The sequence below is a fragment of the Diadema antillarum genome, unplaced genomic scaffold (genome assembly GCF_040938485.1).
Source record: "Diadema antillarum isolate AM-2024a unplaced genomic scaffold, OU_Dant_1.0 seq00000693_RagTag, whole genome shotgun sequence".
Lineage (NCBI taxonomy): Eukaryota > Metazoa > Echinodermata > Echinoidea > Diadematoida > Diadematidae > Diadema > Diadema antillarum.
In genome coordinates this window covers 3543003-3666307 of record NW_027271598.1, presented here as the reverse complement: position 1 = coordinate 3666307, position 123305 = coordinate 3543003, and the positions used below count along the sequence as shown (strand labels likewise).

At 38.3% G+C, this 123305-nt stretch overlaps 3 protein-coding genes across 3 annotated transcripts; 1 reads left to right on the top strand and 2 right to left on the bottom strand.

The window, feature by feature from the left end:
* Window positions 1-29647: 29647 nt before the first annotated feature.
* On the top strand, window positions 29648-75135 carry LOC139737499 (serine/threonine-protein phosphatase with EF-hands 2-like). The gene is made up of 15 exons (XM_071648171.1): window positions 29648-29730; window positions 32535-32662; window positions 46623-46707; window positions 48055-48069; window positions 60436-60684; window positions 62435-62481; window positions 64530-64696; window positions 65220-65262; window positions 66739-66891; window positions 67748-67849; window positions 69892-70077; window positions 71283-71428; window positions 72006-72112; window positions 73197-73442; window positions 74783-75135. The coding sequence occupies exons 1-15, from the start codon at window positions 29676-29678 to the stop codon at window positions 75034-75036; spliced, it is 1983 nt and encodes a 660-aa protein (XP_071504272.1). The 5' UTR covers window positions 29648-29675; the 3' UTR covers window positions 75037-75135.
* Window positions 75136-84929: 9794 nt separating this feature from the next.
* On the bottom strand, window positions 84930-87023 carry LOC139737464 (mitochondrial import inner membrane translocase subunit Tim10 B-like). The gene is made up of 3 exons (XM_071648140.1): window positions 86969-87023; window positions 86101-86196; window positions 84930-85298 (listed from the first exon to the last, which is right to left on the bottom strand). The coding sequence occupies exons 1-3, from the start codon at window positions 86993-86995 to the stop codon at window positions 84930-84932; spliced, it is 492 nt and encodes a 163-aa protein (XP_071504241.1). The 5' UTR covers window positions 86996-87023.
* Window positions 87024-91805: 4782 nt separating this feature from the next.
* On the bottom strand, window positions 91806-96721 carry LOC139737463 (uncharacterized). Its single transcript, XM_071648138.1, has 4 exons — window positions 95730-96721; window positions 94199-94388; window positions 93564-93683; window positions 91806-92627 (listed from the first exon to the last, which is right to left on the bottom strand). The coding sequence occupies exons 1-4, from the start codon at window positions 96719-96721 to the stop codon at window positions 91806-91808; spliced, it is 2124 nt and encodes a 707-aa protein (XP_071504239.1).
* Between the last annotated feature and the right edge of the window lie 26584 nt (window positions 96722-123305).

Sequence of the window (123305 nt, the reverse complement as noted above, 5' to 3'; positions counted from 1 at the left end):
CATTAGCTAATTAATTACCACTGGAAGTTGCTAGGACAGTTTCACCAAAACATGTGAAAATTTAAAATTTAGTAAATATTAATGTATTATTGCCATGTGCAATTTTGATGAAATTCCTACCATTCTGCTTGTTTGATTTAATTCTTGTTATCAAAGTCAATCTACTGTCAAGCCTGGGGCAGTATACGTACGATGTGATGAGTCGAAAATGGTCGAAATTACATGTATTATTATCATTATCTCTGACCCAGCTCGTCTGACCGACCATCCCGATGATCGAAAGCAAAATTTGCTTTACAACATCTGCTGGAGTCGAGTACTCTAGTACTTCTTCCCAGTGACAGAAGGGGGTGTGTCCTGTATAATGCATTTTGATGGAAAGGGATAAATTTTCCTGAGGGACACTTATTATGTAGTTTTTTCACAATTTAACAAATGTATATGCTTCAAAAAAGAAAATCTATGTAACTATACATTAATCTATGTAAATGCATATGATCTTTATGCTGAAAAATATTTTTTTATTGATTCGTAATATAAATGTATGCTAGATATTCCTACTGTCAAATGGACGAACCTGCACTAAACAGTTTATGTAGCAACCATTCATTGCTAACTCGATGCATGCTGTGAGCTACAAGAGTAGCGTACAGACTATGTACGTAAACTGTATTCATTCTATCCATTCTCCCGAAGCTCTCCCGTAGAGATTGATACTTCGTACTGTACCGACCCGTGCCGTGGACCGCTACATTACACTTGTATTGACTGTTTGCAGAGCTGTGCCGTCGTTTCCACCGTGATTTTTATGATGCTGCTCAGGCCTCGTAAAACGTGCGGTGTCCCATAAACGACATGTAAAAACTTTAATCTTAATCTCAGGTTACAGGAGGTCGCATGTTTTTTCTACTCATATTCAGTGGTGCAGACGTTATGTAGTTCCAAAACTTGACTTGAAACTGGGATTCATCAACAGTGGGTGACAGAGCAGAGCGAGGTGTGAACCACCAACAACCTGAAGATCGTTTGACAAGAACAAGGTGTTGGCATTACTTCCGTTGATTGACGCGAGCTGAGCACCTGTATTTTCGCACCATATCTCACGCTTCGTCAGTCTGTAGTGTTATGACACACTCCAGGCTGTAAAGTCAGCGTTGAATTCATCTTGCATCCTGTTAGAGTGAGTATAACTAGTAGTACTAGTACGAAACAAAAGTGGTGTTAGTTGTGCGATGGGAAAGCCAGTCGCCTGAATAATGTTATTGTTTTCCACTATGACATTGACAGCTAAAATTTAGGGGCCTAATTGTGTCCAGAGTTAGGCCTCTGAAATTCATGAATAGGCATATATGCCTCGTATAGACAAAAAAAAATCTGTCTGTCGGGAGGAAGTTTTTAAAAAAAAAATCATTTTTTTGACTGTAGGAGGGGATTCCATGTTCAAAGCCAGACGTAGTCTCCGCGGAACGTCACTAACAGCATGGTACAGACCCATCTTTCGGTCAATGGCAATGCCCCATACACTGACTGAATGATATTAAACAGTTAACACTAAATTGCAAACAGCTCTTAGTCTTGATCTTGACCGAAAGATCGGTCTGTATCTGGTCTTCGGGGATATTAGCCCCGGAGACCCGCCGCTCTGCGGCGGGGTCCTGGCGGCTACCTCGCAGTTTCGTTCAAGTGAGAATCACGAACAACTCCCTATTGCCACATATACGGCAACTTCACAAATAAACCATGGCTAAATTTCTATCATAAACACAGTGACAATAAAAAATGAAATATACACTACCCCATTGCCTTGTTTCTTCTTACCAATTTATCTGGAAACTGCAAAATTTTCCACATTTTTTAGGAGTAAGCGGCCTGCCCTAGTGGAGAGCTTTGCTGCTATTTTGAACGTGTATATCCATTTGTACGCATCTACGCATGCGTGAACAGTGATGTCACCGTTACGGATGCTCAAGGATATGAATAATGCATCATCGCACGGTGCATATAAGGTGAAATGAATATGCATCATGTAGCGAGCGATACAGCTGTCAATGGACCGACTGAATGCATGCTGTGCGCATGTGCAAGTGATTGTGAGTTTTAGTGAGCATCGGTGAGCTGAAGATATTTGCCTTATAAGACAGCATTTTCTGCATCATAAGCAATGAAATGCATCAAACAGTCACCGATGTTAATCATTTAGGTTTAATCGACCCATGTAAGTATTCCTAGTAGTTTTTGTTGAAAAATTAAGGAAATACAGCGCCGGAACGGCACCCGTTTGGTACAACATTAAAATCTCAATGCCAAAACGGCGCAGCCCCAACACTGTACATTGTACGTTGGGGCTGCTGGTCGCAGTTACGGGGATATGTTCTGCGGAGACTGCGTCTGGCTTCACGGATCCCCTCCGGAGGAGAGTGATAACGTCAAAAAAACAAAAGACTCCTCCGGACAGACGGATCTTTCTGTCTAGGTGTTAGACAGTGAAATCTGTCTGTCTAGCCTGGACGAGTTTTAGGCTGCGTTTATCTTTAAAAAATTTGAAGCAGAATCACCATCCTAAACGCGTTTGAGGCATTTTCGGGGGTTAGATAAACGCAACTGTGTTTTCAAATGCGTTTGGAAACGCCAATTTGAAACGCCATTCGAAGGGCGTTTTGAAACGCGTTTGAGACCATGATCGCCTTTCTGTGAGTAGATAAACGCATTGCCGTTTTGAAACATGTTTATATCTCAAGGCCAAATCCCAGCTGTTCCTGGTTGTGTTCTCTGGACATTATTTGTGTGTGAATGATGAGGCATGTTTGGTGGTATGCAGTTGACCTTTACTTCCCGGGACAAACGGCGCAAAGCGACTGCGCAGTGACAACGCTGGAATCGCGATTGTATGATGGTTAGATAAACGCAGTACCATACCCTGAGAATTGCGTTTCAAACCACGTTCGCAAACACCGTTCCAAACACGTTTTGAAATGTGATTCTCTCTCTCAAGTTAGATAAACGCAGCCGTAATAACAATTTTACTTATTGGTTATCCTTGGGAGACAGACAGAAGCCTGTGATATACACCACTGTACTGGGGGGGTTGCTTATCCACTGAGGGTGAGGTACCTTACCCTCCTCAATTATGTCTCATTTACAGTCCTGCCTGGATCGGCAAATTATTTAAACTGAAGTAGTAAAATCAACATCTTATGAGTGTCAATGTGCGAGCTCACCAGCTGTTTGAAATATCAAAGATTTTGGTGGAATATTGGTGGAAAAAGACACAGCTGCCAGCTTATCAACACGCTAATTTTACACGCAAACACACAGTGATAACCAGAGTGTAGAAGCGAATGCACTGCGTGCGCTTGTATACTTTTTGGTGATGCTGATCACGGGCGAATCGCTTTTGTGTTAGAGCATCCTCCCTACAGCATCTCGTATCAGAGCCTTCAGTCTGTGTAGGAGAGGGACTCTGTGAAGCTGAACGTACAATATGTAGTCAGTCTCTGTGAAACATATCCCTGACGATAAATACAGACTGATCATTCGGTGTAGCTTGATGTGTGCTCTTATTCCCATTGTGGAACGAATTTCATATGATTGGGGGAAAATATATCTTGTTTCCAGGTTGAATTTGTAGGCCTATACCATAACATCAATAAAGTACCATGATGGAATGGATAGGTCAGTCTGGGTCAGATATGTTCAAGAATCCCTGTAATGAATTGTGTTACAGGTCTTTCAGTGATCTTGGACTCTATGTACATTGTACAACTGTATGTAAGTACAGTCAAACCTGTCTATAGCGGCCATCCAAGGGAGACGGAAAAAGTGGCAGTTATAGACAGGTGGCCGCTATAGACAGGTAATCTAACTTTGTGTGCATTGCTTACACGTACACGTATCATCGTTATATCCTTACATGTACATGTATGTGTGTACGTATGCATACACTGTGTGTTTCATGCATTTAACCATGCCGGTGTATATGAAATTGTTGCACAGTAGTATGTTTATTGTCGTGAAGAATCATGCATTATTATGACTGAATGAGGGATGAATGCAGCGGTGGCGATCACTGAACGTTGCCCACACGGCTACCAAACAGAAAAACACGCTGAATTATCGGCTTGGCTGCGGCTCCATTGGGTTTTTGGCCGCTATAGACAGGTTATATCTCGCGTGGGAAACAAAATTTATGGCCGCTGGCCGCGTTAGAGAGGTGGCCGCTGTACACAGGGTCTTTAACAGAGCTTTTCTCTCGGGGGGATTTGCAGTGGCTGCTATAGACAGGTGGCCGCCACTAAGGCAGGTTTGACTGTACACAAACAGCTGAAGAATCTCAACTGGAGTCGACCTGAGCATATCAATGCACATATTATGCTGAGGGGTGCGATTTTTAGGTTTTTTACCTCGGTGGACAATGAATGAAGAGTCCCCATGCTTTCAGGTCTTAAATATGTAGACAAAGTGTGAATTTTCACTATATTATCCTACAAACCTACAAAAGGTATAGTTGTGTAATTTACAGTCACACATGTGTAATTGCATTCATGGCATGGTTAGGGACAGCTCTAGGGCTTTTAATAGCTACAGCCACATGAACATGACATGTATCACACACCACCCTTTAGAACAAAGAACATAACCTAATTTTGCTTTACATTCTAGACCACTTTATTGTCTATCAGTGGCTTTTAGTTAATTTTCACCATTAAAAAGCAAGAAGAAAGGATGATAAGAGTTAGGTGAGAACAATTGTTAAAAAATAAAGTTTATGTAAGAAAATGAGATTACAGTTAAACCTATTGTAGCGACCGCCGGCCGTATTGACTACTGAAAACAATTCCCGCCGAGAGAAAAAGCATGTTAAAGAACCTGTCTATAGCGGCAATCACACCTGAAATGATTGTATCTAGAGTCTACACCTCTTCAGCTGCCTGCACGCTGCTCACTGCGCATTTGCCCACCTCAACTATGCACAGCTTGAACTCCCTTGTTTATTCTCCCTACTTGCCGATGATAATCCTTCAAAAGATTTTTAAAGAAAGTATTATCCTGGATCCAGACAGTTATCCAGATCACTACCAAATTTCATCATCTGTTCCTTGCGTCATCAGCCTTCTTTGTAAGTTTCATCCAAATCTGTTCACAACGTTTTAAATTAGATTGCAAACAAACAAACGAACGGCCACACAAACATAACCTCCTCGGCAGAGGTAGTAAGAAATTTACAGGCTGATGTCTGGAGTACTCTTTAGGGCTTTTTACACTTGTAAAATTTTGCTTAGCCCCGGACCAACGGTGGGGCTAAGGGGGGGCCTTAGCCCCACCGTTGGTACGGGACTATCCTTAGCCCACTTTCTGTTTACACTCGTTTTTGCCAAAGTGGGCTAGCCCCACCGATAGTACGGTACTATCTGGCCCTGCAAAATAGCAGGGGTTAGCACCGCAATTGCGGTGCTAGCACCGCAATTGCGGTGCCAAGCAAGTGAGTGTAAACAGAACGAAAAAATAATCCTGGGCTAAGCGACGGAGACGAAGTCCGACCCTCACTGACCAATCAAAAACGAGGTAATCAAGTGCTGCCGGTGCGTGCGTGTACGTGTACAGTACACAGCGTAATTATGAATATTCATGTGGTTTGGAAAGTCCGGGGCTAAGAAATACGAGTGTAAAAAGGTCAGTTTTCTCCTTAGCCCCGGACAAGAGATAGTACGGGACTAATTGGCGAGTGTAAAAAGCTGAAAAATTGGTACGGGACTAACGATAGTCCTGGGTCAGAGAAAGTCCGGGGTTAAGAAACACAAGTGTAAAAAGCCCTTTTCATCATGCCCAATAGAGATGCTCTCTCTGATGACTTTCTGACATTTCAAATAATTTCTGAAATGATTGAATTACATCTGTGGTGCATTTCAATACATGGATTGGTTGTAAATATGGTGGTGGGTTTAAAAGAGATAGCTGTTTATTTCACAATATACTGCCAGCATCGAGCAGAACCATGACACTCAAAAACCCCACAGAAGGTTAAAGAGACAGTTCCCTTGACAACACCATATCAGCAGCATCCATAAACTTGATTGCCTTCAAGGTATCCATGCGACCATCCATACCATAGATCCGCTTCATCCCATCCGTGTACAGGAGTGGCACAATACATGGCAATGACATTGTTGCTTTCTGAAGCCTTGTACCTTCACCAAGTACCTAGATCAAATTTTGAGGAATGCCTACATGAAGAAAATGAGAGAACAAAAGATATGTGAAACCAAGATTTTTGTCTCTACCCTGTTCTGTATTATTAAAGGACAAGTTCACCTTCATAAACATAAGGATTGAGAGAATGTAGCAATATTAGCAGAACATATCATTGAAAGTTTGAGGAAAATCGGACAATCCGTTCAAAAGTTATGAATTTTTGAAGTTTTAATGCAGTAACCACTGGATGAGAAGACTACTGCATTGTATGAATAACTTAGATGTCACATGCGTACAACAATATAAGGAAAATACAAAGAGAATTTCACAAAATTTCATCTTTTGAAAAAAGTACACATTCCCTTGACTCGTTACCGACATATGTTAGGGGTAATATCATTCCCCCTGCCTTTAGAAAGAGGCAAGTCAAGTGCTCTTTTATTATGCGAAAAAAGTGAAAATATGTTGAATTTTCTTTACATTTTCTTTATACTGTTGTACGCATATGACTCACAAGCTGTAGTAGTCTCCTCATCCAGCGGTTCCAACACAAAAATTTTAAAAATTCATAACTTTTGCATCGATTGTCCAATTTTCCTCAAACTTTCACTGATGTGTTCTACTAATATTGCTGCATTCTCTCAATCCTTATGTTTATGAAGGTGAACTTGTCCTTTAAAAAGAACTAGCATATGAATTGAGATATCAAAATGAACAATTTCATGTGAGCATGAGACTCATGCAGATTTTCAATCATTGTTGACGGTAATGAATTAACAAAATACAATTAATCTAGAATTGCAGTGAGTACAATGTAGCTGTAGCCATGATGGATTACCCTGAATGTTTCATATCGTGACCCTCAACAATGTATACCAGGTAGACTTCGCTCGCACACGGGATGTGATCACCCCTAACCAGTATCTCAAGAAGAGCTCTTTGTATTTGGCTAATTGAATTCATTCTATCTCAAATGAATGCAGGATCGTCATTTTGTTGGTTCTTCTTCAATGTAGCCTGTAGCTTTGGAGTACTGACATAGCAAATGTGTGGTGGGCCGAAGTTGAGGCCGTGGTATGCTTATCATGTTGGTGGACGACATGATGTACCATCTGGCAATGACTGCGAGACTGCAGTCAAATATTTTCTCATAGCTTTTAGGTCATTTTTTATGACTGAGTAAAGGATTTTTAATATCCATGGCCAATTTCATTTCAACATTTCCCAAACTTTCGTAGCACTGTCAGTAAAATGACCTACAAACAAAGTTTTGAATTTGAATGAATGTCTTGTGTGTCTCATTTAACTGATGTACATTGTAGATTATAATCATCTTGTTTAATAATGATGTAAAAAATAATGTGCCTGGGAATGTCACAATGATTTTGCCCTGTGAAAGCACTGTCCCCATTTATCAGATTCGTGATTATAGGCTGGTGACCATATTTCTGTATTCAAATATCTAAACTGCTGAAAAAAGTGACCCCTCGAAAAAATAACAACAACAACAACTTTTTTTGGGCATTCCACTTGACTTAAAAACGAACAGATTTAATTGATAATAAAATTATGACTTCACGTTTTATAGGGGGAAAAAATCAGTCTCAACCCCGCACTTCACTTGCCTTCAAATCTGTGCTCATTTTTAAATCTTTCTATCAATTCTGTATCGACAAAATTCAACCTGTGAAATCAAATTAGCAAATAGGGCTTCTAGAATGTTGACCATTCACTGCATACCTGTTGCTCAGGTCAGTGAGTTGCCCTTTATCAAATTATGCTAGCGTTTGAAATTTAGTTTTTCTCCAGCCAACTGACAACCATTTTCAAGTTACTGAATTGCACGGTGGTCAGAGCAGAGAAGAATTTCTTCCAAATTGTGAGACACATTAGTCCTGGTACATGAAGTACAATAAAAACATAAATACCTTTTGAAAATGTTGAAATAAATACCAGTGGTGGATCCAGGCAGGGGTGCACCAGGCGCATGCCCACCCCTTTATTTTTGTTAAAACAAAAGAAATTTAAAAAAATGGGGGGGGGGGGGTGCATACGCCCACCCCCACCCCTTTAATTTTGTGTAGGAGCCCCCTCTTCATGGAATTCCTGGATCCGCCCCTAAATACAACGTGTAAATGTCAGCAACTCTTTCATCAGAGTGTGTGTTAAAAAGTGCCCAGTTAACTTGACTCATAGTGTTGACATGATACATAACACAAGAATTAATTGCCTTTATGAAATGAAAGCAGTTTAAAGCCTTAAAGTACTTGTGTTCTTTTCTTTTATATACCCAATCTATACTTCTACCTAAAAACATGTTCATAAAGAGCCCATAGAAATTTGTCTCATCCTACTTCAGCTCTGATTGAGCTGGCTCAACTACACACATGTACATCATAAATTGTCATTTCAATTAGCTATACTTTTATGATATTGGAGGCCCAAGAAAGTTAGATATCTGGACATTAGCCGCATTTACACGTACATGTACACACCCACAATTCACAGGTTTTTAAACTCAAATTTTGCAACATGATGAAAAAACTGTCAATTCATGTGTGTGGACACACACACACAAAAAAAATCTTGACAAAACAAGAACCATCATTCTTCTAAGTTTTTTTTCTTTTTCCCCAAGAATACACAGATACATTGTACAATTGTAGATGGTTGCCTTAGCAACTTACTTGGTGAGTAGATTAAATACATGTACATGTAATTCCAGAATGTGAGGGGAAAAATGCAATTGGTTTTTATGTGTTGCTATGGAATCATATACATCTATATAATAGATTTGTAATCTATTGCAAAGGTGTAATATTTTTATGTCATTGAAATTTCTTCATGAAAATAATGATTTATACATGTGCAGGTTGATGAAAGATTTATTAGGTAAAGATATAATCACCTCACGGGAATCTCATTTGCATGGTGCTTGTTATTGGTATTCATTACTGTTTTGTTAAAGTGTATCTTTGGCCAAAAAATTATTTTGGATATGTGAAAGAGACACACTTCAGTAATCCATTGCACCATCTTTCAGAGAAAATGGGTCATTAATTAGTGAAATAATGCATCTCAAAGTTTCCAAACACACTGTGTCTGGAAGATTCAGGAACCGCTGTGGTTCCGTAACCCACTGCAAACAATAGGTTTGCTGTAGTCTTGCCTCCCAGACCCATTATGTTTAGAAACTTTCAGATGCATTATTTCACTAATTATTGACCCCTTTTCTCTGAAAGTTAGTGCAATGGACTACTGAAATGTGTCTCTTTCACATATCAAAAATAATTTTTGGGGGCAAAGATACACTTTGATTACACATGTATACTCTATAGGATGTGAACATTTACAATCTAGCAACGTTTGTGCAGTATTAATGAAACTTTCTGTGTTCTGTTTGCATGTAAACTCTATTCATTAGAGCCAGCTGTAATGTGGAGTGGATAATACAGGCGCGGTGATATGGTGCAATTAACTCGCCAAAAGCATGTATATGACCTCGAAGCCTCATTTGCATAAAGTAAACAGCTTGTGTACGCCAAACTGTTGGGGAAGTGTTGCTGGACAATCACAATATCTCACCTGAGAAGCCATCAAATGATATAATCTATACAGCAAATTGAGGGAGAAACTATTCTCTAACTGGCAATGTTAATTATTTGGGGTTTTATTGAGGATAAACCTATGAAAATAATGTCGAAACTTAGCCTAAAAAAAAAAGAAAATTTGGTCTCTAAAAAGTGTTCATTTTTCACATTTTTCTTTATTGCACAAAAATGAAACTTCGGTATATGACTTGTAGTAGTATGTCTATACTGTGTTCAAAATTTCTTTTCTGTAATATTTATCGCACGGTTATGTCAGGAAAAAACCGAGACCACTTGTCATCTGTGACCCATGTAAAATCCATAGCGTAAGCGTTACGCAGTCCGATGTATCGGCTTTCGTGCTGCATGAAACAGTTGAAGCACATTGCAGAGTTCATCTCTCACCCACTCACCGCCCTGTGGACTGAAACCAAATCCTGTCGCCACGTGCCAAACCTGACACCGCTGATTGGCTAAGCGTGCGCTGACCAGTAGAGAACGCATGTGCAGGAGGATGATCTAGTTGTGCATGTCCAGTATTTTCTCAAAAATTTGGTTGTCTGTTTGCTCTGATTGTAACCTAACTACTAATTGCGCAAATATGAAACTTCGCAAGTAGTGAGTCTGGGGTATAACATACAGACTAGCAGTATGTTAATCAAATGCATATTCATGCTGTGGCAGAGTTGTGTCGGGAAATAATGGTAACTCTTTCCCACGATCGACTCAAACAGAAAAATACAAAATGTCTCGAAAGATACATCAGCATTTTCGCCCAAAATTCGTATGGAGGATGACATATCCATATATTGTAAGTTTCAAGGGATTTTGTGGTAAAATAAGGGAGATACGAGGAGGTGAACTTTCGAGATTTTTTGTCCTTCGCTTCGCACAGTGCTCGATGACTGTTACGAATTCAAAAGCTTTGGCCTCTTATCGCGGAGTTAATTGCACCGTATCGCTGGGCCTGAATATTACATACAAATATCTGAGTCATGCAACTGTGCATGAAAGTAATTAACATCAGCATGTGAGCCAAATCTTGAGGAAAATGTTGTTTGTTTTTTGAGGACCAATTAATTGATGCACACCCACATGCTCTCATACCTTTTCAGACTCATTTTTCACTACACATTGGTCACTGATAATACTCACAAAAAGGTGATTTAGCAAGGAGAGTGTTGATTGGTTTTTGTAAACTTCTCCCCTACAACTCAGATGGAAAGGTGATAAAGCTTGCTTTAAATCGTAAGAAAGTTTCTCTTAAATACCCTTGTAAGTTTGTGGCTGCATGACCTTTTAACAGCATTAGTAGTTAGTGTAGTAGTGAGTGCTGTGACAATCTGTAGTATACATCAAGCAAAGTCACTAATTCATTGGTGTTTCCAGTGGGAAAACCTATCACATCGAAGTCACTGATCAAATTGCTGTTAAGAGTTATCCCAGTGATGTATTCGGTGCTTTATGCATGACATATTTAAAACCAGTGTTTTCATAGGTATTCAACAGAGAGAGAAAGATTTTAGGCTGAAAAAAATTAAGTGGATGTGCCCTGTTGTGCTCAGCAAAAGTTGTTCCATCTGAAAGGAGTATCGGGTTTTGCATGCCTCGCTGTAGGCACATTCACACTGAAATACACGATATTTTGCGCAGTATTTTGTGATGTGAACACAAATACACTGTGAAATATGCTGGAAAATACCTTGCCAAATACCATGTGTTACGACCAAAATCACTCTGAGAATGATCGCACAAAAGAAACAATCAACTGATGTTCAGGCGGTTTATTAACAGTAATATTGTGGGTACAGACTAGTAATCGGCGTCATATCAGTACAACAATGATCAATAGAAACAATTACAAATCGGTAATGGGATCACTTACATGCATCCAAACTATCACAAAGTCGCTACAGTTCCCTGGTAGTGTCCAGATATGATGTTCGATGCACAAATGAATGATCCGCGATGCACCGATGAATGATTCCTGCGACGTAAATCCAGAGGCACAGGTTACAATAGTCCACGGTGTAGATCCGGGGTAAAATCCACGATATACGTCCACGGCGAAACGTGCAGAGTCCAAACGTTGTGACGACCACGTCCAGTTGATGCGTTGAATAATGATTCACTTAATAATGTTCAGCTAGGAATCCAGCCCGTCACAGCTTTGCCGTAGCAATGTCCATTGATACAAAAATATGGAGTCCAATGAAGGCACATTAATTCTCTGCAGGCAAAATGTCTCCCAGGCCAAGTATCTCCACAAACATAACAGGTCAGCAGGTAACACAGGACTGACTATAACAAGTCGCTTCAGAGCCAGAAGTGACGTAACTCTCAGAGCAGAGGTGTTGGGTACTCTGCCTACTGCAGAATTCCTCTGGCTTATATACTATCCATTCACCCCCTTCTAGCACATTCTATAACTCTCTCCAACCTACTAGCCAGTCCAAGTTCCAGGAAACCTGGATGACTCACTGCCTAACTATGTACAAAACATCATTACCAAAATCAACTACCAATCACATTGGGCTACAGGGACAGTGCCTCACTCAGCCAAATATGTTAGCACTTCCCAGAACATTCTGGAAATGGGTGAAATCATTCTAGATTGAGTGAGCTATAATGTTTTTCCTATTCCATGCATGTACTGTATGGCTACATTGTATACCACCTAGAAAATTCTCCACTGATCTGGTCAGCCTGTATGTACTATATGTATACCACATAGAATGTTCTCCATTAATCTGGTCCACCTGTGTACATACACATTAAAACAACCATGCATACAGTACATCATACATGTACATAACTACTAGTGTGTACATTTGTGACACCATCCCCCATGGGAAAAAGAAAGCCTTGCTGTAGCAAGGGTTTCTTTTACCTTCACAATTTCTCATTGTTATTTGCAACGAATGTGAGGTAAAGTCCAAGTCAAGCAACAATAATCACATACTATCACATGCCTTTTGGATAGCTGTATTAATTCCATGTTCTCTTTTCATGGATACTATTTACAATGATATTGCTTGGATTCTCGGAGCTTATATAATCATATCAAACTGTTTTGCACACATTAATGAATATGCTAAACACATACACTGAAAATGATATGCGGTGAAAACTTTTCACCTTTGACTTCTACTGTGCTATCCACTGTCTATGTCACACCAACTGACTTTCTGTCATAGCACTCTTTCAACATATTGACATGACACATCCTTTGATCTTTGCATCTGTCTGGCGTACTGATCACATAGTTCACATCATTGAGTTTCTTTTTGACATAGTACGGGCCACTGAACTTGGCTTTCAGTGGTTCACCTTGTATGGGCAGCAGTACAAGAACTTTGTCACCTGGGTTGAAAGTTCGGGCTTTGGCATTTTTGTCTGCCTTTCTCTTCATAGAGTCTTGTGACACTTTCAAGTGTTCCTTAGCTACCTCACAAGCCTTTGAAAGCCTTTCACGAAACTTTGACACGTAGTCAAGTAGGTGGACCTCATCATCCTCCGTCATGAATTTCTCTTTGATGAGCTTCAGTGGGCCCCTGACTTCATGACCGTACACCAACTCAAATGGGCTGAAACCCGTCGACTCGTTTGGGGAGTCCCTCGTTGCAAACAGTAGGAAAGGGATGCCCTTATCCCAATCCTCGGGATACTCCTCACAGAACGCCCTAATCATTGTCTTTAGGGTCTGGTGGTAGCGCTCCAACGCACCTTGGGACTGGGGATGATAAGCTGACGACTTCAGCTGCTTCACACCCAAACGATACATCACCTCTTGAAATATGCCTGACATGAAATTTGACCCTTGGTCAGACTGCACTTCCTTGGGCAACCCATACCTAGTGAAAAACTGCAATAGAGCATCTACCACAGTCTTAGCAGTGATATTTCTCAATGGGATAGCCTCTGGAAACCGTGTAGACATATCCATGATTGTCAAGAGGTACTTGTGACCCGACCTAGTCCTAGGCAAAGGTCCAACACAGTCGATTAGAACCCAACTGAATGGTTCTTCAAACGCAGGAATCGGAATCAATGGCGCCGGTTTCACTGAATGCTGTGGTTTACCAGCCACCTGACATGTGTGACAAGTCTTACAAAACTCAGCCACATCCACATTCAACCCTGGCCAATAAAAATGCCTCATGATCCGATCCTTTGTCTTTCTGACGCCTAAATGGCCGCCAACAGGTAACTCGTGAGCAATCCTCAAGATCTCACCGCGGTAACTAGGAGGGACAACAACTTGACGGACCACCGTCCAATCCTCATCAGCTGGCCTATGGGGAGGTCTCCACTTCCTCATCAAAATGCCATCTTTGACATAATAGCACTCAGGGACCTTTTCAGCCTCAGCCTCAGAACACGCCGTCTGAGACAAGCCTTTCAACTCAGAGTCTGCCTGCTGTGCTTCAACCAAGGAAGACTTGCTAAACAGCCCATCACTGTTAGCCTCGGAGCCTAATACAGCAACCCCATCATTTAAATCCTTGAAAAAGGTTTCTGCCAACCAAACACCGGAATTCTCCTCCACATCAACAAAATCCGCATCATCTTGAACAGCTCTACGAGCCTGAGACCTAGTCACAACACAATCTGGGAAAATCCCAGGAAATTCCTCCTGCAACTGCTCAGTTTCAGCAACCACCACTGGTTTCTCCGACACAACTGGAGACGCAACCACCTTGTCCCCAGCCAAGTCATTCCCCAACAAGAAGTCAATGCCTGCCATGGGCAACTCAGGAACAACTCCAACAGTCACAGGACCAGAAACTAGGTCACACTTCAAATCCACTCTATACAGTGGCACTGACATATAACTGCCATCAACAGTCTGAATCAAGACTTTTGCATTCACTGCACTATCTGGTGGAAAAGTCATATCACCATCCACCATCAACGACTGAGAGGCCCCCGTATCCCGCAGGATGACTACTGGCTTACCTGCCTCACCAGAAGTACATGGGGTCACCTCACCATCAAACAAAAAGCTACGATAGCTTTCATCCACCTGCTTCAGCCTATCTTTGAATTTGGGAGATTGACTTTCAATGGCCTGTGTTTCACTGAACGGGACACTGGTTTCGGGTAGGACACTTTTCGACATGACAAATCCCAAGTCCTTCTTTGTTTTGTTTTGCAACTTCCAACACTGTGACTTTACATGCCCTGTCTTGTTACAATGAAAACATTTGATGACATTTGCACTTGTACTGGACCCTTTGTCAGATTGAGGCTGTGGTGCCGACAACATTCCTGAACCAGCATTCCGTTGGTTGCTCGACTGATTTTTGTCTCTCTTATTTCCAGAGAAATTCCTGAAAGGTGGTCTGTTCTCATTTCTATGGATGAGCTCATACTCATCAGCCATAAAGGCTGCTTTATGCAAACTTGTCACTTTGTGATCTTCCAAATGCAACCTCACACTGAAAGCAACACTCTTTTTGAATTCTTCCAAGAGAACAACCTCACGTAGGTTTTCAAAATCCTGATCCACTTTCAGGGATCTGTACCACCTATCAAACATCATTTCTTTTTCACGAGCAAACTCAACATGTGTCTGGCCTGGTTTGCGGTACGAATTTCTGAACTTGTGTCTGTACGCCTCTGGCACCAACTCATAAGCATTCAACACTGCTTTCTTGACTGTAGCATAGTCACGTGATTGCTCTTCAGAGAGAGATGAGTACACATCGGCTGCTTTGCCGACAAACACACTTTGAAGGAGCAAGGGCCAAAATTCCTGTGGCCAGTTCAAACTGTTAGCCACCTTCTCAAATGACACAAAATATGCATCAACTCTGTTTTCTTCAAACTTTGGCACCAATCGAATGTTCCTGGCCAAATCAAATTCAGAGGGAGCCCTTTCATGAGTTCTTACAGTCTGTGCATGAGCCAATTCCATCTCACGCAATTTCAGTTGTTGCTCAAGTTTCTTCATTTCAATTTCTCTTTCAATTTCTAATCTCATCTTCTCTTTCTCCATTTCCATTTCTTTCTCCTTCATTTGCAATTTAGCAAGCTCAAGCCGTGTCTGATCTGAAATTTGAGCTTGATCAGGAGTATGAGTTTCTTCTTTGAGCTCCATGTGACCAGCTACTAAGTCAAGAATCTCTGCCTTTCTTGCACCTTGTGGAACATCTACGTTTAAATGCTGTGCAATAGCAGTCAAATCACATTTGCGTAACCTTTGCAAATCTTTGAGCGACAAATCTGTCCTCTGAACAAATGCCTGAACATCCATTGTACTGATTGACATTGTCACAATGTATTACACACAATATACAATTGAACAATCAACTCAACTGGTATTTTGTCTGTACCAATATTCTGGATTCCGGAACGTTCCAAATTCTAAATTTTGGCTTAAATTCACTTCCCGGACAAGCCCCCAATTTTGTTACGACCAAAATCACTCTGAGAATGATCGCACAAAAGAAACAATCAACTGATGTTCAGGCGGTTTATTAACAGTAATATTGTGGGTACAGACTAGTAATCGGCGTCATATCAGTACAACAATGATCAATAGAAACAATTACAAATCGGTAATGGGATCACTTACATGCATCCAAACTATCACAAAGTCGCTACAGTTCCCTGGTAGTGTCCAGATATGATGTTCGATGCACAAATGAATGATCCGCGATGCACCGATGAATGATTCCTGCGACGTAAATCCAGAGGCACAGGTTACAATAGTCCACGGTGTAGATCCGGGGTAAAATCCACGATATACGTCCACGGCGAAACGTGCAGAGTCCAAACGTTGTGACGACCACGTCCAGTTGATGCGTTGAATAATGATTCACTTAATAATGTTCAGCTAGGAATCCAGCCCGTCACAGCTTTGCCGTAGCAATGTCCATTGATACAAAAATATGGAGTCCAATGAAGGCACATTAATTCTCTGCAGGCAAAATGTCTCCCAGGCCAAGTATCTCCACAAACATAACAGGTCAGCAGGTAACACAGGACTGACTATAACAAGTCGCTTCAGAGCCAGAAGTGACGTAACTCTCAGAGCAGAGGTGTTGGGTACTCTGCCTACTGCAGAATTCCTCTGGCTTATATACTATCCATTCACCCCCTTCTAGCACATTCTATAACTCTCTCCAACCTACTAGCCAGTCCAAGTTCCAGGAAACCTGGATGACTCACTGCCTAACTATGTACAAAACATCATTACCAAAATCAACTACCAATCACATTGGGCTACAGGGACAGTGCCTCACTCAGCCAAATATGTTAGCACTTCCCAGAACATTCTGGAAATGGGTGAAATCATTCTAGATTGAGTGAGCTATAATGTTTTTCCTATTCCATGCATGTACTGTATGGCTACATTGTATACCACCTAGAAAATTCTCCACTGATCTGGTCAGCCTGTATGTACTATATGTATACCACATAGAATGTTCTCCATTAATCTGGTCCACCTGTGTACATACACATTAAAACAACCATGCATACAGTACATCATACATGTACATAACTACTAGTGTGTACATTTGTGACACATGGTACTGTATTAAGTGTGGGAATTCAGACTTCATGCAAAATACACATGCAAGAATCAAATGTGAATCGTGTCAAGAGGTACAGTATACCACCCACCTCTTTGTGGTGTATTTCTCGCTTGACGTGACCACGGACCTACATGTATGTAGGTCCATGATGACACACTTTGTGTCTTCTCCAAGTAGGAGATATGCATTTATTCGCAGTGCTTACCTCAGAGAGGTTAATCCGAAAATTTGTGGCGTTATTCCGAAGGTTCGTTATTCCGAAGATTGGTTAATCCGAAAATGAAATTCGCAACAATGAACCTTCGGAATAATGAATCTTAGGAATAAAGAGCCTTCGGAATAACAAACCTTCGGAATAACGAGCTGTAACCGAAATACCACGATATTTTGTGAACGAGAATGGTACCAACTGCATGAAATACCGTGGTACATTGTGTATCTGTTACAGTGATACTTCACCAATGAGATTAGTGAGAACAACTCACTTTGGTATCATCTAATACCACAGTAATTTTTAGTGTGAATGCACCTTGTGTTTATTAAACTCTTTGTGTGCCATGTTCACACAGCCAGCTTGATCAGGTGACAGCGTGCCAACTTCGCATATTCTGCTCAAGCACACAAACTCGCCCAAACCGATCAATAAATTGCCAAATGCCGCAGTACAATGAAAGTGTTTCTTGCGATTCCATTCCTGTCACATGTACACGTAGCTTGCATTTTATTGTGGTGACTGACAATCAAAAGGTATTCCCTAGCAGCTTTGCCAGATAACTTTAAGTTTATATATTACTGTTTGTGTGCAAAGGTCATGCCTCTGCAATAATGTAGCTACTGGTAATTTGAAAGAAAAGCAATCACAGATTTGTCACACAATTTACATCAAAGCAAAGCTTGGTGTTTTCTCTAACATTTTGCTCATTACATGTCCAGGGAAAGAATTATATTTGAAAGTTACATGGATTTGAAAAACAGAACGTTTCCCAAAGCATGATTACGTTGCCGTCTCAGAATAATGTGGCACACAGGGGGTTTACACATGTACATCATGGCACATAAAGAGTTCACAATTTAGCTCTGCCCACAGTCTACAGCAGTGTCAGTAGCTGTCCAAGATGACTCATCCATTCCGTAGGGGGAAGAATGTCATGATTTTACAACAACTGCCATGTCACCCAACAGATACTAACATGTGGCAGTCACTGTTTTGGAATGTTATCAAAACAAAAAATAGCTGGTCAGAAGAAGAGAAAGTTAATACAACCTGCCCCCCCCCCCCAAAAAAAAAAACCAAACAAACAATACACCAAGCAAACAAACAAACAAATGTAAACAAAACAAAGCAAAAAACAAACATATATACACTTGAAGCCCCCTTGAGTGGAAAATATGTTTCCCATTTCATAAAGCATTCTACTCAATTCAAGTAGATTGCTTTATTATTAACATACAAATGCAATGCATGCTGTTAAAAAATACAATGTCTGAAAAGCACTCAGTGGCCCAAATTCACGAAGGTGGTACAAATGAAACCATGGTTTAAACTATGGACAAAAACCATGGAGTGCCAAGTGTCGCACGGAATATTTCGTTACGAAATTGGTCATTTCGTCGACAAAATGACCATTTCGTTAACGAAATTATCATTTCGTGGACGAAACGTTCATTAAGTTACAAAATGTTGTCATTTCGTTACAAAATAATCATTTCATCGACGAAATGACTGATTTCGTAACAAAATATTCCATGCGACACTTGGCGCTCCACGGTTTTTGTCCATGGTTTAAACCGTGGTTACATTTGTACCACCTTTGTGAATTCGGGCCAGTGAGTGCAGACCTCTGCCTGGCAGCTCATTTCCACCCATGTGGTACGCGTGCTGACAATTGCCCTTTCAAAGACTTGTTTTGATCAGAACAAACTGAGTAAATCTTTCGTATGTAAATTTGATTTGTGGCATTGTATTTTGCACAAAAGTGGATATCCTGCATACGTTAATACCATAGAAATGATCGAAAACAATCCTATTCATGCTATACTCTATGAAATGCATGCACACTCAAATGTCCACAGACAGATTACTACTATAGCTTCTGTTATATTATAATGCTATTCAGTACATTTGCAGTGTGTGTGACTGCCATGGCTTATAGCACAAATAAGAATACCTCTCTAACGAAGGTCATCTTTCTAGAAAGGTCACTGTCTATTCCATACTCGACTTCACTATGCTTGAAAGACCCAAACGACCATGTTCCTCAGCCATGTTGATCCTTCCCGACATTCTGATATTGTAATCATGCTAATGAAGTCAGGCAGCGGCATGGGAAGGTAGAGTGCTGGTGAGAGCGGAAATTTGTTAAGTGTGAAGATGATCCGAAGGTCCCATTCATCTAGTCGGAGGATATTACTCTTGTGCATCAGGGATGTTCACAGTAGCATCTGTCCCTAAAAATACACACACATACATACACACAAACACCAAAATTGCGTGTATTGGCTTAAATTGTAATCTCACTTTAACTGTTCAAAGGCCTTTGTTGAATAATGTTCCAGGTTGAAAACTTTAAGCTACTTTTTCCAGCATTTCTATTTTCTCTAGTATGTTAGAATGATGAAGCTTTGAAAAAAAAAATAACAGGGTTAAAATCAAAGCTAAATGTAAAAAAAAAAAAATGATGACAATTCTGTGAATGACTGGATTTATATCACCCGGTTTTGATATTGTAAACCAATCAGTAAATGGTTTTCATATACACTGCTATTCTGAGACACAGCACACTGTGAATATTAGGGGTGTTTTGTGCATCATTCATCATAAAAAGACATAAAAGATATGTGATGAATAATTAGTATGCACTGAAATAAATGAAATTGTTAGTTTTTGCCCACATTACATTCCATTTACCAGCCATTTTCCCTGTCTTTTTCAAGTGCATTTTTAAATGCATACCATACAAAACCACATCAGGGAGCCAAGCCGTAGATTGAAAGGCAGACCTTGGTCTTGCAGAGCAATAAATTCTTCAAAATGTGGGCAAAGTCTGAAGATACTGTCCTGTATTTTGTGGAATACTTCCAGAGTTTTTTTTATTTTCATGAATTTCACAAGTTAGGTGCTATAAGCGAATTTAAAGGAACTCAAAATTATTGACTGTGATCCCGATATGAATGTCACGTGCACTTACATACATTTCTGTGTTCAGTACTTTACTCCACAATCACGAATTTAACCACTTGTGAAATCATCGGAAAGTTCTGATTTGCGAAAAATTTAGACTCACTAAATATATGGTGTATAAAGTAATTAGTCATACAATTGTGTGGGCCCCATGTTTTTTTATTTTGTATTTTGTATGACCTTTTGCAGGTGTTAGTATAAGTACCACATCTACCATTCCTACCCCAACTTTTGTCACTCACTGTATGTACCTGTTTTGATGATGTCAGGTGGATGTAAACAGTTATAGTAACTTCAAAGACTTTGTAAGGCACAACTCCTTCGATCTGTACAAACAGCTTATGTGCAAGTTATTGTGATACGTGATAACAGCAAATCTTAACCCGTTGAGGATGGACTGATTTTGCTACAACACGCATTTTCCATCTAGACACACACCTGCCCGAGTATACTCGGGACTCATCCTCGACAGGTTTAAGGAAAGGCAGCTCAGTACAAAAACACTGTTTGGATTTTAATGGATGCCATAACATGATTTGGACATGGAGTCCTCGCTCTGACTACTTAGCAAAATGAATTTATTGTACCCAGTGCGATGATACCACTGAAAGCTTTACCTATCACAGGCTGCCTTTTGAGTTCTAGCATCACTGCGGTATTCATCCATTACCACAGGTAATCAATTAAGTTCAAATCATGCATTGTGATAGACAAACCAGTAAGTGAGAGCTGTAGGAATTCATATGGACAAAGCATCTGATCTTTTGGGATCGTGTAGCAGATTAGTTTACATTTGCAATCTGTGGCCATATCAGAGTTATCTTTCACGAGATTGGGAAAAAAGCCTAGTCTTGCTGGGAATAAACCCCCCCCCCCCCCCATTGCCCGTGTGTGCAATTAATACAAGCTTCTATTGCGTAATGTGGTGCACTTGCTCCGAATGAAAATTTGGTTGTCTCAAACAGTGACGGAGATTATTTTGTAAAAAACACTGACTAAAATTTCTGAAATGACTTTACTTGAGATACGTACAGTGTATATGAAGGCCATCAAATATACAATGGATCCATTGAGCAGACATTTATTAATTTCAAAATGTTACAAAACACAGAGAAGTAACAGTATACAGATATTAGCATCACTGACAAGGTTGTTCCTGATCGGATACCTATTGGTCTCTGAGTAAAGTGAGATGTATGTACAATGCTCAAACTTTGCATGTTTAACTGTGCTCAGTGATATGTGTAATAATTTTCAGAGCAATCATACAGGCTATAGGGTATATTCTTATGTAATATAGACATGGGTAAGATTGCCCCCCCCCCCACATCTCGTTTCTCCACGGTCAATTGTAGGCGGATGTGAGTGTGACATACCAGGACCGCATCACTTCTGACACAGAGTCGATGGCGAGTATGCAGCCACAAACCTTGAACCTGACAATTGTCAGAAAATTGGCATAATTTGCCGTCGGCGCGCATCAGACGGCCAGATCTCAGTTGATACCGCACGATGAAGTGGTTGACATTTGGGATTGACGTGGATCGCAGGACAAGAGTATCAATATAGATAGGCTGTAAATCTTTGTCAGATGTACTCATCTGCTTAGAGAATGTCTGCATTCCAATGCTTGTGCATGAGTGAAACTGCAGAATCACCCCATCTTCGAAAGAAATTAACTAAAATGCCTGCCACTGCCATTTTGAAACTGGAAAACATCACTTCCTTGAAGAGTTTTTCTGAGTGGGTTTTTCAGCTCACACAAGCCAAAGGCTCAAGTGAGCTATATTATGATCATTCGAAGTGATAGGGCTTTTACTTATATGCTAAGTATAAGTATATTATTAGTGACTTACAGTTTCAAGTACGTATGTTAGTGGTGGATCCAGGGACGCCCCCCTCCCAGGCCTCGGAAAGGGGTGGGGGGCACCAATTTGGTTCCCAATTCTCTCATTTTTAGTTTCTTGAAAATGCATTGCCAAGTTTTCACCTAACTTGGCAGGATATTTTTTTGCCAGGATGATAGAATGTAGATCTGTAATAGTACAAAATGGGCACCATGGCATGCTCCACTTGGGTGCCCCGAATGGGCCGAGAACCACTATACAGGAGAATAGATAACTGTCTTCAATTAAACCAGAAATCTCTGTATACATGTAAATACCTCAAGCGGAGTGCCATGAAGGCAAAGTGCTGTGCTGTACGGGGAAAGGAGTGAAATAAAAGCAGTATTTTATGTGCCAGTTCTTGCTTTCCATTAGCAGTACCTGTAGTTCATATAAATGTCATCTTGGACCTGTGAAGACACACACACACACACACAGTAACACACACACACACACACGCTCACATGGGTACCTGTAACAAAACACCGAACAGATACCAAAGGCTAGCCTGAACACCAAGGATTTTGTTACAGTATCTTTCCTTGCAGCCCATTTGGGGAGATGGAAAAGAGGATTTGGTAACAGCCATCCTAATGGGCTGTGAAAATTGGAGTCGTGTTTCACCTGCTTTTATTACCTGCTCGGGGCACTTGTAGATTGACAAGGAACTTGTTCTTGACTGTGTCTAAAGAAAGAAAAAAATGTCTATAAATGTATTTCATGTGAATTGTTTGTTTGTTGTTTTTTTAAGGGGGAGGGGAAGAGGGGGGAGGGGAGAGGTGGGAGGGTCATGAAAGCCAACTTGAATCATGTTTTTCCAGAATGATAATGATAGCTGCCTCATTGTTGGCACTGGTCTTGCAGGGGGCCATGCTTTACTGTTTTTACCTCGGTGTTGCCCCGTTCAAATCTCACACCTACCCAGGTCAAGGGAAGAGAGTCGATGTAGTGTGTTTATACCAGTATTTGAAATGTGATCCTGAACGTGTTGTTCAGCAAGTATGATACACCTTTCAGGTTGTTGTTTGGGTTTTTTTCATTTGTGCAGTGGGTTGCCGTGGGATATGAAGGGATAGGATTACTCATCCTTGTAAATTGAAAAGTACATGATACACAGGATGACGTGGACCTTGTGCAGCAATATGAATCTCTGCATTTTGTGTTGTTACAATAGTTCAGTGACAAAATCTGTGTTTGTAGAGCATGACCAGAAACTGTAATAGAAACATGGGCTAGCTTGTATAACTGTTGCCATTTTTTTAGCTCTCCTGAGCCGAAGATTTAAAGTGAGCTAGTGCGAGCGCCCACTGTCCGGCATCCGTCGTCTGTCGTCCGCCGTGCATAATGCGTAAACTTTTTATATTTTCATCTTCTTTTTGAAAATCCCATGAAGGATTTTCACTGAACTTGGCAGGTTGCATCCCTAGAGGATAGGATCTCAATTTGTTCAAGTGGACACCATACCCTCCTTAGGGGGCCCCCACGGGGCCCAACTCTTCTCCCCTCATAAAAAAAAAGGAAAGGAATCTATAAAATTTCTCTTTCTCTTCTCTTCTTGGTGTATGTTTGTTTGTTTGGGGGGGGGGGGGGGGAGAGAGCGAATGGAACCCCAAGTGTGTGTGTGTGTGTATGTGTGTGTGAGTGTGTGAGTGAAACAGCTTTCTCCTGTTGTAGTTGGTCGTATGTGAATGTGATACAGTGGTTACTGCTTTATCGGGAGGGGTCCGGAGACAAGTTTTTGTCTCGTTTAAGTGGAATTAAGTAGAAGCTGACAATGTGGTGCTCAATATGACTGCCATGCCAGCACTACGTCTTACTCCCCAATGGCAAATGATTAGACTGTGCAATCAGCAGAATCTAGCTGGATTTGTGTGAAAGTAACCCTTGTGGTACATACAGTTGTAAATGAAATTCCAATTATTATTTCTAAGGATTCACTTATCATTTTCGTACATTAATAATGATGTTGAATGGAAGTGTTGCAGCCAAAATATGTCCTGATAAAGCAGTTTATGGTTTCAATTAAGCAGTAGAAAGTGCGGTTCCTGTTAACCCATATCCGCCTACTGCGTTATACTATGTAAAAGCCTTTCGTACCGAGCCACTCCAGATAAATATTTGCACTCGAAGCATTTTCAACTTCACATCTCTTTCAAAGGCACAAGATAATAACTAAGGAAAGTTGACAAATTATGTATCAACAGAAAGATCATAAAATTTCCTTTATTATGATATAAATTCCCATGCATTTTGACCAATCAGAAATATATACCAGTCGACAGAAGTCAAACATGATTTATGAAAATATGAATAATGAATATCATATTTGATATATTTATTCATAAATCAAAAATACTTTCTTCCTTTGCATGTAGATTTGAATATATCTTCAAAATAGTCAAAGCAAGAGCTTTACAGTGATATATGATACATGCATGTGTGATCTTCTAAGTCGGAATAATTGGAGAAGTAAAAATATAATGCAATCGCTCTGTTTATGACAAATGGGTGTTTTCCATGTAAAAACATCATTGATTGATGTAAAGAGACTGTTCTTTACAACCTTCTCTGAAATGAGATACCACATCCATCCCAATTAATGCATATATCATTTCAAGTGAAGTAATATTAATTTGTGACCACAATATCACACAAATGCATGTGTTCAAATGTGATTACAAATGTCAAAATGACGTAAAAATGACGTCATTTCAGCGGCAAGCTCTACTACGGAATTTTCCGTACTTCGGTAATTGCAGCTTTCGCGGCTTCTACGGGAAATCCCGTATATTGGCGGATATGGGTTAAAGCAATTTCTGATTGATCAAGTGAGTACTGTACTACGTGCAGTACCATGCAATTGATATTAAAATTGGATAGATGCTTCTCTTTATGGTTTGCATCCTCCCACGGTCAGAGGGGCTAATTACATGTATGTATTTATAGCAAGCTAGCGCTCCCATTTCCAATTCCAATGAGGATGCCATAATTCAGGGAAAACCCCACAAATAATGGACCAGATGATCACAAGTTTGATTTGCTCATTTATTGCATTGTGTTTAGTCTGGGTAGAAAATGGTAGTTCAACTTTAATGGCAAAATGTAAAATGTCATTTAACCACAGTATTAAAGTTGGAACCAGGAGACAGAAAAAAAAAAGCTCAGTTGGACATGTGGGTAGAAGTTTCATCAAAACCAAGATGAAAAAGTTATGAAATTATCAAATTTATACGTTTTCACAACAACAACAAAAATGAAGATATGAGTAGCAACATGCCAATTACATGAGATTGTGATGTCATGGTACAAATATGTTGTATGTAAGTAACAAGTCTCTGTGTGACCTATGCACAAGTCTTCACTAAATTCTTTGACATAATATGTTCAATTAGAAGTCAAAGTAAAAAGAAAAAGTGTGTTCTTTACATCACAAATTCTCTTTGAATGCCTAAAAGTCTGAGAATGGTTTTACAGTCTAGATACAGTAGTTTGTGGCATTCCTTTTATTTCTATTAGATAGTACAAAAATCTTTTGAATGTGTTTAACCAGCATAACTACAGTTGTACATTAAATTTCAAAGTTGCATCAAATCTGTGTCATTCTGGTGACCGTATGTTCCTATAGTACCTTCATGAAATAAAGAAAGGAAATAGGATATTATATCATACATTTTGAGTATTTTGAGAGACCAACATCAGAATGGATTTCTGGGGATTTTATCAATTACTTCTACTGCCTAATGCAGATAATATAATTGGCAACTGTTTTTGGGTTGTGCCTTTATGCTACAGTGTAGTGCTGGTGCACACTGTGCATTACAACAGTAAATGCCTGTTCAGCTTGATTTTTTAACCTTGAAAATTTCATGCTAGCTTTTAAAGGATTTGAAATATGCGTATATCTTTATGAATGAAATTACTCTGTTCCTGTGAGAACAAGATTAGTAAATGGTCAAGTGAGAATATACAAATAGCGCATCACTGGTATCATAGTGACGTCAGAAATGCTGGTACTGACAGTGCTTTTACTTGGCTTGCTTGCATGGTATGATACAAAGAGCAGGGAAATTGCATATTAATGGCCTGGTTACAGGTAATATTGTTGAGACTGTGAAGGTTGATATTTTAGCGCAATTAACATTTTGTGGTGAGCGGCTCATAACATATTTACGGGTTGGTAAATTCACACTGCGCAATTGTCAACCCATTCAAGATGTGTAGAGAAAATTGCAAAGATATTTTTGTGGGTTTTAGAATTCGTGTTAGCAAAGAGTAGCGCAAACCACGAAAACTTCTGCATTTACAGTATTTGACAGTCCTTTGTTTTCTGAGCTTTCTTGTGCTGAGAGCTTCATCAGAAATAGTTGACTAAGATCAAGGTTTGAAAGCCCATGCAAACTTTGCAGAGAAGGATACCTTAGGAGGGATGGGAAAAAACCCAGCCTTTTTTCTTACAAATTTAATTTGTAGCCGGTAGGCAAAGATTTTAGACATCTCCATAAATTGTCAGCCAACAAAGTGACTAGTCTGCAACATGCACACGATACTCTAAAGATAGAACATTATACTTGTCTTTTAACCTGATCGTATGCAGTGTTTGATAGTATACAGTCCAGTTGTGAAGCTGTAGCTCTGAGCTATTTCCTTCACCAGACAATCTTGCCTTATATCCCTATTCCACAGAGATTTTTTCTCACTGGTCACTTGTCAGAAGCAAAGTTTATTGCTTCCGGCCACCCACCGAAGTGTACTGGATCGCGGTCTGGATGAATCCCACTTGTGTTTGTCGACCATCGGGTCAGTGTCAGACATGTCGCAAGTGATCCTCATTGGACTACTGTAAAACGAGGAATGTCTGCATGCATTTTAATTTCGCGAATTTCGCGAGCGCCAAGATTCGCAAAATTAGAATGGACGCGAAATTTCTTGTCTGCACTATATGCATTGAACGCCAGTGGCAATTCGTGAAAATTTCATGCCACAAAAAGGGCCGTCGGCTCCAATTCGCGAAAATTTTGTGCCGCTAATATAACATGTTTTACAGTATCTTGCCTCATCGGATCGCCGCCTGACATATCTGACACTGACCTGATAGTCGACCAACACAAGCCTATTTGGATAGCCCTTCACAGCAATGTCAGCAGGAAGTCTCTGGTTTATAGAGAGGTCTAGGAACAATGATACAATATACAAGCGTAGCATTACTACAAAATGATACAATTTTACATACAAGTAAAGCAAAATATCAAAATAACCACAACAAGGTAGGGGAATACAGAGAAGTGAAGGGAAGGCATCGTTGAACTGCTATCTGATTGATTTCTAAAGTGGAGTAAAAATATGATTGAGTAAAATATGATTGAGTACCACCTTTGTGGGATTATTGTGTCGAGTAGCAGGTGAAAAGAATGGATACTAAACACCTATTCACCTGCCGTCTCCATTTCCTATCTCGTTCACCGCCCTTGTGCGACGCACCAGTGTCTCTCACCTAGCCATTATCGTTAAGATTGTTCAATCTGTCAACCTGTTGCATGGCAACGGCGATCATCATGTCAGGTGCCTGATGCTATCCATTTGGAAATTAGATTGCGCTTGAGCAGTGTTTGACTGTCTAGCTCACACGTGGGTGGTAGTCTGCGCATTCTAGTCTTGAGATTTTGCTTCAACGTAGAAAGTGTTGCGATATCGTGCCAAACCATTTTAATGCTGTCATTCGAGTGGCGAGATGAAATTGTGTGTACTGTAGAGACTATATTTCTGTCAGTCTGTATGGAGCAGTATGTGGATTTAATAATACTTTGCTGGAGTGAAAATTAGGCGTGAGGAGTGCTCAGTGACTGAATGGATTGTCCGGAGTGGCCTTAAAGCCGGGCAATAGTTCACCATTAATACTTGTCGTTGCATAGCGATTTAGAAAGTAATTGGGTTCACAATTTGTATGGATACTAGCAGTGTTGTGGAATTTGATTTGATTCTAATCGCTACTTTAATTTGGCTTCGAAAATGCCAGTTGTCATGGTGCAACCCAAATATGGAGGGAAATGGGGTTAAAGGGGCAGTACATGGAGTGTTGGCGGTTTTGATGAAGAGTTGCTACTGTAGGTGCCATGTATTTTGTGGACGTAATATCTTGTGAATCTGGAGTTGTAAGACAGTTTAGCCAGTGGTTGAATTCATGAGGGGGAAACCATCTTTCAGCAGAACATGGTAGATTTGTGATCAGGAAAGACTGCAAAGGAATGCAAAACAGTTGCGTTGACTAAGGAGATAAATGAGCAATTTCATACTGAAAACATGAAAGGGGCCTGCGGCATGTACAGAGCTTGATTATTTGCTGTGGTATTTTATATCAAAATGTACCCTTTGAAATCAAGGAAACAGAGTTTGCTACATCAAATATTTTCAAAATGAAACTCAAACCTATTTATTGCAAGAACATAACCGATGAAATATGATTGTGGATTATTTGTGCTCGTAGTCGATTGATATGTTTGCTCTCTTTTGTTAATTTGCTCTCTTTTGTTAATTGTAGAGTGCTTAGAAACATTATCGTCTTAAGTGCTATAGATATTATTATTATCATAATTGTTTACAACCATTTATTTCAAGAGCATAGCATTTTGCAAGTATTGTTATCCAATAAAAGACTTGTAAGACAGCTTTGTGAGAGGTTAGATATGCACTCAAGAACATCAGTAACAGAATGCAAAATATAAATCATCCCTTTAAAAGATGCAAATTTAGTAATTTCTCACGTTCGAGACAATATTTAAGTTTTTTGTGTAATGGGAGGCAGTGTTTTAGTTTGTGGTTGATTTTTGGAATTCAGTGTTTTGTGAAAATTTGTGAAAATGCTGCAAAAAATATGTCACATACGGTATGTTACCAATATGAAGTTCATGCAGTATGACATTTACAGAAATATGCCACAGAGGCTCCAGAGCATTGACCATGAAAACATACATCAAAGCTGGTAAGGTTAGCCATGACATTTTGTCCTGCGTATTTTAGAATGGAGGGACATTACCCATTAAGTAACATATACTGTAAAACTAGTAAGCTAATGAATATCAGTGTATCCTTTTCATTTTCCACTTCTCAACCTCCCTGCACAGATGCTATCATTAACACATGAAGCATGACAGCAGGTGTGAGCTGAACATCTGGGCAAGACAGTAACCCCATCTACCAGCCCGGCCCGGCCCGGCTCTTCCGGCCCCGGCCCAGTCCCATTGCACCTGTAGATTGCCACCAGCCACCCCAGGAGATCCACCCACCAGTCATGGGGTGTGGGAATTCCATGCAGGCCCACCAGGAGATGGGTAAATCTGAGAGAAGTGAGTACACTGGGCTTTATAAGAGTTCTGCTATTTACGTGTGATGGAGATGACTTTGGAGCCAGGAAAATATGAAGAGTTTGATTGCAAAAGGAATTAACTCCATTCTTATCAAATTGAGATGTATGTGATTTTACCTGTTAAAAACAAATAAAATAATACGTAAATATGGGGATTTTCTATCAAACCTTCAAAAATATTCCTCGTTATCAAATGCAACAAATGAGGTATCATGGGAAAGCTCTTATTTTGCTCTATCAGATGACGCACTTACTTGAACAGATATGAATATGACACTTAATGGGTTTTGCGTTCAAACTTTTCATATGTTCTTCAAGAGTGCTGTGAAAAACAAAAAGGGGAAAATATGATTGCAGATGTATGTGTGATAATTCACATGAGATCATAAGAGTGTATTATCAATTGAAATAATCACTTGAAGGAAACCTTGTCAAAAGGAAACTCTTTTGGTCATGTGATGATTTGATATTATGACATTTGGAATAATAAAAATATTCTAAAGACTCCAAGGACTGTGCTCTGATGCTGTATTCAAATCCTGTCTTAAAGAACACAAAAAAATCTTAGGACCAGGACTAGTGATTGGACAATATCAGCTGTCAAAGACTCAACCTGTTGCTTGGAAGAAACTGGCGTACATTGAATTTACTCTATGAGGAATAGCAGTATCTCCATGACAACAGCTTTTTAGCTAGAGGGAGATAATGATATGATATTGGAGGGAGGTGATAATTATATTGCCACTCGTTGATGAGCATTTGAACTTGTGAAGAGATGATTTGATGGTAATGATTAACACATGGCCCGAGGAAGAGACAGGTTATTCATGTCACTTCAAACGGTCAACAGCAGATGTAAATCATTTACAGGCCTTCAACAATGGTGTGTGTGTGTGTGTGTGTGTGTGTGTGTGTGTGTGTGTGTGTGTGTGTGTGTATGGGGGGCGTGGGTGGGGGAGGCCTGTGAGTGGTTGAATGACATATGGGATACATTACAGGCTTTTTCTTTTTTCCTCATGAAATGGATAGGCAGGATTGTGGAGTGGCTCTTCATTTTGGAAATCCATTTCTTCCAGGCAATGTTTGCCGAATCTCTCACAACTGCCATGCAGATAACGAAAGGATGATTGGGTATGATTGCCTGGTTTAAAGGGGAGGGGGAACCTTTGGGTGCGTTTGAGTGCTCTCTTAAAGTGAAACAAACCATACCACACCCGTGCCAGAGGAGCACTCGAATGCTCCTAAAGTGTACCATACCAAACCTAACCGAGCCAAAAGTGTACCAAAACTGTACCAAAAGTTTGCATGTGAAGAATGCTCATAAACACTCGGACGTCATAATGCAAAGAGTTCATTCTCTTTGTTCTAGATATTTGGTAAGTAGTTTATAAGTGTGCCAGATGAATGGCTCTGTTGCTACAAAATGTGTGACCCCCTCTAAAAATTTCTCATAAGGTACGCTTTCTCCACAGAGTGCTCGAATGCTCCAAAATAAATCTGGCATAGTTCAGCACGGTTCGCTTTGGTTTGGTTTACTTTTGAGCGCTCAAACACACTCTTACAGTCATTTGTGGATATTTGCCCAATAGCTTTAATCTTGGGTTACAAGTTCATAGATCACACCTTCTTTTATCTGATTTTCAGAGAGCATTTACAATACTTTCCAGTCTAAGATGCTTTTGTACTGTTTTTCACAAGCTGTGCTGTTACAGATCAGAACTACAGCTAGGTTTTTATAGTGAAGGAAGAAGACAAGGTAGATATTTTCACTGTGCTCCTTAACCAAGGGTGGACAAAAGTGTGACATAATACAAAATAGTATTTTTGATGTTTTTTTTTTACTTGATGCTTTGGGAATTTAGAATTATGCTGCATACTCATGTTGTCAAAGCAAGTCGTTATCCATTAAAGAACGGGCTGTAGATAACTGCCTGACATGCAACAAATCACAGCAATGCATAAAGAAACTTATATCTCCATATGTCTGTATGTAATTTCAAGGAAAGAATGATGTAAACTATGATAAAGTATTTAGAAATGTCTTCATGAACATGATATCTGTTAAGGAGGAATGAGTTATGAACATTTTATTATCATACTGTCAATTGATTTTCTAGTATTTTTCCACTATATATTAACATTTTGGCTTAGATATGAATCTTGTCTTAAAGACCTCTTTCGTATTTTCTCGCAGTGAGAGAAAATTCTCAAGTCAAGAAAGAAAAGCAACACTTCCATCCGCCATCCAACTTCCGCTCCATCTCTAACACTCAGAGGTGCTTCATTTGAGTGTGGTCTGTAGTATTACAGGGATCGTATAGTTTTGGTTGAGACCTGATTTAAGGTTTCTAATATTTTTGGGTGAGATAATGAAAAACCTCTTATGAAATATGAAAGAGCATGTGATTCTATGAGGAATTCAACGTTTATTTGATGAAAATCGGTTTTGAAATGGCTGAGATATCAAAAAAGAGCGATTCTGATAAAGTGTGGGACCCACACTTTATTACATTCGCTTTGTTTTACTTTGTTTTTGGATGTTTCAGTCATTCTAAACCCGATTTTCATCAAATGAACTTTGAATTCGTATTAAAATGGTATGCTCTGTACTATAGCATAAGTGTTTTCTTGATAGCTCGCAAAAAGTTAAAAGCCCAATTCTCATCTCCACCAATACTGTACCATCCCTTTAACTTTTACAACCTCGAAAATGAAGCCCTCCTCTCATTCTCCCTTTGTTTTCTCTTTCTCTCATGCTCTTTTGCTTACATTGTTTCCGACCAGGTCTCAAAGCTGCCCTCCTGATCCAGAAGTGGTACCGGCGCTACCGGGCACGGCTCGAGGCGAGGAGAAGGTGCACATGGAAAATCTTCCAGAGTATAGAGTATGCCGGAGAGCAGGATCAGTTGAAGGTATGCAGCATACAGTGATGTAGGACGATTTGTGGCTGATTTTGATTTGGTCTGTGTCATTCTTTAACCCTTACTTACCTGGGGGGGGGAGGGCATAATGGCCCCCCTCGACGAATTCCGCGACCATTCCGGCACGCAAATTTTTTTGACTGCGCCGCTTGCTGACTTTTTACTTTCAAGTCTCGCGCAACGTTTGAGACCAGATTTGTCGCGCCCGGGCATACCGTTCTGAAGCCACACCCCTTCAAAAAATTTTCGTCAACCCCAAAATTGCTCAAAAACATGATTTTGTGTACAAAGTCAATACAAATTGTGTTTTTGCAATTAATTCATATAAAGATTCATATTTTTATTTGTAATGGCTGAAATCAATTTATTTTAGTATAATTATGCTTCAAAAAATGTGTATGACAAATTCTGCTGAAAAAAACAAAAACAAAAGTTCGAAAAAACAAAGAAATACATGAAAAATTGATAAAACAATAAAATGCATAAGAAATTAATTTTGATACCTAGTCTTTTTTTACGCACAAATGTTCGGAATGTTACTAGGAATATTTACACCAAAAATCAGCATTCCATAAGCTTTTATAAGCCAATTACAGACGAAAAATGAGGTTTTTTGCATATGTTTGAATAATTAATTAATTTAAAATAGAAAATGCAAATTTTTAGAAAATTTAACTTGACCGTCTTGTAAATTACATCCGGCTTTATATTCATGCAAAATTTTGCGGCGATCGCGCGATCAACGGCCGAGATCTGAAGGCGGGGGGGGGGGGGGGGGGGGCATAATTGATGTGAAGATTAGGATTAGGGTTAGGGTTATGTCTGTGGATAGAATTTATGTTTGGCTTAGCTGCAGATATTTCATGGGAGCAATTGTTGCAGGAGTAAATGTCATGGAATCTTCTCGGGGGGGGGGGGGGGGGGGATTTCATTAATGGCCATATATGTGGCATGTGACCACTATGGACAGGTGGCTGCTAAGGCAGGTTTGACTGTATAATGAGCAAGTTGATGGGACATATTCAACCCTTATACACATGGTACCTAAACAATAAAGGTTGTTCCTGACATCAGAAAGCCCACCCATGGCTTGCCTGACAGAGCAACAAGTGAGTCATACATTTCGGGTTCAGATTATTCAATATATGTAGGAGGAGATGGATGGAAACCTTTTATTTATGTCATCAGCTTCCAGCTATCTCGCCCAAGCAGAGCACTCACTTTGGAGCCATTCTTATGCAACCCTCAAATATACGCAGCTCTGGAACTCCTAAGTTCATTAACCCTATCTGCCAAAACATTTTTTTTAATATCCTTCAAAAATCCATAAGAATTCCTGGATCACTATATTTTACCAAAATTTAATCAACTGTTCCAATGTGTCATTATTGGCTTTTCCTGCAAATTTCATTCAATGGTGTTCGCAACTTCTTGAGTTATTTTGCAAACAAACAAACCAACGCTGATGAAATCATAACCTTCTTCCTTGGCCAAGGTAAAAATAGCACTGCCTTTGATTCTCATATATTTGCCTTGTGCACACCTTCAGAAATGCCTATTTATATTTCATATGTGAATCTGCTAGGTTACCCGCTTTTCCCCCTTTTTATAGCCTTCCCCGGGATCATGGAGGTCCTAGGCTGTAAGGTGTATTGTGCATTAAAACTTGTGCTATCGTGAACCTGTCCATGACGGTGAATGATGAGTGAAAACAGTATTATTCAATGAGAAAGCAGAGAAGGACAGCTGTAGCATGAAGGCTCCATCACTCTTCACAAAGATTTGTTTGTATCTGGCTGCGTGACCTCAGAGTAACATTCACTGATACTCAATCAAATCTCTCCCAGCTGCATTTTACGCAATGAAATCATCCTACAAGACTAGTTGTCCTATATGACCTCCATCAAGGAAGGAGGAGGTTAAAGTGATCATTGGCGTCGGTTTGTCTGTTGGCAAAATAACTCAAAAAGTTGAGAACGGATTTGAATGAAATGTGCAGGAAAAGTCAATAATGACACAAAGAAGAGATGATTAAATTTTGGAATTGATCTGGGAAATTTTATGGATTTTTAAAGGATTTTTTTTTATCTTTTGGCATATAAGGTCAATGAACTTGGGAGTTCTAGCTGCGCGTACTGGAGGTTTACATACATGTACGCGCACCAAAGCGCGTGCTCTGCTCGGGCAAGGCGCCATGCAGGGAAGCTGATGATGTAACAAAAGGCTTCTATATTTGGAAATTTCATGCATTCATATGTGGAAATGAGTTGTTAGCTTGGCAGAGGTTGGCACTCTCCGTGTGCTTTTCTACTTTTCTTAGAGTGCTTCAGGTATCACCAAGCTGCCCGAGTGTGCAGCACCCTGTACTTATCATGTAATTAATTAGATTTTGTGAAACAGTGAATAGGATGGAAGATTGTAGTTTGAAGGAGATACGTGCCATTTTCTAATGACCAAATTGATTTCATTTTATAGTGTCATGTTGCATCCACCCTCCACTTATAAAGTGTGCTTCTGTTCCACAGACTTGTTAGCTCTCAACTAGAATCAGCCTAGCTGCAAAACCGTAACAGAAAATTTAGTGAAACTCCTGCTTGTGGCTTAAATGCTTTTAATGAGCATCGTCCTGCCCTTGCCCAGTCTAATAGCTGGGGAAGCAAGCTATTACTTGATTGCTGCAAGTGTTGCCTAGTTATATGGGAAACGTGACGAAACAAAAGGCGCAACTCCACTTCCCTTCAGCGTTCATATTCCCCACTTGGTTTGTCCTATCACTGGTGTTTGTTTCCGTGGCAACGGCATTCCCTCCAGGCAGTACCTTGTGACAATGACACACACTGCTGTGTAGATTCCAGCAGGAGGGGCAGCAAATAATATGACGGTTAAAGCTTCTGTTTACCATTGGGAACAGTGATTAAAAAATGTTTGAGTTATTATATTTGATTGTATAGTTCAGATGTATCACAAAACATCCTACCATATAAAAATTTTGCAATAAAGTCACAAATATAAGGAGATATCACTGATTTTCTCAGTAAACCATCACCGTAGAAAGTCTATTCTAGAAACAATTTTAATAAAACTACCGTTCACATTTGTATATTTAACCATACTTAACATTTATTATACCGATTGGCATTTTTACATGGGTTGTTTCTATCCATAACTCACATTTTAGAAATATTTTGAAGCAGTAAAGCTGTTTTTTTCTTTTTCATCTGCAATGGGCTTTGTTAAAGCCAGTAAGACAGGAAGGAACCAAAGACTGTGGGAATGAAGTGGGGTTGTATCAGGAGGCTTCCCTTTCAATTTGTCACAAATTATCTGCTGCTCTCCAAGATTCCATTTTCTGATTAGAAATTAGTTGCACCTGTTAGAAACTAAAGTATATATACATTGCGTACGATGTTTGTGTTTTGTGTCATGTGCTATTGAAAAAAATGACTTCAACAAAACCTATGTTCTCCATTTTGCATGAAATATAAATAATTTTTCCTTGTGTTTTGAAAATTGTAAATGTATTTAACGTGCAGAACAACAGAAGCAAAAAAAAAAAAAAAAAATTGTCAATAGAGGATATAAAACTTGGGATGGGGATGCATTTTCCCATTCTCAGCCAATACTTGTGCACTGGCTTCATTGCTAATGAGGAAGAAATAAAGCTCTAGAAAATTTGAATTTTAACAATGAGGATTTTGAATGAAGAGAAAATTGAATGTGGGGCACCATTTCCAGTCAGCTGTAGAAGCTTGGATGATTTATCCATTCATGCACACCAACCAGTCATGGTTGATGGAAAGCAGTTTTGTCCTTTGAGTTACTATGATCTTTAGTAGATGTTGACTTATTGATAGTTACACGTATATACACACAAAGTCAAATGAACTGCATTTATGTACATACATGCATAGCTACATGCCATCGTACATGCAAACATTCTATATACACACACATACATACATACATGCATACTGTATGCAAAGTTTAAATGCAGAACAGCTAGATATCCATCTTTATCAATTCAAGATATTTCATATATGAAAAAAAAAAATGATATAACTTGTGTGAGAACTTTGATAATATCTTCCAAAAATATTTCTTTTTATATGATCAGTGCAGTATCAAAAAAAAAAAAGCTTTCATTTTTCCCTATTTGATGATGACCTTATAAATTGTTGAGGACGGACTGATTTTGCTTTAACACTCATTTCCCATGGATACCTGCCAGAGTATTCTCGGGACTCATCTTCAACGGGTTAGAAAATTGAAAATGACATTTATCTAATTTGGCACTAAATCTCTTATACCAGTAAAGCATGCAAATGAATGAGATATAATATAGTTGAAAATATTAAGGAGACACAAGTTGTCTCCCTAAATTAGGATCCATAGATTTAAATATATATATATATATATATATATATATATATATATATATATATATATGTATTATGTATACATATAAAACTATGTGTGTGTGTGTGTGTGTGTGTTTGTCTTTGTGTTCATGCGCGTGAAGACAACCAGAGAAAGAGAGAAGGGGGAAGAGGGGAGTTTTGCTTAATCAACCTCCTTTTCTGAAAACAACGAACTTGAATAGACATCTCAAGCATTTTTTCTTTCTTTTTTTAAAGTGGAATATTTGAACATAGCTGCCCTGAATGAACTCTTGTCCATTTGTGTGTGTGTGTTTGTGTGTGTTTGTGTGTGTGTGTGTGTGTGTGTGTGTCTGTGTCTGAATCATGCTGTTAACAGCACCTGAGCATAATTTAGCAAAATATTCCTTCGGAAGAAAAAAAGAAGTGTGCATTCATCGGTCATTCTCAAGAATATTGTGCTGTCTATGTCGTGAATTGCTGGCCCTCGAAGAAAGAGGAGATGGTGAATACCAGAGCTTTAATCTTCAAACAGCCAGGCTTTTTCAACAACAACAACAAAACAAAAAATGGAATAAGAAGAAAGAATTGGTCTATGAATGGAGAAACATTTCTGCTGTAACCGCCACCACTTTGCTGTGAAGAATTGCACACTACTTCTGTGTTTGAATGAAGGAATTTCACTTTCTATATTTGCTACGCTAGAATGTGATGACATTGTTCCAGGTAAGGTAGTGAATATTTCTTATCGAGCAAGAGCGTGGGAGCTAATTTTGTTCTCCAGCAGCCAAGATGGAAGATGATAAGATGAAGTTACAATGTATTCAATTCCTCTTATTATACCCTTGAAAGCTGCTACCTACAGCAGTGCTAAGCTCATTTGTATTTTTTTTTTAGGCTGCCATGAACTTACTGTGGCAGACTCCTGCATTTTTTCTCTCTCTGAAACCGAAATTAATCGTATTGTAGCCTTTTTAAATTTCATTACTTTTTTTCAAATATTTTGAAACTTATTTTTATTCAATGCAAATTGCATATACTATTTTGTAGATTTTATTTCAAATGTGTGCATTATCATTTATGTGTGGTTTTCACAGAAAAATGCAGAAATAAAAAGAAAATCGCATTGGAGCTGAAACTGAAATAAGTTTGCACTTTGGAGCATGTGAGTGAGTCACTCCGTAATTGGATAAGGGGATTGATTGCCATTATTGCAGTGCAGTAGAGACAAATTTGATAGTGATAAAAGTCAGTATATGGTGATAGATTGAGTGTTTGTGATAGGTAGTTGTCCAACCCATGGTTGCTCGACAGCCAAGTTCCATTATATACCACCTGTCAGTGGTATTGTGTGTATCAATGAACACATTTGGGTCACGTTAAAAGCTTAACATGTATATATGCAATCAGAGAGTGGAGAGAAATGAATCAGACTTGATGTTTCCTTGATATTTTGAGATTGGCAGACTTGTGCCCTCCATAGTGAACATGTAACTCAGAGGGACAGATTTATGAAAACTGTGACATATTTATAATGCAGTACATTCCATGATGTTTTTACCACATATACTGTACGAGCTGAAATTTTTGCGTACAGATATTTTCGCGAATTGCTACTTGGAGGACATTTTTGCGTGTTGTTAATTTCGTGGTTGCGAGGGTCTAACTAAACTTACTTGAACTCTCACAAGACAAACTATAGTTGTCTAAACTAAAAGTACCTTACACGTGTAAGTAAAGTACTAGTACTTTCTCAATTTGAAAGTAAAACAAATATCAAAAAGAAATACTAGGTTTACAAGGACTTTCGAAATTTGTGCTGGACATCGACAGGCGACACCAAGAATGCAGCTGCAAGACGAAGAGTAGACTGAACGCACTTTTGCTAGCTGTACTGTGCAACTTGCGTGCACAGTCGCCAAGTTGAAGGCTAGCTAGGTACAGCGTAGGACAGGATACATTACATGGCATGACTTGATTTTCATTTCCCTGCATTGTTTTCACGCATTTTTGTTTTCACGCATTGTTATTTTCACGTGTTGTTATTTTCGTGGTTCAAAGGCGATTCGCGAAATTTGCGAAAATAAAACCACCATGAAAATTTCAGCTGGTACAGTATTTTTCACTTAGAATTTGATTGTGAGTGATTTTTTTTTTGTCTTTTACCTTCCAGTGCTTAGTGAGAAATGAGTACCCAACTTTTTTTTCGGAATGCTAACTTAGAAATGCCAAATGAAAAAAAAAATGCTGAGTTATCAATTATTTGTTTGGGAATTTGACTCACACTTAATACTTTGAAATAAGCAAGAAGAAATCTCTGACAAACTTCTTTGAAAATGGTATTTGCTCGTAACTCAGGATTACTAACTTATTGATACAAAGATGGTAAATTGATGATGTAAAATATCAGTTGGGATTGCCTTGTGCATTGATTGTGCAACAGGGACTAGAAAACACATCTGTTGCCATTCATTTTGGAAATGCAAAATTTTGAGAATGTAGCTGTCGCATTTTAACACGCTTTCTCTGTGCAGATTAATAAATTCTATCTTATTCACATTTCTGCTTTGTGTTACATAGGCATCCCTTTAATGGATCAATGCTAAATTGAGCATTAGTCACTTGAAATATCCCCCCCCCAAAAAAAAAAAAAAAAAAAAAACAGCAACAAATATATTCTGATTACTCAATCCATTACCAAGGCAATATGGTTTGCGATCCCATGTTATGGCACTGCGGTCTCTAAGGTAGCATACACAGTATATTTGGGGATAGAGCTTGGAATATATATGGGGACCTTAATAAATGAATGGCTATTGTCGCCATTGTGATGTGGGTTTAGCTAATTACATCCACATTACATAGAACATCACTAGACCCTGGCGAGGACAATAATATCCCAACGTGTAATTAAGAGATAGATAGAGTGACAATGAAGGGTCAGCTGAAGAGATAGTTAGAAATACAAGAAAGAAGAAGAGAGATATAGATAGATAGATAGATAGATGGATAGATAGATAGATAGATAGATAGATAGATAGATAGATAGATACATACATACATAGATAGATAAGTAGATGGATAGATAGGATAGATATGTAGATAGATAGATAGATGGATAGATAGATAGGTAGATAGATACATAGATAGATAGGTAGATAGATACATAGATAGGTAGATAGATAGATAGAAGTAGAGGAAAAAGTAAAGGAGAGATACAAATTTAGAGAAATAAAAATGAAAAAGAAAGAGAAAAGCAGTAAAAGAGAGTGGGATAGAGAGATAAGGAGAAAGGAGAAAGAGAAAAAAAGAAAAGGAAAGAGGGGAATATATAAAGAGAGAAAAAGAGATAAGAGAAAGGATATATATATATATATATATATATAAAGATAAGTAACAAAGCTGCAACAAAGTTCATGCTGTATTCACCAACGGTTTATTTCTTCACACTATATAAAAACTGTTTCTTCACACTATATAAACCGTTGGTGAATACAGCATGAACTTTGTTGCAGCTTTGTTACTTATCTTTTTATCTTGCCAACACGTGGACTACCTTATCAACATATATATATATATATATATATATATATATATATATATATATATATATATATATATATAAAGAAAGAGAGGGGGAGAGAAAGAAGGAAAGGGGAGAGAGAGGAATACAGGAGGAAACAAAACTAGGTAGTACATAGTAGTAGGACTATCATTTAAGAATCTAAGTGAGAGATTGTTCGCCAACTTGGAGTGTGATTCGTATTTTCGTGAGTAATATTTGAAAGAACGTAGGACAGTTAAAGAATTTCTGCCGACTGCATGTATCTCAATTATGTACGAATACTCATGCATGAATAGATGGTGTATCCATGGTGACGTCTTGTTGCCACTCGAAGAGACTTACTCTGTACAGCTTTTGGTACACGCATTTTTCATCAACATCAGCATTTGATTCCAGTGGCAGTTTACTATTGAATCTTACATCAAGAATATCTATTTAAGCTGACCTTCAAATTCTAGAGGTGAATGAAAGGAGGTACTATTCTTTGCTTATCAAAATCCTTGCAAAATGCATACATGGGTAAAGATAAAGCAACAATGTGATTCCGTGTTTGATATAGTATTGATACGGAGCTCTTTCTGTGTGAAATTTGTGGCAGAACGTGCGTGCTTGTATTCTATATACAAATAGAGAGATCGGGAGGGGGGGGGGGGGAGAGAGGGAGGGGCACAATTAGAGGGGCAGTAGAAATTACATGAGATGCCTGAGAGAGTGACATTGTTTATTTCCAGAGAATCCCAAATAACTTATTGCCTATGCTCACAAAGTCCTTCAAAGGAGAGATGAAAACTAAAAAGTAGGACTATAGAACTCACACTAATTGCATTTGCATACACCTGAAGCTATTGTAACAAGGCTTGATGTTTGAAGCTATTGTAACAAGGCTTGATGTTTGATATAAGCTGTAAACAAAAGTGTTTCTGGGTTAATCTTTGTATCAGTCTCCTAATTGCTTTTAATGTTTCAAATAAACATTACCCAGTTTAAAAGACCCCTCTAGACTGCTGGTGGTGTGAAGTTTACATCTTAATTCCTCGGAGTCAAGAAAATTTCTCATATTCCAATTCAGCGCATGTTTTGTTTTCTACAGTGATTATGTTTTTTGTTTTTGTTTTTATCCTCCCAGTTTGAGGTTTGACATGAAGAGCTATTGTTAGGGATGTGTTCTTCCATCTCTATGGTGATCATGGGCAATGTTCTGTACACGTTCAGTCTCATTAATTAGCAGTCAGTCAGGTTGATGCTGCCCCTCTCTGTTCAGCAGTGGTGGAAATGCATTCTTTCTTTCTCATTGACAGTATGACACTGCATCTCTCTCTTTTTTTTCTCTCTCCTCCCCCCCCCCCCTTCCCTGTATGTGATCATTATACTTGTCTTTCATCTTGATATTTTCTGTATAGTGGAATAGCAGATGACATTTTCAGCAACAAAAGTAGACAATGGTAATGTGAGGTCGGACAGTCGTAGTAATCATACACTGATTGAGTTTTGACGTTTGTCTTTGATCATGGAGTAGATACCATCAAATATTTAGCAAGAGATAATTTCAATTGATCCCGAAATCAGAACTGTGTCTGAAACTATTTGTAAAGAGTTGTCAGCTGTAGTTCTGTGAATAGTTGTTGTTGGGCTTTCTAGCCAGTGATTTTCATAGATGATGAATTATATTTGACACCAAATCCTTTGTTGGTATAACTTTGTGGGATTTTGGGGCGAATATTTTCTATTTTTGTCATTAATGCCAAAAAGTGATTTTTTTTTTTTGCCCATTTGTCATATATTAAAGGATGACTAAGCATAGCTTTCCATCTGGCATGGCAAAGTACACACTTATTTTACTGATGGATTTCAGCTCGGATAATCCCCCCCCCCCTTGAATTTTGACCGCAATATTAAACCCACACCCCCAAAAGTGTGCATTTCTGTATGTTTAGATTGGGCTTGGAATGAATTAATCATTACTCTCCACAGATTGTCCATACAGCAGATTGGATATTCCATCTGTCTGTTTTCCTGAATCAGACTGCATCATCTTTTTTCAAAATAATCAATACTTAACTTCATTTAGGGCAGTGCCTTCAAGAGAAGTGAAAAAAAAAAAACTAAACACGACAACAATCCACTGAAGGCATGCATGGTTGACTGGGCAGTGATAAAAGGCAAGCGGTTGCCATGACAATCAAGTAAACAATGGATATCATCCTCATAACTTGTGCAATTATATTGCTCGTTGATGTGAAGGGGACAAAATCTATTCATTGCCATTTACGACTCGTATTCAGTGGATGGTTCTCAATAGAGGAAATTGTCTCTCTTCTCTTTCTCCCTCTCTTTCTTTCTTTCTCTCTCTCTCTCTCTCTCTCTCTCTCTCTCTCTCTCTCTCTCTCTCATTTCTTGCACAGGGGTAACCTGATATCTTACTGACAGCCTTGCTAGAATCAAAAGACAGATTCTGCCCATTTTGTTTCAGGGATAGTTCAAGTTTGACATTTGGGCCTCTCAATTTGAGAAAATATCAATAGAACTTGGAAGTTGGAGCTCGGTATATGAGAGGAAATCATGAGTGAAGGTGATTGTAAAAACTGGTTTGCAGCTGCTGCAGTAAAAGAATTGAGGAGACCAATTTTCATTAAAGGACAAGTTCACCTTCACAGACATGTGGGTTGAGTGAATGCAGCAATATTAGTAGAACACATCAGTGAGAGTTTGAGTAAAATCGGACAATCTGTTAAAAAGTTATGAATTTTTGAAGTTTCTGCTCAGTCACGGCTGGATGAAAACACTACTATAGCTTGTGATGTCACATGAGTACAACGATATAAAGAAAGAATAAAGAAAATTCAACATATTTCCATTTTTCTCGCATAACAAAAGAACACTCGACTTCTCTCTTTCAGAAGGCAGGGGGAATAATATTACCCTTAACAAACGTCAGTAGCAAGTCGAAGAACTGTGCACTTTATTCAAAAAGCAAAGTTTTGTGAAATTCTCTTGTTATTTTCCTTATGTAGTTGTACGCATGTGACATCATACACTGTAGTAGTCTTCTCTTCCAGCAGTGACTGCGCAGATACTTATAATATTCGTAACTTTTGAACGGATTGTCAAATTTTCCTCAAACTTTCACTGACGTGTTCTACTAATATTGCTGCATTCTCTCAATCCTTATGTATATCAAGGTGGACTTGTCCTTTAACAGAAATTTTCAAGCATGAAATGTCAGTGAATGCGAAATGTATTCATGACAGCTAGGTGCTTATCATTTGTGTAGTTCATTACGAGACCATGGTGTGAGTATTCAGTGTATAATTATCAGAACACACAAAGTGTTGTGGACAGTGAAGGCCAAGGCAGTCCATAAAATCAAATCAAATTGAATGAGATGACCCGCGCACCATACTTTGGGTTTGACCATTCGTCCAGATGATGATGAAGAAAATACAGATATTGCGATTTCAAGGAGTGTCTGCTGCCTTTCTCAAGCAGTGAGTTGCTCCTCATATTGTGCCTGAAACAGATGTGAGCATCACATCATTGCAGCAGGTACATGTACCATTATCTTTTCAAAGTATCATTTTAACCCGTTGAGGACGAGTCCCGAGTATACTCGGGCAGATGTCTATGGGAAATGCGTGTTGCAGCAAAATCAAACCGTCCTAAACGGGTTAACTCTTTATATACCATGATATTAACCTCCTGTGTGCCACATTATTCTGAGACAGCAACATAGTCATGCTATGGGAAAACAGTCTGTTTTCAAATCTATGTAATTTTTATAGATTTTTGCTCTCCTGGACATGTAATAAGCGAAGTTTTAGAGAAAATGCCAAGCTTTGCTTTGATGCAAATTGTATAACAAATCTATGATTATTTTTCTTTCAAATAATGACCAGTAGCTACTTAATTGTAGAGCCATGGTTTCTGCACACAAAACAATGATGGAAACTAAGAATTTACTTGCAAATCCAGGAAAGAACACCACTTGATAGTCAATCACCACATAAAATGTGAGCTATATGTGACAGGAATGGAATCTTGAGAAACGCTTTCATTGAACTCTGCCATTTGGCGATTTATCTATGAGTTTGGGCAGGTTTGTGCATTTTTTAGCAGAATATGCGAACTTGGCATGCTGTCAACTGAGTTGGGTGTGCGAACGTGGCACATACAATGCAAAGAGTTTAGAATTTCTCTAGAACATTCAATTTCATTCTGGTATGTCATCAATCTGTTTGAAGCGTCTTTGAAAAGCACAAAGTTTCTAGTGACAGTCAAAAAGGGCAGGTGCACTAGATGAAATTGCAAGAGGTAATGGCTCTCAACATTCCAGTTGAAGATTTGGTGTAAATAATAGAATTTTACTACTCTGTATGGAACACATCCATTATGTACTCTTCTGCAATCTAACAGTCGCATACATGTCATTGTATACATATCAAATGACGGCGATGATAATTACCTGCTATTTTGAATGTGGAATTGATAAAAGATTTGGGCAGCTTGGCCTTGGTCCACTGGCAGTTAATGAAAATTCAGGTTAATGATATGGATAAGACTGTTTGGAAAGACAACAGAGATACATTATTACTTTGAATTGGTTTGTTTTTGTCTTCCATTCATTCTCTCTCCCTCTCTCTGTCTGATTTGTTTAATACTGGGGAAGGACAGTGTTTGGGATGGTCTCTGTAGAGTAATTAAAGGACAAGTTCACCTTCATATACATGTGGATTGAGTGAATGCAGCAATATTAGTAGGACACATCAGTGAAAGTTTGAGGAAAATCCGACAATCCGTTCAAAAGTTATGAATTTTTAAAGTATCTGCACAGTCACTGCTGAATGAGGAGACTACTAGAGTGTATGATGTCACATGCGTACAACGATATAACGAAAATATAAAGAGAATTTCACAAAATTTTACTTTTTGAAAAAAGTGTTCATTTCCTCGACTCATCATTGACATATGTTAAGGGTAATATTATTCCCCTTGCCTTCTGAAAGAGGGAAGTCAAGTGTTCTATTATTATGCGAGAAAAGTGAAAATACATGCATCTTGCATTGTCCTTATATTTTCTTTATATCGTTGTACTCATGTGACATCACAAGCTGTTGTAGTCTTCTCATCCAGCAGTGACTAAGCAGAAACTTCAAAAATTCATAACTTTTAAACAGATTGTCTGATTTTCCTCAAACTCTTGCTGAAGTGTTCTATTAATATTGCTGCATTCACTCAATCCACATGTCTATGAAGGTGAACTTGTCCTTTAAAGGTACTGTTTGTTATTTGACAGAAGAATTGATGCGAATTCTGCCATGGCTGTGCTCTTCTGCAAATATTACACATCGTGAACACTTGGGGCCTTGCCTTGACAATTGAAATTTTTAAATTTGCGTGTGTAGATGCACTGTTTTCTGTTCTCAAGGTACAGTGCAGCTCAGAGTACTATAAAGCAACATATATTATCGCAGCATTAAATTTTTGCGAACTATAGCCGATGCATTTTTCCACGGCATGAAATTTTCGTGAATTGCAACTGGCATACAATGCATTATATAGTTCAGACAAGAACTTTTGCCCGCATTTTAATTTTGTGAATCTTCGCTCTCAGGAAATTTGTGACATTTAAATGCACACGAACATTCCTGGCTTTAGAGTACATGTGTACAGAGAACACTCACATATAGGCCCTATCATACTAATCTAAACTCTTAACATTTCTTTTGAGAACTCATTAGCCTTACATTTTATGCCCTATTGTGCCGGAGGAAGCTATTTTGTGATGCTTAAATTATGTACTTTTTTGGCTGTAACATGAAAATCTCCACCTCTGCCACTGTACAATGTGAATTCCTTTGAAATGCTATGCAAGATAATAATGTATATTTAACTTCATTTAACCTTTTAACTGACCCAACACACACACACACACATAATCTGTATTAGAGAAAACAACATTCCTCACGTGAGAATTTGAAAATAAGTTGTCTTCATCTTTATTTCTTCTTCACAGTTGTATAACTTCTTCAACAGTCTGATGCAGACGGTTGGATCAGATGACAACAAGTCGAAGTACATTTTACAGAGCTCAAATGAAGGTTTGTGGACGATGGGAGGGGTGTGATTATCTTTATCTGTTTGTTCAACTAACTTGTGTGCTTTTGTATGTATGTCAGTGGTGTGAAAATGGCTTCAAACTTGAACCATTGTCGGAATTGGCGCCTGTCTTATACTTTGGACACATAACAAAAACAAATAAACAAACAAAAAACTGATATCCTTTGTTTATAGTCAGTCCCAGTTACTGGAAGGTACTCTAGTAGTTCATATTGATTTTTTTGTTTGTTTCTTTGAAAAACTTGGTTCACAGTTATTTTGCTTTAGCGTGTAGTAGTGTCTTTGTTTTTGAACAACTGGTGCCAGGTTCATAATGTCTTGTGGATTTTCTTAGCCACAATTGTCTGGCTAGATACTGTATACGCTGAATATTTCGCGAGTCAGGTGCTATTCGCGAAATTAAAGACACGCGAAAATATTGACTCTGATCCCGATATGAATGTGAAGTAAACATGTACATTTTTCCATTTAGTACACAACTCCACAATCGTGAATTTAACCACTCGCCAAATCGCCGGGAAGTCCCGATTCGCAAAAATTTAGACTCGCTAAATATATGGCGTGTACAGTAGATAAAAGAGTGTACTCTTTGGATGAGGTTTAAGTATGAAAGCCTATGCAAGAATTTCTATGTCTATGTCTGTGTATGAAATGATACCACATGCTTGTTGAATGTTTCTGACCCTAACCCTTGTTGTCATAACGAGAGTAACTATACCTGAATATCCTTGTATGTCGCAATGAATTAACAGGTTGTAAATGTGCTGACGTAACACTCTCTTCCACTTTTTTCAAAAAGTCAACTCTCTTCCGCTGTCTTTATGTCATTCATTACCTTCTTTGTTGGTATACAACCTTTGAAATCAAATACAGTGACAGCAGTCAGTCAAGGTGTTGTTTGGAAATTTGCTATTTTGCTTTCTCAGCCCCATATGTGCTATTTTGTGTTGTATTTCAAAAGAAAAGCCAGACAGGTTCTCATCCTACAAGACAAACTTTGATGCTACATACAAGACATTTTGTATTCATTTTAAATTAACCATTATATGGTTACACATAAATGAATAGAATAGTGGCAATTTTTGTGAGAATGACGTAATAATATGTCTGACATGTGCATACATGTACCTTTTTTGATATGTTGAATTCTGTGGAGATTTGCCTACTCCAGCTTCATCATGTGAGTCACTTTCTTTTCAATTGGATCGGAAGCTGACTGCAAGATGTGTATGTTAAATGTGTGTCTATTGATTGCCAGGATTTTTCAATGTTCTCCTTTTTTATGAATATGTATTTTTATGCATTTCTTTCTCGCTAAACATTGCTAGATTTGCAAGGTGAGTGTTCGGTCTTGCTCTTGTTTGTGCTTATAGGTGGAATGTTGGTATTTCACTTTAGGATTAGTCCCCTTCACTCTCACCCCTAGATTCATTGTGTTACTGCATTTGAAGTTCTGTTCCTGAATATTGACAGTTATTGCATGACATGGTATTTGTAAGTCATCAGATATCTTTCCCCTTCTATACTTTAGGTGATATTTGAATGGAACCAGGCCACTGTTGTCATCCCTACATTCAAAATCAAAACTTTAACTAAGACTAAGGAATGCACTGTGTTGTATACCTGTCAATCAAAATGTGTAAATGATCATAGTCACAGGAGTGTCACAATACTGTATACATGGTAACATTTTGCAGCATTTTTATTGTCATAACTTTGTGAACTGACTAACAGTCACAAAAGTAATGGCTCATGTGAGTTTTGCCTCCTGTAAATACAATGGGCTGGGTAACAATCTATGGTGGGAAATGATGATGATGATGATGATGAAACAGCATTTATATAGTGCCATTTATCTATAGAAACATTCAAAGGTGCCCAGCTCCCACAGAGTGTCACACATCATTCACAAAGTTCCTGTTATTTCTCATGAAAAGGAATCACACTTCTTCTACCACTTTTGTTCGAGATAGTAAATTCAATCACTTGTGAAACGGTGTCCCACTCTATGAAATATTATACATGCGAAATACATGGTGTATACGTACATTACAGTCCATCAATTATGGAAAAATATGACATACAGTACTCAGAACTTCAGCAAATTCTATGGGATGTACTTGAGTATGCCTGCTCCATTCATTTTGGACGTGTATTCAATGTCATATCAATTCAGCATTTTGAAATATAGAAATAAGTGATAATGATAACAATGATGGTATCCCTTTCTGTGTGCATTTTCCCCTAAAATGGCCTGTGGATTGATTTCATTCTGGGGGTTTTGTCACGTTTTTTGGCTTTTTGATATGACCAAATGTTCAGAAAAGAAACAGATGTTGATTGAAGTTGTGAAAATACAATATCTCAAACTTTTAGGGGGCATCATGACAGCGCATTCCCCTACCTTTTATTATTTTGTCTGGTCAGAAGATTTGCAAAGAGATTAATTGCGTGAGGGAATGACCAATGGAATTTCAGGGTCAATTTTTCATTGAATTTTCTGCCACAGCATTGATTGACACACAAATCCACTTATGACCCTGGACATAAACCCAAATCTGTGGGGATGATTTCAAAGATTGGAATTTTGCATGATGATGGAAAAATTAATCAGTATCCTTGTATAATTTATGATATACATATGTGATGTATCTTTGTGATATGATTACCCTTCATGAATTCTAGGACTGACACCTACATACTATTATAAATAGTGCCTGTTTTTATTGGTATTATATTCATAGTTTCTTATCATGTCAAACTTTATAGAGATGGTATACTATTGGTTGAGGAGAGGATTCAGCTTTTAAGTTTATGCAAGATACTTAGAAACCACCTTATAAAATATCAAGGAGCATACAATTTTAAGAGGAATTCAAAGTTCATTTCAACAAAATGGGTTTTGAAATGGCTAAAATATCCATAAACAAAGAAAAAAAACAAAGCGACTCTGATGGAAGGTGGGTTCAACCTTTTATTAGGTTTGCTTAGATATGGATATCTCAGCTATTTCATAAACAGTTTTCATCAAATAAACTTTTGATTTCTCTAAGAATTATATGCTCTTTCATATTTCATGTATAGGAGGTTTCTCATCATCTACAACAACAAAAAATCATTTTGAAAAAATGTTGGAAACTTGTAGCCCCATCTCAGCCGAAACTGTGCCATCCCTTTTAACTCTTTGGACACTTGTGAAAAAAAAAATGGAAGTTCCACTTGTCTGAATGGAGAGCATATGGTGACTTTTTTGTTTTGTTGATTTTTTTAAATATTTTATAGAGAAAGTAGCTCAGCACAATTAGCTAGTCTCTGTCAAAGCTCCAGAGATTAAGCTTGACCTGTAGGCTGCATGGTTTTAGTCTGTCCTATTTATAGCACTGTAACTTGGAAATTGGAGTTTGGTGATTGGTTTAGTATTGCCTCTGTGGTGGGAAGCCAGGAATGAACATAACGCTGTATAGTTTCCCTTCCTTGTGTGAAGTACATGTATTCCCTCTTCCAATCATCTACCCAGGTTAGTGAAGACAGAAATGCAAAAATGGTTCAAATCACATGAAGCAGGAGATATGGAGCTGCATATTCAAAATAATACAGAAGAATATACCACTGCAAAAGGTGTCATTTATTTCCGAAGATGAAAAATACCGAGTTTGCTGTAAGATTTGAAGTGAGCATCATCTTGTGTGTGTGTGTGTGTGTGTGTGTGTGTGTGTGTGTGTGTGTGTGTGTGTGTGCGTGTGTTTGTGTGTGCATGTGTACTACAAAGGAATTTTTAAGAGTACATCATGCAGGATTAACTCCAAACAAAAGTCTCGGCTTCTATCAAATTACATCCTGTAGGAGGATTCAAGTTGCAAATACTGTGTGTTTTGCTGTTTGCAAATTGTAAATGGGCCCAAAAGAGTTTTGACATATTGAGTTCTATGGAAGGAATCATTGTTTATTCTTATTTGCCAAAGGTCAAATTAAAAATATTAATTGTTTTGATAAATTCTGACAAATGAAATGAGTCATATGGTGTTGATTGGTTTGATGGTATTCCTAGTAAAAATATGATCATTCTATTTGTAGTTTAGTAGCATTTTCTAAATTTATGGAGAAACAAAATTGATTTCATTGCTAATAAATGAGTCATTGTACCCTTGCTTTGGCAATGAGATGAGGAGAGCCTAAAAGGGAATATGTCACTTTGCATATTTAACCAATCATCAATGCAAGTCAACTGATTTGAAAACATTTGTCTTATGTCAGTCCAGCATGTTGATTATCAGTATCCATGTAGAGATTGTGGCCCATTGTAATTGGATTGATCCAGTGAATACATCAAGCTGTCTGAAATATCATATTTGGTTCATTATTTCATTTATTTTGTTTATATTCATTTATTCATTCATTCATTTCATTCATTCATTCATTCATTCATTCATTCATTCATTCATTCATTCATTCATTCATTCATTCATTTCATTTATGTTTGTGTGCCTCAAGAGTTAGTGACAAAAACTTCTGCCATGGAATACGTGTAGTTTCTCATCCTACACATGTAACCTTTCAGCATGTTGTCTGGACATGTCACAGTCATTATAATTTAGAAAACTATAAAAAGAAAATATGGTGTTTGACCTGAAAAACCCCCCACAAAAACAAACAAAAAATATCCCCTTAAAATGCAAGAGGGAATACTGATTTGGAAACATTTGTCTTTATGTCAGTCCAGCATGTTGATTATCAGTATCCCCGTAGAGATTGTGGCCCATTGTAATTTGATTTATCCAATGAATACAGCTAGCAATCTGAATACCATATTTGATTCATTATTTCATTTCATTTCATTTTGTTTATATTCATTCATTCATTCATTCATTCATTCATTCATTCATTCATTCATTCATTCATTCATTCATTCATTCATCCATCCATCCATCCATTCATTCATTCATTCATTCATTCATCCATCCATTTATTTATTTATTTATTTATCTATTTATTTTATTTATTTATTCATTTATTTATTCATTCATTCATTCATTCATTCATTCATTCATTCATTCATTCATTCATTCATTCATTCATTCATTCATTCATTCATTCATTCATTCATTCATTCATTCATTCATTCATTCATTCATTCATTCATTCATTCATTCATTCATTCATTCATTCATTCATTCATTCATTCATTCATTCATTCATTCATTCATTCCATTTCATTTCATTTCATTTATGTTTGTGTGCCTCAAGAGTTAGTGACAAAAACTTCTGCCATGGAATACGTGCAGTTTCTCATCCTACACATGTAACCTTTCAGCATGTTGTCTGGACATGTCACAGTCATTATAATTTAGAAAACTATAAATAGAAAATATGGTGTTTGACCTGAAAAACTCTCACAAAAACAAACGAAAAATATCCCCTTTAAAATGCAAGAGGGAATATCTTCGGAAGCTTCTGTTCAAATTCCAAAATGAACAAATGTCATTTTAAATGTCCTTCTTTTTTTGGTAATACAGCATGTGTTTATCATGAACTATATCAGTAAATCTAGTCAACTGGACTTACTTGTAATTTGGAGTAGCGAAGTTTCACATCCTCTCCGTGTGTATAGCATATTTTTGTTGACCTATTGTGTTTTTAGATGCATTTATATTACACGCTCACTTTACTGCATCTAAACTGCAAAGCCATTTTTTTTTTTACTTTGTGTACATTTGATGACAGGCTTTTTATTTCAGTAATAGGTTTTCTAAGTAAAATGGGACCAAAAAAAAAAAAAAAAACACTTCAAGGATTCCTCTGTGACTGGTATTTTACAAAGAGGGATTATACACAAGTATGGAAATTAGTCATTCAGATGATGATTCTAGTAAAAAAAAAAAAACCAAAAAACACTCAAATTTCGTATAGTTTTGTAGAGACATGTGTAACCAAAGTACAGAAACATGATTCAAATTGCAATCATGACTTCAAATTCTACACATGAGGTGAATTGTAACGAAAAAAAATTTCAAACACACTACAGATTCTTGTACGTACGATATGCCTTGTAACAACATGATTTTGGAGATGGATCTTACTGCCACACATTTTTTTTTTTTAATGCATTTTATGTAAGTCTCCATTTTGGAGCAAAAATTTGACAATTTGTGCAGTCATATGGGAACTGTATTATACCTTTAATGTGAGCCTACAGCACTGTAGTTTGAATGTTGTCATGGTCTTTGCACCAGTCTGTCCCTGTTTATTGTAATATATACTGGATATCTTCCTGTCGTTATTCCCTGAGCAATTTTAATTTCACATCTGTGTGTCTGTCTGTGTGTATTTCTTTGTGTATAATTCATATTGTCAAGTGCATTCATATGTTTATATTTTTGTAACATGTTTTGTATAGCAAAAGTCATTACCTGTTGTACTAATCATTTTCCGCAAAAGTCCATTACCTGTATAGTACTAACAGTTTTCCTCAAAAGTCATTACCTATTGTGTTAATGATTTTCTTTATGTGCGCTCTGTTTTTCTAATCACTATTTCATTTTCATTCTTTCCTCAAATGTTTGCTGTACTCTAGAAATGTGTGTGGAAGGTGAGTTCATGTCTTGTTTTCTTGGCTATCCTAAACTCTGTGGTTTGTATATTTACTCATCTACAAAATATTCTACTAGTTTTGTGGTGTGGTTGGTCATCTGCTGCATTACATCATAAATGAGTGTCCATCTGTATAGTCTATGAAGTCATTCACCATAATTTCTGTAACATTGAAAGTGGCAGCAGAAATATGATAATTGATATAAGAGTCGAACATTTGCACATTCATTTTGTGCTCTGCTGAGGAATAGGAATATATCACATAATTTTTACAGATTTGGTAAAGGTATAAATCAATGTGGATAATGAAAAGAAAAAATAATTGGTGTGCGTGTCACACACTGCAGCATGTGCAAAAATGTCCACAAATTCCCATAATTGTTATGATGGCAATCGTGATGATAATTACAATACATTCCTCACCCAGTAATCTATAACATTTTTTTCAGGAAACTCACAACTTTTTACATGATATTTTCACCACTTAAGCGAAACCTTAAACCCCTTTAAATGTCGGTAGATACTTTTTCCGGAATACTTCCTACCATTGTCAATTATTGACATCTAATAATGATAAGTAAATTTTTAGAAATAATCACATGGATTTCATTTCCTGAATACCACAAAGGGTTATTTTCTAGCCAATTTTGGATTGATTCTGCTGATTGCACAGTCTAAACATGTGCTGTTGGGTGGTAGGACGTTTTGCTTGAGGTCATGTGGAGGGTCATCACCTTCTAATCATGCACTTACCACCCCTTCTGTGCGAGTGTGGAGAGTAACCTTCTGCAAATCTCTTGACTTCTTGCAAAATTTGCAAAAGTTTCATGAACACAAAAAATTTCTGTCCCTCCTTGTGCATCTGTACGGGTGGGTGGTGTGTATGTTTGTGGATGTGTGTGCGATGGAAGAAGGACGGAAGAATGAATATGACAAAAATGAGTTCATCACTATTTAACCCGTTCCATACGGGAACCTGGTGGCCTGTGCATTAAGTCTATGGGGGTTTCAGAATTCAGTATGGAACGGGTTAAGTGTTGTAGTGTGCATGTTGTTCCCTGGATTGTATAACGGAAACATGGTAGAGCTAGCAGTGCTGCCTGAGCTTCTTTCTCTCCATTGGGAGGGCCATAGAATAGGCAATGCATCATCATAATTTTATATGTAATGCTAAACTTTTATGAAAAGAGTGATTTTGTGGGTCACATGAATGAAAGTTTGTTCCACTGATGCATTTGTCAAAATCATGAGACTGCCGTGTCCTTTTTTCATCGCCATTTTGTTTCTGCATGTCATAGTGCATGTGTACGTTAAAGGGATAGTACAGTATTGGTGGAGATGAGAATTGGGCTTTTAACTTTTTGCGAGATACCAAGAAAACACTTATGATATAGTACAGGGCATACCCATTTATGAGGAATTCAAAGCTTATTTGATGAAAATCGGGTTTGGAATGACTGAAACATCCAAAAACAAAGTAAAACAAAGCGATCGTAATAAAGTGTGGGTCCCACACTTAATTAGAATCGCTCTTTTTTGGATATCTGAGCCATTTCAAAACCAATTTTCATCAAATAAACGTTGAATTCCTCATAGAATTACATGTTCTTTCATATTTCATAAGAGGTTTCTCATCATCTCACCAAAAAATGTTAGAAAACTGAAATAAGGTCTCAACCAAAACTGTACGATCCCTTTAACGATGCCGTGGATATATCAGCAGGTTTAATAACTATGCACAGTTTAGTGTAAATGCCCACATACTGGGTTTCAAGTTGGGTGTAGTTTGCACGGGCCAATACCAGCCACTGCTTACCTTCAAGCGAGGAGCCCCGCTTTAATGGGAGGAAAAGTTGTCTCCCGACCCCTCCTGTTAAGTGGTGACCACTGTATTCAAGTGATCTGAACATCTATAGAACCATTCCATTTTGATACCCTTTTTTGCCCCTGTAAGTTGTTTTGTTTTCTTTAAGAGCGTGGTTGTGTTTATTGCAATATCACGTTGACACAGGATATACCCATCACAGTATGCATTCTCTGCATGTGAGCACCGCATCTCATACAAGGATTTTGTTAATGCTTGGTTTGATCATCTGCTTTAAAATCTTATCCACTAAATCCTATGCCTCTTTGCTGCGAACGTTTCCATGGCAACAGGAGAGTGATGTCTGTTTGAAGGGGGAAATTGACCTCCATGGGCACGTTGTTCCGAGTGAAATTAGTGAAATCAACTAGTGGTTTCAATTTCAATTAGTGAAAGCAAGTAATTTAGCGCAAAAGCTTGTGGCAAAATCTGACTGATGGAGAAAAGTGATGAGAACTTGATATGTGAATGGATGTGCAAATATGTTGCCTTGGATATTTATGGCCCATCACCCTTTCACGCTGAGAAAGTCACACCAACATCACGTTATCATATCTTTCCCTAGTATCTTATGCTCACATTGTCATATTTGCTGATCTGTTGGGTTTTTATTTCTCTGCATCGTAGAAAATCTTTTTTTTTCCCCCACACACGGGAGCATTTATTCTTTAGAAGCCTGACTTAAAATGAGTTGATGAGCACAATATATATTTGCACACTCAGCGTTTATTGCACATGCCCACACTGAAGAACACTATGCAGGCAGTTTCAATTGCAAATAGAAAACAATACCGTACGTGCACCTGTTGTCGACACTGTTCCCGACAACGTTCGCCTCGTCAAATATTTGTGTGTCGTCTCCGACCGTGGATGGCAGCAAGCTGCGCAGTAGCCGGCAAGCAGCTGACAACTGTGCTCGGTAGTTGTGTTCCCCTGTTGGAGCAGTTGCTATGGATACTGCCATTAATAGTTGATTAGTTTGGCATTCCTTGCAGGTAGCAGCCTTGTGGTTATCATTTGGAATATGAGGAGAGCAAGCTCCAATGACACAAATCTACTCGGAAGGTAGAAGTCGTATGTCTATAGACGATTCTACCAGGTGCAGCAAATATGAATTTGTAAAGTTACACATTGAGACATGATGAGTTCCAAGTCAAACATGGTATACATGTACATGAGACTGACTGCCGGTACTGAAACTTCTGAAGTGATGAGCAAAACAAGAAATCATTTTAAAATCTTCTTTTAAGAATTTGTGTGATCAATTGTTTGTACTGTCTTCCCTGCTTATATTAAAGTAAAACAATAGGAATTGAATTGGTTATTGAGGATATATATGTGTATATATATATCATATAGTTGTTGTTGTTGGTTTTTTTTTTTTTGGGGGGAGGGGGGTTAACAGAAAGTACTCCTCTTGGGATCAAGTTGCAATACTCTCTCACCAACCCCTCCCCCCCCCCCTTCACTTGAAACAAGAGTTTAGAAGAGAATCATGAAAAAAAAGTGTCTTTTTTTTTTACAGATTGATATTCACCCAGGTTTATGTTATTTTGGGGTCATTTTTAGCCAAAATGTGTATGTGATGGTTTGGGGGGGGGGGGGGGGGTGGGGGGAGAAGGGTGGTGGTCTCCAGGTATTCTTGTGGGCTTAAAAATGCCAAAATGTGAAACAGTGGAAAATACCAATATCCTGTCAGAAATTATTGATATGTTCCGATTGAATCATCGTCACCCGTCAAGATTCCAAGCCACTTGATGCATATCTCGTCCTTGTGATCGCGAATCCCTGTTGGATTCGACAGCAGATTTTAAAGGGGACGGTAAATTGAATAAGTGGGGGTGGGGAGACCGACTGAAAAAGATTAAAATGTGCATTGGTATTACTGCAGTGCTTTGTTTAACAACATAGTATGGGTTGCTTTTTTAATGCTCTTTACGGCTAGAAACAAAGGAGGTATGGAAATTTGAGGATTTAAATCTGTGAGGATGTCTGTAATGGCATGTCATCTACAGGAACGTAAGATCTCAAACTTTAATTATTTGGGTATTCATTTGCAATGCTCTCATTTTTATCTGTAGACCAGTTATTAGAAAATATAGTAAGCGGATAACCAGAAGGGCGCTATGGCATTCGAAGATTTCAACATAGATAATTAAATGAAGCAAGCAATTTTCATGAAATAAAAAGTTTACTAAAAATGGGTAGATTTATAAGCATTGTTTCAAATTTTGTGTAAAATAATGCCCTTGTGGTTTTGATTTTTTACAGTTTGCTGAAAACATCATTTAAGTTCGACAATCATTTAAGATTGACATGTGACTGTAATATACAGGAGATCAAGCTCTACAACATGATACCAATAACTCAATACCCCCGAAACTATGATAGCGCCCTTCTGCTTCTCAGCCGACGATATGCCAAATTTGTGTCATGTCTTCCGGATGCCAATGTTCAGACTAGAGTGTAAAGATCCCTTCGTGATAGAAGATCGTAGAGTTGTTCGTGTAATACTTGCATGATTAATCATAGAACCGTGAGCCTACACAATGTTATTCAGGTATAGGAATGGTCTTTATACCCTTCATCTTCCAGAAAGGCCTAGTCACTATTGTTCTCTTTAGCAATGCCAAATACTCATTTGTTGTAGGTGAAAAGCACAATCAGGGTATGCAATCATGACTTTCTCACTTTAAAAAATTGTAACTTCTAAAAGAATGCACCAACTGACTTAAAAATTCATATGCAGCATGCTAAGACATCAGTAATCACATGTGGTAAGACAATAGCTAATTTCTTCTCATTTACTGTTAATTATTAAAGATTAATTACCAAAAAGTCCTCCAAAACCCACGTAATGCGTCAAAAAAAGCGTTTTACAACTTACGTAAAATCAAGATTTGAGGTCCATATTTTAAGTCTACCCCTATGTGTTTGGTATCAAATTAATGGATTTTTTCCTGGCATTGCTTGCATGCAATAAAAAACAGTAGTTCTTTCAGCTGGAGAAAGTTATAAGGTCTGAAGTCCCATCCTGGTAGGAGTGTAAAGCTGGCTTATTTTTGTGACATTGTGACCTTTTAACCCATGCTGTACAGCTATACATGGAGAAACAGCTTATTTTTCTGCGTTTCCTGAAAGTACTGAAGACACACTACAATATGGTGCGCTGTTTGCCAATAAATGTTCAGCCAGTTTTGAGTTTTGAGCCATTTTCAAATGCTGAGTAAAATGAGTGCAGCTGTTTTTCAGTATTTTCAGTGAGGTTTATCCGAATTTGACTACTTTAAAGAATCTTTCCCTTATTGAATATTCTTGTTTTTTTAACCATGAATTGTACATATGTAGAAATCTATTAGTGTGAAAATTTTAGCAAATTTGAGCAATAGGAACTGATTTTTTTATATTTTTACAAATTGCTGAGCATAAAAAAGAGCGATACACGCCCATGTTATACTGCATGAAGGTCATATGATAAGTGTTCAGTGTTCATATTTCAATGCTTGTTCAATTTCTAAAGATATCATAAGAAAAAACATAGTATTTTGGCTTAATATGTCATTGTTTGAGTGTCACAGCTTGGATATCAACTCAATTCATCATAAATCTCACATTCATTCTTCTATCTGTGTTTACAAATATGAGAATTGATCCAAACACTGTGCGCACATTCAAGGTCAAACTGTACAGATAATTTTTTGATGAAAAATATAATATCTTCCAAAGTACCAGCCCTAATTTCATAAAAATTTGTAATAATGGCCACTATATGTCTGTTACCTATTCCTGAAAGTTTAGCCTCTTCACTCTTTGGCAAAAGTGAAATATGATAAAATATGTAAAAGTGGTTTTATTTGAATTCAAAATAATGCCTACAAAATTGATCATCCATTTCGAGAAGTGAAAATATGAAATTCATTCATATTTTGTGATATGTCATGGCTATGTGCTGGTGGTGAATGAAAGGGATATTTATCAGGAATATCTAACAGCAATATCAGATGAAAAAAAACATTCTCCTTTTTTTTAATGAATTTTTCCAATATATTAGTCATTTCAATGTAATTCGACACCCCTAATTTAAATGCTAATTTATGCACAGTTTAATGCAAAATTTTGACTCTTTCTTTACATGAAATGAAAATTTGAACACTCAGCTACAACAAACAACAAAAAAAGCATTTTCACCAAGTTTTTTTCATTTTTGCCCTGTTACACAATTGCATATCCTGATTGTGCTATTGACCTGTAGCTATTCAGTCAGTCTGAGGAACATGGTGGACAAAGCCTATTATCTGAGGACATATTGTGCAGTTTTTGGTACCTTAGGGTACCAAATATGAATATGCCAGGTTGTGTAATTACTTCATTTTGTTTAAGCGCTGGACCCTGTGTTAGCAGGAAATTGGTGAAAGCAAATTTTAGTGCTTTGCAAGAAGATTTTGTAGCACAAATATACGAAAATCGTATGAATTCCTTTGTAATTATGGATCTTGTGTGTAAATTGAAAATTGAATTCTGTTCCATTTTTTTTAAAAAGATGAAATTGTAAATATCAGCTTTTCATTTGATATCTATATCTGATCAAAAATTTAGCAACTCGAACCCACTTTTCCCTAAAGGTAATTGCTGCTGTGCTCTTACAAGTCTGCAATATTGTGATATTAATAATGCAAAGGATTCAACTTTTTCCTGTTGATATCAGGTCAAAATAAAGAAATTCAGGGAGAACTTATTTTACAAGTCACTTGGAAACTTTCAAAATTCAATCATTTTCTTACAGAAGGTTTAATTCTGATAAACATTCCGCCATTCTGTTTCTCAGATCAAAGAATTTATTAGCGTCAACATATTGTGGAATTGCTCTTTAACACAAAATTTGTCTCTGTTAATGCCATATCAAAGTGAAATTGGATACTAAGTAGATATTGTGAGGTTGTGGAAGTACGGTCTCTTACACTCATCAATTCTTTAAAACTTACCCGAACCTGTCATTTGGGTAATCTTTAATTTAAAGTGTCATGAAATGGTGAATGGAAGAATGTTACAGTAGGTATGATATTCCCTTGTTCCACATTATTCCTGGAGTTGTTTTTGTGTATTAAAAAGTCTGATTTTTACTTTAAAAAAAAAAGATAATTGATGTTTGCTGAGTAGGCTGTGAAGCTTATTTGAATGGCAATCCGTCATGAAATGATGGAAAATAAGATCTGTGAAAATAAAATCCACTGGTGATCATTTTTGTGGCCCCCTTCAGGCAAGTCCAAGGACAGCCCAGATGACTCATTTACCGACATGGAGGTCGAGGAGGACTACGAGGGGCCCCATCTCACCTTCCCCCTCACCCTGGACCAGGTGGAAGCCATGATGGAGGCCTTCAAGGAGGGCCACACTCTCCACGCCAGGTACGTCCTCAACGTCCTCGCCGAGACGGAGAAGGTGATGAGGACGAAGAAGAACATCAACCGCGCCACCACGGCCATCTCCAAGCAGATCACTGTCTGTGGTAGGTCGGGGAAGATTGGGATATAGATAGATAGATAGAATTAGATAGATAGATAGATAGATAGATAGATAGATAGATAGATAGATAGATAGATAGATAGATAGATAGATAGATAGATAGATAGATAGATAGATAGATAGATAGATAGATAGATAGATACATACATACGTAGATAGATAGATAGATAGATAGATAGAATTAGATGGATAGATAGATAGATACATACATACATACTTACATACATACATACATACATACATACATACATACGTAGATAGATAGATAGATAGGTAGGTAGATAGATAGATATATAGATAGATAAATAGATGGATGGATGGATAGGTAGAGTAAATAGATAGGTAGATAGGTAGGTAGATAGATAGATAGAGAGATAATGAAATAGATAGATAGATAGGTAGGTACAGTCAAACCTGTCTACAGCTGCCACCCAAGGGAGACAAAAAAGTGGTCACTGTAGACAGGTGGCCAATATAGACAAGGTCGTTAGCATGCCTTTTCTCTTGGAGGAAATTGTATTTAGTAGTCACATACAACAGATGGCCGCTATAGACGGTGGTCGCTATAGACAGGTTTGACGATAGATAAATAGATAGATAAATACTTAGAGACATGCATGATTAGATATTTCATAGGTGGATATAGATGGGAGAAAGAAAGAAAAAGGGAAACACAGCTAGGTAGATATAGAATGATAGATAAATAAAGATAGATTGGTTGCTATAGATAGATTGATACAGATAGATTATTATTACTATTATTGTTATTTTCATAATAATTGTTATCAATTAATCTGACCAAGAAAGAGTCAATACAGTACAATAAAACAAAATACAATTTAAATATATTATACACAAGAATAATACAAAGTGTACAATGTACAGTGTAGCTGTAGATAGAAAGATACAGATAGATTCCATGGGGTAGATATGTTTAGATATATAGATAGATAGATGCAGATAGACAAATAGATTGTTTACAAGTATACTTAACTGTGAAAGTTTCTTGTGAAAACTGTGGGCTGAGTTGAGCAAAAAGTAGTACTATTGGAGCTAAGCATGGTGTTTATGTAGTACATAGAATGAGGATCATGAACATTTGAAGGAAACTGCTGAAAGATAGACACAGTACTCTATGCTATGAATGTGTGAGCAAAGACATACAGACTTGTGTGTGTGGTGAATCTGTTTTATCATCAAGAAATACATGTTCATCTGCAAATAAGCAGTAATGTTTATGCTGAAATAATGAGGTAAAATATGTTGTGTATATATTTGTCATAATTATCTCTTATTCCAATCTTTTTGCAGTCATTCTTACAGTTACATGTAACCCATTTCTTACCAGTGATTATACCAGGAAGGTGACACCTCCCAGATTATACAATATGTGTTATCTCAAATTTGGAATTCTGATCAGCCTTATGTTTGCATTCATATACAGGGCTTGACATTAGCATTTGCCCACTTGCCAGGGCTAGTTAAAATTTGGCTGTGATACGAAATCAGAAGCTCCTCATGTCTATTAAAGACATTAGTGCTGTTTTTGTTTTGTTTTGTTTTTTTGTCCAGTACTGTTTTTTGGGCAAGCAAAAATTTGAAAATGTATGAATTTACTTGCCCAATGGGAAAGTGAAGGAAAATGTTAATATCGGGACCTTTCATATTATGATGATTGATGTAGCAAGTATGGCATCTTACGTATTGTATTTGTCACTCTTTTCATTTTTCAGGGGACTTACATGGCAAAATTGAGGATCTATATCTTGTGTTCTACAAGGTATGTAAATTCAACCTCTTTTGTGTAGTATTCTTTACAGTCCAATAGACTTTATGACAGTATTTTTTCAAGGGTTTTGTTAGTAAATGGGTTAAGTTTCATACTTCTTTGCTGCTGGTAATGACATCAAAAGTCCATGAAGGTCATTTTTCCCATGACATGCCATGAAATCAGTGCTTAGAAATTGTTGGACTATTCCTTTTCGTAGAAGTTATATGTTACATGAAGTTATGTTACTATGTTGTATTAATGTAAAATATAATGCTTTTTGTATATCCTATACAGCTTCAGAATGCATTAGTTGGATTTGTTATTAGGGTAGAGACATCTCTATTTTCCCCAATGCAGCTATTTTTAAGTCAGTAACAACTCCTGTAAGCTCTTATCTAACCTTATCACAATATGTAGCCACTTCCCTTGACCAAGTTCAATCACCAACCCCTGCTCCCAAGAAAAGAAAGTAATAACAACAAACAGTATTAAAGGATGTGTACAGTTCTGGTTGAGGTGAGGATTTAGCTTTTAACGTTTTGCAAGATATTCAGAAACCACTCTATAAGATGTCAAAGAGCATGCAATTCTAAGGGGTATCAAAAGTTTGTTTGATGAAAATCGGTTTTGAAATGGCTGAGATATCCAAAAACAAGGTGAAACAAAGAGATTCTAATAAAAGGCGTGGCCTGTCGCCTTTTATTATCATCACTTTTGTGGATATCTTAGCCATTTGAAAACCAATTTTTCATCAAATAAATGTTGAATCCTTCTTAAAATTACATGCTCTTTCATATTTCATAAGAGGCTTTTCATTATCTCACTTAGGAATGTTCAAAACATGAATCCCCACCTCAACCAGTACTGTACAGTCCCTTTAAGCAACATAACAAAGTAATAATACCAACAAGAGCCAAATCTCAGTACATTCAGCTGTGTGCAGAAGAAATTTGATGATTTAAAATCTACGCTCTGATTCAGTGCAGGCGCCATGAATAATGCATGCATGGACCGAATGTGTTTTTCAAAAAGTCAGAAACTAGAATAGTGAACCGGCGAGCGATCCAGCATTCTAATGGAGTCAGCTTCCATTTTGGTCATGTGATAATCAAAAAATTTGCAATCATTCCACGAGCTCCAAGGTCACCGCAGTGTTGCAACAATGGCATGCCGTCGAAGAGCTGTCCGCCTGCGTAGTCGTACACCAAAATAGCATGTGCATTTATAGTCCTTGAATCGAGGGGGTGGGGGGGGGGGCACTACTCTCACTAGTGTATACCAACATAATGAACGATTCATTAGAGTCTCATCAAAATGCATAGAATGAGGTGATGTTGGGATACTCTCGTATTTTGTCTGCATGATGGCAAAGGCTACATATCGGTTTTATTTTGCGGCAGCGTACATCCAAGTAAGGCCATCCGCAGACAATTTTCTATTCTCGGTGGCCTTGGTGCAAAATGAGAGAGCTCAAGGCCAAGTGGGAGAAACCCCCGCACTGACTCTGGAGTAGGCCTAATGCGGACAGGTTCCAGGAAATTGTTTGATGCAATCCTGATGCACGGCTGAAACAAATGAGCTAAAAATACCAAACAAATACGGTCAAACCTGTCTGTAGCAGCCATCCGAGGGAGACAGAAAAAAAAAAAACCCAAAACAGTTAATATAGATACGTGGCCGCCATACACAGGTTCTTCTAACATGCTTTTTCTCCTGGAGGGGATTGTTTTAGTGGTCGTATATGGCAGGTGGCAGCTATAGACAGGTTCTTTAACATGCTTTTTCTCTCAGAGGGAATTGTTTTAGGGGTTGTATATAGCAGGTGACCGCTATAGACAGGTTCTTTAACATGCTTTTTCTCACGGATTGTTTGAGTGGTCGTATATGGCAGGTGACCGCTATAAACAGGTGGTCACTAAGACAGGTTTGACTGTAGTAACAAACCAAAAGTATCTCTTCGTGGGGCGAGAGGGAGTTCATGTCTGAAATGTTGGGGAATCAAAGTCAGTGACATTCCGTGCACCCACCATCTCCCAACCCTTCCCCCACTTCCCCAGAATGGCCCTCCGTCTCCCGGCAACCCGTACATCTTCAACGGGGACTACGTGGACCGGGGGATGCACTCGGTGGAGATTGCCATCATCCTCTTCTGCTTCTTTCTCCTCTATCCCAACGAGGTCTACCTCAATCGCGGAAACCACGAAGATTACGTCTTAAACCTCAGGTGACTGGAGGAAAATACCAAGAAGAAGAAATAAATAGAATTTTGGACAGAAATTGACATGAACAGATGAAATCACAGCTCATAACTGAAATAGATGCTAGTACAGTGAACTGTTTTATCAAAGAGAGAGGAAAAAAAAGGAGAAAAAATATTAATTCCCCCTTACTTGGCTTGTAGTTTCATGTTCTACTAATTCTACTTTTCAAATTTTGGAAATCTTTATTTGTACTCGACATGTAAGATGATGATGAATTCAAGATACATTGTTTGTGCTAGCTGATGATTTATGATGGGTCTTAAATTTGTAGATGTTTGATTTGTAAGTTGTTTACCTAAAAAGATGTTTACCTCCTGTCATCAAGCCATTTTAGTGAAGTATTCAGAGCTGTGGCAATGTTTTGGGGTATGGTTCCACAGATTTAACAGTATATCTGATCTTTTATACGAAGAGACTACATTGTAGGCTTTATGAAATCCGGAATGCATGAGCTGATTTTATTATGTTTTATCTATGATTATACAGATATGGTTTCCTCAAAGAAGTACAGATGAAATATGGTGCAAAGGTGAGTATCCAATAGTTTAAATGAATATGTGTGCCTTTATCATCAGAACGAAAATGCAAGAGCCGCTATTTGAAGTGTCATGATTTGCGATTTGCATTTGCTGCAAGAAATGATCCAGTCTTTGTTCAGTTCTTGCTGACATGAGCACATCTGTATAAAATGAGTTGCTTTTTTTTTTTGCATCGTATCTGCTATTAAATGTCCTTCCTTAGTGTAAGGGACTCCACAAATTTGCGGAATGGTCATCCAATCCTGTGTGATGTCAGTTGAGGAATGTCACAGTTTAAAAGAACAATTGTTATGCACATTACTCTGGCTAGATATACCCAAGTGTCTCTTCAATGTATCCATAGAATTTCTCTTGCTACCCCTATGGGCACCCATGTGGTGCTGTGATGACTTAACCCTAACAAGGCCGGGGGGGGGTGGGGGGGGGGGGGGGGCCTCCGAGGCCCCCCCTCGACGTTCCGCGCGATGTATCGCAATCGCAAAAAGCTATCGCCGCGGCGTTTCATGACTTTTTTCTTTCGAGTCTCCCGCATCTTTTGACACCAAATTTGCGACGCCCGGGCGCGCGGTTCCGAAGTTACGCGTAAATATGTACATGCATGTCAGACCAAAAATTGCTCAAAAACGTTAATTCGTGTACAATTTCAATGCAAACTGTGTTTACTGGCAAATTTCATAAAAGCATTATCATTTTGGTGTTTTATTGATTAAAATCAATGAATAACATATTTTCTTGTTCGGAGCGATGTCGCGGACAAATTTCATCGAAAAAACAATGAAAAACATAAAGTCGAAAAAACAAAGAAATACATAAGAAATTCAAAAAAACAATAAAATACTTAAGAATTTTTTCTGATATCACAATTTTTTTTATTACATTTGCTAAGGACACTTAAAGAATATTTACACAAAAAAATGTGCCTGTTTTGAGCTTTATTTTGTGATTTATACCAGTTAGTCTGATTTTATGCATCATCATGCATAAATTAGCATAATTTAGCATGAATGATGATTTTTTAAAAAAATTAACTTCATGGTATTTTAGATTACATCATAGGCAATGTGTGTGCCAATTTTCGTCGCGATCGCGTGGTCGACGGCCGAGATCTGGCGGGGGGGCCTGGGAGGCCACCCCCCCCCCCCCCCCCCCCCCGGCTCTTTCAACTACCTAAATAGCCCGGCCTAGTTAGGGTTAAGGGATAATTTAGCTTTATCAACCAGGTAATTTTCATTGCCAAGTTGTTGACTGATCTACTTGTCTTAACAACTGGAGGACTGTACATGTGTACGTGAAACTGATCTCATGACAGGTTGCTAGAACACCGAGTACAGATGTAAGTAGCACTGCTAATGCAGCGATGAATGTAAATCATTATTAATAAGAGCTGAGAGCAGTGACCGTACTACGAAACATCTATCATGTAAGTTGTCTTGTTCTGTTGATTCTGTCCTTGACGCGAACAACAGAGGTCATATGCACAGAGGATCATCGCCCAGTTCCAGGACTTGTTTGCCTGGTTGCCTCTGGCAACCCTGATTGACTCCAAAATCCTCATTTGCCACGGAGGCATCTCCGACAAGACTGATCTCACTTTCTTGGACAACATGCCCAGGAATAAGGTAGGTCTTTAGTCTCAGCAAACTGCAATCAGTCTCTCTCTCTTACTATGCTTGGCATATAAATCACTGTACACCTAAGAAATCATGTCTTTACCATTCCCATTTATTATATTTGTTCTTATTTTAATATTGCCCATTTGTATGCCATGTATGTTGTGTTTAATGAATTATGCTTTTCATTTTTGTACCTGTAATATTGTGTATACATAATTCAGTCTTGTTAATTTATATACACAGCCTTGCTGAAAAGCAGCATAGGAGCAGATAGCAGGCTCTTTTAACGTGTTGAAATACATAAACTCAAATAAAAAATCAAAATTAGATGTGCGAGTGGAATGCCCTCAGCTCTTTCATGTACAAAGAGCTCACGACTGTGAGCTGTTACCTGCAGAGAAAACTGATAACCAGGAAACTTTCCCTAAACCCATGCCCAGCACAGCAACAACTCATATTACGTAAACTTCATTCCAAATATTTAAATATATTAAGAAGGACCAGGTAATTGTGATGGAGCACTCCTCTGCCTGAGGGGAAATATTCAATATTTGAATACATTAGTCAAGTAAGTAATTGAGGAGCGCTACTGTGGACTCCACTTCACTGTACAAAAAAAAAAAAAAAAAAAAAATGTGTGTGTTGTTATGGTTGTCACTTCATTGTCCTATAAATGAGCTGTTAATGAAATGTATAGTGGAATAAGTAGTTGCAGTTTAAAAAAGAATGTCTTTTGTTCATTCTTCAGAAGTTCCCTTCATTCATTTAGTGAAGTGTTATAACTGTTTCCCCGAGTTGTTGTGGGAAAAGAATTCTTGTTGACCACACCCTTGACGTGATATTTGTGTGTCCCATCTTGCAGTACATGTCTGTGTTAAAACCTCCCCTGAGGGAAGGGGCAGAGGAGCTGACTGGGGATGAAGAGGACCTCAGTCTCAAGATTGATCTGTCTGAATGGAGACAGGTAAATATTTACCGACTGTGAATCCGTCATCAGCTGTTCCCCTCTCGTCGCTGAGACGCTTGTCTTTAGGCGCGGTCAGACTAGCAAAAGATAGAGAAGTTTGGCGGCAGTGGGGTAACATCCTTAGTTGGAGTGGGAAGTTTCGCGAGAAGTTTGCATTCACACTGGCAAAACTTCGCGATCTTTTGCCAGTGCGACCACCACTTATTGTGTTTGTTCCTCTATCACTGAGTATTAAATACTTCATACTGTGCTTTATTCACCAGTCGGCAAACATAAGGGGGTGCTTCCTTTTCCGATTGGCACAAACGTCTGGTAAATAATTGTCTGTAAATAAGAGATTACCTTATCCCCCTCATCCCTATTGTGTTGCCATGGTCTTCCTGTTAGACAGAGGCACATTAATTGCTATTTGCCTACCAGAGTAGGATTACTAATCTACATGTACAACTAGGTGAAGTTTGGATGGATTACTGAATACTGCAATGAAAAAACATGGGAAGTTAGCCTACTGGTAAGTGCCTGGCCCTGTAAAGGTTAAAGGCAATTAGATGTTTAATGGTGTGATAGTATATGCTTTGGAAAAACTTCTTCTTACACCAATTGCTTTAATTTCATGAAAATGTTGATTTCTCTGCTTGCCGACCTGCAAGTAAGTGTCTGAATGTACATTTTATGGGCGTATGTGTATGCTTTTGTATGTGTTTGTGTGCGTGTGTGTGTGTGTGAATGGGTGTATGCGTCTGTGCAAGAGTGCACTGTGAGTCGGGAATGGTATTAGCTTCAGTCTGAATCCTGCATGATGCTCTACAAGTAGATTCTGTGTTGTGCTTAATTCTTAAAATCAGACTGTGACAAGTTTGTGAATAATACAGGAATCTGAGGGGGTTATGTACAAGTCTATGTGGATTTAGGAATCTTGCAGTGACTCTATTAATATCTAATTAGTGAGGTGAGACACTACAATGGGGTGGTTACCTAGGTATCTTCTGCACGCATGCACATACCCACACAAGTAGTATGTAGGTGGCAGAATTGTAAAGGCTGCTGTCTTCACTCAAGGTTATTAGGATTCATTTAGCAATCTAAGACCTTGAGGATCATATGATTGATTAAAAACACATGTGTCTGGAAGCTATAGTACATCAGCCATCTCTGTAGAATCAATCTTTAATGACATCATCTCTATTCTGCACGTAGGAGTGATCAGTCCACTTGAGGTAGATGAATGGCCAAGCTCACAGCAGCGGCAAGAATTGAGGGAGAGATGCTATAGTAGGATGCCTTGTACTAGAACAAAATTTTAGCCACTATGAGCTCTTTTGTGTCATGGTGTTAACCCCCTGTGTGCCACATTACCCTGAGACAGCAGCATAGTCATGTTTTGGGAAAACATTCTGTTTTTCAAATATGTGTAATGTTGGTAGATTTTTGTTACCCTTGACATGTAATGAGGAAAGTTGGAGAGAAAATGCTAAGCTTTGCTCTGATGTAAATTGTTTGGCAAATTTGTGATTGTTTTTCTCTCAAATGACCAGTAGCGGCATTGTAGAGGCATGACCAGCAACGGCTTTGTAGAGGCATGACTTTTGCACACAAAAACATTGACAGAAACTCACAATTTACTCGCAAATCCAGTAGGGAACATTGATAGTCAAACACCACATAAAATGCAAGCTACATGTGACAGGAATGGAATCACGAGAAACGCTTTCATTGCACTGTGGCATTTGGCAATCTATCGATCGGTTTGGGCGGGTCTGTGCATTTGAGCAGAATATGCGAACTTGGCACGCTGTCAACTGAGTCAGGCATGCGAACTTGGCACATAAAGAGTCTTAAAAAAATAGACTCTGTTTCCCAACATCACCAAGCATGCAACCTAAGATACATGTTTTTTATTTGACTCTGGAAATAATGTTCTACACCGATGTACCTATCTGCATTTTGAAAGATGATGCAAGTGCCTATAGCAATATTGCGAATGATACATCTCAGTTTTTGTGACTTTTTGGATACACACTGGATTCATTCCTGCCCAGATCTTGGACGTCCTGTGGAGTGACCCTCGAAGCCAAGATGGCTGCCAACCCAACACATTTCGGGGCGGGGGCAGCTACTTTGGTCCCGACGTCACCAAGAAGGTGTTGGCCAAGCACGGCCTGGACTTGCTCATCCGCTCCCACGAGTGCAAGGCGGACGGTTTCGAGTTCACCCATGGGGAAAAGGTGGGTCAGGCTGGTAGACATTTTATCCAGTATGCTGGAGTCAGTGCTTGAATGAGTGAATCGCATCATGTAATTTAAAAAAAAAGTATCATTAATCATCATTTTATTTTTTTTTATCTTTATCTGTCAATATTTTCCTGTATTTGTGTCTAGGGTCAGAATTTGAAGATTAGGGTGAAAATATGCGATGAGCTTCCTAGGCATGTCATTACTGCAGATACTGTTATATGCCAAATATTTAGCGAGTGTAATTTTTTGCAAGTTGTTAAATTCACGATCGTGGAGTATGGTACTGAACAGAGAAATAAATGTGTGCTCATCGCATTCATGTCGGGATTAGAGTCAATATTTTCGTGTGTTTTTAAATCTGTGACCTGCAAAATTCACATAAATAAAAACCTCACGAAATATTCGGCATATACAGTATTCTGTGACTGATTAGAAGCTTCAAGCTGTGTAAAAGTTGGCCAATTTTTGGATGAAATTGTAGGGAATGTTTATATCAAGGGCATATTCAAAGGGAGAAAAAACAATTATAGAAATGGCAATGAATATAGAGTAGTCTTACATACAAAAGGGAGGTACTTGAGACTTATTGTTAATATGTTGAGGATGAGTCCTGAGTATACTCGGGCATGTGTCTGTGGGAAATGCGTGTTGTAGCAAAATCAGTCCTTCCTCAATGGTTATAGCAGCACCAGAATTCATAGCAGAGGGCTCTGCAGTTATATTATTACTCTGACATTGCTAGGTCTCCTATTTTATGTGTGCATGGGTCATGAGGACCATCATGGAGACACTGAACATGAGCTGAAATGTGGTATCCCCTGTGTGAGAATCCGCAGCCTAATCCACTTTACCACCTTACCCCACCTCATTCCAGACTCGAGAATTGAAAAAAGAAAAGAAGCACAACAACAAAAGCAACACATGATACTAACATTGATGTTGTTTTCTTCCTTTTTTTTGGCCATGTCGTTCCTACAAAGCTCAAATATACACATATTAAATGCATTGTTTGCAGAATGACAGCAGGTCAGCATCAATAACTATTGAATTACCTTTTTCACATCGTGAATCACATGGTAATGAACTACAAATTATCATACAGTCCCTACATACGTAATTTCCAATTTGAGCAAGCTGGGACCCCCAAAAGAGTTGCTGTGATGGACAATAACTTTTGACTACGCTTCAATCCCAAGGTTCTGACGGTGTTCTCGGCGTCAAATTACTACGAGGAGGGGAGCAACCGAGGGGCGTACATCAAGTTTGGCACCGACCTCAAGCCACACTGTGTCCAGTACCAGACGTCACAGAACAGCAGCAAGAAGCTGAGCATGCGACAGAGGTTTGTGTGAACAACCATCCTCGAAAGAGGATTCAGATGGTATATTCGGTGTCATCTAGAATTTTTAGCCCAAGATGTTCAAGAGAAATGGACTGCTTGAAACATTCACCAATAGCAGTTGGATTAGATATTTAGTATCACAAAGTTTGACAGAAGATAATGTTGTAGAAGGGTGTAATTTTTTTAAGTTTCCCATTTTGACAAGTTTTAGATTTTGTTTTAAATACCTTGTTCCCTTCACTTCTGTTAAAACTTGTTGGCAGGGTGTGATCTTGCATCAAGTGTCAGATTAGAAATGAAAGATACCTTTTGAATTTCATTTCATTTTCTGAAGAGCCACGAAAAGGAGTGGTCCTAAATCTGAGCTATGAAATGAAGTTTAAAATAATGGTGAGTTGATTTATACGGGAAGCAGATGTATGTGAAATAGACAAAAAACGTCATCTGTAACTTGGCAATAACTTCATTCAGTTTTTATTCCTCTGAATTCATCAGCCAACTCCTTCACCCCTTCATTTCATTGAATGTTAATGATAAACGTAATGCCCTTTATTGCATTTTCGTTGCAATCTCCCAGAGTTAGCATAGTGGAGGAATCGGCATTGAGGAATCTGCGGGAGAAGATTGGTGCCAACACCACAGCTCTTAGACAAGCCTTCCAGAAATATGATCCAAATAACACAGGTAACATGATGAGGCACCAGTGAAAGCCGTGACAATGATGGATGAATAGATGATGATGACGACGACGATGTTGTTGTTGTTGTTGTTGGTGTTGTTGTTGTTGTTGTTGTTGTTGTTGTTGTTGTTGTTGTTGTTGTTGTTGTTGTTGTTGTTGTTGTTGTTGTTGTTGTTGTTGTTGTTGTTGTTGTTGTTGTTGTTGTTGTTGTTGTTGTTGTTGTTGTTGTTGTTGTTGTTGATATGATGATAATGAGAGGGAGGAGGAGGAGGAAGAGGGGAGGTGGGGGGGGGGAGAAGGGGAGGAGGAGGGGGAGAAGGACATTGTCTTCATGAAATGAAAATGATGTTTATGACAGCATCTGTTGTAATCATGCTTTCAAAAAAAAAAAAAAAGGAAGTCAAATGCTAAGAAAATAATGCATGAAAATTTGATGAAAGTGGAGGGTGATTATGATGATGATTACAAAAATGAAACTGAAGATGAGAGTGATGAGTGCAGTGATGCTGCCGAAGATGGTGTCATTAAAGGGATGGTATAGTTTTAGTTGAGATGGGGATTCAGATTTTAACTTTTTTGCAAGATGATTAGAAGCCACTTATATCAAATATTAATGAGCATACAATTCAAGAGGAATTACAAGTTTATTTGATGAAAATTGGTTTAGAAATCACCTTTTAACCCACCTTTTATTAGGACCACTTTATTTTGCTTTTTTTTTGTGGATACTTCAGCCATTTCAAAACTGATTTTCATCAAATAAACTTTTAATTACTCTTAGAATTGTATGCTCTTTAATATTTCATGTAAGCTGTTCCTAGTTATCTCGCAAAAGATTAAAGCTGAATCCTCATCTTAATCAAAAGTATACCATCCCTTTAATGATGATATAGATGTTAATATAGTGATCTTTCCAAGATTAGAATGGGATGAGTAGTCACTGTAGTCACATATGGGAGAGCTATTGTTCATTGCAAGCCATTCTCTATTGTCATTTGACCTCAGAGATATAATATTTTCATTCAGTACTATGATGTGATTGCCATAGATGATGAGTTCTGTCCTTATGCCAATCATTGTTATGTCCAGGCTACATCACGACAACAAACTGGGCACATACGATGGAGGAGATCCTGGAGCTCTCTCTCCCCTGGAGGACCCTGAAGCCCAGGATGACGAGGACCAATGAGGAAGGGCTGGTGGAGTACGAGTCCTGCCTGGAGCTGGAGCTGACATACAGCGGCCAGGGAGGCGGTGTCAGCGTGACGGAAACCATCTATCGTAACAAGAATGCCCTGGAGACTATCTTTAGGGTCATGGACAAAGATCATTCAGGTTTGCAGCCTTTTCCTTTCTTTTAGGGTTGGTTTGTTTGAATATATGTTTGATGGAAGTCTACTTTCAGTGGCAGTGTGCTGAATATTTGAAAGGATTGTATTTAGATTTAATGCTCTTTTTCTTCTCTTTTGGTTAGTCTCAAGTAACAATGATTTGTGACATACATAGACATATTCACATATGCATTGATGAAGTCCAGTGATGAACACTGGATTAAGTGGAAAAAAGGGTTTATGAAGTCGAATGTAGCCAACTATGAAAAAATGGAATAAAGAATAAAACAGCTGCATGAATGACATGTGGGGTAATACTACTGAAAAATCCAAGCACTCTTTCATGTCATCTATTTAGTTTGTGCAGTAATGATATCACACATGATGTACAGTGCTATTCAGTAAAGAGTTGCCAACTATTAGGTTTTTCCACATTTAGTATGTTTTTCTTTTCTCAATGTAAAAAAAAATAGGAAAGTGTGTTTTTTAGAATAAAAATGAATTTCTGAAATTTGATTTTGATATATATGTATATGCAATTTTTTCAACTTATGAGCCAGATGTGTTTTTTCTTTTTCCTTGAAAACTGATGTTTTCGTTTGCTGTGTATCAGTATGGATGTGTTGGGCATTCTGACATACGGTAGAAGTGGAAATTTTCGCGGTGTTGAAATTTTCACGCATATCGCGCAACCCGAAACTAGCGCAAAAATAAAAGCATGTGAATATTTTTGCTTACCATATGTTCCAGTAGTTGATGACTTGATTCCGCGGAATTAAAATCACAGGAAACTCTTCTTACTCCACCAAGCGCGAAAAATTAGTCGCACGAGAATATCCACTTTCACAGTACATGTACAATGTACAATGACAACATTAGTCATTAGCCTTTCATCATTTAAAAGAAAGTATAAACAATTTCTTTTGATTCAGTAATCTCGTTTGACACACGCATAAATGAGTTAGATAATATATTGCTTGCCTAATCACTTGTTTATTGTAATGTTTTGTCATCTGTATAGTCCAATGTATTCTGTAATGTTTCGTTATGTGATCGTTGTTAACAATTGTACCATTTTTAATTGTCAGGGATCAGCCTTTGAAAGGCCATTATGGCCTATTGTTGATTCCCCGACGTGTTATATATTTATTGCATTGCATCTTGCATGATGTAAGTTGTGCTCATGTAATGTTTGTATGTCTTTTTATTTACCCTTGTGGAAATAAATGAAATGAAAAAATGAAATGAAATATATCAGGGGTTTGACAAAGAACCACATGTTGGAATATTGTACATTTAATTATCATCAATCTTTTTTGCTAATATCTTGTCGATGGAATACAGGCTCCATCAGCATGGATGAGTTCCAGGATGCCTGCCAGCTCCTCAGCAAACACATCGGGAGCAACATCCCTCCCGAGACGGTCAAGGACATGGCCCAGTCCATCGACATCAACAAGGACGGCAACATCGACTTCAACGAGTTCCTGGAGGCCTTCCGGCTGACCGACACGCAGGGCCTGAAGATGGAGGATCAGACGGCGTCCTCCACGAACTCTACCGCTCACCTTACGAATGGCGAGAACAACAAACTCTGATAGCAGACAGCACTGACATATCTGTTTTGATAAGAGCCAATAACCTCTCAAACCTGTGCAGATTTTTCATGGAGGGACTCGAGAGGGCGCTACAGCATTTGTGTTAGCAGGATTGCATGGCATGCATTAGGATCATTTGGGAGTGTACATCCTCCCTCCGTATGTCGTGGCCGTTAAAGAAAAGTGGAGCTCTCACAGAACACTGGACTGTGATACTGTGCTTGGTGGACCATGCCAACATTTTTGTATTAATTTCTCTCGACTCTTGTTTTTAAAGCCATTTCTTTTGATATCTTGATTGTCGCTAGACATGAATCACTGAACTTGTATATAAAAGAGGGACATTGTAAATATGAAAACAGTTACAAGTAGAGTGCAATGTGGACATTTTCATACGAATTTAGTGCTAGTTGGGACGTTTCACTATGATTGTGTGCTTCTGTAGAGAAGGTGTGCTATGAAAGAGCGTTGCATCTCCACAATCAAGCGTGGAATTGACGAGGGAGCATCAACGGAGAGGCAAAATTGCTACAGCTCAACTGGATTTCTAGTCACATGATATGTGTGGGTGAGGTATCCCCTGCTACTTGACAGACAGGTTTCCTGATCAGATGACATCTGGTCCCATGTGTTTGTTCTGTTTATTGGTTTGTTGTTTGTTTTTATATACATGTAGATATAAATGTATATTGCATAAAGATGTTTACGAATTGCATCTCTGGGAATACTGTTTGGAAAGTGGAAGTGATGGACCTCAAAGGCCAATGTCATGAATTCTTTATTTGGACACTAACTGCCCTGTGATGGACATGGGATGTTATGATGTATATGTAGTTTGAAATGTGAAATTTTGAAATCAAACAAAAATCTTTTCATGTCAAATCAGGCGAAGGAAACAAATGAATGTCGTCTGAATGAATTGTTAGCCAGATGGTTACATGGTTCCCATGACAACACTTAAGAAGTGTCTTGCTCACAAGCCTTTGTAATTTTGTCGGTGTGTTAGTTTACGTTTTAAAGCACCTCTGTCTGTGCTGATGAGGTATTGAAGGAGGTGATTGCTGCCAAAGACAGTGTAATTCAGCTGTGAGAGAAATAGCCCTTATTAGCATATAAATGTGAGCATTCTCAGGGAAGAGAAGGCTCATGTTAATTCAACGATGGCTCATCAGAATGTCTGGTAAAGAGTGATGCTTGCTTAGTAGTGATTATGTAACACCGTTGTGACAGGATATGACTTAAAGAGGCTGGAAGATGCATTAAGCTTGCAAACTTTACATTAGAAAGAAATGTGAGTGCTTATTTTTCTTTCATTATAGAAAATCTTTGTTTTAAATAAACAAGTGATATCAGCAGTCAGCAAGATAATTTTTTTCTTGTAAGCTTTAAGAATATGAAAGTGTGTTGTATTCATCTTGATACTCTTTATTGTTAATCCCAATGGTACTTGTATAGGAAGATTGATATGCGTCTTTTTTTTTCCAACACTAACATCAGTATGTGGCTGAAATTGTCCTGACTTCAGGAAGTTGGGTCAGTGTTGAAATTGATTCATCCATTTCTCTCTTGCAGAGATTTTTTTTTTTTTTTTTTTTGCAGCACAGATTGTAAATGCTTAGACTGACAAATTGCCATTCATTGACTTTTACAAAATAAGCACCAATTATTCAATGTATAGAATAGTAGCCAAAATATAATAACAAAATCATGGGCATACATACTCTGGTTGGATTCAAATCCATGATGTCGTAAATTAGGCAGGCATCATATCCATTTGACTACCAAGCATCCGCCCGATAGCCAGTGATGATTTTTAACCATTATAGCATCGGATAATGCGTACTTGTTCAAAATAATGATTCTTTCATCAAGTTGTTTTGTATGTAAATAAAGACGAGTCAATGCAAGAATCATCAATTTGAATGAATTGTGATTGGTATAAATGATCAATGCAGACGTTCCTGTACAATGAGCCAAAGGTCAGATGATAGGTTTGTGTCATTCTTCATATTTGTTGCATTCCCCCATTAAAATATGGTCATGGAAAGGGGGGGGGGGGGAATGGTGGTTACTATGTCAGCGCCATCACTTGGTAATGGTGTCCTGCAGAATCACCTCCCTATCTATAGACACAATTATTGGTGACTAACTGCTCTGGGAATAAGACTATTAAGAGATGCATCAGCACTAATGAGGCTGCCTTATTCACTGGCATCGAGGTAAAGAATGACACATGTTCCTTGTTCCAAGTGTCAGTTCATTTCCCTAGGGGGTGGGTTGTGGTATCCTACCTTTTCAGACTCCCTGCTGTGAAAGAATTCATAATCAATGCCCTGACTTAATATGCAGAGCTAAATATTTCTTACAGCTCTTTATTTGATATGAATGTTACCATACAATGGCATCATTAATTGGTATTAGCTCACGAAGAAAAGGTGTACAAGCAACACAAAATAGAACCTGCTGTGGGAAACTTTACTTTATTACCTTTGATAAACTTACACAAGGCACAGCAAAAGAAATTCTCATTTAAATTATCAGGCCACATGCAGGCACTATCATTATACAGTGCACTCCCGTTATAACGAAATGCTCGGGACCGGCAGTTTTCTTTCGTTATAATGAAATTTCGTTATAACCGAACAAATACAATATATAACGAAAACAAGGAACCATGTATATATATCATATTATGTTTGCTGAATACTCCTCATACACTGGAAAGCTATGTGAAATGTGATGGGATAACTGTATTACAATAATAAACGCAAGTTCCCCTCAGAAACTGTGCGTGACACAAGGAGCGAACACACGGTGGTGTGAAGGGTTCGCCTATGCAGAGACGCTACAAATGCTTGTTGCGCTACGTTTTTTCGAATGCAATTCGCATTTCGTTATAACGGAGCACATTTCTTTTGTTTTCCTTTGTCTGTGGCGCTCGGAAAAGACTTCGTTATAACGGAAATTTCGCTATAACCGTGTTCGTTATAAGCGAATTTTGTACCATAGACTTTAATGGTGATAATTTTGGGACCAGAAGATTTACTTCGTTATAACGAAATTTCGTTATAACCGTGTTCGTTGTAACGGGAGTGCACTGTACTTATTTGCACTCTTTGCTACTTATCCGAAGATTTAAGGCTATGGGTGTACTATAAATTATTTCTATGTAATTTTAAGGATGATTTTAAATCTCCTCCTTTCTGTTGTTGTTGTGTTTTTTTTTATATGACATTTTGCCATTGCTGGTTGACTAATATGTGCCTTTCAAAAGATATACACGTTTTGTTTTGTTTCATTTCGTTCCAAGTATATTCTCTAGATTGTTGGTTACAAGCGATATGAACATGAAACTACAATTTGTGAAGTATTCCTATGTAAAGTATTCTTATCGTGTACTGCAGATTATGATAGTGTCAATGTAGGTTTGTTTTGTTCAACAGATTGTATTCAGTTCCTCACAATACTTGTCCTACTTACCGTAAAGCATCTTGCAAAGATGGAACTGCTGCTGTACAATTAGCCAAAGTTATATCATTACTCAGTTTACTCTATTTTTCGTTATTGCCATGTACAGTGTTGACTGAAAAGTATAGGTGATAAATTCTAAAAGGCTATAGTATGAATGTGAGTGCATATATGAAGAGTTTGCATGCAAAAACACATATTTGCCATTCTCAAAGATCTGTAAATAAGAACATTAAATTAAAAAAAATAAGATAATGCATTCAAGAAACACTTTTTTGTTTTAAGATATTAAAGATTATCACATGTATTCCAATTATTTTCTTAATTGTTTTTTTACAGCAGCTTCAATCTCAAACATCACATGTTGGTCAAAATGGATATATCAGTTTTTGCATTTAACTCTTCATATTAAATGTGTGTGTTCATATTTGTGTGTGTGTGTGTGTGTGTGTGTGTGTGTGTGTGTGTGTGTGTGTGCGTGATTTAATGAATGTATGATTTGCTCAAAAGCTGTCTGTGAAGATTATATATCTGACTTTTTAAAAAGGTCCTTTCCAGTATTCTTGCTTTAGGGTGCCTATATTTTGCTCTGGAAGTTTCCGTCCTTATTAATTTAAGATTAAAAAAAGGCTTGCTTTATCTTCCTTATTCTATAGTTATATCTCTGAAGATCTTTACTTGATTTTGAAAAAGCTGTCCAACATTGGAGTTTGGATTGATATGTATCTCTGACGAACCTTATTGTCTAGCAAATTGCGTTAACTGGTGAAAATATTGTCTCTAGGCTTCTCAACAATTGCTCAAAATGATTGGAAAACCATGATGACATTTCTATTTCCAAAATATTCTAATGATTAGGTATTTTCCGCACTCTTGTGATAACATCAAATGTTTCTTTACATACCCATGGTTAAATTGCGAAGTACAAAAAGCGTGACAGTGGTATAGAAATAAACTGTCACAGAATAAGGATTGATCAGGAGAAATAGGGGAATGAAATGATGCAGGAGTTTGAATAGTGAAGCAAAAGTTAAATACATGTAATTAAGGCCAGAATATAACTCCAGATAATTATTTCACTACAGTACCTGGAGCATTCGATCTTTTCTGTTATATTTAAAAGCAAACAATCTTATCACCTTGGAATCAAGAAAATGAATAATTCAATTTTGAATTGATTATTAAGATGTGCTATCGGATTTGCCAACTACAGTGTATGTGTGTATATACCAGAAAAAGAATATTTATTTTTTTTGCAAGAATGCAGCCACAGGGGATAAGAGATTAAATGCAAGCAAGAGATTATTCAGGAGAGGGGTGAAGATATGGGGAATGAGTTTTCTTCAATTTGTGTGCCGTCTGCACAAATGAAATAAGATTGCAACTGCTGATCTACATTTTTGACAGCAGTTGAGATCTTACAAATTTCATTTGTACTTGTACAGAGGGAGATAAATTGAAGAAAACTCATACCCCGAGAATAAATGCTTATATGCTGTAGAGTCATTTATTTGTTTTACTATCATCTGTGATGCATAAATGTCTACATATACATGTTAGAAATGGATGGTTGGGTGTCAGAAGAATAAATCCATTTGGTATGAATTTTGCATAAAAGACTTGAAGTAAAAATATTTGTAATTTTGAAGCCTACACATATTTTGACAAAAATGACCGCCTCCATTATAAGGGTGTCATTTGACAAAAGTGACCATTGGTCAGTGCAACGATCTAGGAAAACGATCTAGGAAAACTATCAAGGGAGTAAAATAAGGACTGTACTGAGGAGTCCAAGTGAAACCAGTTATTCTATGCCTCTGTGGAAACTGGGGTTTTTTGAGCCAGTTCAGTCCTGCTGAACTGAATGCATTAAAAAAAGAAAAAAATTTGTGCAGGGCTGGAGATTTGAACGCACTTCTTCATTTAAAAGAGAGGTTATCAGAGTGAAAAGAGAAATGACATATGTGATATTTCTAAAAGACATATCTTTGTTTGACCCACCAACCCAGGTGACTTGTGCATTTTGTACACAAAATGATTTACATGTATGTCGGGGTTTTTTTCCTCCCGTGTTGGACATGTGTTCAATCAAGTGTGGCATGTGTATGTTCTTGTTAACGTGTTGTGAAAGGTCAAACCCATGATTCAATCTCTGTACATCATTTATGACACTTTGTACAAATCTGTTCTTTGTGTATTTCAGTAGAGACAAAACTTTCCCTCAAAATATTCTCCCTTTTGATGTGTATCGTGATGCTGTTTATACATCTGTATGAATATGCTCTTTGTGTATTTGCGTATAGAAAACTTACCCCCCGAAATGTTCTCCCTTTTGATGTGTATTGTGATGCTGTTTATACATCTGCATGAAATGAGCATAATCTGATTTCACCCTCCCAAGGAAGGAAGAGTTGGGGGAGATCTTGAAACAATTATACAGGCAGCTGTGTTTATTTCTCAGCTAATTTCATATGATTAACTGTAAATTGTGTCTGTGCATGTTCCTATACCGAGTACACTACCAAGTAACTGCCTTGTAATCAACTTGCAGCTTAACATGTGTCATTTTTGTGCCGTGCGTGTTTGTCTTGCATTTAACAGTGCGGGGGGGGGGGGGGGGGTGCTCTGATCTGATGCTGACATAATTTTCTGAGGTTGCGTTTTGCTTGGAATTGAGGAAGTGTTTTTAATACCCTCCATGTCGCATGGCACAAACAAAGTCAAAATGAGGATAAAATGCCCAAGGATGTGTTTACAAATTGGGTGAGATGGTCGCCCTGCCTTTCCCCAGCGTAGTCCCTGCACATCCCATCAGTCATCTTTTACCAAGTGATGACATGTATGGAGAAGACAATATAAAAGATATGTAGCCCATTACATTTGTTTACATGTTCAAATTGACCGTGTGTTTTTTGTTTTTTTTTTGTGGAATGCGGGCTATTTTGACTCTGTATAACGCATGTTACTACATTTGTACAGATGAAGCCATTTTGTTTTGCTTCATTTGAAAAAATTTAAAAAAGCAGCCTTATCCTAGTAGTAGATAAGAAAAAATTGAGGATGTACCTGGTTTTCTAACCTTGCAATTATTGTTGCAATTTTTTTTTTTCCAGTTACTTTGATAGAAAGTGTACTGATGAGTGTATTGTGTATATGCCTTTCCTGAAAGTGCAGGTTACAACATTTGACAGTCATTTACTGGATAGTGCCTGCAGTAGCATGGACCCTTCTACTACACATGAACAGTTAAATGAGAATATGAAGGGAAAATCGACAGCATTCCACTGTGAATACGTTGTCTTACATGGGCAGGCAGTAAGTGGTAGATGCTCTCTAACTCTTAAATACATGTAGCTGCAGTAGTCTTCATTAAATATTGTTGACCATGATGTGGATTTGTACATGTATAGTGGTCTACAAATAAATTTGTCAGGATTTCAAACTCAAGTGATTGTGCAATGTGTGTCATCATTAGGGTGTTAATAGACTTTATAAATGAAAATACTCTACCATATTAAAAAAACGAAATACCTACAAGGCAGGAAATGTTTAGAACATACATGATGATGTAATTAAACACGCAACAATGAAGTTCAAATGAAGACATTGATACTTTTTAAACTCTTGTGGTTTATCGTAATTTATGAGAGACAAGTACATTCCGTGAATTTCATCTCATCTCAAGCAAAGACCATTTTCAGGTCACCATAACCTCCATCAGACATGACAATGCTATTCACAGCAACTGTGACAACATCAGCACATAGTGTTCCACAAACTGATTACCCAAAGATAATTCACAAATTTAGAACAGACTTCCTAGATACATGTACCTTCACAACTTTCACAAAACACTATGACCATGGCAAGCAAGCCATATTTCATGGCTTAGTTGTTCTACTTTAAAGGGATAGTATAGTTCTGGTTGAAAGGAGGATTCAGGTTTTAAATTTTTATGAGATAATAAGAAATAGCTTACATGAAATACATGTATTAACAATCAAACGATTATACAAGCAATTTAAAGTTTATTTGATGAAAATTGGTTTTGAAATGGCCGAGATATCCAAAAACAAAGTAAAACAAAATGATTCAAATAAGATGGGACCCACCTTTTATTCGGACCAATTTGTTTTTGAATATCTCAGCTATTTCGAAACTGATTTTCATCAAATAAACTTGAGAATTGAATGCTCTTTAAAGGCATAATTTATCATTTGCAGTTGAAACAAAAACCCAGCATTAGTGCTTCAAAATAGTTCTAAATTGTGAGTTAGGGATAGAAACAACCAATATAAACATTTGATCCAGTATAATCGATGTTAAGTACAGATGTACTGTTAAATATACAAAATATGAACAATAGATGTAATAAAAACATTTCCAGACTAAACCGTCTACAGTTATGGTTGAATGAGAAAAATAGTGATGTCTCCTTATATTTCAGGCTTTATTGCAAAAAATTTATATGGTAGGATGTTTTGTGATAAAACTGACCTACACATATGCATCAAAAGTGATATCTTGAAAATTTTCAAAATCACTGCTCCCAAAGGTAAACAGGACTTTTAATATTTCACGTACAATGTAAGTGGTTTCCAATTATCTCTTTAAAAAAATTAAAACCGGAATCCCTATCTCAACCAGAACTACACCTGCCCTTTAACAGCAAGTTACTATCCGGAATCCCTATCTCAACCAGAACTACACCTACCCTTTAACAGCAAGTTACTGGACATTTAAATACCAATGCCCAAATGATTTTGGCATTATTCTGTATTCCAAACTCTGAACCCTAGACTTACCACTGGTAATTCATGTCATAATATTTACTGTGTTATTTGTGATGGTATTATTCTTCGATCTTTTCTTTCAAATATCAAAACCTGGGTAAAGTTGGACATTTTTTCATTCTGTGAGTTGATATAATCACCTGTGCTGATTTACATATAGTGGCTATGCCTACTATCACATTTTGGTGAACATGTAATGATAAAAACTTGAATATTCATCACCTTCTAAATTTATGTCCCGTTTGACGAACCCTTTACCCTTTTCTTTGTCTGATATTCCATTTTACAGAAACAGTGTATTCACAAAAGTTAATTTGAAAGTGGTGTAGAAAAGCAACTTTCCTGCTGGTTGTGAGACACTGTTTGCTTACTGTTTTTCAAGGATGCCACCCCCTCAAAAATACTTGGAAGTATGTGCCAAACTGCATCTGTCCAACAGATAGGAAGACAATGGACTCATGTCTCATTGCATTATGACCATCCAGAGAAGATACATTGTATGTCTTTTTGATGGTAATTTCTTTTCACTGTCCCCGCTTATAAAAGATGAGCATTAGACAACATGAAACAATATTAGACAATACTAATCTGATATACTATTGTAAATTCATAAAGAATTATACTTGAAATTTCTACCATATCGGTTTCATTTAATTGAAAAAGTGATAAAATTGGCTTTACAGGAGTGTACAATTCCAAACACTTTCCCCAACATACAGCTCAGATTTGCACTTACAGGAGGATGCACATATTTTTGGAAAAAATTGACTTTTGTTTTATATGATTTATCATTAGATGTTTCATTTGATTTAGTAAATAAAACAAGTAAAATATATCCAACATTGTTTAGCATCCAAAATGAATCTTCAGATTGCTCAGAAAGATGGCGGTATCAAACCCCGATCATCAAATTATGCACAAATGCACCTGTGGAATTTCGTGTGTGTGTGTGTGTGTGCACCATAGAAAACTGACAGCTGTTTTGAAATATCAGCCAGTTGAAACTTCATCTCTTGAACTTCCTCAGTCAGAACAACAACAAAAAGTGACTGGCAAAATGATTGCAATGCTCAAAGTGATTTAGAATTTTTTGCCTTTGTGAACGAACATATTCTTCTAACACTGAGATGTCAGAAAATGATACAAATCATTTCAAGCACACTGGCCACAAAACATACAGATTCTCATAAGGTCCTCGCTCAATGTCTGACCACAAAAGTGAGTCAACTCCTACAATGGCATACCATATTTTGTCTTAAACTAGAGATTTGCAACTAATACAGGAGAACCTTGTTAAAATGAGCAGCTTGGAACCCATCAAATTTCGTCGTTTCATTGTGTATCTTGTTATATTGGGATAAAAACAAAATATGAAAAGAATGGGACCTTCAAAGTGACCTCATTATATCAGGTATCTCGCCAGATCCAACTTTGTTATAACAAGGTTCCAATGTAGTTACATTGAGGTCATTCATAACTTACAGTTATGTAATGGTTACCTGTATTGCTGTGGTATAAATTTGCAAACAACTTAATAGTAAATGCCATGGCCCAGAGTGCATGGTTCTACATCGAGATGTACATAGGCGCCAAGAAGAGCTATGCAGTTTTCAATCCACCTTCAACGTAATATCATCTCTTCTCCATGTCTGTTTGAGCGTCATTCATCGAGTCTGTTCCGCTGGATGCCTGTTTCATGTCCTCATCAGATATCCCAGCAGTGGGTGATGCCGAGTCGGCAACAGTCATGTCTGCAGCACTCTCTTCCCAAGAGCCAGAAGTGCCCTCCGCGGCAGTTACCTGGGGTGCCTGCTCCACAGCATCCTCTGCAAGCCCTGTGGGAGCTGTAGTGGTGGAGGGGAGGCTCTGCGCTGCAGCCTGGTCTGCGCCCACACCGATCTCGTCAAGCTTCCGATTGAGGGGGTTGATCTCCATGTACTTGAAGATCTGGCGGTGGTTGACATTGACGAGCTTGTCGATGCATTTGGCAGTACAGATTTCCTTTGCACAAAGACAAAACCAACATCGTTACTTCTATGAAATAATACAACTCAGTGTCATTTCTAATGCATTTGTGTTTTGTAGGTGTACAAGTCACCTTTGAACAGATACACAATCATACCAATACATAAACTTCTGCAAAAAGCATGCGATTTTTTTTTCTTTAAAAAAAAAAAAATAAATTTTAGTAGCAATGATGCACAAGAGACTTCAGTGAGGCTAACTGTATACAAGGACCCACACACAGCTTAAGACCTACTTATCACATCTTATTATCACTGCTAATAATGTCCAAGTATTTTACAAAATATCTGAATACCGGGTACATGTAGAGCTTCTAAACATAGGGTGATGGCATCATCCTTTACACCTCACAAAATCAATATAATAAATTGAAAATTCATACTTCTTTGCCCTACATTTTTAATCTTCATGGAAACTTTTGGGTAGCATACATCAAGGACGGAATGTCAGTAGGGGGGGGGAGGGCAGGGGGGGGGAGGGCAGGGGGGGGGCAGGGGGGGGGGGGAATCAAAAGTGTGAGTCACTGTGACCCTTATTTACAAATTAACGTATCATTAACACATTTTGCACTGATTCAACCCCAATGTTTGTACGAGGCTATACCCAACAAAGAATACTGTATTTCGAAAACTTTTATAAACATAATTGAATTAAAGTAAAATTGAGCCCCTACAGTGTATCTCACAGAGCTATTAAAGCCAATCGTCATGCATACCAACTGCTTGCTTCCAAATACTTAAGATCAAGATGGAAAAAAAAAAAAGAGAAAAAAACACACCTCTTGTGCAGTCAGGATGCGGTAGTTGAGATTTTGCGCACATCTCTCAAAGCATGTCTCGGTGAACTGATTATACATGGACAAGAAATCCTTCAGCTGTGGAATAGAAATCAAGACAAGAGATCTGATCATGAACATAAGGATTGCCAATAGATGTCTGATTTATAATCAAGGATGCAGAGTGGACTCCATACATACAATGAACTCATGATGCTTGCACTCTGCTCTGAAGCTCTGTTTTAACACTACAAGTACAACAGACCTTACCGTGGCAACGCCTGGGTAGCGTCCGGGTATCGTTTACATTACACACACACACCGAAAAAAACCCTCTCTAGCGTAACGTTACTCCGACTCCTAACCCGGGGCACTCCTTCACACAGTAATACGGGCTGGTCACATTTATCCGACTCCCGAGACTGAGCAATGCTGATGAGACTGTATACAAACCCCGGCGTGGGGTGCTGTAACCAGTATTAAACGTGTTGGGGTCGCTGCTGCGGTTTGAGACCGAGACTTTTGATAGTCCAATCCGAGACTGAGAGGAATTTGAGAAGATTGAGCTTTGCTCCTGTAATTATGCAAATTTCAGGACTAGAGTGAATTGAGTTGGTCTAACTAGATGAGAGACACTAAATCGCTGGTGTATTTTAGTTATGATAGATCTACAAAATCATAATTTTTTGATCTGTTACGTGTGTCTACTACGGAGAAAGACAAGACCCGTAGCGCAGCAGTGAATATCAGTCCCATATATTCACATCCATGTCAGAATGGAAACTAATGGATTCTTGTGCAGCTAGCAGTGCAGTTGTCAACGACAATCTCTGCAAACGTAACAGCATGTGATTATTTACATGATACTTACATTTCTCCTTGCATTTGCGGCTTCCATTGTCGTCGATCTATCTATCTAAAAGAGTTCATACTACTTCTCAGTACTTCAGCATCAATCAAATTTCGGCATCACAGCAAGTCGCATGTGCACGCGACTCCTCGGTCTACTGCTCATCACCGCATCGCATACTTAGTACCCGTACGGCCGTACGTACGTACCACTGCACACTGATCTTACGTAATACATGTATTCTGAATAGTTAATGGCACTTTCAATACGCCCACTCATGCTGTACAAACGACTGGATCATAATTTTCTCATTTAGATAAGACTTTCAATAAAAAAATGTACATGTACATGTAATTTCATAAAGATTACATCCTTCGATTGATTTTTTTTTTCTCATTGCATGCAATCGTTAATTGGTATTTGTAAAAAAAAAATGTATTGTGCTTTTGTGGACTACGATAAAAAAGCATTTGTGATTTAGTTGATTGAAGTTCGCTTCAAATGGATTTAATTACTGAAGCACGGATTAATGGAAAATAGTTGCATTTTATCATCAAAATTAATGCACGCTAAATCTTGCATTTCATACATTATGGTGGTAAGAAATCATTTTTTTTTTTTCAAAGCAATGTAGGAGTTACCAAGTTAGGAAAGGTGAAAATTTGTCTCCAGTTTTATTTCACTGTACCTGAATGATTTTGAATCATCTTTACAAGAGAGATACATTATTTGTGCTCTCTATCTTCATCAATCCGTGATTGATTAGGCCTATATATGAGAAAGAAATTGATATCTATATGAATCTATTTACTCCTTTGTACGCTGACAATACCATTGTACTTGCTGAAAGTGTGAACGATTTACAAGATACACGATCATAACTATATCTTACTGTTAATACAACGAAGAGGAAAGCTAAGTCAGAAACATTCCGAAGTTTTATTTTCCTGACTGGCCTAAGTGTACACATGATGAGTAGGCCTACGTGTATTTAGGAACAACTTTCAACTACAACGACAGCTTTAAAAAAAACTTTGAATAAACAAGTAACTCAAGCATAAAGAGTTATGTACTCCATGAAAGCCAAAATTGCATCTCTTGTTTTACCTATTGATATTCAACTCGAGTTATCATCAATTAATATTGCCAATGTATAGGTGTGACATTTGGGGTTTTGAAAACTTAACCCAAATTGAAGTGTTTTATTTGAAGTTCTGTAAAGAATTGCTTTGTTTAAACAAAAGTTGACTCCCAATTGTATGAATTACGCGTGAACTTGGGCTCTACAAAATAGAAAAAATATATATATATAATTGCTAGTCGAATGTTAATGTTCTGGAATTGTCTTGTAAATGGGAAATCAGTTGAATTATCAAGCATTATTTTTAGCTGTGAATTTGTCTCTTTTTCGAAAGGGAAAATAAGTAGGCTTCTCAAAGTAAAAAATACTCACAATAACTGTGATACCTGATTTGTGGAAAGGTCAAGCCAGTAATTTGACTTTATCGACATTCAAAATAAAATATTAGATACAGAAATTCAGGATATGAGTCAGCAGGAGTGGCACAGTGATGTTAAAGAATCGATGTACTGTTTATAGAATTTAGAGCAGAGATTATGTTTTGAAAAATACCTTATTCATCTTAATGAAAGCCATAGAAAATCTCTATCACATTTTCGTTGCGTCAATCATAAATTTCCAATAGTATCTGGGCGTTACACAGACATTTCCAGAATTGAACGTCTGTGTAGTCATTGTTCTAAAAATGATATTGATGATGAATTCCATTATTTGTTTGTATGTCCTTTCTTTAAGACGAAACGTTAAAAAAAAAATTTGGAAATACCCTAACACATTTAGATATACCATCATTGTTTAATTTCGCTAAGAGAAAGAGACATTGTCGAATGTCTCGAGGTTTTGTAATGAAATGTCCTTTTTTCATTAGTTATTGTACACTATATCATTTCTTTTTCAATCAATTTAATTGTTTACGTATATCCTATAGGCAGTTGTTTGAGTCTCTGCATCAGGCAGTGCCTGCATTATTCATGATATAGAGATAGATCAATAGGCCTATCTGTATGATTGTTCATAATATATTTTTATGAAAATTTTAAACTGACGTCTTTTATTAAATTTTGTGTTATACATGTCTATGTGTTAAAACTTTGACATTTTTCTGTTTTGGATATACTAATTTACAAATGGAATTATAAAATCCCATGAAGGTTGTTGAGTCAATAAACTTCACTTCACTTCACTGAAGCCGCCGCGTCGGCATCTTACCGTGCACATTGCGTACAATGCCCTCAACATCCTTATAATTATTGTATACATTTATAATGTATATATGTCTTTCTCTCTTCTCTTTACTCAATCTTCAGGCTAGATCCCGTTTCACGCCTTTCTGTTGCATCGGCAGTTCTCGAAAACCACATCATGAATAGTTGTGCATAAATACAGCATGATTCATATTGTTTCGATTACAATTGTGTCACATATACACGTACCCGTGTACATGTGTAATGCTTAAGGGTTATGACATATGACATAAGGGTAATACATTGATAGGGTATATAGTAGATTATATATATATATATATATATATATATATATATATATATATATATATATATATATAATAGAAAATTATATGTACAAAACATATATGCTCAAAAAAAATGGAGAAAGAGATGTATAAATATACACGTTTTAGCAGTAGTCAGATTTTTTCTGCTCAAGACTGCATGTAGTGCTGTGATCACCAAGCTGCTTGCTGCTTGTATATTATGTTCTCAATACATAACATTGATTATTGACTGATAGAGTACTGTATGGCAGGCGAGTATACACAGAACAATGAAACGACATCTATATTGATCAACGAGTACAACAGGGACACATTGTACATCATGGATGACAGATGTTTATTTTGCTAGAAAAAAAAAGTGATGCATTCATAATATCGTACTTTTTGTTTGTTTTTCACAAAATATTATCGATCATAAATTCTGACAGGCTTTCGTAATAACAAAATGAATATTGCACTAGGTAACTCGGTGTAATCTGCGACCTACACATTCAGCTCGTTGTTTATATGATTTTAATGTCAACATTTACAAAATTTGAGCATTTCAAATGATATGAATATTTCATTGTGAATAACGTAAACAGATACATATGATACGCGAAATAACGCGAACTCGTTCCATCCAATGGTTAGCAGCAAGTGTCAACACGGTGGACGCAATATAAATTGAGAGTACGTCCTTTGCGTTGACATTCATGACGGCCCTTGCAAATTTGTTAAACTAAGTTTTGACGTGGGTGGATGCTGTCAGACTTTCTTCATTCGATTGTGGGGGAAAAACACTTAATCATCAGTTATGGAAATTCGGGGAAAAATAATGACACCCAAAGAAATACTTTAATCATAATGACATTTTCTATGCGATTATATTGGTGTTGAAATACGGTGAAGCTTAAAATAAAAGTCCAAGGAGAAACTGTTACCTATTTAAATTTGTGATCATTCCTTTTTCATTTGTGAAAAGCTTGGGTAACAATGAAGTCCTGGAAGCTGAGCGACGAAAGGAGCGTCGTGAGGGAAATGAGCTTGTTTATTTCACACTAGGTGCGAAAATCGATCGTTAAACGTCAAAGAGGTTTTGGAAGTAACAACGGGACGTCATTTTGAAAACAATGGATCCGAAGGTGAACGCAATCAATAACACCGGCGCGTCGCGGTCTATTTAAAACCAGACTAATCTATTGTTGGTTACGACAAAAGGGCGTTAGGGTCATTTCAAACAGATTTCATATCACGACATGCTAATTATAGAAACTTTTGGAATAGCGTTCCCACAGATTTGATTCTGCATCTGGCCTTTCAGAGCTATACTTCGTGTATAAATTACTACATTGTATTTGAATTGCAATGAAACTGTATTTAAGATTACATTAGAGATGGAGTAACCAAACACTTCCCATGATACGATTTTTGTTCGGCAGCTGCCTTGTCTTTTCTGAATCGTAAATTGATTTCATTCCCAATAACTTTGTACCTTGGTGCTATCTATTATTCGATACAAGACAACTATAACAGATGTTTCCCATACTGATGTCCTCTATTTTTTTTTCTTCAGATTACTTGGATTGTCCTATAAACAAAATAATCTTCTTAGCCAAGATTCTACCTCAGACATCATTTGTCAATCATTGCTAAAATATAGATATGATCAACAAAAGAGAATAGAATGCACTTTTCCCTAGACCATGGTACCAATAATTATGATCAATTCAAGGCATTGCAACAAACTGTTGCAAGGAAACATTATAAGTTATGCTCGGTCTAGGGAATGGTGCTTCCAATATCCTTTGTTAATCATATCAGCACTTTAACAATGATTGACATAATATGATATCACTGGCAGACTCTTGGTTTGGCGCAACCAAGTAATGTAAAGAAAAAAATGATAGAAATATCATAATAAAATATGACACATATTCTTTTGGTCACATAAGTGATGATCACGGTATTTTGAATCAGGACAAGTCAACATGCATTTGCATTGCAAAAAAAATTACATTGCATAGTTCCTTTGATGGACGGACAATGGATGACGTATCGGGACGGAGACGAATGTAAGGCACATGCTACAAACAAAGGAAAATTCCAGCAGCACCTTTTGTAATTTGTAAACTTCTCAGCCAGTCATAACATATATTGTATAACACAAAGTCTGGAAACGCTGGAAGACGATCATAATTTCACTTGAGGATGATCAAGCGAAGAATGCAGACATTCTGTAACCTGAAAACTCTAACGTTTATGATTCTTTTATGTGAGTCATCTCACTTTCCTTTGGCCCGCATAGGAGCGGGAGTGTCACTGAACGCAGACGGCAAGATGTGGACAAGTTTGGAGCGGCCGTGGCCGTCGTTTCTCTTCCTGATTTGCTGCAGGGCTGTCGCTGAATCCACGCACTGGTATTTTTCGTGCGGGAAAGACTGGCTTCCCGACCTATTGTTGTCTTGGGTGGAGTTTTTCGTTTGATGAACCCGAGTCTGCTGATTCGTTATAGCTTGGTCCTCGTTTATTCGCCCTCCGCTGACGCCAAGAGCGGGAGAATTTTTGCTGCTTCCAGCCAAATTGTGACTGACGAGTCCGCGGCGTATCCGCAGCTTTGGATGCCTATCCCCGTCGCGATATACCTTATAGCCGTATCCAGTCAGCCGCTGGCCCTGCGGGCCGATCTGCAACGTCCCCGTCGACTCGATTCCGCTGATCCACTTGAGGTCCTCCGCCGCGTTATAATCCATCTTGCCCAACACCGTGTATTTGTCCAGGATAGCCAGCTGACGTTTGCTCTGGGCACCGCTCCGCGACGACATCGCACTCTTCGTTCCGCCTCGCCGACCACTCCTGGTCGCCGTCCGAGGCGTTTCCGACTGGAGGGAGAATTGCACGGAGCTCTCCGCGTCGTCTCCATTCAGTTGTCGTAGTCGTGATCGAGAGTCGGCGGAGTGGGACGATATCGAAGGAAACCTCGATGATGATTTCGAGCTTTGCCTGAGGTCGGGACTGCTGAGATCGTATGTAGGCGGCAGGTTGAGCGGGGCGCTCCGGCACACCATTGGCTCAAAGTACACGTTGCCTTGGTAACCTTTCCATACCTATTCGAAAAAATGGTTTGGAAAAAAAAATCAAGAAATTGAATAAAGGCTGTCAAATATCTAAGTATTTATATCAGAATTAATTAAATAACATCACATTTCAACAAAGACTAAAAGGGGACACAGGTATAAAGTTTAAGAACGGAAAGACTGGCTAAGATATAATCAGTATTTAAAAATATATATATTTGTATAATTCATTATATTATATTTTAATGCGGATTATTGTATTAAGACTGTGGAAGATAATTACATCACTGTTGTTATAAATGTAACGCAGAAATAGTATATGTATTGATTTTTTATTGATTGATCACCGGTAATATTTGATATTCTATGTGTGATATGGGTTGCAATAATGTAAACTCTAATATTATTGTTTTGTACCCCCATGTACGTGTCTAAACCTGCCATTCGTTTTGAATGAAACGGTGGACCTGGTTCTTTTGTATACTTGTTATTCTCACACTTTCTTGAACTTGAATAAAGTCATGATTAAACATTATATGCCACAATTTGTGACAATCTTCAAGACGTGAAATGGATTGATATAATACACTTCTTGTTGTGAGGATCGCGGCTATTCCGCACACTTCTACGTAAATCCAGAAGATCAGGGAGACAGAAATATAAAAGCCGACACACACACACACACACACACACACACACACACACCAAAACAAAAACAACAAAACAAAACACACAGATACTAAGATGCCCATGCATTGTTACGAGCCTACCATACACAGTGTACGAGAATACATCCACATAAGATATCCTAACTGATGAATAGTTCAGTTGCACTAGTGGACCACCACGCGGGGTAGGTATCAGCGTCATCGAGTAAGAGAATGTAGAAATGTTTCTGCGTATCATCCAATCAAACACCCACACCCTAGAGAACATCGTGTGAATTTTCTGCCACGTCTCATTTACCTTCATTGGTCGCATTGGCAGTGGCCTCTGTTGCTCGACATAGAAGAAAGAATTTGGCTGGTCCATAAATGGAGGAGCGTTGATGTGTTCCACGACGTTAGGCAGTCTGAACACTGGAACCTGCGAAATCAATGGTCAAAAGAAGAAAGGGGTCCTACCGCTCTTAGTGTGTACGAGTAGTTTCTTCAGATAATTTTCAGTTCGGTACAAATAAGATATTCCTTATATTTCTGTTGTCAATACGATTACCATCTCGACTAATATTCCTGTAAATAATTTCTACATATTATTTTGGTGATATGCCAATTTACCACATATCGGGATTGTGTGAGGTTTATCAGTCTAAAGTTCTACTTACTGAACATTTTCCTTGCAACCTGTATCTTCATCATTAGCATCATTATGAGCATTTTGTTCCTGTCCTCTACAGGATTATCCTGGGTACAGAGGCGAGGTGGCATCGCACTTCTCATCGTTATGTCACACTTGAGCCCCGATACCCAATTCGACATCACAATCATGTGTATTTTCTTGTCTAACGTTTTGTTTTGTTTTCTTTTGTTCTAACTGTTTTGCTTTTTGTGTTTACTTTGGTTTTGTTTTGGCTATAGTTATTCATTTATTCCTTTCCTTACCCCAGCCAGCAAAGAGGACGGCAAGCTAGCGGCGCTACGTGGTGGCGGCTCTACCCGCCTCCTCCTCCTAGGCTGCGGTTGGGAGCGGACGCTGTAGGCGTGACTCTGGCATCGGTTGTTGATGAGGTTGAGGGCGTGCTGGTAGATACCGTCACGTGATGGGGTCCGGATGCTGCGCGTGTAGATGAAGCTGAAATAAGGTGAAGGAAAAGAAAAATGTAACTCGTATTACTAATTTTGGATAGTCGACAATAAGTTTGTATACACAGCATCCACACCGCTTTGAGGAGGTTGTTCTTATTTAGTGTTTGTGCTTCGGTTGATATTTGAGCCCGAGCTGCGGCAAGTGGCAACTATTAGTAAATCACTTCAAAGTGGTGTAGCGTGATAGTAATCACAATGGAAGAAGTTTATTCAGCTCAGATGCAAAATTTGTGGTATTTGATATTTATTAATCAAGTTTTTTTTTTTAATGTGTATTTGCAAATTGGATGTAATGTCGTCGCCTCACAAGCTTTTTTTCTTCTTTTTTTTTTACTGGTGTGTACACACACTATCAAAACGTCGTGTTTTTTGTCGATGAATTAACAACAAAAACCCCTTGATCACGCCCATTTGAATAATCTGATGCGCAGGGGAGAACATTATTATTTGGTTAATATTTTTCCAAAATTAATGTTTTGAACAAGACTTATTGACAAAGAGGACAAAAAAAAGTATGATCATCCTTGACTTGCATGAGGCGAAAGAAGTTTAATGGAAATCCCCAAATATATATCATGTAAATTGACTGAATGCAGCAATAGTAAAACACATCAGGGAAGTTTGAGGAAATCGGACAATCCGTTCAAAAGATATAAAGAAAATACAAAGAAAATTCAACATTTTGATATTTCTTTCAAAAAGCAGGGGGAATAATATATATTACCCTTTATGTCAGTAACAAATCGAGGGAATGTGAACTTCTTTATAAAAGTCCACAGCTCATTGAGCATGCAGGTTGAATCTGAAGGTTACAATTACAGCTCTTCTAGAACGTAATCCTCTTTACAGAAGTGTCAGAACGGAACGATGATTTCATCGCTAATTGATGTAATCCACAATACCAGTACATACATGACATTGTATTGGACCTGCTTTTTGAAGTAAGACCGGCACGACGGCAACATGCAAGTAGAAACAGCCGGAACAATAAGATGGAAAATCAAACACTATTTTCTGTTCGCTCAGCGGAATCATACAAATGAAATGTAGTTGTGTGTACGATTGTGTCAGTTGTCATCATTTCACTTTTGCTTTTGTTCATGGAATAGAAGGAAATTCTGATGTGCAGTCAACCTTACCTAATGTCGAATCTATTTGGACTGAAATAGCTTCGACTAGGAGAAAATTTGACTTATGAGGGATTACAATCAATAGAATATAAAGAGAAGAGGACTTGAAAAGACCTTCGACTTAGGCGATTATTCGACTTAGATGATTATTCGACTTATGCGAGGTAGACTTAAGGAAGATTGACGGTATTTCTTACCTTTCTCTGTCGTCGTTGTTGGTGACAGGCGTATTCATTGTCGCCGCCCGTCCGACTCCGAGCATCTCGTCATCCATCATCGACGTCCTGCCCGAACCAGGCCGGTTGATCACCCTCTGGAGTTCCGCCTCGACCTCGTCCATCACCGGCATCGAAAAATCCACGCTCTTACCGCAGCAGGCGGTGATGCGGGTACCGGCGTCGTCGTCTTCCGAATCGACGTCGTCCATCATGTGCGACATGTCGATGTCGATGGCCGTGGAGACGGTCTTCGATGACCTCACCCTCACGGTCTTGCTCTTCTTACTGAGAGATGACTTCATGCTCGATGTCGGTGTTGCATTCGTTCGATCACGGTTGTCACCAGTACTGCTCGAGGGTTTATCCCGCACGGCTTCAGTTGCTTCACTTGCGTCCTTGGAAGATTTGTTTCCATCGTTCTCATTTACTACATCACCGTCCTTTTGAACAGAGTCGGGAGTGGGCGGCTTGTCTCTTTCCAGCTGTGTCCCGTCCACTTTTTCCGCGTCGTGATTTTCATCATTTCCTGTGTCTTTGATATCTTTGTCCTGTGAGGCATTCTCTTCGTTCACCTTTTCAATTTCACCTTTATCATCTTTCTTGAGTGTTCCTGACTCATTTCCTTCCTTTTTACTACCAGTGTCTTCATCATCTACTTTATCATCCTTCATTGTTGAGACTGGCTGCGATATTACCTCATCAACCTTGGTTTTCACATCGTTTACGTCATCAGACACGTCATTAGAATCAGGTGAGCAGACAACTTCATCTTGACTATTTTCCGCGGGTTTAGACGCTTCGGGATCACGTGGTTCTACTGCATCATCACGGGTTGGGTCGTCATCGTTGCTGTCGTTGTCCCCTTTACCCTGTGGATGACCGTCAGCAGCAGCAGCAACAGCAGCCTCGCTTTCTGCCGCGGGCTCACCGGGGTCGCTCTGGTCCTGTTCTTCCAACAGCTTCTCATTCATGATTGGGCCAAATCATGCCATTATTCCTCGCCCACTGATCGGCTTTGATTTTGTTATATTTCACCTGGAAAAAAGAAAAGAGGGTAGGTAAAGGAAACTTGATGACAAAAAATTCAAACCGGACATAAGTATATTTCACCTGTGTCTCTATTTGACACATCAGACTAGGAGTCAAGAAAGCGAGGGGGGGGGGGGGGGTTAGGAGGTGGAGAGAAGGGGAATCGAAGAGCAGAAAGAGATCCACAAACACGCTCCATTAAATCTGACCTATTAGCACCAATTATAGGCTACAAAATATGAAAGAGAACACCTTTTTTGATGGGGGTTGAGTAAAACACGGGGCTTTTCATTGTTGAGGGGTAAATTCTAAAAGACTTTGAACGAAAGAAAACACGAAAAGTCGTTTTGAAAAACTTACCTTAATCCTAACTTTATTCTCTCTACCCAATGATTTAATTGCAAGCAAGTGTTTTTTATTGTAGATGAAGGTTTTAAAATCTAATAGTCGAAGCCATATATATTTTTTTCAGTAGATTGAGCATATGGAACTGTATATAGCCCAAGGAGTGGCGGTAAAAAAAAAGTACGAACTTTTAAATCAAACCAATGTCAACAGAGACAGCAAAAATTATTTGTGACACCTATGTATATGTACTTTTATGAAATTATTGTTCAGGGCCCCATTTCACAAAAAGATGATATGATAGCAACTCTTGCTGGAATGGCAATTGTCATGGTAATGACAAGAATCCAGCTTCCTGATTGGCTGTTGCTACTGGAAGTTGCCATTCCAGCAAGAGTTGCTATCCTAACATCTTTTATGAAATGGGGCCCTGATCTGCGAGATTAACGCTTCTAGGGGAGTGTCTGTTATAGATGTACCAGACCAAGCAAACGTGGACATTTGAGGTATGGGGTGGAGTAACTCTTTCAGTGTCAACTGCAATATTACACTTACGTACGACATGTCAATGACACGAAAAGCAGTGGTTCTGAGTGTTAAGGGAGAACTTTATATTTGTCTGCGACGATTGTGCGATCTGATAATATGCACGCACTTATTTATTAAATACCCGTAACAAAGGTTCATATTGACCTAAAGGTATACAAGATGGCATTTGATAGACATGGCCATTTTAATTCTTTGCACACAATAAATGTGCGTGTGTTTGCACTATTTGCTGATGAGACACGGACGTACAAAGTGCGTGTCAAAGATCGTCCTATTTTGTCGTGGGGAAGATGGAATTTAGACTGTACTGGTAGTCCTGCTATGATTTGGTTTTATATACAGCGAAATTATCATCGAATATGCTAATATGTGTAATGTAGGTTTGGGTCGATTATTATATCGATGTGAACATTGGCAGATGAATACACATGTTTATACAGTATTGTGCAATACTGTAAACAGGTGTACATGTATTCAGTACGTACTAGCCACACAGTCACATTGTTCTATATATTTGATTAGAATACAATGTACATCAACAAAATGAACGCAAGGTTCAGTCTTGAGTCCATCACAGATCTAACAGTGAGATCCTCGTCTGCTGAAAATTCTATAACTTTCATAAATTCCAGTAATGCACTTGCGATTGTGCGTCATTTCTTAACGACTGAAATATACAATATTTGTACTCTTCACAGCCACGAATGATATATTCAACTCCAATACGGCAGTAGATGATACCCTTCGATTCACAAGACCGTGCTATGTTTGTGCAAGTTTGATAGCAACCTTTTGTAGAAATGGTTTTTGTTAACTATGTCTTCTTTGCTAGATTTCTAAAAGAATAAGATATTCATGTACGCGGCATGTTCAACTCCTAAAGTAAAAGTCAAAGCAACATAATTGTGTACATTCATAATAGTCACGGATTCAAGTAAATCTGGTTTCTGCTATTGTTTTAAGAAACTATAACACATTCCGCCAAAATAACTCTTTGGCGTACACGCAATGTTAAACTGATGCACGGTCATAGGTCATGTGACACACAAATGAATATGATCATGAGTCAACAACAGACCTTTCACTTGTTATTTCTTCCATAACAGTGCAACAGGCATGTTACAATCTAGATGGTTCAGGCGGTCCACATGAATCCAATCTTACCGTCTACAACAAGGTCTCCAAAGTTCAAGATTGGCATGTGAAGAAACCCTGACAGGAGTCGCGCTCCCGAGTTTCAGCTTTTGAAGCAGTGACACACTAGAGGAATGATCCAAGACCAGACCCACGAACAGATGAGAGAAAACGCATGCGATTCAAAATTTTCACCTGTTGGATCGTGATCCGAAGCCTTGCAAGTTGTGAACGACAATTCTCTCTGAACAAGTCTGAAGACCGTGGTCACTGCTTTACTATTACAGCGCGAGCTCGATAATCTGATAGATCGTGTGTTTAAGATTACAGTGCATTCATAGGTCCCGAATTCCCTGCATTCGCCTGTGTTATTCTGTCAACACAAAAAGTTTACCAACAATGGACGAAGCTCGTGAAAAGCAGGCGATCAATAGGTCTTCGAATTGTAATGAAAAGGAACCTCTGCCCTCCCCTTTCAACGCAGACGACCTCTCTCCATAGCAACGTTGTGAGGAAGGGGGGGGGAGGAGGGGGAGTGAACTGCACTAGCTGGGACGGTCCATTTAGTCCATAGGGGTGTTTTGTTATGCGCAGATATATACGCAGTTGTTTGTTTGTTTGTTTTACTAAACTGCATGAAGTTGATTGTGGATATAATCTAAGATTTATTCATACCTATCCCACTCGAGTGAAAACAAAACGTCACTTCATGGCAACTACGTCCAAATCCATCCCAATGTCTTTTATAGCGTTCATTAACTTATTTACTTCTCAGTAGTGTGAAACAATAATAGAACCATAATCATTAATTTACAACGTTAGAGTACAGCCCTCTCAAGAAAGAATGCACCCCAACAAGAATAAGATAATGAAAGAGATTTTAAACATCTAGCGATACAATTAGCCGTGAAAGAACTAGATTTGCATGCTTCCTACATGTTGAGGGCTAGCTCTCACATCCCGTAACATTGAACTCAGACTTGCGCCAAGTTCACCCTCCGAAAATAGTTGCCGTGTCGCTTGTGGTGAAACACTAAGGGGGAGATGGACGGACGTCAATGTACCACACAATCAATATTGTTTGGTGCTGCTATTAAGGTGATTTGACGTTACTTAACTTTCTCCTTATGTTATCATGCCTCAGTGCACAGCTCACTTTCTACTTTACCGGGATCAAGGTGAGTTTTGGAGGCGCGACTTGTGACTTTCAAATCGGAAAGATTGTATAAATAATATAGACATTTTTTACAGTCAGAAAGAGAGAGGAGGGCAATTATAGTCCCTATGTTCATGTATAGTGTAGCCTGTTCGGCAAATTTACATACAAACGTATTCCTTTTTTTGTGTGTGTGGAGATATACTCGGGTGGCTGCCAAGTAAGCAATAGGTGCTTGTAAGCAGACAGCCATGGAACTGACAGCTTTCTGAATAACTCTCTAGCATTCCGAAAATCTGACACAACATACACTATACTAGTACAAGTAACTAAACTCTGAAAAACAATGAAGCTGCTTTTACCTTCACTACACGAGTACAAAGCGCACACACGGTAAACGCTTCAGCAATTAATAGTATCATTGCATTTTTTTTTCAAAGATGCCTGTAAAATGCATTGTTTGATCGAGGTCAGTGAACATTATCTATGACATATTCAATTACAGATTTAAATCATCAAACAAGAATTTTATCTATATCATGTTGTGCATGTTAATGTCCCCAACAAAAGACTATTAGAGCTATATAACATCACTTACGTATTGTACCTTGTCGTGTAGCAACAAGTGAGATCCAAGTTCATTCAATCATTCAAACATCATCCATTCAGGGAGATATTAGAAAGTAAAAAACTATTGCCGTCTACACCAGATACAATATCTTGCATGACAGTATTGATAAAGATAGGAGGATTTGTTTTTTTTTTTTAATGTTACTGTAAATTTGGAATGGGAAAATGGTTCTTGTGTAAATTCATTTTTTGTTTGATAATTCAGAAGTTAAGGCAGCCTTTCTAAAACAAAATATACTCCACCAAGTGAAAACTCTAGACTAATTTTGATAGAGGCATGTTTCCTTCCTTTAGATTTTTCGCAAAAAAAAACAACAACAACAAAACAAAACACGATAGGAAACAATTGGGAAGATTTGTGAGCAAGCTCTTGTTATTTTAGAAGGAAGTGTGTTGTGATGACATTTCATTTCATTAGCATTCTGACAGATGACACAGTTTCGATAAAACGTTCAAAGATATACGATTCATCAACTTTTGAATTTTAGTCGAATGCATATGAGACTTTCACTCTCCTGGTTTTATTGTACGTAATACTTATTCATGTCAACCCAAACATGAAGCGGAATTTCATCTGAACGTTAAGACTGCGGAGTTTTCTGAAAGGCTGCGGCAGTTAGATCAAGGGCGGTTTTGTAGGATATACAGCATACTGCCATCTACGTTTAGATTCAGGAGAGGTAAAAATCTGTCCAATGACAAACCTTTTATCAATGTTGTTTACCAGTCCGCTACGAGACTTATCGACTCTAACATGTCTAACGTAAATCATTAAAGGGATGTTTCCTCTTCTTAAAACCTGTCCCATAAAAAATCAAAGCACGTTTCTGCCTGTGATTTTCACACTAAAGAACATTGTAACACAGATCAAACGTAATTTTATTCTTCCTTCTTTTGAACTTAGTTGCTGTTTTTCTTTCTTTTTGCGTGATTTTTTTTCACCTTATATCTGGTATACATTTGATGCTAAATTTACCATCACAAAAAGAAATCCAGGAATAAAATCTCATGTTGAAATACCGTGAATTTTATTAGCGGTAGAATTGTAGTCCAGTGAGTTTCATGATGTGCTTCAAACGACAAAGTCTGAGTTTGGGGCCTACCTTGCCATGCCACAAAGTTCTTTTGTAAAAATGGGTATACCATCGTTGGATCTGGCGTTGGATGTGCGTCCTGAGGAGGAGAAGGAGGAGGGGGGGGGGGGGGGGGGGGGGGGAGACGGCAGTCTGGCCAGAATGTTACCGAGAAATATAGTGCGGTTCTCCTGAGTATGTGTTTTGATCACCACCAAGATGTGAAAAGGTGCACATGCTTACTTGATACTAAAAAACAAACAAACAAAAATAAAAACAACCTTACCATACAGTGCTGACTAAACTAATGACAGCTGCTCCTTTAGAAATGAATGGCAATCCCAGAGAACTTTCCATGTGAGTGCTGAAATGCATGCTATCAATGATTTATGAACACCAGCTCGTTATCACTTTATTTTGCTATGATACAGCAATAAGTTCAAGTCAAACTAGCATAAAGTATTATTGATCATTTATCATACAACAATGCCTGCCTCATTTTTATTAGTTCATCCACACTGACTTTGCTCTCTTTGTAAACAGCCATGCGACAATACAATTGGTGACAATTACGTCACGCTGCATTTCATATTTTGCTTTCTTTTACGGTAATTTTCGATGATACAGTATGTGAGAAAGTAAAATATGAAACTGCAGCCTGACGTAATTATTATCGATATCCTCATACGAGACAAAATTAGACATAGCTCTGATAAAAGAGCAGTAGAACCTATGATAATGATCACAGATTGCAAAAACAACAAACTCACAAAACACGATAAGATTTTCAGCGCACGGGAGACTGGAATATAGGAGATCCTCTTTAGAGAGAGATTCGACGGAGACAAGAGTTCGAATCCTGTTTAAAAATATGTCATTAAACATTGCATGAATTTATTAAACATCTAATTTCAAACAATGAAAAGGATGCAAGCATTTCTATGCCTACATAGAATGAACTCGGATGAACCGAGAAGGAAGCGTTTAATCACACTTGCGCAACGTACGCGTAACTGTATCAGTAAATGCGGTAACGAGTTGAACGTTCCGTTGTAAGTTGTTAGAAAGCATGCATCAGTTGTGTATGTTTCAACGATTAATAAAACCCGAGACACCAGATTAATGACTGAAACATGGAACATGAGTTGATATTCATGGCAGAGTTACGGAAGCAGCTAAATGATCGAATATCAATTTGTTAGCTGTAGGATCCGTTTCAAATTCCCCTTAATTGCTAAAAGATTAGACAGGGGAGGGGGGAAATACTATCACTAAAAGAACAATGCCAGCTGTGTGCAATTTGAGTAAAATCGATAACCGCAACTTCTTCAAATCATGAAAGTTTTTCCTTTTTTCATTTCATTGAAGACTCAGTATCCATAAAAACGATTGGAACCATAACCCGCCTATGGCACTCAGCCTATACTGATAACAAAATATGACTTTTCGTCTCCACAGCCAAGCTCATTTCCAATCAATTTTGAATGAATTTGATTCCCTCTTCTCCTCTTTTTTCCCCCCTACTCCTCAACTTTCTTTTCCTGTGACTTTCTCTCTCGCTATACCAGATCGGGTGTATCAAGTCGTTTCCGCTGCATCGCCAAAAGTACTGTCGTATGTAACCCAATACATATCATAGCAAAATTTCCTCCAGCCGAATCTGACCCTCGTTCAAACCGTAGCTGGGCCGCCCGCGCTCGACCAGATTCCGCTCAATAATGCGCTGACTCGCAGCGAGTCCAAAATGTGCCTACGCAGCCCCTGATTTACCATTGGTGGGGAGCAGCAAACTTCAAAAATAGAGGTGAGACATCAACACCATGACACTACAGGCATAAAATAGGAAAGCCATCGCATTCGTCAAATTGCAATTACACGGTTGTGAACACAGCTCTCCTTATTTTGATACTGTTCGCTCACACTCTTCACTTTCTTATTTTTTTCACAGTCCCTTTTTTATTTTAGTCGCTCTTCCATATTTCCGCTGCCGACGATGAAGCCAAAAAAAGCCGCAGGGTTCATCGGCACCCACAGTTTCGAGCAATCGCAGGAAGCTGCCATAAAAGCCCCGTGTGATGGCGGCAGGGATAAAACAATTAAGCGGCGACTATGAAAATAATGAGCCGGTTTGCATTGCAAAGTCGTTGGTAGGATAGGACGGCGTGGTAATTTTCAGTGAGCGCGCCAAACGACTTGTTTGGACATCTGGATGCGCGCGGGAAAGGCTGCCTTCGTATCCTAAAGGGAGACTTGTCAATCACATAATATTCCCCTCTTTTTAGCTTTCCCTTCCCCCTTTCTTCCTCGACAATGCTCTTCCTGCGCCCTTGTATCGCCAGACGGACGAGAGATGGTCACGTCGTCTGACGTGTGCTGGGCTGGCTAGGGCTTCACACGGTGATAACACCCTCCGTCAGCTGCCGAGTTCAGGCAGATGCACAGGGCACGATTTCCATCCGAGTTGTACACCTCGACAAACTTCTGCCGAGGTTGTTGACATATTTCTCAACTATGGAAAGTTCTGCAGCTCATTCATCCCCCCTCCATTTTCTTTTCTTCTTTTTTTTTTGGGGGGGGGGTAGGGGTGGGGGAGTGGGGTGGGGAATATTTTTAGGCTTAGTAATTCCTGCTTAGTCCGACTTACTCACTTTGAAGAAATATGTTTTTAATTTGTGTCAATGCACGCGTTGTTCTTAAGCTGGAGCTTCGTGAACTTGATTAAAATATTGACTGGACTGTGACTATTTCCATTATAGTTACCCATTGTGAGATGATGTACCAGTACGTGACATCATCCATCGTTTTGTTAAAATCATTATTTACTTTCTTTGTACAGACTTGAAATATACCATGAATTATTCTTAAGGAATAAAATAGTTATAAATTATTATGCTCTCAATTTGCTTTCAATAACAAATGGTGCACGCTCTGCATACATCACTGTAGATCAAATGCACTACAAACGCATGATTACTTCTCGCCCAATTCTATTCATGAAGGTCTCGGGGAAATAAAGTTCACTTTGGATACTTGGCATTCTTTCAGTATTCTTTATTCGAAATTTGTTCGTCCTAGAAATGATATATTATAATCACATAAATTCGTACATTCAAAGAAATATGTCGATGCATTTGCTACGCCACGCACGCGTGCACACACACACACACACACACACATATATATATATATATATATATATATATATATATACATATATATATATATATATATATATATATATATATACATATGTCCATGTGTTGGCAAGATAACAAGATAAGAAACAAAACTGGAACAAAGATCATGCTGTATTCACCAACGGTGAATATCAACACTTGAGAAAGGGCGGCGAGACGCTCGAAAATTTGTGTGCAGAAATAAACCGTTGGTGAATACAGCATGATCTTAGTTTCTTATATACATATGTATGTATATATTATATATATATTCATGTGCTTGTAGAAGGAGAGGATAGAGGTACTAATTTTTGTCCAACTGAAATTTTTATTGTTTTGTATTATTCTAGCATCAAACTTCTACAACAAACTATAGCTAAATGCAAACAAAAGCAGGGGTATGTGCAAGCGCATAAAGAAAATATGTTTTATACAAACATAATCGTATACAAAGAATACTTATTCGGCAATCAATAACACTGGCAATGAGCGTTGGAGGCGAAAGGCCCTGTAGGAAAAATCTCGTGGCGCAATGCGGCATAAATCAGAATTGTACATACTATGTACAACTGCATCAAAGTTAGTAGAAGCACTGAATACATAGTTAGGAGATGAATATCATTTGTTTGCCTTCTGTCTGTTTAATGGCTAATTTAGCACTTCAAGGTCAACACACCATAGACCGTTTTTTAATGGTTCACTGCATGATATATACAATAAGGATGAAATGACATAATAACAGGGGCCCAGGACCCTCCCCCCCCCCCCCCCTACACACACACACATACACTTCTTGGCTCTTCCAAGCGAAAAAGGGAAAAAATGAAAAAAAAAACCCTCAGTAAAAACCCACGTTTTTCCCATGGTGTGTGTGTGTGTGTGTGTGTGTGTGGGGGGGGGGGGGGGGTAACCATTGAACCTTGACCCCTCCCCACTATAAAAAAAAAGAAGTCCCGTTGCCCTGACATGCACTGTGAAGGTAATGAGGTAATTCGAAATAGAGCATGATTACGTCATCATGTTACACTGAAGGTCGTATTCAGTTTCAGTTTCAATCTATTTCATATTTGTTATATATCAATATTACATTAAGAATAATAGCACACATTCTTTTACCTTATTGTCGATATAAACAAGCAAATGAAAGAATATACATACACAATATAAACAGTAATTACAAAGATAACTGGTCGAAATCGAAATCAGGTTGTACAAAGAGAGGTATGACTGGACCTACTGTACATAAAAGCAAGCTCGTTTGGCTGTAAGCCCCAAATTATCATTGTTTGTGAATGAGAAACGGAGAGCGGATAAGAAGTTCAGAACAGGGTCCCGTTTTATCAAAAGATATAATCGATTGTAAATTCCCTTATACCACATAGGATGCCATAGACTTATGATAGAAATCAACTATAAAATCAGTTATAACTCTTCATAAAACAGGGCCCAGGTAACCTAATAATACCAAATTAAGGAAATGAGGAATGCCTATGGTGTGTGTATGTGCAGAAATTTCTTTTAAAAGTGGAATAGAAAACTTTAAACATCATCAATAATAAAGCCGAAAGAATTTCTCCCGCCAATCTACTGAGAGGACTCTGCAGCGAACATTATTGTCTACAAATCAATATTCCTACTACACTTTCAACTTGTGTTAATCCAGGCGTTGTTCTTGAGCTAGTCAAAAATACTGACAGTCTGCTATGTGAGTACTTCTTTGGTTACGGATATCACGATGAAGTGCCAGTACATGGCATCCTATCCATCGCATAGATAATAATTATGATTTGCCTCAATTTACCAGTAAATAATGTAATTATATGAATGAATAAATAGTGCAACAAGGCAAAATATACATGTGGCAATCATCATAATACATGTAAATATACATCCAGCTGGTATGCAAAGCATTGCATGACTGCAGCGAGCTAGAGCAAATGGCATTTAAGTGATATTACGAATGCTCTTTAATATGGCATACCAACCAATATTACAATGTGACACTATGATTTAAACTATGAATAGTAATCTATGACCGACAAAAATAGTCAGTACAACAGCAGCAGGAGAAAATAAGCAGTATATTAGCAGCAGAAGTAGTTTAGGTAATGTTCACGGAAGCGACAATAGTGGAGTGCAGTGTAATTGGGGGTAGTAGTAGAATTAGTCGCAGGATTGCATTCGCACGACGATTTGCATGATTGTGACGTATTGAGGAGGTCGAATGAATAGATCTGGGAGAGGGCGTACTTGATGTCTTCAATCACTATGGACACAAATACTTGAAGCAGATGTCAGTCCGCACCTTGGAAAATATTATGCACTCTGTCGTATGTGTAATTGAGACATTATTATACATCGTGAAATGTTGCAATTTCTAATTTTGCAACAATTCGTTAAGAAAGAATTCTTGGAGAACTCGGTAGACCCACAACACATTCATTTTATTCTTCTATTATCTCTAGTACACTCTTAAAACATCCTGGTCAGAACTCACTGACCTGGAAAGGGTCCGTTGGGGTCACACCCCGTTCCGAGTCAGAAATGACAAGGAATGGGGTCAGATATAACCCCATTCAGAGTCAGGAATTGGGTCAGGGTGACCCCATTCCGGATGTTCATGACCAAGTCCGATTCCAAGACCAATTCCAAGTCATTTTTGACCCGGAACGGGGTGTGACCCCAACGGACCCGTTTCCGGGTCAGTTCTGACCCGGATTTTTTTAGAGTGTATGATCCTTTCCATACGAAAATGTCATCTGTAATCCTATGCTATGCCTATATAGGCTATAACCTTATGTATTTATCTGTTGCCCCTGATTAACCCTCTGCATGCCCAATTAAGTTCCTCTCTACTGGTATGTGTGTGAAATTTGTACACATTTGACTATTAACCGGCACATAAAGGGTTAAGGAACATTGACAGTCAATGTTCAAATTGTCTGAGAGTGAAAAAAGAATACAAGTTAGAAGACAGAATGCTAGAAGATTTTGAAATTGGGCTTGAAATTAGATTTTGAAAAATCATGTTTTCATGAAACAGCGATATCTTTAGTTGAAACATATGCAAATTAAGAGGTAATGACGTCACCATCTTACAACTTTCCACAACGGGTTTTACACGAAAATATATTTTTAAAAAATCATGTATTTCGTTTAATGATCTAGCACTTACAATCCTTCATCACTAGAGTCATCACTGCTCGGATATAGTATAATATCACGACAAAGATTTGATGCGAAAGATTTAAATTTCTCTCAGGTCTTTTGTCTATCTATAGGTCAATGGTAGACTTATGAGAAGATGACGTCATCATTTCATCTCATTTGCATATTGTGGTTGCCATTCATATTACTGTTTCGTATTGACATTAACATGCTATAACTATCCTAATCCGTGCAGAAATTTGTTAAAAATAACATTTTGTTTGTTTACTTTACTTTATCTAAGTTATATTGGAAATGAAGTGGACCTGCACTTTTAGTCAATAAGCTCTGGCACAAGACAAAGTACGAAGATTGTGATTAATAAATTATACATACAATAGAATGGAAATTAGTGTGTTCTTCCTGTGAAGCTAAGTGCGTTTTCATTAAGCATGACGTGATGACAATGTACATGAAGTAAGCCAGTGTGATTATTTGTGTACAAAGAATAAATAAAGAATAAATAAAGAATAAATAAAGCGATGGAAAAGAGTGCAATTAAGAAGAGAAGCAAGTAAAACAACAGCAACATACCAATAACGTACTTGGTTGTGCATAATATGCATAATTATGCAGGATGAACTGTTAAAACATATTGAATATTATACATATACATATATATATATATATATATATATATATATATATACATATATATGTATGTATAGTGAGAACTTTGAGCAAAGAAAATGCTCAAAGTTCTCACTATTATTTGTTTCTGGTCAGTTTTCCCTTTCTTGTTTCAATATATATATGTATATATATATATATATATATATATATATATATATGTATATAAATTATATATATATATATATATATATATATAAATTATATATATATATATATATATATATATATAATGATGCTAATGATAAAGCATATTGTAGACAGCATTCGTTTCGAAGTACAAGAGAATAATAAACTTAAAATAACATAACAATGAGCGTACTAAGAAAATACGAAAACAAAGCAACAATACAACAAGGAAGACACAGAGTTCCTGACATGCCTGATGAAAAGTGGTCGAATATTCCATTCCTTGTACATGTTTTGTTGACAATGTATATCTAAAGTCGTCACGTGGAAAAAATATATATCAAATCCAATCAAACTGCTTATACTTGGAATTGACAGACATCAATAAGAATGGAAACAAAATAATAGCAAGTCAATCGCGATCCCGTCAAACAGTTCAAACTTGTCAGCTCTCGGCAATCAATAATGCTGTCTTTTGAACCCATTTGCGACAATGGCTTATTCACAACAATAAAAACTTGAATCATGTTTACTGAGGATAATTAGGAATCCCAATTAACCTTTATTGTGAAACACTATCTGGACACGACTGCATGACAAGAAGAGGTCATAGGTTTTACCCAACAATCTTGCCTTTTTAGTCTTTAAATATTATCCCTTATTTTATGTTTCAAGTCTAAAAGTTAATTTCAGTGACGGAGTTAGGTTTATCGATTTAACGACACCATAAAGCGTGCTGGTAAGAAAACACGAGAACGAAAGACAAGAGAAAAAGGGAAGGGGGCGTTTCGCGCCCTAGCACCCCGGACAATCCCCCAGCCGCCCATTCGCGCCACGAAGGTGACAAGAGCCAAGCCAAGGTGGCGGCGATGATACCATACCGATGATGATGAATTGGAGGTAGACGCGAGATGGTGATGGTAGGTGCACTTCTTTCTCTATCAAATCACCCCCTCCTCCTCTCCCTCCCCTCTTCTTCCTTTTTCCTCTTGCAAATATGGAGAGTACGAGTATACCTATATAATACATGCACACATACACATTGCGCAAGTCCGCTCCGTGGTTGTGAGAGGCTCGACGGCACCTGTGTAGCTGCGGGCACTGCTCGGCTCGGAGATGATCGACCCGCCCTGGCCAACTTCACAGCTTAGTAAACAATGTCTCCCTGTGGTCTCTTCGCTTGGCTCAACACGTCTTGTTTTCATATCCTCTCCTCGTCCCACCCTCCTCCATCTCACGCACCCATATTTTCCTCTTTCTTTACTCTCAGTATAGACACTCAACTTCTCTATTATCTCACCAGTCCTTCGTTGTTTAAGCCACTATGCGTCAAGAGTTCTCATTGAGTACCTGCCCTGTCCTGGCAGCATCAATATCTTATGAAGATGGTAAACTAGTGTGTGATTAACACCGGGTTGCACACTATGCATATCAGTCCTTCTCTGGACTTGACTGAGAGAGAATCTCGCGTGAACAAGCAAATGTAACTGGCATACTACAGAGTTATTGCAAGCAAATGGGCCGCAAAAATTTGATAATCAAAATCGGTATTGCCGGTGACAAGTTTCGCAGTTTTAATCTGCCGTTTTGCGACATCAGACACCAAAAGATTACTCCCCCCTTCTCTCTCTCTCTCTCTCTCTCTCTCTCTCCCTGTCTCTCTTTAATATCGACTACTCCCTTGCAAGGAGGGGCGGCCTCACTAGGTTTCGATACGGACAGACTTGAACGTAATTGCATTTTCCAGACACATTTAATAAAGCTGTAATTGTTTATCTACATTACGGGACCCGTGATAGTTCAAAAAACAAGTGGGTACTGATCTACTGTGTGGGTTTGTGTACAGACATCTGTGCACGCATCAGACCGTGCCGTCCCCCTCCCCCTCCCCCTTCCAACCTCCGTTCCTTCCGTAAATTTGGTTACTCCTCTAATATGGTCGTTTCAACCAATTGAATCACGTGCGTAATCTAGTTTGTTCCTTACTGAACCAGTCCCATTTGGTACGTGATGCGTTGCTAACAATCATCATTGGCGGGATTTGATTTCTGCACAAGGCCCTAGCACGCAGCCTGTTCCTGGAATCACGCATAACGGCACAGCAGTCTGCTCGGGCAACGAACGAGCGTGTATACTGCTGCTACACACCATAACATGAGTAAAAAAAAACACACAACAACAACAACACACAAGGCAATTATACTTTGTCTTATATATGCTCATAATAAATAATATTACTATTGTTTACAATTGCTATTATACTATTCTAAGCATCCTTACTAATTATTTTGTACTCAAGTTTTTATCATCATAAAAACTGTCACCATCATAATTATACTATCATTATTTATTTCAAAATATTTTGTTATTGTTCTTACTATAGTTTCATCATAATATTGTGTGTACATTGCTCGCTTATCATCATTAGTAAAGATAAGTGCTGCAGTTGTTATTGTCAGTATTTTCATTTTCTTCTCTTTCCTGTATACTGATAATGGCTGACCTAACTGCGCTGTAAAACCTTTTCATTTTCATTCGACTTTAGTTGGTGTTTTCCCGGTTCACTGAAGGAGAAAGAATAAGAGAAGATGTCATGTCTCAAAACAGACAAATTTCGTAATTTTATGAACGGTCTGTACTTAACATGCTTAACGGAGTTTATACGTTCATATCACTGTTTACTGAATAGCAGAGGTGATTCCAGATTGGTTGGAAGGCGTTCCACTTACAACTTAAATGTGTTGTATGTTATCTTCCATACTCTTTCTCTCTCTTCCTGATACGCACACACACGTACGCGCACGCACGGACGCACGGACGCAGAATTTTCGTCTCCCCATTCCCTCTTCACTTCCCCATTATTTCTCTCAATGTAACAATAAAAATTTTGTCAGTCAAAGGTTCCACATAATCGTCAAGGCATTTTTTTTCCTTTTTGTTAAGAGTTGACTTAGGGCTGATGCAGTAAAGATAATGCGCAATGGAGAATAGGGTTCACATAACAGTACATTATCAGGGGCGGATCCAGGGAGGACCGCAACCGGCGCACGCCCCCCTATATTTTTTGTTGAAACAAAAGAAATAAAAAGAAAAAATAGGGGGGAGGGGTGCGTGCGCCCCCTTTAATTTTGTAAACGCGCCCTCTCTTTACGGAATTCCTGGATCCGCCCCTGTATTATGACGCTGTAAAACACTTTATAACACAATTTTATTTGAGTATCTGCATAAAAAAGTGTATGTGCACACAATACACTTATTGGCGGAAAGTCCTGCTTCGTAAGTGGTCTCTGTGATAACCTAAAGTACTAATTCATTGTATACTTATAAGGTAAATGTTCATTAGAATAATAACAAAGATCGATGGAAGGTAGAAAAAGATCCACAAAGTCAAATGTTGACAAACTCGACGCTAGTTTGCCAAGTTACAGAAAGGATGTGTGAAGTAAAGCGTGTAATGGAGTATTCGATTTTCCCAACGAGAAGAAGTTTTATCAGTCCGACCTCTGTGACCTCTGAGTATTCATCTCTCTCCAAACTTAAAAAGTAAAATGTTCATCTCGTGCAGGAAGGAGATGAGAAGTTTTTCTTGAGCATCTTTCAAGAGTGCATCACTCTTAGAAAGGAGTTTTGGGAGGTGAAAGTCAACGCCTAATCTTCTTTATCCCTGGCAGCCTTTGCACGGAGATTTGTCTCGGAGATTCTTTTCGCGGGTACAGAGTAAGAGATACAGATGTACTATTAAGTAGACGCTCACCCACATTTAATATGCTCCGGGAGCTCGCCATCCAAAGTACAGGCGCACTCTGAGTATGGCTGGAGGGGTAAAGTATTAGAGGATCCCTTTATCTTCCATCAAGATAGAAAGAAAAGGCGAAGGAGAAGAGAAAGAAGAAAGGAAACAGAGAGGGGAGGGATGGGGGGAGAGGAGAATGCCTTATCTGCTCTTAAACGATTCACTCTTTAATGACCACAGCACATGTGTGGATATTAGCAAACGACCCGGGGCAGTATATGAGTGATGATATGTCATCAAATCTGTTTGCTTGTTTATTTTCGTATTATGTTGGGTGAGAGGATGGGGTAATGGGGGTGGGGTGGGGGTAAGGGAGTTTCCCAGTTTTCCCGGAGTTTTGTATTAGTTTTTTTTTAGTTCCTTTTCACTTGCGGATTGTTTAAAGAAAGAGAGTGTGTTTCTTTTATGACGATAAGGTTTGCACAGATTAACACTATAAGGACAATGTCCAATTATTACATGGGGGATTGTAATGGTGTCAGGGAAAGTCTTTTTGAAGAAACAACAAAACTTTAAATCACACACACACACACACACACACACACACACACACACAATTACTCAGAGGTCACTTGTTGGCTGTTTGGGTAAGTTTAATCCTGACCTTCTTGTATCTCTGTCCTTGATTAAAACCTCAAACTTATGGAGTTAATGTAAGAAATTCACTGGTCGTGATAATAACTCATCGACCCTCATCATGCTTACATGCGGGAGTTCAAGATGACGCACGGCGGGTAGCCGCCAGTATCACAGTGTGGAGGGGCGTTCTTGCGTTGAGTCCGAATTACGACACGCGCGACTTGGCGCGCGCTTCTATCTCGCTGCATGGTGCATCCTCACTAACGGCTGGTGTTGGCTAGCCACGAAGGGCGATGCTGCGCAGCGCCGCCGGTGCGCTTGTCTCTCCACGGCCACTTAACTGATTAGGGACCGCGACTAAACGGATTTTCTATTTAGTGTGATTGAATTTTAACAGGATTAATCACGGGAACATAGCTCGGATTGCTACCAAGCAATACGCGCAAGAACAAAGCGAAGTTGAGCGGATGATCGACTGATCGTGTCTTTAAAGGAAGCTATGCATGACATACTTCATCTCCAGAATACTTAATCTAGCAGCATAGGGTGAAAAAGACCAAAAAGATAATGATGATAAAAAGGAAATCTTGATTCCCCTGACTTGGTTCCAGGATAGATAAAATTTCAGACAGCCCCAAAAATGGCGTCCCTGTATTAATTCCTTCACGTCATTATCGTCATATTCCCGCCAGAAACATCTTCACACGATAAACCACCCATCCGTCTCTCCCACCGTCCTATCTACACCCCTTCGGGGAAGATGGGATGGTGTTGGGAGGGTAAGAAAGGCTCCACGCCATTCCCCGACAACGTGCCAAACGCGGGGAGCCTCGCGAAACGGAATCGAATTAAGTCATACAGGGGATAACTGAAATGGCAACTGCGAATAATGAGTGAAAATCAAATTTTCTCTTCATCACAGGCCCCTCTGACTCTTTGAGCGGTGTCCTATCACGCCGCCCTCCTTTATTGTATTTTTTTCTTCTTCTTCTTCTTCCGCAGCAGCAGCCTTCGCAGAAATGGTCTAAACATCTTACCCACAATGCCCTGTTTTATCACGTGACCACTCCTTAGATGGATTGGTAGCAATTAGAACAGTTTGTAATCTCAATAGAGCAAACTCTGAATATTGCAGATAATAATTTTAAAAACATGAACACAATGCTCATCAAAATGTATATTGAAAATATTCGAATGTTTTGTCATGTTAACATAACTAAAGATTATACACTGTCTACAATCCTAAAACGATTAGATAAGATGAAATTTTCTAAAATAACTCGTTAGTAAAGTCAAATTAACTTGAAGTTGTTCCTAGCATTACTTCTATAACTGTTACCCTACCCTACAGTGACTCCAGTTTTGAATTTACTCAAAAGTATCATACATTTTTTAGCTATTTGTTACGTAATTCATTTGAAATACGGCGACTTGCTCAATCAAAATTGAGGATTGTCTGATGAACTTATTTGTTTAAAAAAAGAATACCGTACAGGAAATCATATTTCATCAGTGCCATATCATTAGTTCGAACAATCTCTCTGCTATTCCAGTTTTCATACAAACCTAACAAAATAAGATCATGCAAAACAGGTGGGTTTTTTTTCATAATAATTGCAAACAAATGACGCAGCAGTAAAACCACTGAGCACAGTTTGATTCACGTGATGAGTCATAAACACGGTAGTCATGGTTACTTGTTTTCCATGAATGCTCTTCACCCATTTCCTATCAAGAATGGGAGTTACCACCTTAGATTATGTTGTTGTTGTTTTTTAATTTATTGGCGTATCATCTATGGATGAATATTTTGCCAACAACTTTATAGACAGATCAATTTTCCTTAAAAGCATCACTCCACTTTATTTTAAGTATAATCTGTGTGCTTAATTTTTTTCCCAGGAATTCATCTCACTAGTGAGCAAAGTCAGTCTCGCACCCCCCCCCCCCACCCCATATGCACGGAGTGCCTGGTTGGGACGTTACTTTCTTCGCCTAACACTTAAAACGCAAGTATTTAACATTTTCTTCAAATCACATTTTAAAAGTTTTGAAGAGGAAGTTTGTGCAAAATTGTATGTAGTTCTCAACAACAGACAGAATTTGCATTATTATCAAAAATCTTTGGGGCACTATTGCCTACGAATGCAGCAACTCTTTCCTCACGAACTGGAATAACACGTTGGCACTTTTCCCAAATAATGTCGTAATGTTGACGACTTAACCAGTTTTTGATCAGGTATATGAATTTGATGCACAGACCTTGTTACCCAGACGTTAACGCTCGTGCCCCATTCCTGCGCTCTTTTTTTCATATGTGCCACTTAATTTCAGTGCCCTATTCATCATGGATACTTACCCCGTACTCGCAGAGATTCCCGCGGGAGGCGAACCATCGGTGGTACCTGCCCGTCTGCTCCAGGAACGTCCCGGTCTAATCCTGCTAAGGCAAATGATGCGAGGCGGATTAGCAGACGCGAGCTAATTGCCGCTGGAAAATGACCCAACACACAGACAAGCAGGCGGGAAAGCAAATGGCGCCATCGTCTTTGAGTGTCTTCAACTGAGTATAATAAATATACAATCATACATATGTATATATATCTATCATGATTTATATTTTATATATACATATATATGACATATATACTTGTATTATATATTATATATTATATATGGATATATATAAGTGAATGAATAGATTATGTTGATACATCAACAGGCAGAGTAATACAAAGAGATTGACCCTGTTCTGGAGTATCAACAGTAATTTATTTACTTTGCTTTTAATCAATATGAGATGTATATATACTAGTATGAGATAAAGCATCATTTTTTTTCATCATGAATTCAACTCACCAACTATAAAGTATTCTGTCAAGCGATATAATTCCTCATTGTTCATGATCATAACACTGTTTATATGAAGCTTCTAAACTCCTTACTTGCAAAAATAATTATGCACTTTTGTCGGGATGAGAGTGCTTTATGTATAGAAGTTAATATTAGAGTAGTATGGCAAACGTATGGGGTTTTATGGGTTGTCCCACATGCTTTTGGAGTGCTGCTGTATCTGTCCTGTTGAGAGACACAGTTTTGTTGTTTATACTTTTTGTGCCGCTATAATCAGCATACAAGCTTGCCCTGTTTACTTACATGTATCGTACATAATAAGTTGTTGTGCTTTATCTTTATATCTTTATATTTTTATATCACCACAGAATATAATATCAGATTCTATTCTTATGATCTTGCTGTACTTATTGTGTGCAAATGATTTAAATATCAATACTTCATGTTATGTTTATACCCCAGCATTTAAGTTTTAGGATTGCAAGTGCAGAATTGTGTGAATAAATGTGTACCGTTACCACACTACTACAGTAACTATACTACTACTACCACTACTTCCACTACTACTACTACTACTACTGCCACTACTATTACTACTACTACTACTACTACTACTACTACTACTAGAACAACTACTACACTACAGCAACGAAAACAACAACGTCAGATATACCATATGGCTGAAAAGTCATCATTATCCAACACTCTGTATTGGCTTAAAGAGGAAGTCTTAGTTTTTAGTCAGTGTCTGATTGTTTTTCTAAAGGATATGAAATAAACAAGATAAAGTTCAGGCAATTGAATGGCAAACTCTCCGTGATATACATTACTTATGACTTAGAATAAATGGCAACAACAAGCGTTTATACAGAGTGACTCTTTTGAAGATTGCTATATCACGTCGCAATGAAAATAATTTGCCCGCGGGTTATCTGGGATTGAATGCCATAATTTGTGCGCTGATCCTTTTCGCTTGTTGGCGATAGACTCCGCTCCTGTTACCTCTCAGGAGTATATGGAGGGTGACGAAGCGATGAAACTCAAGTATCACTCTTCCTATTCATTTTTGAAACAAAAAACTCAAAATGACGCAAAAGGAAGATGATGGTGCGCCTGTGCTTTCTTTATATCTTCTTTTTTCTTCCTTGTCTTCGTCCCAAGCCTCGTCTTCTTCTTCTTCTTCTTCTCTTTGTCTCATTTTCTTCTTCTTGTTCTTCCCGTTCCTTTTCTTCTCTCCACGCTCCTTCTATTTCCATCTTTATCAATTCTTCTTCTACTCCTTTGTCTTTTTCTTCAGTTCTCCTCATCTTCTTTGTCTTCTCATCTCCATTAAGCGCAAGCATCTTGATACCTCAATATGACATGCCTGCTGGACTGCACAATGCATTGCGGTATTGTTAGTGTTCATATCTTCATGCGAGATTGATCAGGAATGCTAACTTTTCATCATTTAATAAAAACAAAACACATACATACCAAGTTTACGTTCTTAAATCACACGGCTGCATTATGCAGTATTTGTGACAGCAAAAACATCAAGCATACATCATTGTCCAAAATGCCATGCATCTTTCCGGGAAAGATAGAATCCCATATTCTACGATATCATGAAAAGAGAAGAAGAAAGAAAACAATACAGCCCAATATTGATGCTAGCATAGTTTATCACATCTGGGTCATCCCATGAGACCGACAACCACGAGACCGATACCCACGAGTTGTACAGCCCATGAGTTCAACACTAGGTAAAAACAGCCCACGAGTCCGACATTACGACACGGGGCTTAATGTGTCTGTCTCGTGGGCCTTGTTAGCTTAGTGTCGGGGCTGTATGACTCGTGGGCTGTATAACTCGGGGGTTGTATGATTCGTGGGCTGCATGACTCGTGTGCTGTATAACTCGTGGGCTGTATGACTCGTGGGCTGTATAACTCGTGGGCTGTATGACTCATGGGGTGTATGACTCGTGGGCCGCGGCTGTATAGCTCTTGGGTGTCGGTCTCGTGACACCCACCGTACCTGTGAGTCGTGAACTTAATTTTGATATTTCAATTAGGTATTTCGCAAGGTTTTGAAAAGAAGTGCAAGTAATTACCAACATGATAGAATTATTTCAGTCTCTCTATGGAATGACATCTCATAATGTGTACGCGGGTTAAAAAAAAAAAAATCGCGAGGGGAAAACAAGCAGGAAAGGGTGTACGTTACGAGATGTATTCCAAAGAGACTTTCGTTCTCCAATCCTGTTCGCAACTACTTGAACTTCTTTTCATAACTTTGCGAAATAGCTGAAGCTCCCTAAAAGAAATATCGAAATTAAGCTAACGAGACTTGTACTGCTCGTCTGTGTTTTTTAACACGTACAGATACATCGATATAAATGTATAAGCATAACACGCAAGGCATGCGAGGTGGATAGATCGCAATTTAGCGGGGAGTTTTGATATACACTATAGGCCTACCTATGATTGAAATTCGATAACTTGTTAAAAAAAACACAGATACCGTCATACTTTTCTACGGGAAGGCTTTATTTCTGTGATTTATTTTGTATTCCTTACCATCTCTTTGTTATTTTAGGAATGACTAAAATCCCCTCTCAGCCCCTTTAATATTATGTGTAGTCGCATTATTTCTTTCCTATCGAGGTACTCGCTTACACACAGACAAATCATATGCAATAATGAACATGCACATACACACTTCTCTACATGCACTCAAACACACACACACACACACACACACACACACACACACACATACACACAAAATACTCACAGTATGGAATAAGATTCCTGTCTCCTTCACACGCATTAGTCCATCGTCTCTCTTTTCGTCTTTTTTTTCTTATATTTTACTACAATGTCATCTATATTCTTACTTCACTTTAAGGAATCGCTATGCAGTCGAATGGATCGTAGTTGATTTGTTTCGTAAAACTTAGAGTACGAACAACGAAAATACGTCTCAATCGATTGGAAGGGCAAATACACACACAAGAAAAAAGAAGAAAATGTTTAAATAAAAAAGGAAAGGGATGTAGTGAAAGGGCTTGTTCGCGCCCGAAAACTCGCTGATTCCGCGAATTCATTGACAAAGCCCCTTTTGACGAGAAACGATGTCAAAGTACTAGTCTGACTTTCAAATTAAGTTTGGCGCTAGCTGCCTGCTGTGGGCTTTGTTACCGCGGGAAAATGTCTGAATACTGGCCAGCTAGTATGGCCAAACACCGGACAATATATGGTGGACCATAATCAGTTTAAGAATGCACTCTTCAAAGATTTTTGTTTGAGCTATAGGAGTGTTCAAGACGAATTTGTCGTGGGTTTTTTGTTGTTGAAAGAACTCCCCTTTTGCTCTTGTTTTTTTTTTCTCTCGGGTGAGTTATTTATTTTTCTCTGTTGTGACTATAGAAAAACTTAGTGATGTCTGCAGTCTAAGAGAAGACTAAGACGTCACTACAACTAAACGGTACAAACTTCCAGCGATTCATTACAATTCAACACACAATGCCAGCGTAGTTTGTTTGGTGTTTTTTCACCACGCGAAAATCAATTATTTCCATGCCAGCGTTTGAATCTTCCAATTAGAGTCTAATTTCGAGTTAACAGATTAATGAGGCTGAATGAAGCGAGAGCTAACATTGTATTGCCCATGAAGCGATTAAATTTCAAGCTTGCAGTGCAGTAAGGAGGCTCCAGTGACGCCGTATATACTATAGCATAAAGGCTGTGCATTACTATGCATCACACATTTTTAAAGGACCAAGTATTGAGATTTACACTATTTCCCCACCCCTCCCGAACTATATTGAGAGCACTATATAGGTTGACAAAATCGTTTATTGTAGGCGAATATCGTGCAATATACTTTGGTTTGTGTCCACCACTCTATTCTGGAGCTTAGCATACTTTCAAAAGTTAGAAAAAATGAGATGATTTACATGATCTCAATGAAAAAAAAAGCATTTGAGAAAGTCCGTGCAAATTGTATTTCAAAATACTTTAATTCCTTTTGCTCGATTGTACAATATTTAAAGTAATTTCAGACTAAATCAACACCAGAATCCCATAAAGGCAGTTTTGCCTCTACACATTTTTGGGTTTTGTGTGAACATAATCACACATTTGCAGCGTACTTCATGTTTTTTACCGGTATATCAGAATATGCTCTGACTTGCCTTTGCAGAGAACTGTAACACGAATGAACACACGCGCACAGTTTCACAGGAACTGAACGAAACATCAAAACACCACCAACAACAACAACAAAAAACACCCCACCAAACTTAAACGTACGTAGTGTCGTAAATCTTGTCCCAATGTAAAGCTTGCGTTTATGCGTCAATGCGTCAGAACGTGCAATCTTATTCAGGTGGAACAGCTGTATATACACTTATACGCATTGTGGAAATATTCAATACAACTCAGCCTATATGGCTTCTGAATTTCCCGATGTCCAACGACGATAAACTGTACACGATGGACTACAACGTTATATTTGTATGTTATTTAGTATCAATATGGGAATCTTTTTTTAAACGCCGCAAGTTTCAACTTCTCAGAATATTTTGAAACTGATGCCTTTGATAAGTGAACTGGTATGTATAAGGTGAAAAATGTACCACGTTATCCATAAGTTCAGTTGATGTTTTGTGCTCAGATTTCGAAATTGCCTCAAAATTACAAACAGTTCGAAAGTGCCAGTATATCACATAGAATACTAGTAAATTAATGGAATTTGACAAGTCATAGAGTATTACTTTAATAGCACGACTAACGAATGAGCATGAAATTAAAATAGGGAATACAACAGGAGCTTAGATGAGGCTCTGGACACCGTTTCATGAAAGTTTTTTTCAGCCCTGACAAGTTGTCAGTCTCCAGCAATCGCCATAGTAACAGTCAGTGACCAGAACTTCTCAGCCAATCAAAATCAAGAATCTGACTGAAATTGTCAGAAACTGACAACTTGTCAGGACTGACAGCTTTCATGACACGGTGCCCTGATTTCATTTAAGTCAATGGTTTGCATCCATCTTTAGAGAAGTGTTTGAGCTATATGGCTTTTACACCAAAGAACAAATTCTTGGAACAGATTCACACACATACCCACACAGAAATAAACAAACACACATACCAACACATTATACCTGTATATATATATATATATATATATATATATATATATATATATATAAATACATATATACCGATATATGAGTATAAGAATGACCCATGTCCAAATTTGGCTATCGTCTTTGGATGCCCTTTACGAAGTCATGCAAATATGGATATTCAGTCAAAATGATTCTTTTACATTTAGATTTGTATCCATAACATTCCAATTACTGAAAAACTAAAAAAAAATAGGAAGTAGTTTATGTAATTCTATTATTAAGATATTGTATATACATATATATATATATATATATATATATATATATATATATATATATGTATATGTATTGTATACATCATGTGCGTGCTCACGCGCGCGTTTGTAATATATACAGATAGATATAATGCGGTCGGAGATTATAACAAGAAACAAACTTGTGTAAATACTCAGGTTATTAAAGAACATAGGTGAGTGAGGATTGAGGCTCGTGGAGATGCTGTGCCAAAGAGGAAAGAAGAAAGAGAATTCAGAAAGAGAAGAAGAAGAAAAAAAAAGAAAAAAATGAACATTGTACGGTTGAGTGGACGTAAGATTTGATAAGTTCGGTTATGCGTGGTACACTGCCGTGCTCCCCGCGGGGGAGATGTTGGGCGCTGCAACTAGACGAGAGTCTGCTAGAAGCCAAGGTCATGCAATATTATTGGCGCTTGCCATACCACACTCTCCCTCTCCCCCTGCCTGTCTCTCATTTTCTCCTTTCTTCTGTCTATCTATCTGTCCATCCTCTCCCCCCTCCCTCCATCTCTGTGCATCGATGGCGCTCCATCCATCTATACCTCCGACCCACTCTCTCCTTGGCAACCATCTCCTAATATATCATTGAGTTTTGATTGCGCATAAAGTATTCTCTCTCTGAATCATCTACCCCTCCTTATTCCCCTTCCTCTCTCTTTTACTTCTTTTATCAAAAATAGATAGTACATTGTCTAGTTTGCTTCATTCCTTTGTCCATATCATGAGGAGGCTTGAGCACTTTACTCAGGAGAAATTTAGGACAATCCATCCAAGAGGCATGGCTGAGAATGGAAAAAAAATGATCAAGCTTTAGGAAGACCCAGTCCTGCACGATATTTTAGAATTCGAACCAGAAATTTAGAATTCCAAATTGTTATCAAGTCAAATTTGCCAAACACCGACTATGATATGGTATGATATTGAATAGATAGGGTATGATATTGAATAGATACACTCGAGTGTGTTTGCAAAACATTTTTACTGTAATCATGACTATGTCTTTAACTGGAAAGAGATAATCGAATTTAGAAAAATAACTCCAGAAGGGCAAAACAAGGAAACAGAAAATATCAACAACAATGAAAGGCAATACAATGTTAATTAATTTAGTCACTTTAGCACTTTAGACTGTATGAAGATGTCTTTATATAGAAACCTAATAAAAACAATGTGGTTCGCTATGCAACAGGACCAAGCAAGCAATAAAAATTTGTCAGACAAGTGGTCTAACTGGGATTGAGCGGTGAGGGAAGGGGGTCAGGGGATAAGATACCAGTACATAATGACTATGAAGAAGCCAAAAAGGGTAGGAGGAGGAGAGGTCTGTGTTTACGTGAAGGTAGAGATGAATAGAGCCGTGAGAGGCGGGTGAGGGAGCGGACATGCCATGCTGCACACCTAATATAATTTGCCACATTTTAGCTGGGTCAGGCACAGGCATTTCCCCCCTTCTACGTTTCGCTGCGCTGTATTTGATAGCTGCACTGGCGTGCAAACATTTCCCCTGCTAAGTGATCGCATTACGCGGCCCAGTGAGCACCCACTGCCCGCTCCCCTCCCTGCCCAATCAATTAAAGCAATGTCCCCTCAGAACACCATCATGCATGCATGCTTGAGTATGCGTGTCCGCAGCGCCCTGCGAGCTACCGTAGATAGCTTGCAGTCAGTGGTGGTGGTGGCGGCGTGGCGTCACGGAATGAGGATATTCGGAGACTCCGCACGAAGAGGGGACAGTCAGATATGAACACGCATAGCTGGTGTTATCCCACTCAACATGCTTCGTCATTATCAACAATATAAACTACGTAGGGTGATGACGCAGAACCTTAAATAATTACCGACAATGTGTTACTCTTT

Coding starts and splice junctions, on each gene's coding strand:
- LOC139737499 (XM_071648171.1), top strand. CDS start 29,676: ATGGGGTGTGGGAATTCCATGCAGGCCCACCAGGAGATGGGTAAATCT. Junction 70,078..71,282: donor AGTTCACCCATGGGGAAAAG/GTGGGTCAGGCT, acceptor TTCAATCCCAAG/GTTCTGACGGTGTTCTCGGC. Junction 71,429..72,005: donor AAGCTGAGCATGCGACAGAG/GTTTGTGTGAAC, acceptor GCAATCTCCCAG/AGTTAGCATAGTGGAGGAAT.
- LOC139737464 (XM_071648140.1), bottom strand. CDS start 86,995: ATGGAAGCCGCAAATGCAAGGAGAAAT. Junction 86,197..86,968: donor CCGCAAATGCAAGGAGAAAT/GTAAGTATCATG, acceptor TCTATTCCACAG/CTGAAGGATTTCTTGTCCAT. Junction 85,299..86,100: donor GCATCCTGACTGCACAAGAG/GTGTGTTTTTTT, acceptor CTTTGTGCAAAG/GAAATCTGTACTGCCAAATG.
- LOC139737463 (XM_071648138.1), bottom strand. CDS start 96,721: ATGAATGAGAAGCTGTTGGAAGAACAGGACCAGAGCGACCCCGGTGAG. Junction 94,389..95,729: donor AACAACGACGACAGAGAAAG/GTAAGAAATACC, acceptor ACCTTATTTCAG/CTTCATCTACACGCGCAGCA. Junction 92,628..93,563: donor TGCCAATGCGACCAATGAAG/GTAAATGAGACG, acceptor TTTTTCGAATAG/GTATGGAAAGGTTACCAAGG.